Source organism: Thamnophis elegans, chromosome 10 (genome assembly GCF_009769535.1).
Source record: "Thamnophis elegans isolate rThaEle1 chromosome 10, rThaEle1.pri, whole genome shotgun sequence".
NCBI classification, from domain to species: domain Eukaryota; kingdom Metazoa; phylum Chordata; class Lepidosauria; order Squamata; family Colubridae; genus Thamnophis; species Thamnophis elegans.
This window is the reverse complement of record NC_045550.1, coordinates 8276021-8420199: the sequence shown is the minus strand read 5'-3', so window position 1 is coordinate 8420199 and position 144179 is coordinate 8276021. Positions and strand designations below refer to the sequence as shown.

Genomic DNA, 144179 nt, shown 5'->3' with positions numbered 1-144179 from the left:
ATATATATATATATATATATATATATATATATATATATATATATATATATAATTTTCAAGCAAATTATGAGCTATGGAGCATAAATATGTGCAACCATGGCGGTAAGAGTCTCATCAGAGTTTAGAACACAACAACAGCAGCAACAATGTTATTTTAAAAAAGCAAAAGACTTACAGACAGGAGTTGTTGGTATTGGTATTGTTCTTGCTAGTCTTGTCGTTGCTGTTATTATTTCAGAATTACCTGTAGAAATAATATAATTAGAGTGCTAATGAGTTTAAATGACATTGCAAAATATTTTTCCCCAGCTAATTTAAAATGAATATATCATGTAAACTGGAAGGGTTATTGAATGCTTACGAACTACTGCCAACTAAACCCTAAGAATATAACCCACCCTACTGCAAGCCTCACTTATCCGTTTTATGAATTTTTCAAATAAGCAATCATAATAAATAAAATAATGCAAAGCAAGTACACAATTCAAGTTGCATGTGTGTATAATAGCAGTGAAGTGCAAGAAAGATATAAAAAGTCTCTTTCTTTCTGCCTTTCACACAAGCCAAAGATAACACAACCCCAGATTCTCTTTAGTTGGCTTGGCTAATATAAGGAAAATTTTCTCTTCCCATTGCTACTCTTCCTGAAAAAGGAAATAAGGATTCAAGCAGACAAAATACTATGTCCAGACACCCAAACCTATGGGTGGATTAAACTAAAATTCAGGAATTGCCGTGGGCATTTTTCCTCTTTACATAAAGGCTAAAATTGCAAGCGTATTTTCCTGATTTTGTACATTTGTGGTCGCAGGAGAGTGTGTCTAAATTAGAAAAGGGACAATAGTCCTGTATTATGTGACACACCAGCCAACTCAAGTAACATCTTACGCTGGTAACTTATCATACATGCACATTAAATTGGAACTTGCATTTTCTGAGCTGGGTCTATTTTTGCCACCCATTTTTAACTAAAAAATTTTTCTTGCAAAGTTTCATAGGTGGGTGGAAAAAATAAGTTATAGCTTATGCCTTTATTTCTTTAACATTTTGAAATACCTAATGAGTGAACACTCTGAGTAGTTTGCAAAATGTGTATACAATAAAATCAAAGTGCAAAATAAAAAAAACCCTGTAAACTAGACATCAGAAAAAGCAGCCATTCAGTATATAAAGCAATATAAATTAAAATGCAATTACAATTAAACAAATGCAAAAGCCTGGAAAAAAGTCTTCACCTGGCACCAAAATGATGCTAGGTTGGCACCATTTAACACTTGCTTAGAAAGTCATTCTGGATTTAGGGCATCGCCACAGAAAAAAACCCTCTACTTTGTAAATTCCCACCTCTCTCTCTTTTTAGTGGTAGGGGCTGAAGGAGAGCCTTGTGAGACAAATGCTCTTAAAATCTGGGCATGTACATAAAGAAGTAAACTGGAGAAGTAAAGACATTTAGATCTTTAAAGGTTAAAAAAAGACACTTGCTCTTCTTTATATGTTTAAAAGTTAAAGGTAAAGGTTCCCTCACACATATGCGCTAGTCATTCCCAACTCTAGGGGTTGGTACTCATCTCCCTTACAAAGCCGAAAAGCCAGCACTATCCAAAGATGTCTCCATGGTTATGTGGCCGGCATGACTAAATGCCAAAGGTGCACGGAACGTTGTTAGCTTCCCACCAAAGGTGGTTCCTATTTTTCTACTTGCATTTTTTACATGCTTTCGAACTGCTAGGCTGGCAGAAGCTGGGACAAGTCACGGGAGCTCACTTCGTTATGTGCCGCTAGGGATTCGAACCGCTGAACTGCCGACCTTTCTGATTGACAAGCTCAAGAGTCTTAGTCACTGAGCCACCGCACCTTTCTTTTATATGTTTACTGGGTCTGTAAATTTATCTTTTCCCCCTTTATTTTCTGCATGTGGTGAACTGTTCATTTTTATTTTATGTCTGTCTGTCTGTTTGAAAAAGGATGAATAACAACAATGTCAAATAAAGGCACAATAAATACAAGGTTGCTAAAATTCATTCAGCATGAATTTCAGTGGGTGTCAATGGGATAGTGGTTTTTTTTTTAACTGGGATTAGATTTTGTGTGTTTATTAGGCTGCTTTATTTTTCAGTTTTTTCCCTTAAGCCATTTAAAAAAGGTGGGTTGTGATGGTATATGAAGTAAATAAACATAATAAACAATTTATAGAACCAGTGCGGTATAGTGGTTAAGGTATCAGGCTAAAATAGTCCTAGACCCACATTAGGCACAAAGTCACCTGGGTGACCTTGAGCTAGTCATTTTATTTCAGTCCACAGAAGGAGGAAATGGTAAATCATTGAAAAACCTTGCCAAGAAAACTTCCGGGACTGACCTAAGCAGTGTCTACAAATTGGACATGATTTAATGGAAGAAAAAACCCCAATATATGTGAGAACTAATCATGCACAAATAATATCTGCAAGCAGACTTTGTGATAAAGCAGGCGTAAAGTGAGATTTGGACATTAAGTGTGAAACCTACTGGGTCAGGCTGGACAGCCTCTTAGAGGTTAGGTTAGGTTTATTTAGCTTGTATGCCGCCCTACTTCTGGGAGACTCAGGGCGGCTAACAATAAGAAGGGAAGGGGGTACAAAAATAAAAACAACAATTAAAAATTCAGCAACAGTCATAACATCGAATGGGCTGGATAATTCAACAGCCCTAGGCCTACCGGAACAGCCAGGTCTTAGTTGCTTTGCGGAAGGCCGGAAGGGTAGTAAGGGTCTCAACGGGGAGATCATTCCATAGGGCCGGAGCAGCCACAGAGAAGGCCCTCCCCCGGGGAGTCGTCAGCCGACATTGGCTGGCAGATGGAATCCGGAGGAGGCCTAGTCTGTGGGATCTAATAGGTCTTTGGGAGGTGATTGAGACCCTTTACTTCTATATTAAAAGCCACATAGACAGAGATGGAGCTTGCAAAAGAAACAGTAAGCCAGTGCCTAACCACAAGATGTCCCTATGTCAAAAGCCTATGTCAAAAGTCCAAGGTTCAATTAAAGTTTGTTAATGACACGTACTCCATAAACAAAAGGAGAAGTAAGACCCCATCTCCTTATAAGGCTTTCTCCTCAAGGTAACCCCTAAGAAATGTGTTAAGTATTTCCGTGTTGCGATGCTTTTGAGAATGTATAAGAATGCGTGCTTCGATAATGAAGGTTGTTCAGAACTTGCAATGCTAAGCCATGGGCTAGCTTTCTGAACCTGGCTGCCAAATAAACTTTTCCTGTATCCTGAGAAGTCTAAAGCCTGTCATTTTCTGCAACAGTATAGCTAGTAAGCTCAAGAACCTGAAGAGTAAAGTGGCCTTCTCATCCATTTTTCTAATCTCAGGCCTAGGAAGGAGAAAATGGCGTATCACTTCTGAAATCTTCCCAAGGAAAAAAAATGCAGAGATTTGTCTAGGGCAGTCCCCAGGACTCGGCAATGATTTGAAGGCATACAGACGCAGAAAAAAAGGTATAAAAGTCATCTCATGGTCTGATTTCCATAACTGAAATATAATAATTATAACATTTGTTTACGGGACAGAAGTAACATATTACTACATATTAAAAATATCCACAGCTGCTCAGAAATACCAATGAATACACTTAGGGACATTGCATGAAGCATCCTAATGTTAAAAGATATAGAAATGAATACAAGAAGCCAGCCAGCATAGCTACATGAAACAAAGCTATAAAAAAGAGATGAATAGATAAACTATGAAAAGAAATGTACATACAGACTGCCTGAAAGTGTAATGAATAAGTGCTCTGAGATTGACTAAGAACGTTAAGAATAACAAGATATGTTCAGAATAAAATAGAAAAGAATCAATATATCAACTAAGAGAATAAAATACTAATATTGTTATGAAGAAAAGCTGAGCTAACCAATAGCTAATGCATTGTTACTTTCTCCAATTAGAGAGCAAGAGGCACAATTGTGATGAAAAGGATAAAGGTCGAAATTGAAACTTAAGATGGAAAGAAATGTAATCATGGAGGATTTATTTATTAAAGTAGTTTAAATTTCACCCTCAAGAAGAGCACCCTTGAAGTGCTCCTTGGGCACTTATAAAAATAATTGTTTGTCTGAAGTTTTTAAAGAAATTCTGAAGAACAGATTATTAAGAAAACCCTGGAAATACTAAGTGACTAAATAGGACAAAATATTCCTTATGTTGAAACAGAGGAGAAACTAGGATCTAGTGAACAACAGATCAGCCGGTCCTACACCGATATCCAAGATTTCAGAAAAGGACCTAAAGTGATCAAGAACAACTTTTGACTAATTATACCATTTTTGACAGATAACTGGGAATGCTTAATTATAAAATCCTTAACTGCAACAAGGCAGCTGGTAAAATTGCAAACAATATTCTGATTACCATCCTAGTCAATCATGGGTTGGTTAGATGGCATGACAATTAAGCAGATACATAGCTGGCATGAAAATAAAATTCAAAGAATGTTCATCAGTTGTTTCTCGTGAGACTTGAGTGAGATATTGAATGTATTGATACAAGATTAAATCCTAATATCCTCTCCCAGGGGTGGGCTTCAAAAATTTTAGCAAGGGGTTCTTTGCTTGGTTGCTGGGTGGGTGTGGTCATGGTGGTGGTTGCCTAGTCGGCCTCCTGCACAATGGGGGGGGGTTGCCCTCCCCGGGCTCTGGAGGCTTTCCTGAATTTCCGGTTGACCCATTTTTCAATCTCCACGAGGCTCCCCACATACCCTGCTCTCACCTGCAATCAAAACAGGCTGCATGGGAATTCCTGGGAGGGGCGGGGTGGTTTGGGCATGGCCAGCCAGGAGTGGGATTTGGGAGTTCTCCAAACTGCACAGAATCTTAGCTAGTTCTCCTGAACCCCTTCGAACCCCCAGCAGCCCACCCCCGCCCCGTCCCTTCGCACAAGTCACTGGGTTATTTTATCAAACCAAACATCTCACAGCCTCACTTTGTTCACCCAACACTGCAGGAGTGATGTTAGGGATATATCAAGCATATATCAATAATGTTAGTGGTATATCAAACTCATGGGCCATATTCATGAGATTTAAGTATTAAGTATTTAATAAATTTATAGGCCACCCAATCCCGAAGGACTCCGGGCGGCTTACAGAAATACTTACAGTTTCGTTTTTCAACCTTCCCTGGTACCTCCTCTCAGGTTTTCTCCCAACCCATTGAGTAGCCTGATTTGCAATGTTGATTTGAATCAAGATAAGAGCTTGATTGAACTAAAGTAATATCTTGACTACTTCTAATAGCTCTGGAAATTCTGAAAGACTGTGAAATTGTGGTAAAATGTTCTCTTTACAAGAGGATTAATACTAATAACTGAAAATCTGACAGAATATTTATTTCCCTCACGTGTTCATGTGATCTATGTGTGAGTGTGAATCTCTGTGTGTGAGCACGTGCATACATTTATAAATTTTGTTGAATGTTGTTGTACATCAGTTTAGGCAAATAACATAGTTCTAACTGAATAATATAATTTTCACCAAACGAAACAAGGGGACTGATAGCATTAAAAGTTGGACAGGAGTCCAAAAAAACTATTTGTTTTAGCTTGGTGGCATCCTTTCAACTCTCAACACCATTTTCACACCATCCTGCTGGGGAGATATTGACATTGATTTTTTTCTTTTTTGATCATTCTTTTTGACCTTTTGACTACTTACACCTTTTTTTTCTTTTTCCCACTTGTAGCCTGAAGCACCCCTCCTTTTCTTTTTGGAGGAGGGGGTTTCTTTTCTTATTTTATATCTTCTTTTTGTATTTTTTTTCTTTTGGAGAAATTGGGACATCAATAGATGGCTCACTTTAAATTTTGAGCAAAATAGTTGGAAGAGTTCCTTCTTTTTTCTTTTCTCTTTTTCCCTTCTCTCTTTCCCTTTCTCTCTCCCTCTCTTTCCTCATCTCTCCTTCTTCTCCCTCGTGTCCCCTACGTACTTCACCCATTGTACTTATAACCTTCCACCCTCTAATACTAATTGGCTATGAGTAGAAAAGCAGTTGCTTTTGGCTCTACATCAACCTCTGCCTCCTCACCTGCGGGAGGCCAGAGGACAACACAGACAATGCTCCAGCATGAAAAAGAGAAGGAAGCAAATTTTGAAACACTTATGCAAGTGATGCAGAAAATGCAAGCAGGACTTGACAGTAAAGATGATAAGTTAGACACCCTTGTAAAGAAGTTTGAGAGTATGGGAAAAAATGGAGGTAATGGAACAACAAAACCAAAGCATAGTGCAAAAAGTTGATAAAATGGAAGGGAAAATTGAAAGTATGCACAACTGGATGGTGAAATATGAAGACAGGATTCAAAAAATTGAAAATAAAATCCAAGAAGGAGAGAAGAAAACTGAGAAGCTAGAGACCAGACTAAGCGATGTAGTGGAATATTAAGATGGGAGATGGATAGGTCTGAATTCTTCTTAAGATTTCAAAACAGAAGAAGAAAAAGGAGAGAACTTAGTTCAGATAATTTCAAATATTCTGATAGATGTTTTGGAGATGTCTTAGGACAAAATAATAGAAATTATAGACGAAAGTTTTCGATTATACACAAGATATGCAATGAAAAATGCTCTCCCAAGGGAAGTGCATGTAAGATTTACTAAGAAAACAATTAAATCACAAATCTCACAGAAATTTAGAGATAGAAAATTAGAATACAAAGGTAAGGAGATGGTAGTTCTCAAACAAATTCCGAGAGAGGTGAGAGAGAGAAGAGAATACCAATTCCTAACCAAAGTATTGATAAAAAAAGGTGTTAATTACAGATGGCTCATACCGGAAGGTTTACTATGTACATGGCAAGGACAAAGACACAGGATAGATACAATTGAGAAGGCAGAAGCTTTCTATGAAGAATACTTTAGAGAAATGGCTGAGAAAGCTGGGAAAGATGATTCAGCGGTACAACTACTGGAACTACCTGCAACCGCGACCGAAAAAATAGAAGGAACAGTAGATGGAATTGAGAAAGAAGGGGCGGCGGAGGATGGAAGCCGTAAAGAAAAACGAGAACCCAGATCTACTAGAACGATAAATCCTGTATATAAAGTATAAATATGGAAGAAAGAAAAATGATTACAATTTACATTAATGGACTTAATTCGGTAATTAAAAGAAAGAAAATATTTTATAAATTAGAGAAATTACAACTTGACATAATTTGCCTACAAGAAGTACATATCCAAAAGAAATATGAACACTTATTAACTCAACCAAAGCTTGGCAAAATGTTTTCATCATTGGCGAACTGCAAGAAAAGAGGAGTGGTCTTCTATATTAAAGGCAACATTCCAGCAAAACTAGTCTATGCAGAGGAAGAGGGAAGAATTCTGATGGTGGAAATTATGGATACCAAAAAAACACTCCTAATCGGAATCTACGCCCCCAATGAAAAACAAGATGAATTCTACAAAAAACTACACAAAATTGTTTTTGAACTAGACTATGTTGATATATGTATGATGGGAGACTTTAATGGCATTGTGAATCAAAATATGGACTATAAAACACACAAAACAAAAAAATTAAATAGAAAGCTTCTGCCGAAATCCTTCTTTAGGATGACAGATGAAGTAAATCTAAAAGATATATGGAGAGAAAGAAATGCTAAAAAAGAACAATACACCCTCTACTCAAATAGACACTCATCATTTTCTAGAATAGATATGATATGGGCCTCAGCAGTGTTGAGCTCCAATATAAAAGAAATTGAGATTGGAGCAAGTACCTGGGCGGACCGCAATCCAATTTTAATTAAATGGAAAGGCCAAAGGGCAAGACCTAGATGGACACCAGATAATACTATATTGAAAGAAAAAGAGTTTGTACAAAAAATGGAAAAAGAGCTAGTCCTTTTCTTTAAAGAAAATAGGAAAGAAGATACATCGTTGCAGAATCTCTGCGACACAATGAAGGCTGTTATCAGAGGTTTGACAATAGACTACACAAGGAAGAGAAACTTAAAGAAAAGACAAATGCATTAAGCTTTAGATAACGACTATAAAATACTTGAAAGAGAACTACAGAGAGCACCACAAAAAAAAAGATGTTAAAATAAAAATGGACATAATTAAACATAAAATGGACTATTAGAAAAGGAAGAATTGGCACAAAAAATTAGAGGTGCTAAACAGAATTATTTTGAAAATGTGAATAAACCAGGCAGGTGGTTGGCATATAAGCTGAAAAAAGAGAGAGAAACTAAGAAAATATTTCAACTAAGAGATAAACAAGGAGAAATTCAGTATGGAAATATTGAGAAAAAAAATATTATACAAGACTACTATGCTAAACTCTATGAACAAGAGAAGGTGGAGGAGGGACGAGTTAAAAACTAGTTACAAGATGCCAATCTCCCCCAGGTATCAGACGAAATTAGAACAATGTTAGAAAGTAAAATAATAATGATGGAGCTAACAGAGGCACTTAAAAAACAAAACAACGGGAAAGCTCCAGGACCAGATGGACTACCTGTGGAATTTTACAGAACATTTGAAGAAACACTGACCTTCCCACTCCTACAAGTCATGAATGAAGTGATGTCTGAGAGCAAAATACCGAAGTCATGGTCAGAAGCGTATATCACACTACTACCTAAGGAAGAGACCGATCTAACACAAATCAAGAATTATAGACCAATCTCTTTATTAAATTCAGATTACAAGCTATTTGCATCTATACTAGCTGAGAGACTTAAAAAATATCTAAATGGCTTCATCCACTCAGATCAAAATGGCTTCTTACCTAAAAGACAAATTAAAGACAATATGAGAATGATTTTGAATACTTTGGAATACTATGAGGCCCATCCTGAAAAACAAATGGCACTGATGTTCCTCGATGCGCAGAAGGCTTTTGACAATGTGAATTGGCAATTTATGTTTTTGCAACTGGAGCAGATGAATTTTGGCAAGAAATTCACTCAAACTACACGGATGATATATCAGAAACAAGCAGCAAAGATAATGGTAAATGGAGAACTAACAGATCTGATCGAAATAAAGAGAGGTATGAGACAAGGCTGCCCACTATCACCACTACTTTTTGTCCTAACACTAGAGGTCTTAAATAGAAAGATCAGAGAAGAAGAAGAAATAAGAGGAATGAAAATTAAAAGAGAAGAGTATAAATTGCAGGCGTTCACAGACGACAGTCTTTATTCTTGAAGATCCATTAGAAACAGCATCCAAATTGCTGGAAAGAATAGAGGAATATGGAGAAGTAGCAGGCTTGAAAATAAACAAAGATAAAACAAAGATCATGACAAAGAATATCCCAGCAACACAAAAGGAAGAGTTGTCAGAAATGTTGCAGATTCAAAACACAAGTAAAGTTAAATATTTGGGGATATATCTATCACCTAGATGTAGCACTCTTAAAGAGGATAACTATACCAGATTAAAACGACAAATAGCAATTGACTTGGAGAAATGGGAAAATTTGCATTTATCAATGATGGGCAGAATCTCTACAATTAAAATGAACATTCTACCTAGAATTCTATATCTGTTTCAGACAATCCCAATCAGATTGGGTAAGGATTTTTTTCAAGATTTAAATAAAATAGTTTTGAAATTTATTTGGCAAGGGAAAAAAGCTAGAATAAAACTTAAATTACTACAAGATGTTAGATCGAGAGGAGGATTTGGGTTACCTGATTGGGAACTATACTATCAGGCAACAAACTTGATGTGGATTAAGGAATGGATATTATTAAAAAACTCTAGATTATTGAATGTAGAAGGTCACGACTTGCTGTTGGGATGGCATGCTTTCTTATGGTATAAGGGAACTAAATCACATGGTTACTTTAGAAGACATTATATAAGGGAGGCGTTGCTGTTAAATTGGGAAAAGGTTAAAAGACTACATTATTTAAAAATTCTAGTCTGGATATCAACAATTGAAGCATTTTCATATCCGATAATATATAAAAAGGAACAAACAGTTAGATATACAGAATTATTGAATGCAGAGGGTGAGCTCAAATCTATTCAAGAGTTGAAACAAGAAGGGATGGAAATGAACTGGTATTCATATGTACAGATACAATCTAGATATAATGAAGATAGAAAAACTAAAGGTCTTTATAATAAAATAACTGAGTTAGACAAAATTCTAACAGGTACTGATGAAAAAGTAATTAAAAAATTATATGGATATCTATTGGAGTTTAAATTGCATGAAGAACAAGTTAAAGAAACTATGATAGCTTGGGGAAAAAACTTTAGGTATGGGATTGATTTAGAGAATTGGCAGAAATTGTGGTCTCAAAATTACAAAATGACAATGTCTACTGCATATAGAGAAAACTTGTATAAGATGTTTTACAGGTGGCACCTACCCCCGACCAGAATCGCAAGAATGTTCAAGAATAAATCAGAAAAATGTTGGAAATGGCACCAGATACCTGGCTCATATTACCACATGTGGTGGACTTGCACTGAAGCTAAAAGATACTGGACTAAAATCCACATGTGGTTGGAGAAAATGACACACAAACAAATAGACTTTAAACCAGAGGTCTTTTTATTGGGGATCATACCAGAAACCTATAACAAAGACTTAAAATATCTGATTGTAAATGTGTTAACAGCAGCCAGAATTGTATTTGCAAAAAACTGGAAAAACGAAACAATACCAAAACAGGAAGAAGTTATCCGAAAAATAATGGACTGTGCTGAAATGAGTAAATTGACATTTGAAATTAGAGAGCAAGAGGATGAGCAATTTTATAAGATATGGGATTTGTTTTATCGGTGGCTAGGGGGAAAAAAACTTTGGAAATGAAAAATGATATACTTATGCCTTAATTGAAGAAAGTGAATGATGATATAATTATGCTGTGAAATAATCTAACAATGATACAATGAAGTATTAATATAAGGTCTGGGGATATAAGGTTAAGAACTTATTATAATGATATGTCGCTGCTGATAAAGCAATTCTAATAGGGGAACAAAGGAAAACTGGTATATATAGGCAGCGATGCTTTGTTGAACAATGAAGGAATAAAATCTCTGTTTGAAGGTATGAAATGCAAGGTTAACAATAAATAGAAGTATACTCTCTGGGGGAAAATAATGCTAATGTTAACTAAAGAGCCAAGGTGGCGCAGTGGTTAAATGCAGCACTGCAGGCTACTGCTAGATCAGCAGTTCAGCGGTTCAAATCTCACCGGCTCAGGGTTGACTCAGCCTTCCATCCTTCCGAGGTGGGTAAAATGAGGACCCAGATTGTTGGGGGCAATATGCTGACTCTCTGTAAACCGCTTAGAGAGGCCTGAAAGGCCTATGAAGCGGTATATAAGTCTACTGCTATTGCTATATTGCTAAATATATATTGTAGAATGAAAATAAGGCCTTTAGTTATATTAGATGAAATATTTGAGACGGTAAATATTATTTGAAGATGCAGAGGTTAAAACAACTGTAACCAAACGACATGCTGCATGTGATGATGGGTTTTTTTGTCTTTTTTGTCTTCCCCCCCTTTTTTTAAACCCTAGGTTATTGTGGTGTTTATTAAATATACAACAGAGAGATACGGGATGTATAAACGTAGTAGGGATGCACCTGTGATCCAATGATATATTGTATGTGATGATGGGGTTCCCCCCCCTTTTTTTCTCTCCTTTTCCTATTGTTTTTTCTTTTATTGTTATGTGATGTTGTCTATGTAATAAAAAATAAAATAATAAAAAAAACACAAGTTGTTTTGTTTATTAGGAATGAGATCATTGTCTGAAAGTTGAAAATAAAATAAAAAAGAAAATATAAACTTTGCAAATACAGAAATGGGACACTAGAGGGGGCCAAACTTCCAGGCAGGAAAATATAACATGAAATTTACAAAATGACTTCCTCCCCATTTTTCAAAATTGTAACTGATACTGTTGTTAGGATTATTTATTTTATTATTATTTGTTTGTTTATTTTTCAGGAGTTTATTGGCTTTTTGTATTTGTAAATTGCTCAAACAGTGCAGACCCTACTAAGCATGAGAATGATCTCTGAATCCATTCTTAATCTCTATTTTGCTCTTCAAATTTATGGTGACCCCTACCCTAACCCCTAACCCTAACCCTAAGCATACCCAGGCAATTTGACTGCATTGATAATGTGTAATTTGGTCTTCAAATTCATGGTGACCAAACCCTAACCATAACTAGAATTTCCTGCAATGGGATTTTCCCATTCATTTTAACAGGAAACATAGATAATGCAGGCTCAAACAGTGAGCACCCACCTAAAAATAACCAAGTCTCTGATTCTGGGGGTAATATATATATTGCTCTCTGAATTTCTGATGACATAACCTTAATGTCAGGCCTGTAGTTATGTTTCTTTTAGGATCTTTGGCCTGCCACACTTTCTATTATTTCACTGTGCTGTTTCATTAGTGTATTAGTTGGGAGGGGGGAATAGAAAGGAGTAGAATTGTGGAATGTGTTGTTGTCATTCTTTTCTAGAAGCACAAGGTCATCTTTTGTCTCCGCACCTCTACACCTGACCAGAACCAGCTGGATGGAGATGCCAGTGTGGCCGAAGAAGATTGGACCATGTGATGGATTTATGGGTGTGGGAATAAGATCATGAACTTTCAACTGGGTGGAATCCCAGGAAGTTTTCAGATGTGGGATTTCCACAGTTCGTTGCCAACATGTCTGACTTATTAAATTGGAACTTTAAGGATAGTTTTGCCTTGGACTCTGATTTAATTCTGCATGATATTTGGAATGCTGACACTTAACCTAACCCTAATCCTAACCCATACACTTACCCGTACCCTAACTTTAATCCCTAATCCTGACCCTAACCCTAAGTGGATTTTCCCCCAGTTGGATTTTCCCATGTATTTTAGCAGGAAACCTAGATAAGGAAGGCTGAATCAGTGAGCACCCTGCTGAGCATAACCAAGGTCTCTGAATATGTGGGTAATGTCTATTTTGGTCTCCAAATTTATATTGAGTTAACCTTAACATTAAGTGGAATTTCCAGCAATGAGATTAATGATGACCTAACCCTAACCTAACCTAACCCTAACCTAACCCTAACCTAACCCTAACCTAACCCTAACCTAACCCTAACCTAACCCTAACCTAACCCTAACCTAACCCTAACCTAACCCTAACCTAACCCAAACCTAACCCTAACCTAACCCTAACCTAACCCTAACCTCACCCCGAGGTGGCGCAGTGGTTAAATGCAGCACTGCAGGCTACTTCAGCTGACTGCAGTTCTGCAGTTCGGCTGTTCAAATTTCACCGGCTCAGGGTTGACTCAGCCTTCCATCCTTCCGAGGTGGGTAAAATGAGGACCCGGATTGTTGTTGGGGGCAATATGCTGACTCTGTAAACCGCTTAGAGAGGGTTGAAAGCCCTATGAAGCGGTATATAAGTCTAACTGCTATTGCTATTGCTAAACCTCCCCCTAAACCTCACCCTAACCCTAACTCTAACTCTTCCCTATCTTTAACACTAATCCTAACCATAAAGAAACCCAGTTGGACTTTCCCATGTATTTTACCATGAAACCTAAATAAGGCAGGCTCAAAGAGTCAGCCCCCATCCTAAGCATGACCAAGCTCTCCGAATGCATTGGTAATGTCCATTTTGCTCTCTGAATTTATGGTGACTTAAGCCTAACCCTAACCCTAAATGGAATTTCCCTCAGTTGGATTTTTCCAGGTACTTTACTGGAAAACCTAGTTAAGGCACCCTTAAACAGTGAACCCCCTCCTAAACATAACCATACTCTCCAAATGCATAAGTAATGTGCATTTTGCTCTTCGAATTCATAGTCAGCTAATACTAACCATAAGTGGATTTTCTGCCAATGGGATTTTTCCAATTATTTTACCAGGAAATGCAGATAAACCAGATTCGAAAAGTCAGTGCCCTCCTAAGCACACCTATGCACTCCAGATTTGTTCATGATGTCCATTTTTCTGTACTAATTAATGGAAGCCTAACCCTAACCCTAATTGGATTTTTCCCCCAAAGGGATTTTTCTCTGTATTCAACCACCCAAACATACCCATGCATTCTGAATGGAGATGGCCATTTTTCTGTGTGAATTCATAGAGGCCTAATGCTAAGTGGATTTTCCCGCCAATGGGATTTTTCCACATATTTTATCAGGAAATTCAGATAATAGCAATAGCAATAGCAGTTAGACTTATATACCGCTTCATAGGGCTTTCAGCCCTCTCTAAGCGGTTTACAGAGTCAGAATATCGCCCCCACAATCTGGGTCCTCATTTTACCCACCTCGGAAGGATGGAAGGCTGAGTCAACCTTGAGCCGGTGAGATTTGAACCGCTGAACGGCAGATAGCAGTCAGGTGAAATGGCCTGCAGTACTGCACTCTACCCACTGCGCCACCTCGGCTCTTAATCGATAAGCCAGTCTTGAAAATTAAGTACCCCCTAAACATACTCATGTGCTCCAAATTCATTGGCGATGCCTATTTTTCTGTCCAAATTAATGGAGGCCTAAGCCTAAGTGGATTTTCCCCTCAATGGGATTTTTCCCTGTATTTTACCGGGAAATGCAGATAAGCCAGACTCGAACAGAAAGAACCATAAGCAATCATAACCAAATCCATGCACTCCAAATTCATTGGCAATGTTCATTTTTCTGTCTGAATTCATTGCAGCCCGAACCTAACCTTAATTGGATTCTCCCCCAAAGGGATTTTTCTTTGTATTTTACCACAAAATGCAAATAAGCCAGACATGAAAGTAAGTAGAGCCGAGGTGGCGCAGTGGTTAGAGTGCAGTACTGCAGGCCACTTCAGCTGACTGCTATCTGCAGTTCAGCGGTTCTAATCTCACCAGCTCAAGGTTGACTCAGCCTTCCATCCTTCCGAGGTGGGTCAAATGAGGACCCGGATTGTTGTTGGGGGCAATATGCTGACTCTGTAAACTGCTTAGAGAGGGCTGAAAGCCCTATGAAGCGGTATATGTCTAACTGCTATTGCTATTGCTAAGTACCCTCCTAAATATAACGATGCGCTCTGAATCCAATGGCGATATCCATTTTGTTCTCTGAAATCATGGAGAGCTAACCCTAATGCTAAGTGTAATTTCCGCAAATGGGAATTTCCCATGAATTTTGCCAGCAAAGGTACATAAGTCGGGCTCAAAAGGCGTGTCCCCTCCTAACCATACCGACGGGCTCTGAATCCAATGGCAATTTATATTTTGCTCTTCGGGTTCATGGAGACCTAACCCTAAACCTAAGTGAAATTTTCGTGAATGGGATTTTCCCATGTATTTTAACAGGAAATGTGCATAATTCCAGCTCAAAAGGTTTGCACCCTCCTAACCATACCAATTGGCTCCGAATCAGATGGTGATTTCCATTTTGCTCTATGAGTTCATCGAGAGCTAACCCTAACCCTAAGTGGAATTTTCACGATTGGGAAATTCCCATGTATCTTGCCAGGAAATGTACATAATCCAGGCTCAAAAGGCACCCCCCTCTTAACCATACCAGTTGGCTCTGAAGCAAATGGTGATGTCTATTTTCTTGTACGAGTTCATGGAGAGCTAAACCTAACCCTAAGTGGAATTTTGATGAATGGGATTTTCCCAAGTATTTTGCCAAGAAATGTACATAATTCCGGCTCAAAAGGCGCGTCTCCTCCTAACCATATCAATGGGCCCGAAATCCAATGGCGATGTCCATTTTGCTCCATGAGTTCATCGAGAGCTAACCCTAATCCTATGTGGAAATTTCGTGAATAGGATTTTCCCATGTATTTTTCCAGGAAATGTACATAATTCCGGCTCAAAAGGTGTGCACCCTCCTAAATCATATCAATGGGCTCCAATTCCAATGGGGATGTGTATTTTGCTCTATGAGTTCATGGAGAACTAACCCTAAGTGGAATTTTTTCGAATGGAAATTTTCCATGAATTTTGCCAGCAACTGGACATAAGTCCAGATAAAAAGGCATGTCCCCTCGTAACCATATCAACGGGGTCTGAATCCAATGGCAATTTATATTTTGCTCTTTGAGTTCATGGAAACCTAACCCTAACCCTAAGTGGAATTTTTGTGGATGGGATTTTCCCATATATTTTAACATGAAATGTACATAAATCCATCTCAAAAGGTGTGCACCCTCCTAACCTTATCAATGGGCCTGAAATCCAATGACGATGTCCATTTTGCTCTATGAGTTCATGGAGAGCTAACCCATAAGTAGAATCTTCGCGAATGGGATTTTCCAATTTATTTTGCCAGGAAATGTACTTAACGCCCGCTAAAAAGGCATGCCCCATCAAACCATACCGGCGGGCTCTGAATTCAAAGACCGTTCTGATCTACGAATTCATGGAGAGTTAACACTAGCCCTAATTTGTATTTTCGCAAATAGGATTTTCCCATGAATTTTGCCCCGAAATGTACTTAAGTATGGCTCAAACAATGTGAACCCTCCAAACCATACCGACAGGCTCCGAATCCAATGGTGGTGTCCGTTTTGATCTACAAATTCATGGCTGGCTAAGCCGAAACCTAAGTTGAATTTTCGCGAATGGGATTTTCCAATTTATTTTGCCAGGAAATGCACTTAACACCAGCTCAAAAGGCATGCCCTTTCCTAACCATACCAGCGAGCTCTGAATGGAAAGGCAATGTCCATTTTGATCTACGAATTCATAGAGATCTAACCCTAACCTTAATTTAAATTTTCGCGAATGGGATTTTCCCATGAATTTTGCCCGGAAATGTACATAAATATGGCTCAAAAGGTGTGCACCCTCCAAACCATACCGACGGGCTCTCAATCCAATGGCGATATACATTTTGCTCTACGAGCTCATGGAGAGCTAACCCTAACCCTAAGTGGAATTTTCGTGGAAGGGATTTTCCCATCTATTTTTCCAGGAAATGTACATAGTTCCGGCTCAAAAGGTGTGTAACCTCCTAACCATATTAATGGGCTCCAAATCTAATGGTGATGTCCATTTTGATCTATGAGTTCGTGGAGAGATAACCCTAACCCTAAGTTGAATTTTCTCGAGTGGGATTTTCCCATGTATTTTGCGAGATAATGTACATAATCCCAGCTGAAAAGGCATGCCCTCTCAAAACCATACCGGCGGGCTCTGAATTCAAAGGCAATGTCTATTTTGATCTACAAATTCATAGAGAGTTAACCCTAACCCTAATTTGAATTTTCGCAAATAGGATTTTCCCATGAATTTTGCCCGGAAATGTACATAAGTATGGCTCAAAAAGTGCGCACTCTCCTAACCATACCGATGGGCTCCGAATCCCATGGCAATGTCTTTTTTGATCTACAAATTCATGGATAGTTAACCCTAACCTTAAGTTGAATTTCCACGAATGGGATTTTCCCATGAATTTTGCCCGGAAATGTACATAAGTATGGTTTAAAACATGTGCACCCCTCCAATCCATACCGACGGGCACTAAATCCAATGACGATGTCTGTTTTGATCTACGAATTCATGGAGAACTAACCCTAAGTGGAATTTTCACGAATGGGATTTTCCCATGAATTTTGCCAGAAAATGTACATAAGTCCACAGCGTAACCATACCAATGGGCTCTTAATCCAACGGCAATTTACATTTTGCTCTTTGAGTTCATGGAAACCTAACCCTAACCCTAAGTGCAATTTTCATGAATGGGATTTTCCCATATATTTTAACATGAAATGTACATAAATGCAGCTCAAAAGGTGTGCACCCTCCTAACGATATTAATGGACTCCAAATGCAATGGTGATGTCCATTTTGCTCTATGAGTTCACCGAGAACTAACCCTAACCCTAAGTTGAATTTTCGCGAATGATATTTTCCCATTTATTTTGCCCGGAAATGTACATAAGTATGTCTCAAAAAGTGTGCACCCTGCAAACCATACTGACGGGTTCCGAATTCAATGGCAATGGCCGTTTTGATCTACAAATTCATGGAGAGCTAAACCTAACCCTAAGTGGAATTTTCATGAATGAGATTTTCCTATGTATTTTGCCGAGAAATGTACATAATTCCGGCTCAAAAGGCGTGTCCCCTCCTAATCATATCAATGGGCTCCAAATCCAATGGTGATGTCCATTTTGTTCTCTGAAATCATGGAGAGCTAACCCTAACGCTAAGTGGAATTTTTGCTAATGGGAATTTCCCATGAATTTTGCCAGCAAGTGTACATAAGTCCGGATCAAAAGGCGTGTTCCCTTGTAACCATACCGACGGGCTCTGAATCCAATGGCAGTTTACATTTTGCTCTTTGAGTTCATGGAGACCTGTTGTGGCCCGGCAGGAGCCGTTGGCCACCAGGTGGCGGCAGAGCATTGGATCAGAGGGAGTGTTCAGGAAAACACTTGGGAGTTGTTGCAGGATGCACCCTGTCGAAGGGTTACTCAATGGAAGGAACAACTGAGTACTTACAGGAGATGATTGCGAGCAGCTGTTGCTCATTGGGATCCTCTCCTGAGTATAAAGAGACTGCTGGTGCAATGCCCTTTCAGAAGTCAACGTTCCGTTCCTGTTCTAGTGATGGTTTTTGTTCGCATTTACTAACTAAGAGAAGCCAACTTGGATAAGTGGTTTTGAGATAAGAAAAGCCAGGTTTGCATTTTGGTGAGACTTTCTGCCAGAGCCATTAGGACTTTTTGCCAGAACTAATTTATCTGTGTTTATTTTGGGCTCGCAGCCAGCAAGAGCCGGGACTGATAAAAAACATTCCTTTGAACATTCTGTTTGGCTTTCGTTTCTGAACGGACAAGGTGGGGGTCAGAACAGAGACCTAACCCTAATTCTAAGTGGAATTTTTCTGAATGGGATTTTCCCATGTATTTTAACAGGAAATGTACATAATTCCCTCTCAAAAGGTGTGCACCCTCCTGTTCTGTCCCCCCTTCTCGGCTCATTAACAAACGGCAGGCAGACAAACTTAAAAGGAACTCTCTTTATCAGTTCTCGGCTCAGACTGGCTGCGAGCCCAAAAATAACATAAATAAAGTCTCTGACTAGATAACAAAATACCAAAGAAAAACTCTTACAAGCAATGCACTTCTCCAAGTGTAGCCTTGAATCAGGGTTACAGGAAACAAAGCACTTCTCCAAGTGTATCTTACATAAACCACGACCGATGATCAATCAATGTTGAACGAACCAAGGAACGTTGACTCCTGCAACCAGGGCATGGCACCATCCGTCCTTTTATCCCCAGAACACGCCACTCATGAGCCCCAGCTGCAGTGTTAATCTTGCATCCTGAAAAGACTCACAGAAGACGTCTGCTGAGTCACAACACCCTCCTAACCATATTAATGGGCTCTGAATCCAATGGCAATTTCTAATTTGGTCTTTGGGTTCATGTAGAGCTAACCTTAACCCTGAGTAGAATTTTTGCGAATGGGATTTTCCCATGTATTTTGTCAGGAAATGTACATAAGTCTGGCTCAAAAGCCGTGCCCCCTCCTAACCATACCGACAGGCTTCATATCCAATGGCGATGTCCGTTTTGCTCTGCAAATTTATGGAGAGCTAACCCTAACCCTAAGTGTTCAAATTCTTTATATATATTTGGTAGCTGTGAAGTTACTATTATTTCAAAATAGATTTCTAAATTTTTATTGCCAGTTCACATGGGCTATTGTAAAATTTTTAATGTATAATCTTATGATCATTCTTTTAAAGTGATGCATCACAGAAGTATAACATATGCAGAGAGGCTTTAAGAATACACCAGGAACTGAACAAGGAACAAGGAACACAAGGAATAAAAAAATATGATCTCCTATCTTAGACTTTATCCCATATTGCAAAATGTAAGTGAAAGGTCTTTTATCTTAGAATTTCCTTCCATTGCTTATTTATAAAAGACTTCTTGGTGTGACTAGCTTGTTCAAAGGTGAAGTTTTTAATTGATTTTCTTATCAATGAAGGTAAGGTATGAGTGTAATAAGACACAACAGTCTCATTAAACTTACCCACAGAACACTAAGGTTCTAGATATAAGAACCAAGGGCAACCAAGATGATTAGGGGCCTGGAGATTAAAACATACAATGAGCAGTTGCAGGAACTGGGCAGGGCTAGTCTAATGAAGAGAAGGACCAGGGGAGACACAATAGCAGTGTTCCAATATTTGAGGAGCTGACCCAGAGAGGAGGGGGTCAAATTATTTTCCAAAGCACCTGAAGTCCAGACAAGGAATATGGATGGAAACTGAACAGGGAGAGAATCAACCTAGGAAATAAAGAGAAATTTCTGACAGTGAGAGCAATCAATCAATGGAACAGAAGTTGCCTTCAGAAGTTGTGGGAGCTTCATCACTGGAAGCTTTCAAGAAGATACTGGACTGCCATCTGTCAGAAATGGTGTAGGGTCTCCTGCTTAGGCAGGGGAGTTGGACAAGATAACCTAAAAGGTCCCTACCAACTCTGTTAATCTGAAAAAAGATTTGCATGTGTAATTGCCTCCAGAGAACATTGGAACAATGCTCTTAAGATTATTGTAGAAATTATTGCAGAAATTGTTTAAAAAATAGACCAATAATTATTAGAATATTAGTGACCTCTAAATCTATACAGGATTGTATATAGCAGTGAGGGTAAACCTTTTCTGACTTGCATGCCAAAAGTGGGGGGAGTGCAGGGGAGGTCGTGCGCAGGTGTGCCATACCCATAATGCAATGTGTGACCCCCCAGCGCACATGTGTGCAGGATCAGTGCTCCCCCCCATTTTTTGCATACTTTTTTTGCCTTCCCCAGGCTCCAGAGGCTTTATAGGCGCCTGGGAAGGGCGAAAACAGCCTCCCTCCCCCCGGAGGCCCTCCCCCCCGGAGGCTTCAGGAGCTTCCCTGAAGCCTCCAGAACACAAAAAACGGCCCTATGGGCAAACTGGAAGTTCAGAAACAGACTTCCAGTTTGTTCGTAAGGCCAGTTTTAACTTTCCGGAGCCTTCAGGGACCTTCAGGAGGCTTCCAAAGGATGAAAAACGACCCTTACAGACAAAGCGGAAGTGACTTCCGGTTTGCCCGTTGGACCGGTTTTTTGCACTCTGGAGGCTTTAGGGAAGCTCCTGAAGCCTCCGGAGGGCCTCTGGGGGGAGCAAGGGAGGCTGTTTTAGCCCTCCCCAGGTTCCTATAAAGCCTCTGGAGTCTGGGGAGGGGGAAAAATGGCCTCAAAAAAAAAGCTGAAGTTAGCTGGCATGCTGGCCAGCTGACAGGGCAATTCCTTGCGTTCACCTTTGGCATGCATGGCATAGGTTCACCATCCCGGGTATATAGAAACACAAAATCCTGTGGATCCCTTCAGCTAAATATTGTAGGTCTGGACACTAGTCTTTAACATTCATTAATCTTCCAGTGAGGAGGCGAGCCATGATATCACCAATCTCCAATTCTAAATCTGAGAACTGATCCACAATCAAAAGTATTCGAAGATCCAGGAGAAATTGGAACTTCCGATACTTACGTTTTTATTTAACTGCTAAATGAAAAGGTCTAGTCTTGAGCCTGTAACTTTAAGCATATAAACAACCTTTCCCTTTGTGATTATTATGGCAAGAGCCAAGAAAAATCACCTATATTTAGCTAATTTATTTGCAAGCCTGTTTACGGTGCATTTTATTATGTCTGCGCAAACTGAACCCAATTGACTTGAACTGGAAATTTGAAAACGTTATGATTTGATTTAAATTATTAGGCAGAAAGACCTCCAATACCTGTCAGCCAAACTTAGCTTCCAGACACCACTGATCTATTCTCTTTAGTAGTAGAGCTGACATATTAGAATGTATGCTAAAAATTGTCAGAATAAAACACTGAAATAAACACGTTTCCTGTATTCCTCCAAAGAAAGGAAGCAGATTGCTTGCTTACTCTTATCGACTGCCAACATTTCTATTCCTTTTTGGCTTTTCTTCTGTAAGAAGCTGTTTTTCTCATCCATCAGTCAGGTGACAAATTTGGAGTCCTAAAAACACCACATTCCAATTGGTTGGAACATCTTTTGATAACTGTTTCATCTGCTATTGTTCTCCTTAAATAGATTCCCCCCATTGCCTGTGGCAGTTCTTGTTATTTGATTTTGCACTTCAGTTTTCACGTTGTCTACAGTTATCAAATAGCTAGGATTTTTCAGATAAGGCTTTGCTCTTGTTAACCTATTCCTTCTTTTACCGGGCCTTTTCTCATTCGCATCTTACCATTGTGGAAATGTTTCCTGATGACATCTTTATTCTTCTTTTTTAAATTTTTTTTTTATTTTAAACACATAAGCACATCAAAAAAAACAAACACATAACTTAAAAACAACATAGGAACAATAAGTCCCATCGTACATCATACCGCAGTTCCGAATCGGTTTCTTTGCAGTTAGTGTTTTCCCTACTATACATTTCTATCTTTCATTCATAATCTCCTTATTCGTTATCCATTTTTATGTACATTTCTTTATTTATTTAAACTTAGCTACTTATGACCAAATATTATTTACCTATATTATGCTTTATGTTTTTACTGTCATTTATTCGCTTACATACAGTTATAGATATACATTCACATAATTATTCTTTTTCTTTGCCATTCTTATATTATTATTATTCCATTTGGAAGGTTATAAGGTATAGTTTAAAATGCTTTGTTTACCATCCTTCGCACCTGCTAAGACACCACCTCGTTTTCTCTTTCTTTTCTTTTCTCCCTCCCTTCCTTCTCTACTTCCTTCCTTCCTCGTCCCGTCCCCTTCTTCCTTCCCTTACCTCTTCCCTACTCCTACCCTTTTTCTTCTCCTTCCTACCTTCTCTCCTTCTCTTTCTTTCTCTCCCTCCCTCCTCTTCTTCTTTTTCTCCACCTTCCCTTACCTCTTTCTTCTTCCCTTACCTCTCCTCCACACTTCTTCTTCCTCTCCTACTTTCTCTCCTTCTCTTCCTCTCTATTCTACCCTCCACTCTCCATTCTCTACTTCCTTCCTCCCCTCCCCTCCTTTCCTTCCTTCTTCCCTTCCTTTCTTTTTCTATTGTTATAGGTGTCTCTTTCAGATCCCAGTTCATGTTTTCTTGGGGATGGTATTTCCACACACCCAACTTTGTTTCATATCATTTCCTTTTTTCTTCTTTATCTTTATTCTTTTAAGTCCCCATTTGGTTGCTCTCAATGTCTGTTCAGCCCATGCATTAGATGGATTAGATGCTAAACAGTCCCTATCCCCTGCCACAGATCAACTTTTAAAAAAACCTGGAGAGACACCAAGTTTGCACAGCTAAAGCCATAGCTCTACTTTGCTGCATCCAGTCCAGATAAATTGAGTATATATACGTCTTCAGTAACCCAAAAGGGGCTGTTTTAGAAAGAGCATTCAGCACACAGAATATCTTTAGTGTTCCTCCATTTAATTAATATGTAAATATAACAACTGATTATCTACCTAGATCGGGAGGCACTTCAAATGGTCACTCACGCCCTTGTCACCTCAAGAATTGACTACTGTAATGCGCTCTACATGGGGCTGCCCCTGAAAAGTGTTCGGAGACTACAATTGGTCCAGAATGCAGCCGCGCAAGCGATATTGGGTGTACCAAGATACACCCATGTTACACCTATCCTCCGCGAGCTGCACTGGCTCCTTATTGGTCTCCAAACGCGTTTCAAGATGCTGGTTATTACCTTTAAAGCCCTACATGACCTAGGACCCGGATATCTGCGAGACCGTCTTCTGCTGCATACCTCCCAACGGCCGATAAGATCACACTGGGTGGGCCTTCTCCAGGTGCCGTTGACCAGACAATGTTGTCTGGTGACCCCTCAGGGGAGGGCCTGCTCTGTAGCCGCTCCGACCCTATGGAACGATCAACCCCCAGAGATCCGGACCCTTCCCACTCTCACGGCCTTCCGAAAGGCTACCAAAACCTGGCTATTCCGGCAGGCCTGGGGCTGTTGACCTCATGGATGAGGTCCAGCCTCGCCTAGATTGAGTGTATAAAGTGATCTTTTAATCTGTTTTTTTCTCTCTCTCTATTTTTAATTCTTTATTTTTGGAAATGTATTTCTGTAAGCCGCCCGGAGTCCTTCGGGATTGAGCGGCCTATAAATTTATTAAATATTTAATACTTAAATCTCATGAATATGGCCCATGAGTTTGATATACCACTAACATTATTGATATATGCTTGATATATCCCTAACATCACTCCTACAATGTTGGGTGAACAAAGTGAGGCTGTGAGATGTTTGGTTTGATAAAATAACCCAGTGACTTGTGCGAGGGGACGCGGCAGGGGTGGGCTGCTGGGGGTTCAAAGGGGTTCAGGAGAACTAGCTAAGATTCTGTGCAGTTTGGAGAACTCCCAAATCCCACTCCTGGCTGGCCATGCCCGAACCACCCCGCCCCTACAGGAATTCCCATGCAGCCTGTTTTGATTGCAGGTGAGTGCAGGGTATGTGGGGAGCCTCGTGGAGATTGAAAAATGGGTCAACTGGAAATTCAGGAAAGCCTCCAGAGCCCGGGGAGGGCAACCCCCCCCCCCATTGTGCAGGAGGCCGACTAGGCCACCACCACCATGACCACACCCACCCAGCAACCAAGCAAAGAACCCCTTGCTAAAAATTTTGAAGCCCACCCCTGGGCTCTTGGATTCAAAAAGTGTTTGAAACACTTTTTGAATCCACTTGCAAAACTTCCAGAGGTATGGGGAATGATTAAGTCTTGGAGAATGCTGTCTCCTCCTCCCAATTAAAAATACTTGGGATCCTTATGCTGTATTCAAGATTAAACCAGGATTCCGATATCAAATTGATCAGCATGCCATAATCTCAGAAATCAGACTGTTGAAGGTCCAAATGTTGCAAATGCTGAAAGAAAGAAAGAAAGAAAGAAAGAAAGAAAGAAAGAAAGAAAGAAAGAAAGAAAGAAAGAAAGAAAGAAGCTATTCTTCCTAAGTAAAATATTTACATCTTAAAGCAGTCATTGCAAAACAAAAGGAATCATATGACTTGTACCCTCCCTTTGTTAAATACAAATATACACATACAACACACCCACCTTCTTTTTATAAGTTAAAGCTTCTGAAACGTAAACAGGAGAGAATGACAATAATTTCAAAAACTCCCTCGTAAGCTAACATACCATGGAATGCAACAAGAGTGCACAAGAATATGAACCAAAGGGAGCAAGAGGAAAGATAAGCTCCAGATATAAACACTTGAAGGATGGTTTTTCTGACTAGAAACAAAAGAAAACTCTTCTGCACCTGAAACAATCCTTGTGAAGTTGAAGCGGGGCCTACTCAAGTGTTTCACACAGTCCGAATCCATGGCAATCACTATTACGTTTAACCTGGAATTTCTTCCCCAGAATTCTGACAACTGCCCTCCCGTGCCTAGACACCTGCATTTTTAAAAATAAAGTTGGCTCCCCCTTGGCTCAGAGCCTTACTTATTTGAGTTGAAGTGAGGCTGTTGAGTGGCATGTTCATAGTAAATAGAAAGTAAATATTATTTAAGTGTTTTTTTTCTTTATCAAGGTAACCTGGTCTACCCAAATATGGGAAGGATAATACTGCTTCCCTTTCGACTTTCAGCCCTAATCCAGGAACCTTTGTAGGCAGTTGATTTCATGACAAACTATTTTGTGTTAAATTTATATTTACTGACAAAGAAATAAAGTGAGACTTAGCATAGATCCATCTCAAGCTATTTATTTTTTTTTCATTTCATTTTATTGACATTTATAGGCCGCCCTTTTCCCTAAAGGGACTCAGGGCGGCTTACATTTCATAGGAGGGGAGTGTAAGACAGGACACAAAAGAAATGTGAATAAAGGAAAATAACCAATAAAACACAACATTCATTCGACATTCGGGCGGGGCGAGATTAGGATCTTATCCCCAGGCCTGACGGGATAGCCAGATCTTGAGGGCTGTGCGGAAGGTCTGGACGGTGGTGAGGGTGCGAATCTCCATGGGGAGATCGTTCCAAAGCGTCGGAGCTGCAACCGAGAAGGCTCTCCTCCGCGTAGTCGCCAGTCGGCACTGACTGGCGGATGGAATTCGAAGGAGGCCTACTCTATGCGATCTGATGGGACGAAGGGAGGTAATTGGCAGAAGGCGGTCTCTACATTTAGCTCTACATCAGCTAGCCATACCCTTCTGGGATTCGAACCTGGTTGCTTGCATATTGGGTAGATCTATTAACCTCTAAGCCACAACTTTTCTCTGTTTTGTCAGCTTTGCTTTGTACCAGGGGAAAGATTAAGTGGCTTAGACATTAATACATGTACCTAATATACAAGCAGCCCAGGTGTGATCCCAAGACTAGCTGATGAGCTAAATAGCTTGAAATAGATCTATACTAGTCTCCCTTTATTTCCTTATCAGCCCCATCTCTAAGCAATTTACAGAGTCAACATATTGCCACCAACAATCTGGGTCTTCATTCTACCCTTCTCAGAAGGATGGAACCCTGAGACAACCTTGCGCCAGTCAGGATCAAACTCCTGGCAGTGGGCAGAGTTAGTCTGTTATGCCACCACGACTCACACATTTGGAATACACCTTTTGATAAAAAAAGTGGTACAAGATTAATTAAAATATATCCTATGAACCACTTTAAATAAATATAAGCAACAATGTCCAATTTTTCAAGAAAAATATAAATACAGGTAGTCCTCGACTAATAACCACCATCGAGCCCAAAATGTCCATTGTTAAGTGAGATGTTTGTTAAGTCAGTTTTGCCCCATTTTACCATCTTTCTTGCCACAGTTGTTAAGTGAATCACTGCAGTTGACAAGTTAGTAACCTAGCTGTTAAGTGAACCTGGATCCCCCATTGACTTTGCTTTGCACTGCAGGCTACTTCAGCTGAGTGCAGTTCTGCAGTTTGGCTGTTCAAATCTCACTGGCTCAAGGTTAACTCAGCCTTCCATCCTTCTGAGGTGGGTGAAATGAGGACCCGGATTGTTGGGGGCGATATGCTGACTCTGTAAACCGCTTAGAGAGGGCTGAAAGCCCTATGAAGCGGTATATAAGTCTAACTGCTATTGCTATTGCTATTGCTATTGTCAGAAGGTTGCAAAAGGGGATCACATGACCCTGGGAAACTGCAACAGTCATAAATATGGACCAGTCGCCAAGCATCCAAACTTTGATCGTGACCATGGGGGTGCTGCAAAGGTTGCAACTGTGGAAAATGGTCATAAGTCACTATTTTTAGTTGTAATTTTGAATGGTCAACAAATGAACTGTTGTAAGTCAAGGACTATCTGTATTTTAGTAATTATTGGGATAATGGAAGAGGCTTGGGACGATGGAAGGGGAAAATGAGCTGTCTTGAGATTCTTCTTTTCATGCGGTTTTTTAACATTATTTCATTTTCCGTTTATTTATTTATTTGTTTGTTTGTTTATTTATTTGTCTTGTATGCCGCCCACTCCCGGAGGACTCCGGGCGGCTCACAAAAGACAAGGGAAAGGGGGAAAACGAGACAAAGACAACATATTAAAAACAAAACCAACATTCACAATTTCCGTGGAGGTAAATGCTTCTCAGCCCCCCCCCCCCCCAGCCTGCTGGAACAGCCAGGACTTGGTGGCTTTGCGGAAGGCCGGGAGGGTAGTAAGGGTCCGGATCTCAACAGGGAGCTCGTTCCAGAGGGCCGGAGCTGCAACAGAGAAGGCTCTCCCCCGGGGAGTCGCCAGCCGACATTGGCCGGCAGATGGAATCCGGAGGAGACCTAACCTGTGAGATCTAATTGGTCTGAGAGAGGTAATCGGCAGGAGGCGGTCTCTCAGGTCTCTCCCTTTCCTTTATTATCAGTGTCAAGACTCTAAAATAATGATGCATTTCATATTTTTAAAAGAGTCAAACACACAATAGACCATCATTTCCCACTCCCACAGCCTTAAATATTTTTGGCAACATTGCTAATGGCCTTCGAATGCTAGTAGGTCTACTAGCTACCTTTCAAACTGTTTAGATATGGTTTGTTCTTTGGCATCTCCAATCCTAGGCACACCTGAACAGCTTTATTATCACAGGGAAATAGTTTATGATCAAAAGGAAGTAATCAGCATTTTTATTCATTATGTGGCAATGCTTTTGTATAAGTCACGGAAACTTGTTATCACTGCAACACTATCCTTGTTGGCAGATAAATAGAGCACACAGGTGAAGTGCATGTATTGATCCTTGAAAGACATTATATTAATGTTTATGGCAAGGAAGGCAAAGTGGAATAGTGGACCACACCTCTGCATTTTCACAAACCTTTAAATTCAGGTGCTGGTGTGTCTGACAGAAGGATTGAGAAGTCGGGCACCACAATGATGCTATCTTGGGTGATACTGTTAGTTCTCGCAGGTAAACTCTATGCTTAATTTTCTCTAGGGTGTTGCTATAGAGTGTAGTACATGGATCATCCAAGTTCTCCAAAACAGGACTGTTTTGAAAAATTACAGGGCATGGCTAAAACTGAATCTTTGCATTCTGTGTATCTTCAATTAATTCAGAATGTCCATCCTTAGGAACAAATGTGTTCAGATTCCATATAATATTTTACATTCTGAACTGAATTCTAAAATTCAGCTTTATAGGAAAGTATATCAAGTATCATAGTATATTTAAATTATTTATACATCAAAATGAGCTCTGCTCATCCATTAACCTTTCAAATTGTGGAAACTGTTTTTCTCTTATTGCAAAGTTTCACTTTAAATATATGTTTAGCCAGCAAACTACCCTCTATAATTTTGGGGATGTCTTTTAAACTGTTAAGAATCTATCAGTGATCAGAACTCGTCATGCTAAATCTTTATTAACTGTCTATTATCCAAGTTTTTTTTTAAACAGCAGATATTAGGATTTAATATTGTATCAATACATTCAATATTTCACTCAAGTCTCACGAGAAACAACTGGTGAACATTCTTTGAATTTTATTTTCAGGCCAGCTATGTATCTGCTTAATTGTCATGCCATGATTGACTAGGATGGTAATCAGAATATTGTGTGCAATTTTACCATCTGCCTTGTTGCAGTTAAGGATTTTATAATTAAGCATTCCCAGTTATCTGTCAAAAATGGTATAATTAGTCAAAAGTTGTTCTTGATCACTTTAGGTCCTTCTCTGAAATCTTGGATATCGGTGTAGGACCGGCTGATCTGTTGTTCACTAGATCCTAGTTTCTCCCCTGTTTCAACATAAGGAATATTTTGTCCTATTTAGTCACTTAGTATTTCCAGGGTTTTCTTAATAATCTGTTCTTCGGAATTTCTTTAAAAACTTCAGACAAACAATTATTTTTTTAAGTGCCCAAGGAGCACTTCAAGGGTGCTCTTCTTGAGGGTGAAATTTAAACTACTTTAATAAATAAATCCTCCATGATTACATTTCTTTCCATCTTAAGTTTCAATTTCAACCTTTATCCTTTTCATCACAATTGTGCCTCTTGCTCTCTAATTGGAGAAAGTAACAATGCATTAGCTATTGGTTAGCTCAGCTTTTCTTCATAACAATATTAGTATTTTATTCTCTTAGTTGATATATTGATTCTTTTCTATTTTATTCTGAACATATCTTGTTATTCTTAACGTTCTTAGTCAATCTCTGAGCATTTATTCATTACACTTTCAGGCAGTCTGTATGTACATTTCTTTTCATAGTTTATCTATTCATCCCTTTTTTATAGCTTTGTTTCATGTAGCTATGCTGTCTGGCTTCTTGTATTCATTTCTATATCTTTTAACATTAGGATGCTTCATGCAATATCCCTAAGTGTATTCATTGGTATTTCTGAGCAGCTGTGGATATTTTTAATATGTAGTAATATGTTACTTCTGTCCCGTAAACAAATGTTATAATTATTATATTTCAGTTATGGAAATCAGACCATGAGATGACTTTTATACCTTTTTTTTCTGCGTCTGTATGCCTTCAAATCATTGCCGAGTCCTGGGGACTGCGCTAGACAAATCCCTGCATTTTTTTTCCTTGGGAAGATTTCAGAAGTGATAGGCCTTTTCTCCTTCCTACGCCTGAGGTTAGAAAAATGGATGAGAAGGCCACTTTACTCTTCAGGTTTTTGAGCTTACTAGCTATACTGTTGCAGAAAATGACAGGCTTTAGACTTCTCAGGATACAGGAAAAGTTTATTTGGCAGCCAGGTTCAGAAAGCTAGCCCATGGCTTAGCATTGCAAGTTCTGAACAACCTTCATTATCGAAGCACGCATTCTTATACGGTTCCACCACAAAACCGCGGTAGACTAAAGCACGTGTGACTAAAGTGGGTGACAAAACCGCACCGTCAAAACCGCGCGACAACAACACGCCGACAACAGCGCGCCGACAGAAGCGCGCTGTAACATAACCCTAAAAATAACCCTAAACCTAACGCTAAACCTACCCTAAACCTACCCTAAACCTAACCCTAAACCTAACCCTAAACCTAACCCTAAACCTTACCTTAAGTTAAATCTGTCGGCGCGCTGTTGTCGGCACACTGTTGTGGGCGCGCTTTTGACATCGCAGTTTTAGCGCCGCGGTATTGTTGGCGCGCTTTTGACGTTCGCGGTTATGTCGTGCCACTTTCTTATACATTCTCAAAAGCATTGCAACACGGAAATACTTAACACATTTCTTAGGGGTTACCTTGAGGAGAAAGCCTTATAAGGAGATGGGGTCTTACTTCTCCTTTTGTTTATGGAGTACGTGTCATTAACGAACTTTAATTGAACCTTGGACTTTTGACATAGATTTTGACATAGGCTTTTGACATAGGGACATCTTGTGGTTAGGCACTGGCTTCCTGTTTCTTTTGCAAGCTCCAACTCTGTCTATGTGGCTTTTAATATAGAAGTAAAGGGGCTCTAAGAAGCTGTCCAGCCTGACCCAGTAGGTTTCACACTTATGTGCCGAGGTGGCGCAGTGGTTAAATGCAGCACTGCAGGCTACTTCAGTTGACTGCAGTTCTGCAGTTCGGCTGTTCAAATCTCACCGGCTCAGGGTTGACTCAGCCTTCCATCCTTCCGAGGTGGGTGAAATGAGGACCCGGATTGTTGGGGCGATATGCTGACTCTGTAAACCGCTTAGAGAGGGCTGAAAGCCCTATGAAGCGGTATATAAGTCTAACTACTATTGCTATTGCTATGTCCAAATCTCACTTTACGTCTGCTTTATCACAAAGTCTGCTTGCAGATATTATTTGTGCATGATTAGTTCTCACATATATTGGGTGTTTTTTATTCCATTAAATCATGTCCAATTTGTAGACACTGCTTAGGTCAGTCCCGGAAGTTTTCTTGGCAAGGTTTTTCAATGATTTACCATTTCCTCCTTCTGTGGACTGAAATAAAATGACTAGCTCAAGGTCACCCAGGTGACTTTGTGCCTAATGTGGGTCTAGGACTATTTTAGCCTGATACCTTAACCACTATACCGCACTGGTTCTATAAATTGTTTATTATGTTTATTTACTTCATATACCATCACAACCCACCTTTTTTAAATGGCTTAAGGAAAAAAACTGAAAAATAAAGCAGCCTAATAAACACACAAAATCTAATCCCAGTTAAAAAAAAAAACAGTATCCCATTGACACCCACTGAAATTCATGCTGAATGAATTTTAGCAACCTTGTATTTATTGTGCCTTTATTTGACATTGTTGTTATTAATCCTTTTTCAAACAGACAGACAGACATATAATGAAAATGAACAGTTCACCACATGCAGAAAATAAAAGGGAAAAAGATAAATTTACAGACCCAGTAAACATATAAAAGAAAGGCGCGGTGGCTCAGTGACTAAGACTCTTGAGCTTGTCAATCAGAAAGGTCGGCAGTTCAGCGGTTCGGATCCCTAGCGGCACATAACGAAGTGAGCTCCCGTGACTTGTCCCAGCTTCTGCCAGCCTAGCAGTTCGAAAGCATGTAAAAAATGCAAGTAGAAAAATAGGAACCACCTTTGGTGGGAAGCTAACAACGTTCCGTGCACCTTTGGCATTTAGTCATGCCGGCCACATAACCATGGAGACGTCTTCGGACTGTGCTGGCTTTTCGGCTTTGTAAGGGAGATGAGTACCACCCCCTAGAGTTGGGAATGACTAGCGCATATGTGCGAGGGAACCTTTACCTTTAACATTTAAACATATAAAGAAGAGAAGTGTCTTTTTTTAACCTTTAAAGATCTAAATGTCTTTACTTCTCCAGTTTACTTCTTTATGTACATGCCCAGATTTTAAGAGCATTTGTCTCACAAGGCTCTCCTTCAGCCCCTACCACCAAAAAAAGAGAGGTGGGAATTTACAAAGTAGAGGGTTTTTTCTGTGGCGATGCCCTAAATCCAGAATGACTTTCTAAGCAAGTGTTAAATGGTGCCAACCTAGCATCATTTTGGTGCCAGGTGAAGACTTTTTTCCAGGCTTTTGCATTTGTTTAATTGTAATTGGATTTTAACTTATATTGCTTTATATACTGAATGTCCGCTTTTTCTGATGTCTAGTTTACAGGGGTTTTTTTATTTTGCACTTTGATTTTATTATATACACATTTTGCAAACTACTCAGAGTGTTCACTCATTAGGTATTTCAAAATGTTAAAGAAATAAAGACATAAGCTATAACTTATTTTTTCCACCCACCTATGAAACTTTGCAAGAAATTTTTTTTAGTTAAAAATGGGTGGCAAAAATAGACCCAGCTCAGAAAATGCAAGTTCCAATTTAATGTGCATGTATGATAAGTTACCAGCGTAAGATGTTACTTGAGTTGGCTGGTGTGTCACATAATACAGGACTATTGTCCCTTTTCTAATTTAGACACACTCTCCTGCGACCACAAATGTACAAAATCAGGAAAATACTCTTGCAATTTTAGCCTTTATGTAAAGAGGAAAAATGCCCACGGCAATTCCTGAATTTTAGTTTAATCAACCCATAGGTTTGGGTGTCTGGACATAGTATTTTGTCTGCTTGAATCCTTATTTCCTTTTTCAGGAATAGTAGCAATGGGAAGAGAAAATTTTCCTTATATTAGCCAAGCCAACTAAAGAGAATCTGGGTTTGTGTTCGAAGACTTCAGTTAGTCCAGAACGCAGCCGTGCGAGCGATTGTGGGTGCACCCAGGTACACCCACGTCACACCTATCCTCCGTGAGCTGCACTGGCTACCCATTAGTCTCCGGACCCACTTCAAGGTGCTGGTCGTTACCTATAAAGCCCTACATGGCATCGGACCTGGGTACCTGAGAGACCGCCTCCTGCCGGTTACCTCCCATAGACCGATTAGATCTCACAGGTTAGGTCTCCTCCGGATTCCATCTGCCAGCCAATGTCAGCTGGCGACTCCCCGGGGAGACCCTTCTCTGTTGCAGCTCCAGCCCTCTGGAACGACCTCCCCGTGGAGATCCGGACCCTTACTACCCTCCCGGCCTTCCTCAAAGCCACCAAGTCCTGGCTGCTCCAGCAGACCGGGGGGCTTGTGAAACATCCAGTCCCACGGAAACTGTGAATGTTGTGTTTTTTAAAGTGTTGTCTTTGTCTATTTATCCCCCTTCCCTTATCTATTATGAGCCGCCCGGAGTCCTTCGAGAGTGGGCGGCATACAAGACAAATAAACTAAACTAAACTAAACTTTGGCTTGTGTGAAAGGCAGAAAGAAAGAGACTTTTTATATCTTTCTTGCACTTCACTGCTATTATACACACATGTAACTTGAATTGTGTACTTGCTTTGCATTATTTTATTTATTATGATTGCTTATTTGAAAAATTCATAAAACAGATAAGTGAGGCTTGCAGTAGGGTGGGTTATATTCTTAGGGTTTAGTTGGCAGTAGTTCGTAAGCATTCAATAACCCTTCTAGTTTACATGATATATTCATTTTAAATTAGCTGGAAAAAATATTTTACAATGTCATTTAAACTCATTAGCACTCTAATTATATTATTTCTACAGGTAATTCTGAAATAACAACAAGCCTAGAAACAACACCATCAATACCAACAACCCGTGTCTGTAAGTCTTTTGCTTTTTTAAAATAACATCGTTGCTGCTGTTGTTCTGTTCTAAACTCGGATGAGACTCTTACCGCCATGGTTGCACATATTTATGCTCCATAGCTCATAATTTGCTTGAAAATTATGTATATATTATATAAGGTATTGTGCTATATCAGCAGTGGGATTCACTTACCTTCCCTATCGGTTCACAAATGTGAGCGCATGTGCTGCGTCTGCTCATGCCAGAGGTGGGTTCCTACCAGTTTGCACCTGCGCCGAGGTAGGGCAGTGGTTAGGGTGCAGTACTGCAGGCCACTTCAGCTGACTGTTATCTGCAGTTCAGCAGTTCAAATCTCACCGGCTCAAGGTTGACTCAGCCTTCCATCCTTCCGAGGTGGGTGAAATGAGGACCCAGACTGTAGGGGCGATATGCTGACTCTGTAAACCGCTTAGAGAGGGCTGAAAGCCCTATGAAGCGGTATATAAGTCTAACTGCTATTGCTATTGCTATTGCTATTCGGTAGAACCGGTTCGTCAAATCTACCGAACCGGTTAGAAGAGGTTCCACCAGTGGACCCGGAAAGCAGGCCACACCTACAGAAGAGGTTCCAAAAATTTTTGAAACCCACCACTGGTCCTTGGATATGATTATTCTACACTATCATGCTCATATTTATAAAACTCAGTGCCTCTGTGAAAGGTGAGGATGACTACTGCGTTTGTGGTGCAATCAGAACATTGCGTGTGTTGAAGTTGTTTTAACGCAAACCAAAGATGCCTTTTAAAAAACAAGTTTACATCATATTCTTATGCATGCCAGTGCTGTGTGTGCGGTAATTTAAGGTGGTTCTGACAAGTGTCGTCGGCATCTTCATATCCGGTCACATGGGCGGCAAGCCACTCCCATCCGGTCACATCGGTAGCAAGCCACTCCCACAAAGGAGGCCACACCCACATAGTAGGTTTGAACAATTTTTGAAACCCACCACTGGCTCATGCCCACTGCCTTGAGCACACAATACTCACACATTACGTCAGGGTGGGTAGATGGACCTCTGGCAGCTGCCGCTACCAGTTTGCCCAAACCAGAGAGAACCGACTGAATACCACCCCTGTACTTTAAATTTTCTTCTAGATTTGCCTCAAATATAATTTCAAATATGTAATTTTGAGAGCACAAACAATGTCTCTCCTGACTCTTTTCACATTGTCTAATTATAGAGGTGTCAAACTTGTGGCCCACAGGCCGGATGCATCATGGGCTGGCCACCCCCACCTCCTTTTTAGCAAGGGGTGGAAGTTGTGATATGTCATGTGATGACAGTGTGTTATCACGAGTTTGACCATCCCTGTCTTATTGAGTGAATAGCAATAGCAATAGCAGTTAGACTTATATACGGCTTCATAGGGCTTTCAGCCCTCTCTAAGCGGTTTACAGAGTCAGCATATTGCCCCCAACAACAATCCGGGTCCTGAACCAGTTCATACACCAATGCAAACTGATTGAGCAATTGGCTTTGGATGAAGTCCCATGGGACCATATCAATCCCTTTCCCGTATCAGACGCACTCAGCTGATACGAGACAGAGACTTATTTCTGTGTCATTAGGAAGAAATAGCTTGAAAACTCATAAGAATGCATGCAAAACACTCCTCCTCCAAACCATTAAATATCTTTTTGCAGACACAGGTGGCTGTTTCAGATATATTTCTTGTGCACGTGCGCATAACTGCTGCATTTTATTATCCAGCAAAACAGGAAATGCCTCTACAGGGGTATTTGGTGTGACTACAAGCATAGGGACCTGTTCTGTCCCCCCTTCTCCACTCGTTAACAGACGACAGGGAGACAAACGTAAAAGGAACTCACTTTATCAGTTCTCGGCTCAGACTGGCTGCGAGCCCCAAAATAAACATAAATAAAGTCTCTGACGAGATAACAGAATACCAAACAAAAACTCTTACAAAGCAATGCACTTCTCCAAGTGTCTCCTTGAATCAGGGTTACAGAAAGCAAATCACTTCTCCAAGTGCTCTCAAATAAACCATGACCGATGATCAATCAATGTTAACCGAACTAAGGAACGTTGACTCCTGCAACCAGGGCGTGGCACCATCCATCCTTTTATCCCCAAAAAGATGCCCCTAACGAGCCCCAGCTGCATAGTTAATCTTGCATCCCGAAAAGACTCACAGAAGACTGCTGCTGAGTCACAACAGGGACCTAAACCCTGATAATGTGGGGATCACTACAATGTAAGGGAAATGAGTGGTCCTTAGTGCTTTCTGAGCTTGGTTATTTTCTTGCATACGTTTCATTATCCAAACTAGGTAACATCATCAGTGCTACCAATACTTCTCATTTCAACCATGAGCTACAAATATAACTTGGTTTTCACAGGTATGTCTAATACAAGACAATCAGAAGAATTGTATGCTCACCATTTTTTCCAAAGTTGAATTGTACGCAGAAATGAATTCCTATATTGGGAAACAGGGCAGAAGGTGTGAACTATAAAAGTTAACATGTCTTTGACCCTTCAGAGTCTACCACTATGAATTTAATCTTTTTAGTTTGTAGACGTTGTTGACATTTAAAAGTTTACTTAATTAATGAACTGCTTATGAAAATAAGGTTTTTTTCCCCTAGAGAAATATTAGTAATTTTCATGTATTCTTAAGAAATATTATTTCTAACAAGAACAAAATCACAGTCTGATCTGTTGCATTAAGAGATATTCCTGCAAATCACTGATGTATTTTTTTTAATTTTCCAGATTCAACTGCCATTTATGATGGTGAGTTTTCAAACATTATTGTTGATTTGAATTAGAGTTGTTAGATGAGCCTTTGTCAACCACTTGCAACAAATGCACAACTGGAATTCTGGGAGCTATAATCATGGCATGCTTGGAAAACTGCCATTTGGGAAGGTTGCATTAGACCAGGGATGTCCAAATCTGGCAACTTTAAGACTTGTGGACTTCAATTCCAAGAATCCCCCAATCAATTCGCAATTCGCAATTTAATGAGTTTATATGCCGCCCAATCCCGGAGGACTCCGGGCGGCTTACAAATACAAAATAAAATAAAATAACACATAGGGGAAAGAATAGAAATAGTTTAAAAAACACAACATACATTTGGTTTAACTGGGGGTTGGACCTGATTTAAAATCAGCAACCCCAGGCCTGTCGGAACAGCCAGGTTTTGGTGGCTTTTTGGAAGGCCACGAGGGTGGTAAGGGTCCGGATGTCTGCTGGTAGCTCGTTCCACAGAGCCGGAGCAGCTACGGAAAAGGCTCTCCCCCGAGTGGTCGCCAGCCGGCATTGTCTGGTCGACGGCACCCGGAGGAGGCCTAGCCTGTGGGTTCTTATCGGACGTTGGGAGGTGTGTAGCAGGAGACGGTCTCTCAGATATCCAGGTCCAATGCTGTGTAGGGCTTTAAAGGTAATCACCAGCATGCTGCCTGGGGAACTCTGGAAGTTGAAGTCCACAAGTCTTAAAGTTGCCAAGTTTGGACATCCCTGCATTAGACAAATAAAGATTGAAGTAGAGGGTTTTAAAAATGAAACAGGTGACAAATAAATTTGCCTTTCCCCTGCAAAGAATCATCACAAGGAAAAGCACCATGCTCTAGCCCTCTGTCTGTGTGTTTTTCTTTAACTGCTCTTTGGCCTCTTGAGTCCTGGCTGGTTTGGGGAGGAAGACTTTTATAGGAAAAGATTGGCTTCTTCATTCAAATGGAGGTGGGAAGAGAGAAGCTTTAAAGATAAGCCTTTATGGAAGGTGTATGTGCGTGTAGTTAGCCAACAGCACAGCAGTGTCAAGATATTTGATAGGCACATAACACCTACTTAGAATAATTAATTTTCCTAAAGAAACAAGCAGGCATTTTGGGAGCGGATGGATTTGGGACGGGAGATGGGTTGAAAATGTTCTTTAAAACTGTAAAAGAATGGAATTGATCAGTAGGAAGGTGAAGAGAAGGATATTCCACTTATTGTTATTCCCTGCTTTGCTCCAGCAATATGGTTTCCCAGCCTAAACCAGTATCAGTGGAAACGTAATCAGCCCTTGCTATTCTACTGCCCCAGTTAAAATTACTTTTAAAAAAAAACATCCAGTAGCAAGATCCAAGTCAACATTTCTATCAAGTCATCTGAAACAGCACCACTTGGAAGGTTGTGTTTTGTTCTGAGTACAGGACAAAAACATGGAGGTTCTGAGCAGGGCTGGATTTAGATGAAAAGAGGCCCTAGGCTATTCCACTTATGAGGCCCTTTCACCTCCCATTTTTAAGTTTGTAAATTACATGAGAGACAATAAAATACATCATTACTGTGATATATAGCTGGCCTCCCAACGGAGGGTGGCTCTGCTCTGCGGCAAAGGCAGCGAGGCCAAAAGGCTAAGATTTACAGTATATTATGTTTAGGTCCCCTAAGGTGCTAAATTTAAAAATTCACATTTAAAAGTAGCAAGACTGAAACAAGGCAATAATTCCACATTTATTTGGAAGATACATTTTAAAACCATCGTTTTGTGTGCATTAAACGTACAAATATGTAGAAACCCAATGATTAATTAATTAATTAATTAATTAATAGCCATGGGGGCATAGAGGTTAGAATGCAGTACTGCAGGCTAATTCTGCTGCCTGCTGCCTGCTTGCAATCTGGCAGTTTTTCCTTCTGAGGTGAGTAAAATGAGGAGATTGTTGTTGGCAACATGCTGGCTGCGTAAACCGTTTAGAAAGGGTAAAGCATTGTGAAGCGGTATATAAGTCTAAGTGCTATTGCTAAGTGCTATTGCTAATAACACTCCTTTTAATGTCTATTTAAAGACATTTACGTGAGGCTGTCGGGATACTGTTCCGGTCTTCTTGAAGTTTATTACTTTGGTGACTGGGCTGGTGTATGCTATGATCGATTCAGCCTGAGGGAAGCTGCGGTCGTCTGCAGGGAGCTGAACTGTGGTCGAGCACTTGCAGTTAGCAAAAACTACACCAACATTTACCCTTACTTGAGTAGCGTGTCCTGTACTGGCTATGAAGACTACTTGTGGCAATGCTCTTTTCAACAAGGAGGCTGTGGAACCAGCGCAAAAGTTGCAGTCACATGTGCAGGTATAAGTCATTCTCTATTTTTTATCACATTGATAGCAGGAGAAGCAGGTTATGAAGTAAAAACAAAGATTCAAAATACAATTCAATATCCAAATACAATTCAATATCCATCTACAATTTAGTGTCCTTCAGAAGTATGGGCTATATTAGCCATGGTTCACCGACAAATGCGTGCTCGACAAAAGCACACCAACAAAACCGTGGGGAGAAAACCGTGAATTCAAAATCGCGCCAATGAATGAGCGCAGAAGCGCACTGACAACAGCGTGCCTACAGAAGCGTGCTCTAAACCTAACCCTAACCCTAACCCTAACCCTAACCCTAACCCTAACCCTAACCCTTACCCTTACCCTAACCCTTACCTTAACTGTACTCACGCTTCTGTTGGCGCTCTTTTGTCAGCGCGCCTTTGTGGGCGCGCTGTCAACATCATGGTTTTATCGCCACGGTTTTGTCGGGCGCGCTGTTGTCAGGCACGCATTTGTTGGATCACGATTAGCCATAAGTCTATGAATTGTATTAGCTGGAAACGTTTCATGCTCCATCATCAGAAGGAGGACTTCATACTAGGTAGCTGATAGGATTTTGTTACTATTTGTTTGACCAATATGTTTATGATCAATCATTTATTAGTCCCAAATAGTTAAGGTGTTCTTCATTTATAGGGATGTATCACCAAAATTGAGCCCAAAATTTCTGGTTTTAGGTGAGACATTAGTCAAGTGAATCTTGCTCCCTTTTGCCACAATTGTTAAGTGAATCATCACCATTGATAAGTTAGCAACACGGTTGTTATGTGAATCTGACTTCGCTTGTTCAGAAGGTTGCAAAAAGTGATCACATGACCTTGGGACGCAGTGATGGTCATGAGTCAATTGGCAAGCATCTGGATTGTGATCACATGATCATGGGGATGCTGCAAAAGTCATAAGTGTGAAAGTCGTAAGTCACTTTTTTTCAGTGCCATTGTAAACTTGAAGAGTCAGGGAATATACTTATAGGATTGAGTCCAATTTGTTGTCTTTTCCCCAGCTCTGTACCTGCAAATCTGATGTGCATGATTTTTTCCAGTACATAAAATCCTCTGGTTGTGCAATTCATCATTATAAACATTATCTATTTACATATTTTCCTAGAACAGCAGAAAATAATTAACAAAACAAAAGTATCTTTATCGTGATCAATAATGTGTACAATAATACATACATTTAATGCCTCGTGTTTCTTCTTTTGTTGTTGACAGACTCAGAATGGCTTCAATCAACAGGTAATTTTCAATTATTACAACTGTTGAACATCTGGGAAATCAGGAGATTCAGGCAGTACAAATGAGTATAAAGATTTATTGCAAGCCTAAATTCTCTGCAAGAATTTGGCCAAGTGACTGTTAAGGAGTTAAGAATAGGAAGAAATTCAAATAGGCTGGACTTATATCTCTTGTGGGTGCTTCGCAGTGGTGGGTTTCAAAAATTGTTCAAATCTACTCTGTGGGTGTGGCCTCCTTTGTGGGAGTGGCTTGCCGCCCATGTGACTGGATGGGAGTGGCTTGCCGCCCATGTGACCAGATATGAAGATGCCGACGACACTTGTCAGAACCACCTTAAATTACCTCATACACAGCGCTGCCATGCATAGGAATAGGATGTAAACTTGTTTTTTAAAAGGCATCTTTGGTTTGCGTCAAAACAACTTCAACACACGCAATGTTCTGATTGCAGCACAAACGCAGTAGTCATCCTTACCTTTCACAGAGGCACTGAGTTTTATAAATATGAGCATGATAGTGTAGAATAATCATATCCAAGGACCAGTGGTGGGTTTCAAAAAATTTCGGAACCTCTTCTGTAGGTGTGTCCGGCTTTCCGGGTCCACTGGTGAAACCTCTTCTAACCGGTTTGGTAGATTTGACGAACCGGTTCTACCGAATCGGTGCGAACTGGTAGGAACCCACCTATGGTGCTTCGAGACTTGTGACTTATGATTTGTTTGACCTCTCCGTCAGGCTCAGCCTGGTCATCTCTACAAACAACATCTTCAAAATAATTTATTCGTATCCAGCTGTGAAATATAAATTAGTTTTGCTGTTGTAAAACATTGTTTCGCTATTGATAAAAAAATAATAAACGCACACGCACATATATATGCATGTATTTTCCTGATGAGTTGCTCAGCCTTGAGCAAAGATCCAGTAACTTGTTTCTTTGATACTGTGTAATTACAATATTCCTTAGTTTCTGGAAAAGTTTAGAAACCCAAACAAATCTTGATCTCAAATGGAAATAAATGACATCCTTATTGTACAGCAGTTTAGAGCTAAGGACCAAGAACTGATCTGATTAGATGGGAAAGAACTATAAGTATTCGGATGTTTAATTTTTCCCCTATCATAACATATAACTATCAGACAGGTAGTAACTGTGTAATTTAAAAATCCAATTATTAAACCATGGGAACTGCCACAAAAAAGTGCTTTAAAATGTTTTTTTAAAAACTACACAGTTACTACCTGTCTTGTAGTTAGATATTATGCTGGGGGAAAAAGTTCTGGTTAGGTAAATCTGTTATTCCAGATATAATTTCTTTGCTCTGTTACTTTATCTGAAGAATTTTCAGTTTCAGAGGAGAAGTACATTAAACAATACTCCATTGATCCGTTTCAAACCAAAATTCACTTCCCTGTTTATTTTCAGTTTTCATACAAAAATGTGTTGTTATGGTTATTTTTATAGTATATAAGGATTACAGGTAGAGATACCATTATGTGAATGGTATGAATCTTGTAACATTGTACAGATGCAATCACTAAAATTAATTTGGAGCGCCACCTTGAGGTGATCAGTTCCTACAACAAGATATGTGAAAAATCACTATGCCTTGTATAACTGCTTTGCAGTTCCCACTAAAGATTTTTCAAAGCATCAAACTGAATTTGGTTACTTATCTTTGTCTTTAATTATTCTTATTTGTTGGTGAGATCACAGATGGAGTGGTTAATAAAATTAAGGCTTTTAGAAAGGCAGATAGAAATAAATAAGGGACTTGTTAGAAATATGAAGTCAAATGAAAGTTGATTATGATATTTTCTAATATACTAACTATTAATATATGAATGGTTATAGTCTATATGGAATGCTATTCCTTTTTTATATTCTTTTCTTTCAAGTTGTTTTCATTAAGAAAATTTTGTATGGGTGTGTATATAGATAGATATCAAATATATTTGACATACCCTCAAATATTTCATGGGTAAAATGTTATTAATGTGATATTATCTGTCATGTAGTTTAATATGTCTCTTCCTTTTTTTTAGCTCCTTTTCCACCAACCAGAACACTTGGTTATACAAAAGGTAATACACTGTGTTTTCCTATAATTTGCTAATATGAAAAAAAGGTTATGTTTGGTGTTCTGTCCCTCCTTCTCTGCTCGTTAACAGACGACAGGCAGACAGACTTAAAAGGAAATAACTTTATCAGTCCTCGGCTCAGACTGGCTGCGAGCCCAGAATAAACATAAATAAAGTCTCTGGCAAGAAGATAACAGAATGCAGAAACAAAACTCTTACAGCACCAAGTTTTCAAGAAGCAAAGTCACTTATCCAAGTGTCTCACAAACTCAAACAGGATCGGAACTGAATTCTCCTTAAGGAATGACGAACGTTGACTTCTGCCACCAGGGCGTGGCACCATCAGTACTTTTATCTCCAGAAGACCACACTAATGAGCCCCAGCTGCATTGTTATTCCTACATCCCGACTCAACTCACAGCAAACTTCTGCTGAGTCACAAGAGTTTGGTATCCAGAAATCATATTTCATTTGGATATTAACTTTTGGCATTTCTTTCTGTTTCTGATTATAGTTATGTCTATAGCAGAGGTCCCCAAACTTGGCAACTTTAAGACTTGTATAGCTGGCTGGAGAATTCTGGGAGTTGAAGTCCACAAGTCTTAAAGTTGACAAATTTGGGGACCTCTGGTCCACAGTAACACTATCTTTTAAGCTGTAGTTTCAAGGACTATTGATTTAAGATAAGTTTTCATATCTGGCCTGGAAAATTCACGATCATAACCGGATGACCCCACAGTAATATAAAACACTGATTTTGTTGCCATCTGGTAGTGTGGATTTCTACAGCCCAATTTTGCTAGAATGGTTTTTCCTAATTTTACTGATCTTTTAAGGAAGTACACATAATAAGAAGGATGCTCTAGTAACAATTGAAAATAAAATTTGGGACTGGTAAAAACAAATCAAGCCCTAACCAAGGACCTAAGAGCTGTTAAGATAGCACCTCAGTATATAGGCAGTTCTGAATAAGGTGGTTGTTTTTTTTTTTTCAAAATCAGGATATTCAGGTCAGATAAGTTCAAAATTTCCATGTATCTAAGCAACCCTCTAGGTTTTGCTCCAAGGGCTTCTATTTCTATTGGTCCAACCATTGATACTATTCATTTCTTCCTCTACGATCTACACTACACTATGGCCACTTCAGCTGACTGTTATCTGCAGTTCAGCGGTTCTAATCTCACCGGCTCAAGGTTGACTCAGCCTTCCATCCTTCCGAGGTGGGTAAAATGAGGACCCGGATTGTTGTTGGGGGCAATATGCTGACTCTGTAGACCGCTTAGAGAGGGCTGAAAGCCCTATGAAGTGGTATATAAGTCTAACTGCTATTGCTATTGCTACAATCACTCAACTTTAGTATTTCATTATTTTTACTAGTTGGTTTTCTTCAATTCGTGTATCACCTGGTATTGCAATATCAATGAACCATATTATTACTGTTGTTGTTGTTATTATTATACATGAAACTCAGTCAATTGGACATTTAAAAATATATCTCATATAATATTGATGGGCGCTGGTTTATATGGTTGGTATGGATTGCTGCAAATATCTTCTTAAAATGTACAATATTCTGAGTAGTCTAGTTTTCTGCAATTCCTCTGGAGTTATTGCACATTTCGTGATGTATTTTGTAAAATTTATGGACATGGTACCAAGTGCCCCGATGACAATGGGTATCACTGTTACATGTTTCATCCATAGTTGCGTAGTTTCGACGGCCAGGTCACAATATTTGTTCTGTTGTTGTTGTTGTTGTTGTTGTTGTTGTTATTATTGTTGTTGTTGTTGTTATTATTATTATTATTATTATTATTATTATTATTATTATTATTATTATTATTCCTCCTGTAACCTTTTTGCCCCTACTGGTTGGGGATGCTAGAAACTAAAGGTCAAAATCTCAATATGCCTATTTTCTTCCAATGTCTTCAAGAAAAGAAAAATAGCATTGTTGAACAGTTATATTCAAAATGTTAATTTTCTAGCAACAATATAGAAGAGATTGTCATCATCTTCTCCTTAAATTTTCTTAAAATTCCCAAACAACCATACATTTGGCATTTCTTAATGACCTCCAAGAAAACATGATCCCAATAGATCCAACCCTGATTATTTGTCTTGAGATCAGCCAAGGTTGGGAAGGTTCTGGGTATCACATCTGCATTTTTAATTTATGAATCGTCTAGAAGAGCAATCATACTAATTGATTCATTAATTCAATTTTAAGAGCTCCGATTGGTAAATGGAAGGGATCGCTGTCAAGGCCGCGTTGAAGTTCGGCGTGACTATGGCCAATGGGGGACAGTTTGTGATGACTCATGGGATCTAAATGATGCAGCGGTAATATGCAGACAACTTGGATGTGGACGAGCTATTGAAGCTAAAGGTGGAGCCTATTTTGGGCAAGGATATGGTCCTATCTACCTGGATGATGTTTCCTGCCGTGGGTATGAATCCTATCTTTGGGAATGTGGAAACCAAGGCTGGGGAACTCATAATTGCAACCACAATGAAGATGCTGGTGTCATTTGTTCAGGTATGTTCTTATCCTGCGATGAGATCAATATACATATTTTACGGGAGGTTTTTTTCCCATCGGTAGTTAATGTTGAGAATTTGTACATCTTAGCATACTTAGTGTTAGAACTTAATATTCTAACTCATCTAATGAAAACCCTCATCCGGTAGGATACTAACAAACAAACCCAGAAGAAAATGATGGCTAAAAAATTATAAAGTGATAGGATTCACCAAGAAAAAAAAAGTTCGACTGGAAAAATCAGACTTGAAGAAATGTATCTATCAGGAACTTTTACCTGAAGAAAAATGTTGTGCCAGTCTGGCATACAACTGATGCTAACTTGTTGCACTATGGTAGTGGAGACCCATGGGTGGCAGTGCGGGGGGAAAGAGCCAGGTTTAAAGTATTCATTTAAATACATTGGGGGCCAGTGGTGGGTGGAACCTCTTCTGTAGGTGTGGCCTGCTTTCTGGGTCCACTGGTGGAACCTCTTCTAACCAGTTCGGTAGATTTGATGAACCGGTTCTACCGAATAGGTGCAAACTGGTAGGAATCCACCTCTGTTTGGGGGCCATATGAATCTTGGCAGGGATCTCATATCAGAGGACAGGTGCTGTAACAGGTTTCAAGGTTTATTAGCATTTGTATGCCGCCCACTCCCTCGAGACTCTGGGCGGCTTACAGATAAAAACGGGGGGGGGGGGGGGAACATATATAAAAATTAAAAAGAAACAAACATTAAAATTACACAACATGCATACAGCTTGGAGTGGGGCTGGATAAAATCAACAGCCCCAGGCCTGCCGGAACAGCCAGGCCTTAATCGCTTTGCGGAAGGCCGGAAGAGTAGTAAGGGTCCGGATCTCCATGGGGAGATCGTTCCATAGGGCCGGAGCAGCTACAGAGAAGGCCCTCCCCCGGGGAGTCGCCAACTGACATTGACCGGCAGAGGGAATCCTAGTCTGTGTGATCTTATTGGTCTCTGGAAGATAAATGGCAGGAGGCGGTCTCTCAGGTAACCAGGTCCTAAACCATGTAGGCCTTTAAAAGTAACGATTAGCACCTTGAAGCGTGTCTGGAGACCAATGGGGAGCCAGTGCAGCTCGCGGAGGATAAGTGTAACGTGGGTGTACCTAGGCACCCCCACTATTGCTCGCCCGGCTACATTCTGGACCAACTGCAGTCTTCGAACACTCTTCAAGGGCAGCCCCATGTAGAGCACATTACAGTAATCCAGTCTTGAGGTGACAGACCTCTGCTTTCTTGGTCCCATGAAGTGATACAATCTAGCTGATGGAATCCAAAGCGTGCTGGCTCTGATTGCATAGAACGGACCCCCAGGACCCCCAGTAGATAGACATTTCCTTAGATCAACAGCCTCAAGGCCATTAAAGGCTTCATAAGTGATAACCAGAATTTCGAATTCCACCCCAAAGCCTCCTGGTAACCAGTGCAGTTAGATATAGCCCAGGAAGATATAGCTGAGTAATGGTTAAAGACAGGAAGCCACAAAGAAATCGTGCTCTCTGCAGGGAATTTTAGGACAAGATGGATGAATATAAGGAAGGATTCTATTTAGAGAGAGCAGTAAAAGAGCATGTAGTTTAGAGACTCTACTGAGCCATCATCTCAAGGATATGTGATAGTATCGGGGAGTATTTTGATAATGCCTGGCAGAACAGCAGATGTATATCACTCTCTCAAATTGGGCAATAACTCTACCATAATTGAAATGGTCACATAACATCGCCAGAAAATCTTGTATTCAAGCAGAATTAGCTACGTAATGATTGCAGCACAAGCAAAGAGAGCCTTTTAATTACACTGAATAGCTATGGAAAAATGTAGCCCTTTCGCCTTTTTTTGGACTCTTGAAGTGGCTTCTTGAAACCAAATCGTTGGCAGGGAGTACAGGTGAGTAACTTTTTAGCAAAACAAAGCAAACACTATTCTTCTGATCATTGTATCCACTTTACAAGCAGTGTGGTAAGAAATGGATATGCATATCAATACAGTCATTGTGTGGCTAAAGTGCTACAGCAAAATTTTAATCAAATCATTTTTTTTTCTTTTTCAGCAAGTATTATTCCTTCAACACCAGGTAATGCTGAGACACTAGAAGTGTATTTCAATGTATATTTCGATTCTTTTAAGGCTTACAGTTGAGTGAAAAATTTGGAGATGGGGAGAGGGGGGATTGTTTCAGGGATTATCCAACTAACATGATGCTGTCCATCAGAGAGCCGAGGTGGCGCAGTGGTTAAATGAAGCACTGCAGGCTACTTCAGCTGACTGCAGTTCTGCAGTTCGGCTGTTCAAATCTCACCGGCTCAGGGTTGACTCAGCCTTCCATCCTTCCGAGGTGGGTGAAATGAGAACCCGGATTGTTGTTGGGGGCAATATGCTGACTCTGTAAACCGCTCAGAGAGGGCTGAAAGCCCTATGAAGCGGTATATAAGTCTAACTGCCATTGCTATTGCAATTGCTAAATAAGTCAGTATTCCCCAGCTCTGCATCTGGACTCCTGTTCATTTTTGAAACATGTGATTTTCTCCTTGAAAATGAGCGTATATGGGAGCATATTGGATTATTCCTCTGCACCCAGATAGCCCTTATACCCAGGGACAAATATTTCACAGTAAAATCTGGACCATCCACTGTTATGATAATTTGGATATTTTCATGAACAGCAAAATAAGCAAAGCAAAGTACTTTCTGTTTGCTGATGAAACAAATGCAAAATGTTTCATCTTTACTCTTTGTTTATTGACATATTTTGGATTGCTAACAATAGGTAATTTTGAGATAATATCTGCAAAACAGGGCATGAGGATCCAACTAGAAAATCTAAACTAATTTGCAACTAGTCTTTGCTTTGTATTTGTTTCAGTGTTTGCTATCTAGTTGTACGATACACATTTCCGTTAACCTCCCATCACAAATTTATCTTATTGGTGTAAATGACCTATTCAGGTTTAATTGTGGTAATAAAAAACTATTATAACTTTAGTTATATATACTACAGAAGAAAACATTGCAATCTGAAGACATTTATCCAAAATAGTGTGGATAATATATTATCACATTCCAGTTCCAGGCTTTCAGAGCGCATGGCAGATGTTTTAAAAAAAAAGATGGTGAGATTTGAACTGCCATGTCTCCCTGCCCAAGCTATCTTTTTCCTTTTCAAGCATTGCACACCTCTCTCTTGCATTATTTGAACTACTGAGCCACAGTGGCACAGTGGTTAGCCTGCCGTACAGCAGGCTATTGATGCTGACTGCCTGCTGTCAGCAACTGGGCAGTTCAAATCCCACCAGGCTTAAGGCTGACTCAGCCTTCCATCCTTCCCATGTCGGCAAAATGAGGACCCAGATTGTTGGGGACAATATGCTGATTCTGTAAACCGCTTAGAGAGGGCTGTAAAAGCACTGTAAAGCAGTATATAAGTCTAAGTGCTATTGCTACTGGGCTGTGAAAACAATCAAAGAAACAGAAACTCCTCCTTGGTGATTGCAAAGTATTTCATGACTTAGTAAATTTGTTGCTGGGATTGAATGTCCAGTAATGTCAACTTTCATTATCAAAATCTCAAAATCAATCTCCTTTTAACCTTGTGTATTATGCTATATGATTTCTGAATGTAACTTCATGCTTTATCTATCACTGTAGCCTATCTAATACTTTTATCTTTGGTCACTGGCAGGATGGATACCACAACCAACATTACCGCCAAGACTTGGTAAGAAAACTTTGGGGATTTGTTTCATCTGTTAAATGTAATCCATTTGAAGTATAAGAGTAGGGTGGATTTTAAATTAACTTGATTTAAATCAACTCGACTTAAATAATATTTTTTAAAGAGCAACTGACTTCTCTGTTCCGCAGAGGATCCTTTTCTGACCTATTGACTCAACAACGAACCCAATATTACAGAATATACAGACTCATGCTACATAACTAAATTCCATTTCATGCTCAATAAACTAAATTATTAATGTATCTTAAATAGAAAACTATCTTTGGATAGATTTTTTACTCCAAAAGTATTTTATTAAAATACATTTGATAAAATTAAAAAAAATGCAATTTAAATTAAAAAATCTGATTTAAAATTTAAAAATCTGATTTTTCTGATTTTTTTTAAATCATCAATTTTTATCCACCCTGTATAAGAGTCTTTTCCCATGTGCCACTTTTTATGGTTATGATCCCATATGAGAGAACACAGTATTATTTAGCATTGAATTCTACAGTTCTCAATAACCTTTAAAGGATCCCCAGTTGCTTGGCTTCAAGATGCAAGTTCTCTCTAAATTTCCGTTTGTATTGTTAAATATGTAATGAGAATGAGTATTGTGCATTTAATGTTATATATCTGGGTGGTTATATGAGAAAGAAATAGACTTCACCCAGAGCTTTACAAGTTTGTTGTTCACTTGTTCAGTCATTTTTGATGCCACATGACCAAAGGAACACCATTACATTAGGACTATGTTGTCAACAATTGCTTATTTGAATCCTTATTTTGTTGTTAGCAATCGAATCTAAGCATCTTGCCTTCTTTTTGCCTCTTTTCATTTGCTTCTTTTTTCCCTCCCAGCATCCAGACCTTCTCTGATGACCGATCTTTGAAACAGATTAGGTTCTGGCTATTGAAAATTTAGCTTCAATATTAGTACTTCCAGTAAACAATTGGAATTTATTTCAGTTAATGTCTGATGGCCTGTTCTTGTTGTCTAAGATATTCTCAACCTACTCTCCAGCACCTGAATTCAAAGGAGTGACTTTTTAGTATTTAAAGTTATTTTAATGGCAGCAACGTTTGGTTTTTAGTCCATATATGATTTCATCGCAGACCGTGATGGTCCCAAAGAACATAGGCTGGCAAATTTTTGAAGCCATGGTCCATACTTATTTTTATTTTTTAAATTTAAGTATAAGATGAAATTTGTGACTATTTTGTCAAAAGTATCTCCAGAGTTGGGTTGCTCCCTGTTCGGCCCAGATCAGATGAAGTGGTAGTAGGGGCCGAGGTGGTGCATTGGTTAGGGTGCAGTACTGCAGGCACTTCAGCTGACTGTTATCTGCAGTTCAGCAGTTCAAATCTCACCGGCTCAAGGTTGACTCAGCCTTCCATGCTTCCGAGGTGGGTAAAATGAGGACCCGGATTGTTGGGGGAGATATGCTGACTCTGTAAACCGCTTAGAGAGGGCTGAAAGTCCTATGAAGCTGTATATAAGTCTAACTGCTATTGCTATAGCTATTGCTATTGCTACTGGTATGTGCATAAATGTCACGCACGTGCACGAGCAAACCAGTAGTAAAAAATTAGAAACACACCACTGAGTATCTCCATTCAGTTGAGAATGTTTAGTTGCAGTATTTGTATTTATTTAGAATATTTGAGAAACGTCTTATGATGTAACAACAGATTTCCTTCGTCCAAGGATCTCAGACAAAGAGAAGCTTTAAAGATAAACCTTTATGGAAGGTGTATGTGAGCGTAGTTAGCCCACAGCACAGCAGTGTCAAGATACTGATAAGCACATAACACCTACTTAGAATAATTAATTTTCCTAAAGAAACAAGCAGGCATTTTGGGAGGGGATGGAGGAGGGGGGAGATGGGGTGAAAATGTTCTTTAAAACTGTAAAAGAATGGAATGGATCCGTAGGAAGGTGAAGAGAAGGATATTCCACTTATTGTTATTCCCTGCTTTGCTCCAGCAATATGGTTTCCCAGCCTAAACCAGTATCAGTGGAAACATAATCAGTCCTTGCTATTCCACTGCCCCAGTTAAAATTACTTTTTAAAAAAATCCAGTAGCAAGATCCAAGTCAACATTTCTATCAAGTCATCTGAAACAGCACCACTTGAAAGGTTGTGTTTTGTTCTGAGCACATGACAAAAACATGGAGGTTCTGAGTTGTCAACTTTAAATCCAAAACATTTGCACATCCAAGGCAGATTGAGTTTAGACCCTACTGTTTCAAAACTCAACTAGGACCTTCAATGATCAATCAATAATCATACAGAAGAATTATCCTTGTGTAAACGTCTTCAAGAAAAGAAAAACAGCATTGTTGAACAGTTTATATTCAAAATGTTAATTTTCTAGCAACAATATAGATGAGATTGTCATCATCTTCTCCTTAAATTTTCTTAAAATTCCCAAACAACCATACATTTGGCATTTCTTAATGACCTCCAAGAAAACTTAATCCCAATAGATGTAACCCTGATTATTTGTCTTGAGATCAGCCAAGGTTGGGTGCATTTTTAATTTGTGAATCGTCTAGAAGAGCAATCATACTAATTGATTCATTAATTCAATTTTAAGAGCTCCGATTGGTAAATGGAACGGATCGCTGTCAAGGCAACATTGAAGTTCGGGGCAACTATGGCCAATGGGGGACAGTTTGTGATGACTCATGGGATCTAAATGATGCAGCGGTGGTATGCAGACAACTTGGATGTGGACAAGCTATTGAAGCTAAAGGTGGAGCCTATTTTGGGCGAGGATATGGTCCTATCCACCTGGATGATGTTTCCTGCCGTGGGTATGAATCCTATCTTTGGGAATGTGGAAACCGAGGCTGGGGAAGTCATGATTGCAGCCACAATGAAGATGCTGGTGTCATTTGTTCAGGTACGTTCTTCTCCTGTGATGAGATCAATATACATATTTTACGGGAGTTTTTTTTCCCATCGGTAGTTAATGTTGAGAATTTGTACATCTTAGCGTACTTAGTGTTAGAACTTAATATTCTAACAAACAAACCCAGAAGAAAATGATGGCTAAAAAATTATAAAGTGATAGGATTCACCAAGAAAAAAAAAGTTCGACTGGAAAAATCAGACTTGCAGAAATGTATCTATCAGGAACTTTTACCTGAAGAAAAATGTTGTTACAGTCTGGCATACAACTGATGTTAACGTGTTGCACTATGGTAGTGGAGACCCATGGGTGGCTGTACGGGGGGAAAGAGGCAGGTTTAAAGTATTCATTTCAATACATTGGGGGTCAGTGGTGGGTTTCAAAAAATTTTGGAACCTCTTCTGTAGGTGTGGCATGCTTTCTGGGTCCACTGGTGGAACCTCTTCTAACCGGTTCGGTAGATTTGACAAACCGGTTCTACCGAATAGGTGCGAACTGGTAGGAACCCACCTCTGTTGGGGGGCCATATGAATCTTGGGAGGGATCTCATATCAGAGGACAGGTGCTGTAACAGACCTCTGCTTTCTTGGTCCCATGAAGTGATACCATCTAGCTGATGGAATCCAAAGCGTGCTGACTCTGATTGCATAGAACAGAGCCCCAGGACCCCCAGTAGATAGACATTTCCTCAGATGAACAGCCTCAAGGCCATTAAAGGCTTCATAATTTTGAATTCATCCCAAAGCCTCCTGGTAACCAGTGCAGTTAGATATAGCCCAGGAAGATATAGCTGAGTAATGGTTAAAGACAGGAAGCCACAAAGAAATCGTGCTCTCTGCAGGGAATTTTAGGACAAGATGGATAAATATAAGGAAGGATTCTATTTAGAGAGAGCAGTAAAAGAGCATGTAGCTTAGAGACTTTACTGAGCCATCATCTCAAGGATATGTGATAGTACAGGGGAGTATTTTGACAATGCCTGGCAGAGCAGCAGATTTATATAACTCTCTCAAATTGGGCAATAACTCTACCATCCCTGAAATGGTCACATAACATCGCCAGAAAATCTTGTATTCAAGCAGAATTAGCTACGTAATGATTGCAGCACAAGCAAAGAGAGCCTTTTAATTACATTGAATAGCTATGGAAAAATGTAGCCCTTTCCCTTTTTTTTTTGGACTCTTGAAGTGGCTTCTTGAAACCAAATCGTTGGCAGGGAGTACAGGTGAGTAACTTTTTAGCAAAACAAAGCAAACACTATTCTTCTGATCATTGTATCCACTTTACAAGCAGTGTGGTAAGAAATGGATATGCATATCAATACAGTCATTGTGTGGCGAAACTGCTACAGTAAATCTTTAATCAAATCATTTTTTTTCTTTTTCAGCAAGTATTATTCCTTCAACACCAGGTAATGCTGAGACACTACAAGTGTATTTCAATGTACATTTTGATTTTTAGAAGGCTTACAGTTGAGTGAAAAATTTGGAGATGGGGAGAGGGAGGATTGTTTCAGGGATTATCCAACTAACATGATGCTGTCCATCAGAGAGCCGAGGTGGCGCAGTGGTTAAATGAAGCACTGCAGGCTACTTCAGCTGACTGCAGTTCTGCAGTTCGGCTGTTCAAATCTCACCGGCTCAGGGTTGACTCAGCCTTCCATTCTTTCGAGGTGGGTGAAATGAGAACCCGGATTGTTGTTGGGGGCAATATGCTGACTCTGTAAACCACTCAGAGAGGGCTGAAAGCCCTTGTGAAGCGGTATATAAGTCTAACTCCTATTGCTATTGCAATTGCTAAATAAGTCAGTATTCCCCAGCTCTGCATCTGGACTCCTGTTCATTTTTGAAACATGTGATTTTCTCCTTGAAAATGAGCATATATGGGAGCATTTAGATTATTCCTCTGCACCCAGATTGCCCTTATACCCTGGGACAAATATCTCACAGTGAAATCTGGACCATCTACTGTTATGGTAATTTGGATATTTTCATGAACAGCAAAATAAGCAAAGCAAAGTACTTTCTGTTTGCTGATGAAAACAAATGCAAAATGTTTCATCTTTACTCTTTGCTTATTGACATATTTTGGATTGCTAACAATAGGTAATTTTGAGATAATATCTGCAAAACAGGGCATGAGGCTCCAACTAGAAAATCTAAACTAATTTGCAACTAGTCTTTGCTTTGTATTTGTTTCAGTGTTTGCTATCTAGTTGTACGATACACATTTCTGTTAACCTCCCATCACAAATTTATCTTATTGGAGTAAATGACCTATTCAGGTTTAATTGTGGTAATAAAAAAACTATTATAACTTTAGTTATATCTACTACAGAAGAAAACATTGCAATCTGAATACATTTATCCAAAATAGCGTGGATAATATATTATCACATTCCAGTTCCAGGCTTTCAGAGCGCAGGGCAGATGTTTAAAAAAAAAAGATGGTGAGATTTGAACTGCCATGTCTCCCTGCCCAAGCTATCTTTTTTCTTTGCAAGCATTGTACATCTATAACTTGCATTATTTGATTTACTGAGCCACAGTGGCGTAGTGGTTAGCGTGCCGTACAGCAGGCTATTGATGCTGACTACCAGATGTCAGCAACTTGGCAGTTCAAATCCCACCAGGCTCAAGGCTGACTCAGCCTTCCATCCTTCCGATGTCAGCAAAATGAGGACCCAGATTGTTGGGGATAATATGCTGATTCTGTAAACCACTTAGAGAGGGCTGTAAAGCACTGTAAAGCAGTATATAAGTCTAAACGCTATTGCTACTGTGCTGTGAAAACAAGCAAAGAAACAGAAACTCCTCTTTGGTGATTGCAGAGTATTTCATGACTTAGTAAACTTGTTGCTGTGATTGAATGTCCAGTAATGTCAACTTTCATTATCAAAATCTCAAAATCAATCTCCTTTTAACCTTGTGTAGTACGCTATATGATTTCTTAATGTAACGTCATGCTTTATCTATCACTGTAGCCTATCTAATACTTTTATCTTTGGTCACTGGCAGGATGGATACCACAACCAACATTACCGACAGGACTTGGTAAGAAAACTTTGGGGACTTGTTTCATCGGTTAAATGTAATCCATTTGAAGTATAAGAGTAGGGTGGATTTTAAATTAACTTGATTTAAATCAACTCAACTTAAATAATATTTTTTATGGACCTCAGACAAAAAAATATTTCAATAAGCGGATGAGGGACAGCACATCACATGCTACAAACTGGTCTTCCTATTGTTTGGAGGATTTTCATGGCTCTATATTTGAGTAGTTTGTATGCAATGAAAATACCCCATGTTCCATTTTTTTCTGATCATGGTCTTCTTACTCTCTTATTTTGTTTGTTTTGATGTGTTAGGTTAGTAATGGCAGATAGACATCCAAAAGTTGTCTCCTTATAAAGATATACATTTTCTCACACTTTCAAATCTTGATTACTGTTGTTAATCCTGTTTCTTACAATTGTAAAAAATATTTTCCTCACATATCTGGGACTGTTTATGATTGAACAATATGATTTCTTTTTTCCTCAAGAGCTCCGATTAGTAAATGGAAGCAGGTGTCAAGGCCGTGTTGAAATTAGGTCCTATTACCAAAACTGGGGTACTGTTTGTGATGATTTATGGGACCTGAATGATGCCAATGTGGTATGCCAACAGCTTGGATGTGGATATGCCATCCGAGCAACATCAGGAGCATTCTTTGGCCAAGGATATGGCCCTATTTACCTGGATGATGTTCAGTGCAACGGGAATGAACGCTACCTTTGGAAATGCAGAAATGGAGGCTGGGGAAATCATAACTGCAACCACCGAGAGGATGCTGGTGTTATTTGTTCAGGTACTCGCTTACTTTGTCATTGAAATATAAATATTTTTATAACACATTTTATATTTACATATTTTAAATAGTTTGGCCAGAGAATTAACTCATGCATCTAGTTTAAGGACACATAATTAAAGTGTAATATTCTAATTCAGCTATCTACAAATAAGGAAGATAGAATTTGATACGCAGCTGAAGAGTCCTAAAGGAAACAACTCATGAAAGAACCCAAAAGTTTTCATCTATCTTTGGGAATGATAATTGCCAAAAGGCGCAATCTGAAAGCAAGGCTAGCAGAGAATGTATTGATCTCGTAAAGGGAAGACCCTGATTCTAGTCCCTAGTTGATCATAGAGTTCAGTGACTGGTTTTGGTCCAATCAGTGCCTCTCGGCATTCTACTTCACACAGCTGTTATGACTATAGTTTTGTAGGAAAACCCATGTAAAGTGCGTTAAACTGCCAGAGAGCTTATTATTTTGCTAGAGTCATATGTGGCATGCAGAGATGGGTTCTGGCAGTCATTACTCTCGGTTTGCTCATGGGCATGCTGTGCGCGCATGCACAGTGCAACAAAAATTGTTCTGTGAATGTGCAGAAGTAAAAAACAAGATGGTGGTGCCCACAGCGCCATCCAGAGAATAGTTTTGGGAGTGTGGCAGGCGTGGTTCACTGCCGGTTCCAGCAACCCAGGCCGCCAAACAACTAGAGCCGAGGTGGCGCAGTGGTTAAAATGCAGCACTGTAGGCTACTTCAGCTGACTGCAGTTTCTGCAGTTCGGCTGTTCAAATCTCACCGGCTCAAAGGTTGACTCAGCCTTTCATCCTTCCGAGGTGGGTAAAATGAGGACCCAGACTGTGGGGGCAATATGCTGACTCTGTAAACCGCTTAGATAGGGCTGAAAGCCCCATGAAGCGGTATATAAATCTAACTGCTATTGCTTCCCATAAGTCTAAATCCAATCTAGTCCAGAATTTTCACTCCCTAATTCTGTTGGACCTGTACAGGTAGCCCACAATCTACAACAATTCATTTGGTGACAGGTCAAAATTACAACAGCACAGAAAAAAGGAACTTATGACCATTTTTCACCCTTCTGACCCTTGCAGATTCCCCAGATCAGAATCAAAATTTATAATGATGGTTGCAATTTCCGAGGGCCGCTTGATCACTTTCTGCAACCTTCTGTCAAGCAAAATCAATGAAGAAGCCAGATTCACTTAATAACCATGTGACTACTTTAAGAACTGCAGTGATTTACTTAACAATGGTGGCAAGAAGAGTCATAAAATGGGGCAAAATTTACTGAACAAATGTCTAGCTAAGCAACAGACATTTTAGATTCAATCTGTCATCATCAGTCAAGGACTACCGTATATACTCGAGTATAGGCCGACCTGAATATAAGCCGAGGCACCTAATTTTACCACAAAAACCTGGAAAAGTTATTGACTCGAGTATAAGCCTAGGGTGGGAAATGCAGCAGCTACCGGTAAATTTCAAAAATAAAAATAGATACCAATAATGTTTTTGAATATTTATTTCAAAGAAAAACAGTAAACTAGCGGTGTATTCAATGAAATACTTCACTCACCTCATGATGCTGATGTCCCGCTGTGATGATGATGTCCCGTGCAGCCGCGGGAGCGATGTCCCGCCTCCTATGACACACGGCACAGTGATTCCTATCATTGGATCACTGTACCAGAGGAGGTGGGACATCGCTATGTGGCTGCTTGCCATAACAAGGAGAAGGTGGGACATCGTTGCAGAGCGGCAGGAGGGGGAGGAAGGGGAATCGTAAGACAGCCCTGCATTACATTAGAACGTGAGGAGGGGGGATGGTGCGATGTGCGCTGCGCGGCAAACTGACACAGAGGGAGGGGAAACTCACAGGGGCACTGGGCCATTCACAAGTGTCACCCAGCGGCATGGCCCCGCCCCTTTTTCTCCTCCATTTCGGGCAAATTTTTCACTGACTCGAGTATAAGCCGAGGCGGCTTTTTTCAGCCCAAAAAGTGGGCTGAAAAACTAGGCTTATACTCGAGTATATACAGTATCTGTATATGGGCATCCTTGGCCAAACAGTTCATTCAACTCAGCAGATTTAATCCTCCATGAGCCAAGGTGGCGCAGTGGTTAAATGCAGCACTGCAGGCTACTGCTAGATCAGCAGGTCAGCGGTTCAAATCTCACCGGCTCAGGGTTGACTCAGCCTTCCATCCTTCCGAGGTGGGTAAAATGAGGACCCAGATTGTTGGGGGCAATATGCTGACTCTCTGTAAACCGCTTAGAGAGGCCTGAAAGGCCTATGAAGCGGTATATAAGTCTACTGCTATTGCTATTGCTATTGCTATATTGCTATTGCTAGACGCAGAGCCATCATTCCATTTTCTTTTGAGATAAACAGTATTATACAGAGTACAAAAAAGAATAAAAAATTATAAGCTAAAGAAATAGAATGCCTGAAATACGTTGCTTAAGCTTTTTTTTTTTTTTACACCATTCACTGTACATTTTCACTAATTTCTTTTTCTTTTTTGCTTCTCCAAATCCCTACAACATTTCATAATTTCTCTAAAGAGTGTGGAATTTCCAATCTCTTTGTTTTCGGAATCTTTTCAAAAGTTGTGCACCCATTCATACTTAATCTTATTTCTGCTTGTTTCATCACATGCACACTTCTTAAGGGCACTATTGACATCAATTTACTTTTATATTTCTTCTGACATACCCAATTTTCATATCCATAGAATGAAGTGGACAAAAGCATCATACTATTAATATACCACATACAGATGAGTCCTAGAAATAGATACATTGTTTCAACAGCAATTTATTCTTTGGCACATATTAAAATAATCATGAACTTTTCTCTTTCAGGAGGACTCTACTACACTACACCACCAGGTAATAAAGACCCACTTAAAATGTATTTTTATGTCTAGCATAAATTGGCAACATAGCAATAAGTTTGTTTGTGAGTGGGTGGGGAAATCCACTTCTACTTTCCTATGGCATGTTGATTAACATAATCTGCTATTCACTAGCTTACTTTAGTTTATTATTTAGCGTTTAATGAGGTATCAAGCAAAATAAGATAAAATAATATAACAAGACTTACAACACTTGTAGGCATCCCATGGCCATTCAACCACTGACATTTCCTACTTTCTTTCTTTATTAATACATTTTTGGTACTTCTAGCACTTTTTAAATAACGATGCTGTGGTCATTTTTTAAATTATACTGGTATTTTTTAAGCTCGACTGTCAAAAAAGAGCCGAGGTGGCGCAGTGGTTAAATGCAGCACTGCAGGCTACTTCAGCTGACTGCAGTTCTGCAGTTCGGCTGTTCAAATCTCACCGGCTCAGGGTTGACTCAGCCTTCCATCCTTCCGAGGTGGGTGAAATGAGAACCCGGATTGTTGTTGGGGGCAATATGCTGACTCTGTAAACCGCTCAGAGAGGGCTGAAAGCCCTATGAAGCGGTATATAAGTCTAACTGCTATTGCTATTGCAATTGCTAAATAAGTCAGTATTCCCCAGCTCTGCATCTGGACTCCTGTTCATTTTTGAAACATGTGATTTTCTCCTTGAAAATGAGTGTATATGGGAGCATATTGGATTATTCCTCTGCACCCAGATAGCCCTTATACCCTGGGACAAATATCTCACAGTAAAATCTGGACCATCCACTGTTATGATAATTTGGATATTTTCATAAACAGCAAAATAAGCAAAGCAAAGTACTTTTTGTTTGCTGATGAAACAAATGCAAAATGTTTCATCTTTACTCTTTGTTTATTGACATATTTTGGATTGCTAACAATAGGTAATTTTGAGATAATATCTGCAAAACAGGGCATGAGGCTCCAACTAGAAAATCTAAACTAATTTGCAACTAGTCTTTGCTTTGTATTTGTTTCAGTGTTTGCTATCTAGTTGTACGATACACATTTCCGTTAACCTCCCATCACAAATTTATCTTATTGGTGTAAATGACCTATTCAGGTATAATTGTGGTAATAAAAAACTATTATAACTTTAGTTATATCTACTACAGAAGAAAACATTGCAATCTGAATACATTTATCCAAAATAGCGTGGATAATATATTATCACATTCCAGTTCCAGGCTTTCAGAGCGCAGGGCAGATGTTTTTTAAAAAAAGATGGTGAGATTTGAACTGCCATGTCTCCCTGCCCAAGCTATCTTTTTTCTTTGCAAGCATTGTACATCTATATCTTGCATTATTTGATTTACTTAGCCAAAGTGGTGCAGTGGTTAGCGTGCTGTACAGCAGGCTATTGATGCTGACTACCAGATGTCAGCAACTTGGCAGTTCAAATCCCACCAGGCTCAAGGCTGACTCAGCCTTCCATCCTTCCGATGTCAGCAAAATGAGGACCCAGATTGTTGGGGATAATATGCTGATTCTGTAAACCACTTAGAGAGGGCTGTAAAGCACTGTAAAGCAGTATATAAGTCTAAACGCTATTGCTACTGTGCTGTGAAAACAAGCAAAGAAACAGAAACTCCTCCTTGGTGATTGCAGAGTATTTCATGACTTAGTAAACTTGTTGCGGTGATTGAATGTCCAGTAATGTCAACTTTCATTATCAAAATCTCAAAATCAATCTCCTTTTAACCTTGTGTAGTACGCTATATGATTTCTGAATGTAACGTCATGCTTTATCTATCACTGTAGCCTATCTAATACTTTTATCTTTGGTCACTGGCAGGATGGATACCACCACCAACATTACCACCAGGACTTGGTAAGAAAACTTTGGGGATTTGTTTCATCTGTTAAATGTAATCCATTTGAAGTATAAGAGTAGGGTGGATTTTAAAATAACTTGATTTAAATCAACTCAACTTAAATAATATTTTTTATGGACCTCAGACAAAAAAACATTTCAATAAGAGGATGAGGGACAGCACATCACATGCTACAAACTGGTCTTCCTATTGTTTGGAGGATTTTCAAGGCTCTATATTTGAGTAGTTTGTATGCAATGAAAATACCCCATGTTCCATTTTTTTTCTGATCATGGTCTTCTTACTCTCTTATTTTGTTTGTTTTGATGTGTTAGGTTAGTAATGGCAGATAGACATCCAAAAGTTGTCTCCTTATAAAGATATACATTTTCTCACACTTTCAAATCTTGATTGCTGTTGTTAATCCTGTTTCCTACAATTGTAAAAAATATTTTCTTCACATATCTGGGACTGTTTATGATTGAACAATATGATTTCTTTTTTCCTCAAGAGCTCCGATTAGTAAATGGAAGCAGGTGTCAAGGCCGTGTTGAAATTAGGTCTTATTACCAAAACTGGGGGACTGTTTGTGATGATTTATGGGACCTGAATGATGCCGATGTGGTATGCCGACAGCTTGGATGTGGATATGCCATCCGAGCAACATCAGTAGCATACTTTGGTCAAGGATATGGCCCTATTTACCTGGATGATGTTCAGTGCAACGGGAATGAACGCTACCTTTGGCAATGCAGAAATGGAGGCTGGGGAAATCATAACTGCAACCACCAAGAGGATGCTGGTGTTATTTGTTCAGGTACTCGCTTACTTTGTCATTGAAATATAAATCTTTTTATAACACATTTTATATTTACATATTTTAAATAGTTTGGCCAGAGAATTAACTCATGCATCTAGTTTAAGAACACACAATTGTGTTCTTAAATAGTTTGGCCTGAGAATTAAAGAGTTTGGCCTGAGAATTAACTCATGCATCTAGTTTAAGGACACATAATTAAAGTGTAATATTCTAATTCAGCTAGCTACAAATAAGGAAGATAGGATTTGATACGCAGCTGACGAGTTGTGAAGGAAACAACTCATGAAAGAAGCCAAATGTTTTCATCTATCTTTGGGAATGATAATTGCCAAAAGACGCAATCTGAAAGCAAGGCTAGCAGAGAATATATTGATCTCGTACAGGGAAGACCCTGATTCTAGTCCCTAGTTGATCATAGAGTTCAGTGACTGGTTTTGGTCCAATCAGTGCCTCTCGGCATTCTACTTCACACAGCTGTTATGACTATAGTTTTGTAGGAAAACCCATGTAAAGTGCGTTAAGCTGCCAGAGAGCTTATTCTTTTGCTAGAGTCATATGTGGCATGCAGAGGTGGGTTCTGGCAGTCATTACTCTTGGTTTGCTCATGGCCATGCTGTGCGCGCATGCACAGTGCAACAAAAATTGTTCTGTGCATGTGCAGAAGTAAAAAACAAGATGGTGGTGCCCACAGCGCCATCCAGAGAATAGTTTTGGGAGTGTGGCAGGCATGGTTCACTGCCAGTTCCAGCAACCCAGGCCACCAAACAACTAGAGCCGAGATGGCGCAGTGGTTAAAAGGCAGCACTGCAGGCTACTTCAGCTGACTGCAGTTTCTGCAGTTCGGCTGTTCAAGTCTTACCGGCTCAAGGTTGACTCAGCCTTCCATCCTTCCGAGGTGGGTAAAATGAGGACCCGGATTGTTGAGGGCAATATGCTGACTCTGTAAACCGCTTAGAGAGGGCTGAAAGCCCTATGAAGTGGTATATAAGTCTAACTGCTATTGCTATTGCTACTGGTTTGGCTGAAACGAATCAGTAGGAACCCACCACTGGTGTCATGACTGAAACCAAGGTTACACAATTTTGTGGTATAAACCCATTTAAACAAAACATGTAAGAAAACAGTCCTCTCTATTTCACAGTATACATGTTAGTTTTATACCCAATTGAAGAGTTGGGGCAATGCTTACATAACTTTCTGGAAAAGGAGAATTCCTGAAGATCTTTTGTTAGGTAAGGAAATAATTTAGATTATTAGATATAATTTTTCTGCTTTTTCTTTACAAATAATGACTAACAGCAGGCATCTTGGTTTTGCTTTTTTAAACTGGCTTAATAAAGTATAGCCATGATTGCACAATTAATGTGCTGCAGGCAAATGTCCAAGATAAACCAGGAAGTCAAAATTGATCCAGGAAATCTAAGAAACAACCTAGTGAATCGTAATTGCTCATGTCATAGAACAAGCAGGAATCAAAGTCAAAGGCAGATGACATGTGATAGAAGTGACCAAAAGAATAGCTGGAGGCAAGGAACACTCCAAAGCTGGAACTCAAAGGGAGCCGAACAGAGAAAGCCAAGGTACACATTTTTCAATCAGGAAGTCTTTTGGATCCAGCAAGCCAAATAAATAGGAGACTTTTTATCATTCTCCTGATTAAGGCAAACTCAATGATCAGCCTGAATGGGTGAGGTCCTTCAGGGTCAATCTCATAATTAAGCTTAAGATCCTTTAGAGTCGTTCCCATGACTCAAATATAAGTAGTCAACATGACAAGTTGAGAGCCGAGGTGGCGCAGTGGTTAAATGCAGCACTGCAGGCTACTTCAGCTGACTGCAGTTCTGCAGTTCGGCTGTTCAAATCTTACCGGCTCAGGGTTGACTCAGCCTTCCATCCTTCCGAGGTGGGTAAAATGAGGACCCGGATTGTTTTGGGGGGCAATATGCTGACTCTGTAAACCGCTTAGAGAGGGCTGAAAGCCCTATGAAGCGGTATATAAGTCTAACTCCTATTGCTATTGCTAAGTAGCTTCCATAAGTCTAAATCCATTCTAGTTCCAGAGTTTTCACTCCCCAATTCTGTTGGAACTGTACAGGTAGCCCACAATTTACAACAATTCATTTGGTGACAGTTCAAAATTGCAACAGCACAGAAAAAAGGAACTTATGACCATTTTTCACCCTTCTGACCCTTGCAGATTCCCCAAATCAGAATCAAAATTCATAATGATGGTTGCAATTTCCGAGGGCCGCTTGATCACCTTCTGCAACCTTCTGTCAAGCAAAATCAATGAAGAAGCCAGATTCACTTAAGAACCATGTGACTACTTTAAGAACTGCAGTGATTTGCTTAACAATGGTGGCAAGAAGAGTCATAAAATGGGGCAAAATTTACTGAACAAATGTCTAGCTTAGCAACAGACATTTTAGATTCAATCTGCCATCATCAGTCAAGGACTATCTGTATATGGGCATCCTTGGCCAAACAGTTCATTCAACTCAGCAGACTTAATCCTCCATAGATGCAGAGCCATCATTCCATTTTCTTTTGAGATAAACAGTATTATACAGAGTACAAAAAAGAATAAAAAATTATAAGCTAAAGAAATAGAATGCCTGAAATACATTGCTTAAGCTTTTTTTTTTACACCATTCACTGTACATTTTCACTAATTTCTTTTTCTTTTTTGCTTCTCCAAATCCCTACAACATTTCATAATTTCTCTAAAGAGTGTGGAATTTCCAATCTCTTTGTTTTGGGAATCTTTTCAAAAGTTATGCACCCATTCATACTTAATCTTATTTCTGCTTGTTTCATCACATGCACACTTCTTAAGGGCACTATTGACATCAATTTCCTTTTATATTTCTTCTGACATACCCAATTTTCATTTCCATATAATGAAGTGGACAAAAACATCATACTATTAATACACCACATACAGATGAGTCCTAGAAAGAGATATATTGTTTCAACAGCAATTTATTCTTTGGCACATATTAAAATAATCATGAACTTTTCTCTTTCAGGAGGACTCTACTACACTACACCACCAGGTAATAAAGACCCACTTAAAATGTATTTTTATGTCTAGCATAAATTGGCAACATAGAAATAAGTTTGTTTGTGAGTGGGTGGGGAAATCCACTTCTACTTTCCTATGGCATGTTGATTAACATAATCTGCTATTCACTAGCTTACTTTAGTTTATTATTTAGCGTTTAATGAGGTATCAAGCAAAATAAGATAAAATAATATAACAAGACCTACAACACTTGTAGGCATCCCATGGCCATTCAACCACTGACATTTCCTACTTTCTTTCTTTATTAATACATTTTTGGTACTTCTAGCGCTTTTTAAATAACGATGCTGTGGTCATTTTTTAAATTATACTGGTATTTTTTAAACTCGACTGTCCAAAAAGAGCCAAGTAGCGCAGTGGTTAGGGTGCAGTACTGCAGGCCACTTTAGCTGACTGTGATCTGCAGTTCAGCGGTTCAAATCTCACCGGCTCAAGGACGACTCAGCCTTCCATCCTTCCAAGGTGGGTGAAATGAGGACCCGGACTGTGGGGGCAAGTTGCTGACTCAATTTGCTAAAAAATTTGTAAACCGCTTAGAGAGGGCTGAAAGCTACGGATAGTCCTTGACTTACAATTGTCCATTTCAAAGTCCATTCAAAGTCACAGCAGCACTGAAAAAAAGTGATTTATTACCTTTTCCACACTTAACAACACTTGCACCATCTCTATGGTCATGTGACCAAAATTCTGATGTTGGCAACTGACTCCTATTGATGATGTTTGCAATGGCTTAGGGTCACGTGATCCCCTTTTGCAATCTTCTGACAAACCAAGTCAATGGGGTGGCCAGTTTCACATAACAACAATGTTACTAACTTAATAACTGCAGTGATTTACTCAACAAGTGCGGCAAGGAAGATCTTAAATTGAGGCAAAACTCACTTAACAAAAGTCTCACTTAGCAACAAGAATTTAGGGCTTGACTGTGGTTGTAAATGGAGAACTGCAATGCCTGGATAATCTTTAATCTCCGGTGCAAATTGATCTGGCAATGGAATGACATCTATAGATTATAAGCAGGAAAATGTCTAGGATACAATATTTTGGAAAGGACCTCAACACCCCAGAGCCAGCCCTGCATCTTAATGCTAATCGCTCTCTATGATTCCATAGTATTAAGTATTCTTTGTCGCTCATACATGCCCAATATTTCCAACTACTTCAAATTTTTAAGAAGATTGTTGGGCTAGAACTCTGAGTATCATAAATTATTGTCTTTTTGTCTGACTGCCAATCTTCTTGCAAAGCTAATTAGAGAAAAAACAAAGAAATGAACACTAAAAAAAAATCAGTGATGCTATTGCAAAGATTGTTATGCTTTCTATAATAATATCCATTTATGGTTATTTTCCTCCAAAAATATTCACTATTATAGAATGTCATGAACATGGTTGAACGTGTACATGAGGTTTATGTACAAGACGTTCGTGGTTGAGGAAGAAAGAATTATAATCCATCTTTTTTAGATGTTTAACTTGACATTTTTAATAACACACTTGAATTACAAAATCTACTCTCTTGACAATTAATTCCTTTGTCCACTTATTCATTGGATTTCCTCATAGGTAATTTATTTTTGCTTTCTTTACCTCACACTCATAAGCCCCAACCTTATTGATAACATTTGACCACTTTTTTTTTTTAAGGAAGAGAGAGGCATTTTGATAAAACAGGTCTTCCTGTACTAATGGACTCTAATCCTTTTGACTGAAGTGTATGTGACAGAATTGACAATTTTCACTAATGCAAAAGAAATAAATTGAAGATAAATATACTGTACTTCCCATTTGTCAAATGTAGTTCCCATTTTTCAAAATTTGTCCCATTTGACTGTTTACCTTTTTAGCACTCTCCAATCAAATGCAGAAAATGTAGCAATTAGGTCTGCTTCTGTATGTCCTTCTTTAGCCTGTATTGTTTTTTTTTCTTTTCTATTTTTTTATTGAAAACTTTTAAGAAAAAAAAAACTTTTGCAAATATTTACGGCCCCTGCCCTCCCTCCCCCCTACCCCCACCCCCAACTTCCCAGAATAAATACAGGGTATAAATCTTTAACAAAGATGTTCTAAAATAAACTTAAAGAAAGTTAGTATCATCTTTCATTTGAGCTTAAACTCCTCTTTGCTAGGCTAACTCTAAACAGATTATATCATTCCTTGTTTCTTCAGTCATAAACTATCTGGAATTTCTTAGTCCCGTATTTATTTTGAATATAGTCAATCCATCTTCTCCACTCCAGTTTATATTTCTCATTTGAGTGGTCCTTGAGATACGCTGATATTTTAGCCATCTCTGCTAGGTTTGTGACTTTTAATGTCCATTCTTGAATAGTAGGCAAATCTTCCTTCTTCCAGTATTGTGACACCAACAGTCTTGCTGCCGTTATTAAATACAAAATCAAGTTAGTCTCTATAACAATACAATCAGTAGTTTAGCCTGTATTGTTGTAAAAAAAATAGTTCACTGCTACCTGAATTAAAACTTGTAGCATGACAAACACCCTGATGGTATTTTAGGTCCTAAAAGAGATTATTTATTATGAAAGAATACTTCACTCTTGATTTCTGGCTATAAGAGTACTAAAATCTGTCTTCCAGTCTCCTGAAAGATTTCCTTCCCTTCAAAGAAGGATCTATTTCAGGCTTGGGCATTTTCTGGTAACTGGGGGCTTCAATTAACTTGGTTGTGAATGGAAAGAAAGCTGAGGTTCCAAAAAGGACAGGATTACATCGCACATGTGAGTAGGAATGGAACTTGCAGGGATTTATAAAGGCTCACTCTCATTTTGAAATGTGACAATCCTATTTTAGCTTTTCCTCTTCAGTTTTCATCTGTTCTCCACCTCGAAGTGGTAGGCCACAGTACCCGTGGTTGAGCAATTATGTTCAAAGGGAGACATTTTGAGGTTGTTTTTGCCATGTGATAGAGAGTGCTGTTGTTGCTTTCACAAATTGCATTGTTCTCAATATGTACAAGACAGTAAGCAGGGACGAGTGTGTTACAAAGATAGAAGTATGGTTAGGAGGTAAACAAAAACAGATGTGAAATGGCATAATCTTGTCTCTTTACAGCCAGAAAACAGAGGCATGGTCAACATGCTTTCCCATTTAGTGTCTGCTTTGCTTAGCAGTGAGATTGCGAGTGTACATTGAGTTGTTAAGTGAGAATTATCTATGTAGCTTTCTTCAAACATATTCAGATGTGCTGAATATTTTAGTCTAGTTCCTTAGTTATTATGGCTGTGCAAAATCATTTACAAAGCTTTCTTTGAAAAGTAATTAAGTTCCCTCTGAATATACTCCTTAAGATATAGGCCCTACCTTTTGCAGAAGTCTCAGAAGAACCTCTCTGAAGGCCTTCAAGAGATATATGAAAATAACTGTGAATGTACGGGTGATACTTCTACAAGAATTGCTGCTAAAATGGGGTTGCTCCCAGCACTGCAGCTTTTCTTAAGTAGCAATCTTATCAAAGGTGGACACCCATGTAGTTAGTTAATATGGGGAGGCCCATGAGGTGATTGCATTGAGCATTTCATAATATGTGATTCAGTGCTTTTGGCAGAGGGACCTGAGGGAAGCTTTGATTCATGAAGTGCTCCTCAAACAGTTCAAAGAGCTTTCAACATTCTTTCTCCTGAATTTCTGTTTTATTTTTATGGCTCTTAAGGGTGTTACAGATTATATGTAGCTTTTGGGGATTATGGAATAGACAACAGTTGATATTTAAGAATCCGGTATAGGGACCTTTTAGTACAAATCACCATGACAGAGAATGCCTCAAACATATACTTTTGATCCCCCTTTGGGTTAGAATGTCAGGCACCCAATCTTCCTTGTGGCCAAGAATAACGAATAATGTCTAACTTCTTGAATTATTTTAATCACAATCTCAGTTACTTTACTTAATACTTATAATCAGTAATGAATAAGAGCCGAGGTGGCGCAATGGTTAGAGTGCAGTACTGCAGCCACTTCAGCTGACTGTTATCTGCAGTTTGGCGGTTCAAATCTCACCGGCTCAAGGTTGACTCAGCCTTCCATCCTTCCGAGGTGGGTAAAATGAGGACCCAGACTGTGGGGGCGATATGCTGACTCTGTAAACCGCTTAGAGAGGGCTGAAAGCCCTATGAAGCGGTATATAAGTCTAACTGCTATTGCTATTGCTAATAAATACTTAATATATATAAACATTATTATCAATATGTGTAATTATCATTGTTATCAATATGTGTAAACATTATCGGTCTGACCTAAGCGTAGTACATAATGGTATTCATGGTATTGGACCTGGGTACTTGAGAGACTGCCTGCTGCCAATTACCTCCACTAGACCGATTAGATCCCACAGATTAGGCCTCCTCCGAATTCCATCCACTGACCAGTGTTGACTGGCGACTACCCGGAGGAGGGCCTTCTCTGTGGCTGCTCCAACCCTCTGGAACAAACTCCCCATAGAGATTCGAACCCTCACCACCCTCCAGGCCTTCCGCATAGCCCTTAAAACCTGGCTGTTCCGACAGGCCTGGGGCTAAAGAACTGTTGCCCCCGTCTCGAATGGTATGACTGTTGTGTGTTTTAAATTATGTATTGTTTTGTGTCGTTTTTAATTTTTGTTTGTATCCCCCTTCCCTGGTTTGAGTTGTGAGCCATCCTGAGTCCCCTTCGGGGGAAAATATATATAAATAAAATAAACATTCAAACATTCAAACATAAAATTATCTACTACAATGTTCTACCTGTCAATGGCTACCTCAGTTGCAACCATAACAATACATGAGCACACAATAGGTAAGGTAAACTGTACCAAACTTGATTGCAGAAAATACGGCTTTGGCAACAGAGTGGTCAATGCCTGGAATGTGTTACCTGACTCAGGAGTTTCTTCCCCAAACCCCCACAACTTTAGCCTTAGACCGTCTACTGTTGACCTCACCCCATTCCTAAGAGGTCTATAAGGGCCATAAGCGCACCAATGTGCCTACCGTCCCTGTCCTAACAACCACATTTATTTGTATCAATAAGTATGATTGTGAAACACGAATGTTAATGATGATTCAACCGATATTGGTTTTTAAGCTTCTTATGGAGAGAAGGACAAGGAAGAACATGTTTAGGCTTATTTCCATAAGATATGAACCTGTAGGTTCTGAAGATATCAAATACTAGGTGTATTTTAAGAGCCGAGGTGGCGCAGTGGTTAAATGCAGCACTGCAGGCTACTTCAGCTGACTGCAGTTCAGCAGTTCGGTTGTTCAAATCTCACCGGCTCAGGGTTGACTCAGCCTTCCATCCTTCCCAGGTGGGTAAAATGAGGACCCGGATTGTTGTTGGGGGCAAAATGCTGACTCTGTAAACCGCTTAGAGAGGGCTGAAAGCCCTATGAAGCGGTATATAACTCTAACTATTGCTATTGCTATTTCCATTCTAGACCAGGGATGTGAAACTCACGTCATGGCGGTGTCATGTGACGTATCGGGACTTTTTCCCCCTTCATTAAACTGGGTGTAGGGTGGTCAGCCCATGACACATCCAGCCCGCAGCCAAGGAGTTTGATAGCCCTGTTATAGGCCATGTTTTGTTCTCCCACTTTTGCTTACTAATTGGCGCATAATTTAGAGGGCCTTCTGGATTCATAGCTCCTGATGAGAAAGCAAATAGCAGCTCAGTCATCTCACCTGGTGCAAAAGATATGACCTTTCCTGCATCAGAAGGCACTTCTCAGAATCATTGATACCTTATTCACCGGTCATATGAACTATTGCAATGTGTTTTACACTTGACTCTTGTGAACTACTTGGAAGCTATAGCTGGTCCAAAATCCAGAGGTTCAGATTCATGTAATTATGGACACATCTAACTTTGGCCATATAATGCTATTTTGAGAGCTTGGTTACCAGGCAACTTTCAGTTGGAATTTACTGTCCCGGTTGTCATATTTAAAGATATTTATGGCTCCAAACCTGGATACCTCTGGGATGACTTTCTATCAATGGATTGTCTTTCTCAAAGCTATTGAGACTTAATAAAATGATAAAAACGTGAATATTTTTATAAGCCTTTTTAGATAGAAACATATAGATTTTGATTCCTCTTCTTTTATAAGTATTATTTATTACTATTAGCATTTATTTTATGCTGTTAGTACTAGATTGACACTTTAATATTGTTTATGTATAGTAGTATTGTAAACTGCTCAGAGCAGCATATCAACTTTTTGAAATAAATACATGTGGAATGCTGTCTTTGAGGAAGTGTACTTGGTATAAACAAATGTATTTGACTGTTTCCTGGTATTATTAAGTACTCCTTTGATCAAAGTACTCAAAGTAAGTGTACTTGGGATATTGTCTTACAGTCTTCCCTATCATACAGAATTATTGTAGATATAAAATTGAAGAAAGCTCCCAAGCCATGAATAAATTTTATATTTTGTCTCTAAATCCTTTGTATTTTCTAATGAAACTATGGTTTCTGACTTTAGTTACAGATAATTTATTTTGCTGCTATTAGGTACGCAGGCAGTCCTTAACTTATGACCACAACTGAAACTAAAATTTATGTTGCTAAGTGAGACAGTTTAGTGAGTTTTGCTCCATTGTACGATCATTCTTGCCACAGTTGTTAAGTGAATTACTGCAATTATTAAATTAGTATCATGGTTGTTAAATGAATCTGACTTCCCCCTTGTCATAAGGTCACATGACCCCAGGCCACTGCAACCATCATAAATATGAATCAGGCATCTAAAGTTTGATCATATGATCATAGGAATGTTGCAATAGTCATAAGTGTGAATAATGGTCATAAGCCCCTTTTTTCCATGCTGTTGTAACTTTGAATAGTCACTAAATGAAACGTTGTATGTCGAGGACTACCTGGGTTCATTTTTTATCTTTTATAAACTAATTTATAAAATGAATTATAAACAATTCAATACCATATATAAACCGCACTGTTCCGTGGTGCTTATTTTCAGAAGCACAGTCCAAGTGATCTTATAGATTCTGACTGATCTGTTTTATATAAGTTTTGTGTTGTTAATTCCTACCCTCTTTTTTATTCCCAGTCGATTTATTACAAAAGTGACACAATAGAAAAAATAAATCACATCTAATTACATTATAATTGTTTCTATTACCGTATTTCAACTTCATTTAGAGAATCAACCTTCTGTTTGTCATTAGATATTTAGAAAGCTTTTTATTTTATTTTATTTAGCAATGCCACATAGACATACCAATGAGTTGGAGGAATAGATGTCCCAATATATTGTTGCAGTTCATTTCCTTGACACATATTAAAAACTTTTTTATCGTAAAAAAAAGCTTCACAGTTTAGGAAGAGAAATAGCACTGGTAAAACAGATATTGACTTCCAATGCAGTAGTGATTAAAACAGAGTAATTTAGTTTCTTTTATAGCTTTTTTTAAGCTTTAATACATATGTTAAGAAAAATAAATAAATGGAGGACAGTCAGACTTCCATTTCTCTTTCTATAAGTGGAAACTGATTTTGGATCATAAATATTTTCCCCTTTTTTCTTAGCAGATGAATAGGAATAGCAAAACCCATGTAATTGTTAGTTTCTAATAAGAACTGTTTAGAAAGCATTATTGATAAAATTATCCTTAATCCGAAGAATTTATAGAGTAGGATTCCAGTTCTGTCTCACCTCAGATTAACTCACTGTTATTAGCTGTCTAGTTTATACATCTCCCCATTTCACAAAACAAGAGACTATGGGCTTTGGGCATTGTGGTTCCTTCAGAACATAAAGGTGGAAAGCACCAAGACTTTAAGTTTAAGAAAAATTCAAAGATTTATATCTTTCTTATAATATGGTTCTTCTAATCCTAGCCCTGTATGATACTAATATGTTTTTCTACGATTCCTTTTTAGTAACAGTGTCAAGACAATCTTGCGGTGGTTTTCTTGGAGATCCATCGGGATCATTTAAAAGTCCAAATTATCCTTCTGACTATCCGAACAATGTGGACTGTGTATGGGAAATACAAGTTAAAAACAACTACCGAATAAGACTTACCTTTCAGAATTTGCTGTAAGTTAAAGCTGTTTTTAATGCATGCATCACAATACTGAGATTGGTTTATTAAATAGATCAAGATGAGTTCACATCACAGAGTGCATTTTTCAAAATGCCATTGGATTGTAAACTTGAGGCAATGGGTTTGGCCAGAGGTAATTAGTTAAGCCATGGTAGAACTTTTGGAGGGTGACTCAGTGGCTAAGATGCTGAGCTTGTCGATCAGAAGGGTTGGCAGTTCAACGGTTCGAATCCCTAGCACCGCGTAACGGTGTGAGCTCCCATTACTTGTCCCAGCTTCTGCCAACCTAGCATTTCGAAAGAATGTAAAAATGCAAGTAGAAAAATAGGGGCCACCTTGGTGGGAAGGTAACAACATTCCGTCCGATTACAGAGACGTCTTCAGACAGCGCTGGCTTTTTGGCTTTGGAACAGAGATGAGCACCGCCCCCTAGAGTTGGGAACGACTAGCACATATGTGCAAGGAAACCTTTGCCTTTAATGACAGAAAAATAGGTCCAGGCTCCACACATAGAGAGGAACTAATCTAAAGTTTGATCCAACGTTTGAAATGTTTAAATGGACCAATTTTTGTTTGAGCCGAGGTGGCACAGTGGTTAGAGTGCAGCACTGCAGGCTACTTCAGCTGACTGCATTCTGCAGTTCGGCTGTTCAAATCTCACCGGCTCAGGGTTGACTCAGCCTTCCATCCTTCTGAGCTGGGTAAAATGAGGACCCGGATTGTTGGGGCAATATGCTGACTCTGTAAACCGCTTAGAGAGGGCTAAAAGCCCTATGAAGTGGTATATAAGTCTAACTGCTATTGCTATTGCTATTGTTTCAGTCTCTAAAAATTAATATATGAAAATAATTTCAATAATTTCTATCTACTGCTTATACAAAGTTAGCTGACAAAAAATATTGAGAAAGGATGCGGTAAGAGGAGGAATGCTTAAATCAACGTGCAGACTTTGAGTTCTCAAGTTGTGAAAGATCCTGTTAAATCCTATGTCAGGTTCCAATTAATACACGCATTACAAATTGAACTATGAGCCATTGCATTTCCTCAAAGAACAAATTTATTTAGATACATCATCTTGGCACACTACCGAAAGTTCCTGCGCTTTCCACCCCAATATATGTAATATTTTTTTCATTTTCCAAAACAAACTGTCACATTGTCCAACCAAGATGAGAGCCAGTTGCCTGGCATCATCTCTCCTCTTCTTCCAGTCAACCAGCCTTTGGAATGTACTTGATTCATGGACTACCTATGCTGTTTTTGCTGAAGGGTCTATTCTCAGCTCTCCCCCCCTTCAGCTCCAATCTGTGTCAAACTGAATTCATGTCAGAATCCCCAAGGAAACAAACAATCCCATGCCCCAATCAAATTCAGGCTTCAGTACCCTTTTTCTTCTTTCAAAGTAGCTGGGAGAACTTCATGAAATAGTTAATAAGACTTTCTGGAAGAAGTAAGAATTTCTAGAATTTTACCCATTCCAAAATATTTTCTCGGAAAAAGTATATCCAGTTCCATGTTATTGGACTAATACGTCAGTGTTCTATATTCAAATTTTGTGCCAAGTTCATTAACATTTTTATCCAAATTATTGTTTGTAATAAATTATCATTGTTACCACTTCCAGCAGCATCGCCACAATTAATTGATTAATTGGTGAGTGGCCATTTCACCAGTTGAAGAGAATTGAAAATGGCTACCTTGTATGAATTGGGAAGTTCCAAGTTCGAATATCATTTTTGTTATTTTTCCTTTTACTAGGACTAATCTCAGAGAGAACTTTACTATCTAACACACACAAAATTAAGCTTCTGTCTTGAGGTATCAGAGTAAATGTATGAATTACAGGATTCCTGTTTCGCTTTCCAGGCTAGAATCATGTGATACATTCAGATGCCCTTGTGATTATATTGAAATCTATGATGGAACTCTCCATACTGCTTCAGTGCTTGGGAGAATTTGTTATGGCTCCTATCAGACTTTTACATCAAGTTCCAATATGATGACGATAAAATTCCATAGTGATAGTGGCATCACAAGAAGAGGCTTCCTTGCAAATTATTACAGCATCTCTGCAGATCAAAACATAAGTAAGTATAACATTGTCATTCATTTTTCATTTACTGACCTTTTGAATATTTAGAATTTTATGAGAATTCTTAGCATCTTATTCAATCCTGGCATAATGAGACAAAATTAAATTAGTTTTTAACTCTTTCTTTTGGTGTACCCTAATGAAGGGTTTGTAAGGTTTGAACCACATACTTATACGCATAGACAATGGTACCTACATACAAGACAGTTGAACAAAACGTGAATATCCTTGGAATAATGGAGTTATAAATAAAAGAAGTCAAGCAGAACTATGCCCAAAGAGTTCAGTATCCTGATGTAGACATGCGTGGTGTATGGTGGGTGTTCTGACCCCTCCCCTCCTCCATCCAGGAACGAAAGCCGAAACAAACGTAAATAAGAATACTTTTAATCAGTCCAGACTCTCATTGGCTGCAAGCCCAAAATAAACAAAGAGATAAGCACTCTGGCAGCAAGTCCTACAAACCTAGGCAGCAAATGCAAACAAACTCTCACAGCAAACCACTTCTCCAAGTTGGCTTCTCCTAATCGTGAACATTGACTTCTGCAAAAGGGCATGGCACAAGCAGTCTCTTTTATAATCAGGAGAGGATCTTAATAAGCATCAGCTGAGCGTATTCATCTCATATAATTACGCAGTTGTTCTTGCCGCCGAGTAGCCCTTCTACGGCGTGCATCCCGAAACAACTCACAAGTGTTTTCCTGATCACTCCCTCTGATCCAAGGCCCCGGGGCCACCTGGTGGCCAACCAGTCTCTCCTCTCCCTGCTTGGAGTCGGCCCCCAGTCCAGAGTCCTCCACCTCCTCCAGGGCCGACTCATAAGACCCCTCGCTGTCGGAGTCTGGCGGCAGCTCCAACGGCTCCTGCCGGGCCACAATAGGTGGGCAAGACCCAGAGACTGTTTTTTTATGGTTGCCTGGAAAGCATCTTTCTGACATGCTTTCAGTTTAAAGCAAGTTATTAAAATGCGGACTCTGTAAAATTATTTGGCAGGCAAAATGTTATTTTGTGCTGAGGTGGTGTTAGATTCATAAAGTAAGCATAATAATAAATTATTGCCATACATACTATATGTATTTCCGTGCAGCAATAAGATTTCTTTTTTCTCCTTGATAGCTCTTGTTTGTGAGCCGACTTATATGGAAGCTGTAATTAGTAGAAGTTATCTGAACTCTCAAAACTATAATCCATGGAGTGCCAGCTTGATGGATCCAAACTGCAGACCGAGGATCACACCATATTATGTTATATTCAACATACCATATAATGGTTGTCGGACCAGAAGAGAGGTATGGAGACTTCTTAGAACATTTTTGCTACATGACTCACTCATTCATTAATTCTTTCATTTTTTCCCCTTAAAGCAGAAGTAGGGGGCATTCAATCATTCATGGATTTATTTAGGACAATGCTCCAAATTGAAATGTGTTTGTGACCAATAGCAGGAGCTTAAAGTACAATGATTGATAGGACCCATTTGCTCCTCTGTAGCCCATCATTTCTCTATTTTCTTAGCTATTCTCTCAGTGTAGATTAGTTTTTCATGGACATTTTGAATATGGGAAGGCCTTCTGGCCAACATCTATTGGCACAGTCAATATTGTTAGCAATAGCAGTTAGACTTATATACTGTTTCATAGGGCTTTCAGCCCTCTCTAAGCGGTTTACAGAGTCAGCATATTGCCCCCAACAACAATCTGGGTCCTCATTTTACCCACCTCGGAAGGATGGAAGGCTGAGTCAACCTTGAGCTTGTGAGATTTGAACAGCTGAACTGCGGAACTGCAGTCAGCTGAAGTAGCCTGCAGTGCTGCATTTAACCACTGCGCCACCTCGGCTCTATGTCTGTTATAGCATCTCTAACATGATTGACCCAGATTAAAAAGGTCTTATATCAATTGCTTCATGTTTCAAACAGGGTGATGCCGACACGATTACATATTTAAATGAAATCTCAGTAACTGCCCCTTCACAACACTTCCTAAGAAGGATACCAGATCTTCTTGTGCATGTCAACTGCAAGATGCTTCAAAACACTTGGATAGAGACAGTGTATATCGCTCAGCAAACCAAAGAGATCAATGAAACGCAATATGGCCAATATAGTGTGAACCTTACATTTTATGACTCATCCTTCTGGAAACCAGTGAACAATATGCCTTATTATGTCGTATTAAATCAAAGGTTATATTTGCAAGCTTATCTCTACAGTTCTGATTCCAACCTTCAGCTGTTTTTGGATACTTGTACAGCATCACCCTATTACAATGGTTCTACAACCCTAACTTATGATATTATCAAGAATGGGTAAGGACTTCATCTTCTTTCAGACTATTTCGTTTTTTTGGGAAAATGTGGGAATACATTAATTTTGTTTGCTTTTAGTTTTCCAAACATCTCTGCGGTATAGTTATTTGATAATCAAAATATGGCCAATCCTGCTAGGTAGATCAGACCAGAAACAATATTCACAACCCCATTGCAATTGTTTCTTCACGTCAATAGAATTCTCTCCCTCTCTTTTGGAGTTTGCATGTAACATAATTGTAGAAATTTTGAAGTTTGCATGTAACGTAATTCTACATAACATTACGGCGGGCCAAAATTTCTAGAAATATTGCACAGTTATATTAGACCATATCTAACAGAAAATTATTTGTAATACGTTTGAAATCTCAGGATCATTCTGACCTTTAAAAAATTCCCTCATATAGGAGGCTAGGGATTTGTCCCTAATTTGTGCTAAATTTTTCTGCAGAGGATTCACTTTTGCTAGGGGCTTGAATGTGGTAAGCCACAAAAGTGTTAGTAATATCATTCCCATCCGTGGTGGGTTTCAAAAATTGTTCGAACCTACTCTGTGGGTGTGGCCTCCTTTGTGGGAGTGGCTTTCCGCCCATGTGACTGAATGGGAGTGGCTTGCTGCCCTTGGGACCAGATATGCAGATGCCAATGACACTTGTCAGAACCACCTTAAATTACCTCACACACAGCACTGGCATGCATAAGAATATGATGTAAACTTGTTTTTTAAAAGGCATCTTTGGTTTGCGTTAAAACAACTTCAACACACACAATGTTCTGATTGCACCACAAACGCAGTAGTCATCCTTACCTTTCACAGAGGCACTGAGTTTTATAAATATGAGCATGATAGTGTAGAATAATCATATCCAAGGACCAGTGGTGGGTTTCAAAAAATTTTGGAACCTCTTCTGTAGGTGTGGCCTGCTTTCCGGGTCCACTGGTGGAACCTCTTCTAACCGGTTCGGTAGATTTGACGAACTGGTTCTACCAAATAGGTGCGAACTGGCAGGAACCCACCTCTGATTCCCATCTACCACCTTACTTCCATCATGATGTAGCTCACCTAATGTTCTATTTTCTATCTCTATTCTGCTAACTGTTATATATACAAAAGGCAAAGGCTTAAAGCTGAAATAACCAAAGGCCCTTCCATTGGGAATATTTGTGCTAATTATCCAGAAATCCTGAGTTTCAGTATTCTAGAAAGTTCTGGGCCTTTTGAGAAAGAGATCCAGATAGCATAGATTTTCATTTGTTCACCTCTCTCTCTCATTCTCTTTCCTTTTGCTTTCCTTTTGCCTTATTTAACCAGTTAACTGTCTTTAAAGTAGCTACATTTAAACCAGGAATATGCAACCCAAGATCCTCAAAATAATAGATGACTCTTGAATTTTTATATTATTTCCTGTAGACCATCACAGATTGTTATAAGACTGTCATTTTTAATGCCACAGAAGGAAAATTCTTATTTACATCAAACACGTGTGTCCATTAAATTAAGTCAAACGTAATTCTGGCTTTCGTCAGCCAGAGTACATCTTGGAGTACAGTCTGTAGCATTCTGCCAAGGGCCATCTGTGGATTTTGACCTTAAAGAATTAAATTACAGCAGTATTTCCTTGAGATTAAAATCAGAAGACATTCCAGTGACATGGGTTGCATATGAAACTTTTATTCATTTCTGAAACCCAATCACTGCAGTGTTCCTTGTTCCTGGTAAATAATTCTGAATCAGAATATATGTCTATTGACAAATCATTTGGCAAGTAGTTTGGATAGTCTTTTTCATCAAAAGTTAAAGTTTACTTGTTCTGGCATTATGTCTATTTTGAATTGACACGATAAAGATCAAGTTGAAATGCATCTTTTACTCTTCTTGAGAATACTTAAAAGAACAGTAAAAGATTTCCATTTATTGAATTTATAGGCCACCCAATCCCGGAGGACACAGAAATAAGAAATATTAAAAAGGATTAAAACAAATAAGACACAACAAATTAAAAAACACAACATGCACCCAGTCTAAGCGGGGCTGGACCTCAATCAAGAGGTCAAGAGCCCCAGGCCTATCGGAAAAGCCAGGTTTTGATAGCTTTACGGAAGGCCATGAGAGTGGGTAGGGTCCGGATCTCTGGGGGTAGATCATTCCATAGGGCCGGAGCGGCAACAGAGAAGGCCCTACTCTGAGGCATCGCCAGCCGGCATTGTCCAGCTGATGGCACCTGGAGAAGGCCCATCCTGTGCGATCTTATCGGTCTTAGGGAGGTATGCGGCAGAAGACGGTCTCATAGATATCTGGGTCCTAGGCCATGTAGGGCTTTAAAGGTGATAACCAGCACCTTGAATCGTGCTCAGAGACCATTGGGAAGCCAGTACAGCTCGCAGAGGATAGGTGTGGTGTGGGTGTACCTTGGTACACCCAATATCGCTCACGCGACTGCATTCTGGACTAATTGTAGTTTCCGAACACTTTTCAGGGGCAGCCCCAAGTAGAGCGCATTACAGTAATCCAGTCTTGAGGTGACAAGGGCGTGAGTGACTGTTTGAAGTGCCCCCAGGTCCAAATAGGGCTGCAACTGGTGCACCAGGCGAACCTGGGCAAAGGTTCCCCTGGTCACAGCCGACAGGTGATGTTCCAAAGTCAGCTGTGGATCCAGGAGGACCCCCAAGTTGCAGACCCTCTCTATGCTGAATATTACCCAGAAGGAGTGGCACTTAATCAGAGCCTTCATTTATGCCTTCAGGTTGGCAAACCAGAGCATGATTTTTACATGCAACCTAATCATGGTTATGATATTCTTGTGGTCCAATAAGACTAAAGACTCTAAATCATATAGGGTAAATTTGAACTATGCCATGAGTGGTGCTTGATTCTTCATGAACCTATTGACCTATCCATATAGTTTTCTCTGAATAATTCCAGTAGGCCAAATCTTGCTTAACTTTCTGAGTTCAATCAAGCTTGGCTAGTTTTTCCACTTAGCTTAGCAAATGGGATAAAAAGCAGCCTAAGAATATTAATAAAATACGTGAAACAAGATTATTACATAATAAACAGGTCTGTGATTTAAATTTTGTGCATAGCAGTAATTAATAAGTGAAAAATATAAGTCCCTCTGTACATTTATTGGATAAATTGAATTTCTCAGGAAGAGTCATTTGATATAAAATATGTTACATCTTAGTATAAACAAAAACTCCACACTTAGGAATTTATTTATTTTTACCTGGCACATTACTTCTTTCTTCAACAATGTATAAATAGATACTTTGAAGAAGATCAAGAGAAAGATTCCAATGTCTCAGTTATTCGAAGCTGGATTTCTTCTTCTGAATTGTCTTGATTTCCCATGAAATTCTATACTATTTGTGAGTGTCATTGAGGATAGCAGCCACTAGAACATATTGTAAATAATGATCTTCATAAGTTGATTTGTGTATGCATGTATCTGGTCTGAAATGAATACAAATTCACTGAATTAGATGACATTTGCAGTTATAGTGATTGTTTTCTTGTGTTGCCAAAGCATGTTCAGCACTTCTAAATATTAACAATTCAAATGTGAGAAATTAATGACATACTGTGTCTGAAATATTGGATGTATTTATTGGGATGATGGCATTCAGGAAAGGGGAAGGGGATATCAAAAGAGGCAAGAAGGTGATCGAGACCCTTTTGTAATGCATCAAAGTCACAATAACACTCTTGTCTGTTTTGACTTCCCTTCTCATAGAGGCCAGTGCTGGAACTCAAATAAAGTGATATTTTTCATATTCAGATGTTTTTAAGACTTTCTCAGAGAAAGTTCACTATTTGGGCACTGACATAAATGGATTTGATTGGACGTATCAATATTATACAAGATGCTATTTTTATTTTTACTTCCATGCACAGCACATTCATTGCATTTGGGTTGTTTTAATGTGAAAATTATGGAAAATAAATTGTATAAATTAGAATATAATAAATGCAATAACTGGCTTGCTAATTAATGCCAATAAATCTTCCTTTATTATTTTTTTCATGCAGGTGTGTCAAAGAATCTACTTACCAGACTCACTACTCCCCCTATAAGAACATTCTTCGCTTCTCCTTCCAAGCCTTTTCCTTCATTGGCAGACACCGATCAGTTTACCTGCAGTGTAAAGTGGTGGTTTGTAAAGCCTATGACTATTCCTCAAGATGTAATCGAGGCTGTCTGCTCCGATCCAAGAGAGATACAGGCTCCTATCAGGAAAACCTAGATGTCATTATTGGCCCCATTGAAGTTGTGAAGGATGGTGTTCAGAACAGAAACTTTGGTAAACTGAATCAAAACTTCTTTGATGGTTCTGAGAGACCGCCTCCTGCCATTTACCTCCCAGAGACCTATAAGATCACACAGACTAGGCCTCCTCCGGATTCCATCTGCCGGTCAATGTCGGCTGGTGACCCCCCGGGGGAGGGCCTTCTCTGTAGCGGCTCCGGCCCTATGGAACGATCTCCCCGTGGAGATCCGGACCCTTACTACCCTCCCGGCCTTCTGCAAAGCGATTAAGACCTGGCTGTTCCGGCAGGCCTGGGGCTGTTGATTTATCCAGCCCCATTCTGAGCTATGAATGTTGTGAAATTTTAATGTCTGTTTTTTTAATTTTTATATGTTCCCCCTTCCTGCCTTTATCTGTAAGCCGCCCTGAGTCTCTCAAGAGTGGGCGGCATACAAATCCTAATAAACACTAAACACTAAACACATAATCAGTGCCACTCAGTTCTTTCAAAATGATAGAACAAGCAGCATGAAAAAAATTGGGAGAATTGCTAGAAAGTAAGAAATAATTTGAAATTACTGACTATAACCACAGTCCTGATTACCGCTGCCTGTCCTGTAGCATTCCTTATTCCTGATGAATAATTTTCAGTTTGGTTATATGCATATTGAGTTATGATTGATTGACCACTAATTTCTGGGATGTTTTTCTATTACAGTTCAAATAGATGATGTACCATCGTTTTCTATTGATTTTTTTTTTGCAGAAGTAAAGTCAGAAGTCCAGGAAAATTTGGCGACTCCTGATTCCCATGTACCTTACATTGTTGCTGCTGCCGTTCTTGCCGTCGTTGCCATGAGTCTTGCAGGAATTATTCTGAAAATCAAGTGGAAAAAACCAATTCCGTATGAGATAATGTGAAGACTTAAAAGCTTCTGTTATAAGCCAGTGCTGAGTTAATTGTGATGGACTTAATGATTGGATGGAGTGTATCCACAACAGCAACACCAATATTTCTCTGATATATCAACATTCTTGTGATTTAGATTGATTTTCCTTTTACATTAAAGTTCAGAATTAGAAAATAAGGACTTGAAAAGTTCATTACATTTATAGTAGCAACCTGAAGAATACATTTCTATGGTAATCCGTTATATTCGTGAACACACTGTCCAGAGTGAAGGGATGAGGGCTGGAATTTCATCCCATATAATATGATTTAAATGTCTCTTCAGTTCTTCCCAGTCCAGGACAAAGATATGCAACAAACACACCTCTTCTCTTTATTCTTGCTATTTAACCAAATAAAATACAATTTCACTCTAGTAGGAAGCTTGTTTCTGAAAGTTCTACCATTTTTATCAAGTTATATCCAGTCTGGCTAGCTTAACTCTGCTATCAATTGAGAAAAAAGGTGTTGAAAGAGAGTGGCCCAACCCAGAATATAATAGTACAGCTGGGAAATTATTAATCAGGTACAGCAGCAACAAGAAAATGTTGAAGCATTTTTATGAAGTATGCCAAGTATTTCTAGTGATTCAAAAAAAAAAATATCAGGCAAAGTGGTCTAATGATTATTTCTCAAAGACCAGCATGGCCAGCTATTCAAATCTTTTGCCAAGGATCAAAGTTTGATCAGATAATCCCTCAAGGCAACCCACAGGGCTGTACTCTTCACAGAACAACACTAGGAAAGGGTTTTTAAAAAGTTAAATTGTCAACTCCTAAGAATATGAGAAAAGTGTGGTTTTCCAAAGTATGTCCTATAATATTATGGTTATTTATTCAGCTGACTAAAAAGATGCACACTTAGATGCTCCTGGATCCTGGTAAGAAATGGGTATGGAGAGTATAATGATTATATTATTGGAAACACATACTTGAATATAATCCATAGCACTCCTGGAAGAACTAGACAGAGTGAAAAAAACAAGAACGTTATACTAATAAAGGAGAATATATGTAGTTCAGGGTTGAAATGAGGTGTCCTCGGTGCTCTCTGAGCTTGGTTGTTTTCTTGAAGATGTTTCATTAATCCAAACTAGGTAACATTATCAGCACAACTAGATGATGTCTAATTTGAATAATGAAATGTCTGTAAGAAAACATCCTAGCTCAGAGAGCCCCGAGCACCCGTGAAGGTGCGCCGAGGTGGCACAGTGGGTAGAGTGCAGTACTGCAGGCCACTTCAGCTGACTGTTATCTGCAGTTCAGCTGTTCAAATCTCACCGGCTCAGGGTTGACTCAGCCTTCCATCCTTCCGAGGTGGGTGAAATGAGGACCCGGATTGTTGTTGGGGGCAATATGCTGACTCTGTAAACCGCTTAGAGAGGGCTGAAAGCCCTATGAAGCGGTATATAAGTCTAACTGCTATTGCTATTACTATTGCTATTAAAAGAAGGTGCAAAGTTGAAAAGGAAGAAGTTGCTTAATTCCTGCTGAATTTAGATACGTATATTTTTAAATAGGCCTCCGTCCAATAAATGGAGAATTTTCATAAATAAAAATGCTCCTACACCCCAAATCTTATTTCTCAAATAAAGGAGAATAAAGGCTCATGCATCATTCTTCCCTGTTCTTTAACAACAGCTTTAAGAGTGAAGTCATAGGAATTGCCTGTATATGAAGTCCTTTTTCAAGAAGCAGGGTGTTTTGTTTCCATTTCAATGCATTTAAAAATATTTTCCATTGTTAGCTTGTTACTTAAGTGGTCTCCTGCATTTCACTCAACAACTGTTTAAAACATGTTACACATATTGACAGCAAAAGATCAATACACTTACAGAATTAAGTAGATATCTATAAGATATCTATATCTATAAGATATCTGGAAGTTGATTCCAGTGTCAATAAGACTGAAGAAGCTACTTGGATATGCAGCAAAATGTTTTAGCAATAGCAATAGCAGTTAGACTTATATACCACTTCATGGGGCTTTCAGCCCTCTATAAGCGGTTTACAGAGTCAGCATATCGCCCCCACAGTCTGGGTCCTCATTTCACCCACCTCGGAAGGATGGAAGGCTGAGTCAACCTTGAGCCGGTGAGATTAGAACCGCTGAACTGCAGATAACAGTCAGCTGAAGTGGCCTGCAGTACTGCACCCTAACCACTGCGCCACCTCGGCTCATAACCTCATAACCTTTACACAATGTGCCACCTCGGCTCTTTTGAATCAACAAGAAAAGAAGTCCAGTTGTCATGAATCAACTTCCAGACCTCTCTGGATGACTGAGAATTTTCATCAAAATATCTAGAAGATTTTTTAAAGTTGTGTTTAAAAAGATCAGAGATCGGCGTTCCTTGGTTCTGTGTGTAGCTCAACATGTTTCATCATAACTGACCACATTCATGTGGATGAAGAAAAACTAATGAATTTCCTTGTGAACATTTTTTTTTGCAGACACTATTTCTGATAAAGATTAGTTTGTTTTAGATTAACAAATTTGCTTGAGTGATTTCTTATTTCTTCTTTGGCACTTGAAGTGCCAAGACCTTGACTTCTCCTTCAACTGCCTGCAAACCTTTTCCTTATTTATTCATTAAGTAATCGTACAATTTTCCATTCTTAGCTTTCTGTACCACTTTATCTTTTCCATGCCAACATAAGCATATCTTCCATCTTTGCCTTATTTAGTACTTGGCTTCAAAAAATTGTATTATTGCTACCTCTTCCTTGATTTAGATTATAGTTTTCTCTGCTTTTGCATTATATCTATTGTATCGATTTGATGAACGGATGACTACTTAGGCACAAATATCCATAATGACCATCCAACAATAAATAAATATTCAGCAATAAGCATGGCCGGGATTAATAGGATCTGCAAATCTTTCAGAAGAAACTTTAGTTCAATGAAATTGGGATTGAATTACCTCACAGAATCGGAGTTCAGCCACAGCAGAGATCATTCTGAATATCACACCATATAACTGTTTTTAAATCACTATTTGAATTGCTAAAAGGACTCAACAGCTTTAATTCTTCTTCTGAGGTTTTTGTAGGCAATATAAACATTGCAACTTCTTTCCCATGGATGGGGAATATTCTTGGATATGAGCAGCTGTTCTGTCCCCCCTTCACGGCTTGTAACAAATGGCAAGACGAATAAACTTAAAAGGAACTTTATCAGTTCTCAGCTCAGACTGGCTTCGAGCCCAAAAATAACAGAAATACAGTCTCTTTCAAGCAGATAACAGAATACAAAACAACTCTTACATGCAATGCACTTCTTCCAAAGTCTCCACGAATCAGGGTTACTTGAAACACCAAAGCACTTATCCAAGTGTATCAAGCAATGTTGTACGAACCCAGGAACACACGAAGGAACGTTGACTCCTGCGACTAGGGCATGGCAGAATCCGTCCTTTTATCTCCAAACCTACCTCTAACAAGCCCCAGCTGCATAATGAATCTTGTATCCCGAAAAGACTCACAGCAGACATCTGCTGAGTCACAACAAGCAGCTACTAGTTGGTTATTTTATTTCTTCCAAATTATTTAAGACATTAATTTTTTTAAAGATTATTTGTACTATGTGTAATATTCATTCTCGAACTGGAGCGTTTCAGGGAAAAACAGAACATTTTATGTTTATTCTGGAATATGCTGATCTAATTACTCTGAGGTTACTCTGGAAGGTTTTTAGAAGTTAAACTTCTAGAACAGGAGTGATTTGCAGTGCTCTGGAAATGCTCCGTCCATGAAACGGGACATTTCAAAATGTTACATCTGGAAGAACTACTTCTGGAAAACAAGTAACAATTCCTGGAATAGTTGGACCAATGAATTCTAAGGGAGAAGGAGGATATTGGACTATTTAGTGTTTCTCTAGAAAATTCTGTTTTTAAAATGATGAGTTCTCCACATTGTCTAGGGTTGGATGGCCAATAAATTTAAAAATCAATGTTTTTTCAGCTCTTAAGTTATTTAATGTGGGCTGCTATTATCTTTGCTTTTGTTAGACCTAATGGAAAATTGCCATTCTTGTCAAAACAACTGAGAATTCATCTTAACTCTGACTGTTTGGAGTAAATTTAATTTTTCCTAAGAATAAGTGCTTTGTTAACTCTTATGGTCAGTGATCCAAAGTGCTTTTAAGAATTGAGGAGGGATTCAGAAGGCATCTGAATGCCACTTTTTCTATGTCAACTTCTTTCTTTCTCTGTGGCTTCCTATCTTTGTAGTGTTGTATCTCAACATATAAGATGGATCTACTAACTAACACAAAAGAATTTCCAGGAAATCACAGCTGTGTATTAAACTATTCCTGCAAGCAAAGAATAGATTTATACCATTTTTATTTATACTCATCTATCTGTCTATCTATCTATTTACAGTATCTTATCTATCTATCTATCTATCTATCTATCTATCTATCTATCTATCTATCATCTATATATCATCTGTCTGTCAACATATATCTATCATATCTTTCTCTCTCTATCATCTATCTATCTGTCTGTCTACATAGAGCTATCATCTCTTTCTATCATGTTCTGTAAAATCTTATCTATCTATCTATCTATCTATCTATCTATCTATCTATCTATCTATCTATCTATCTATCTATCTATCTACCTACCTACCTACCTACCTACCTACCTACCTACCTATCTATCTATCATATATCATCAATATATCTGTATATACGTCAGTGAAATAGTCCAATATACTCTGATGCTTGGCACCTTGAGTTTTTTATAACCTGTAAATAAAATTTATAAATTTATTTTAAAAAATAAAAATGGATAGATACAGATAACAGATAACAGAGTTAGAAGGGACCTTATAGGTCATCTAGTCCAACCCCCCCACTCAAGCAGGAGACCCTACACCATTTTTGATAAACGGCAGCCCAACCTCTTCTTGAAAGTCTCAAGTGATGAAGGTCCCAAAACCTCCGAGGGTAAACTGTTCCATTGGTTAATTGTTCTCACTGTCAGAAAGTTCCTCCTTATTTCTAGGTTGAATTTCTCTTTGGTCAGTTTCCATCCATTATTCCTTGTCTGGCCTTCAGGTGCTTTGGAAAATAGCTTGACCCCCTCCTCTCTGTGGCAGCCCCTCAAATATAGAAACGCTGCTATTTCTACTATTCATTTTCTATTGTGGGAAAATAGGAGGGGGATTATATGGAGTTGGGTGATATGTAGTCATAACAACATTATTTTAGAAACTCAAGGTCATCCTTTGTCTCTGCACCTGGCCAGAACTGGATGGGTGGACTCTGTCTTGGCGACAGAGGAAGATTGGACCATGTGATGGATTTGTGGGTATTGGGGCAGGATCTTGAACTTTCAACTGGGTGGGAAAACCTGGAAGCTTTCAGATTCGGGTTTTCCCAGATGTGCCAACATGGCTCTCTTAATAAATTGGAACTTTGAGGAAACCTTTGCCTCGGACTCTGATTTACTTTTGGATGCTATTTGGAACTCTGACATTCTCCCTTGGTCCTTCTTTTCACTAGACTAGCCATGTCCACTTCCTGTAACCGTTCTTCATATGTGTCAGGTGCGACTTCATTTAATAACCAGGAAAGAAACCACTCAACTCCATTTGTTTGAAATTAAGTGTACTTTTACTAATTACAAATGAACAGTTGCGAAGCTAAGCTGAATCTGGTTAATTAGGCACGAAAGCAAAGAGTATCATGTATAATTCAATCTCCTCCCCTTGGAACCCCCGTTCATAGTCCAATTATAATGCACCCAACTGTCAGGTGGGAGATATCTTCAAAAAACATCACCAGGATGGAATGCTGGACAGTTAACCTTAGCGGGAAACTCCCTTCCTCCACATGTGCAGTAAGATGGTCAGATCAGTGTCTAGAATCTTCCTCCAGCACATAATGATTCCCTTCCCAAATACCATGCCCCCCCCTCCCCGTTTCAATGGCAGCCGAAGCAGCAGTAAAGCAGAGGCTGACAATATGTTTTAATCTCCAGTCCCCTAATCATCCTGGTTACTCTCCTCTGCACTGTTTCTAGAGTCTCAACATCTTTTTTATAGTGTGGTGACCAAAACTGGATGCAGTATTCTCGGTGTGTTCTACCTATACAAGGATACAAGGAACAAGGACTGAAATAAATATTTGATTTATTCTATTGGTACTGATTACTATTTCTCCATAGTTTGCTCTCTTAGATAAGATCAAATATGGGGAAGAATGAAATGATACACTTTTAAAATACAAGTAATACAAGTTTTATCTATGGGATTGTATACATATCATCAGCCTGAATAGGATATTGAACTTGGGCAACTGTCAACCAGCTTAGTATGGATTGCATACATGTCCACATTTGCTGTGGTGAATTCTGCTCTTGGAGGAGCTTAGAAATTCTGGTGACTCTGATACATCCCCAGAAGAATCTCATTGAAAGAAGACCTCAGGTATCATGTATAAAGTCAGTTCTGGGAACTCTGCAAAGGATGGTTCAGGGTCAGATTACAGTGAAACACAAGGTCTCAGTGAAAAGTTGTTAAACTCAGACAGCATAGGCATTTGAGTGTTTAAACCAGAAATATAGTAATATAAGTATATGCTCCTGAATGAACTCCCATATTTGGTGGCAGCTAGAGTTAAATCATATCCCAGGAACTCTGGTTTTATAAATGCTCAATTGCCAACAGCCAATGTTGGATCAAATAGTATTTGATCATGTTTTGTAAACTTTATTTGTTTACTGTATTTATTTACTCACTCACTCACTGAAGCCTTTTCTCTAAACTCTCAGACTAACCGTGTAAGAATACTTTTAGCCAGGAAGGCACACACTCAAAAATCTCACTTAAACCCAAAGGAGAACTTTCTGTTTTTCACCATGCATTGCTTCTAGAACCACAGCAGAGTTACTTCCCGTGTGTGCGGAAACCTGTGTGCAAACAATCTTGGGTTCAATCTCTGCCTTCAAATTCTTGTGGGTGTATTATAACCTTGATTTTGCTAGCAGCCAAAATACCTAATTCTATTGCTACCTCTGAGATAGGACAGGGATGTGGGGAGAACGTGCATTACTCTGCTCCTTGGTGTGTATAATTCCAGAAATCCTGTTAGGTTCTAATGCCTAAGCAGGAGTTATACAGAATGCAGCCTCAATGAGGTATGAAAATGATCTACTTGAGGTGAATCTGGGAGAATCTTTGCAAATTCTCATGCGTTTTCACCAAATAAATATGAAAGACCCTAAAATATCAGAAATGGTTTGTAATACTGATTGGAGTATTTTGTAAATTTAAAGAGAGAAAACCAATTTCCCTTTGAACATACTGAAGTAATGTCAGGAGTCACATTCTATGATGCAGCTGAAGGAAAATGTCCTCTTAAGATGTGGTCTCTTCCAAACATGCCACCATTTTATAATCACCTTTGATATGGAGAATGTTTTCATATATACATAGTAGTTAGGAGGATTTATGGTATTCTGTTGCAATCAGTGCCGGATTTTCCTATAGGCTAACTAGGCTTCAGCTAACTAGGGCCTCAAGATCAAGCGGGGCCTACATTCAAATTGTTAGCAAAATTAAAATTACACTATTCTAAAAACAGTGAACACTAAAACACTGAACCGAAAATAAGGAGAAATTCTACGCATATGACTAATAAACAAACATAAAATGTATTGGTTAAGATCGTTCCAGCGCCGTGGCAGTTGGGGAGCCCGCCCACGTTCCCAGCACTGGCGGTCAGGCGAGAGGCATGGCCGCTCCCAGTAGCCACCCCGTCGACATGGAGCCCACCAGCGGCCAGGCAGGTGAGGTCGAGGGGGCCGAGCCGGGCAGCTGAGCGCAGCAGGGGAGGCGGCTGGCCTCGCTGCCTTTGCCGCAGAGCAGAGCCGCCCTCCGTTGGGAGGCCAGCTATATATCTCATGCAATTTACAAACTTAAAAATGGGAGGTGAAAGGGCCTCATAAGTGGAATAGCCTAGGGCCTCTTTTCATCTAAATGCGGCCCTGGTTGCAATTCATTTGATATCACCTCAAATCCATAGATTTCTGCCTGCTTTCTTCCTGGAAAATATCTCTTACAAAAAGAAAGAGGAAACAGGATGACAAATCTGGGCTTCATTTTCAAGACTGTTTACACACTAAACAATATAGAGTATTAAACAAGTATAGATATTAAAAGATAAGGAAAATACAATTTGTATGCACCTATAAAGTTGGCACAGTTTAACACATATTGTTTGTCATCTTGAAGTTATTTCCAGATCACTTCCTTTTCATCTGAACTGTTGAGAAAAAAATGCAGATCAAGTTTCAGATTCTGAACTGTATATATTCACAGGTGATCCCTGCCACAGGATTACTGTTCTAAATTCTTGGAATCTTCCCCCGAGATGGATCACACACTGATTTTTCTTTGGGTGCTGCTACCTTCAGCCACAGGTAATATGCAGGGTTTGATGTGGGCAAAGAGATACTTGGTACCAACAAAGGAGAATATTTGTAGCTGAGGGTTGAAATGAAGGGTCCTTGGGGCTCTCTGAGCTTGGTTGCTTTCTTGCAGATGATTTATTAGCCAAACTAGGTAACAACATCAGTGCTCAGAGTGTTTATCAGTGCTCAGAGTGTACCAAGGACCCTTGAAAGGCATACTTATTTCATTATCTCCTTATACAAGGTTGGAAATGAGCTAAATAATAATGAAGAACTGAAAAACAGACTATTTAAATATTTTAAAGCAATGACTACAATGTAGTCTACTGTAGTTTTCTTGGGACCATTATGGATATTTCTTTCTGAGATCTCCTTCCCTTCCTAATCTAGCTAAAAGCCATAGGATTAACAGGTAACCCCTATCCAAGTACTGGACAGGTTCTGACTATGAGTTTCCAAAATCAGCTAAAGTCTCCTAACTGTCTGGGACACTTATGATTTATTGAAACCTATTTCATCAGTCGGACTATAAAATTTGGTCTACAGGTTAGGAGTGGACTCGATAATTAGCTAATGTTAGTCATAATTGAACCAGAACTTTACTTACTTAGAAATAGCTAAGTAGCAGAAATTGAATTGAGACACTTGAATGGCATTAAGTTGTGAATTTCACTGAAAGCAGAAGGACAAGATAGGCCCGACTAACTTGTTTGCTTTAATTATTGTCTCAGTTTTGTGATTCTATCAGCAGGAGCCACAGACTACTCAATCCATCATATTTTCCCTAAAAGAACATTTCTGAGAAATATATCTTCAGCATAAGATATAATCAGGGTAGCTTTTCCACTTTCATATAATAAAAAAGCCATTATAAGGCTAGAGGTTTTCCTAGCTTAATAGCAGATTTAAGCACAGCTTGTTGCACGTATATTATATTTTGATTCTGCACTACCACATTCTGATTTCTTCTTACAATGTGAAGAATGAACTTCCATGAAGCTACTTGGGGTTGGATGAATACCATGCTGTTGGTGCCCCATTCAATAGATCTGATGAAATATGGTTAAGGCTGATGCCTTAAGAATTGCTGTGTAAAGATAATGAATCCAGGAATGAAAACCTCTTAGAATGATTTGGCCCCATTTTAGAATTTGAAATTAAAGTTAATTATGTGACATTCTATATTCTTTTTATTTTATTCAAGATATATTGTAAGAATGGTTAAAAGACAAATGAAGTCAAGTTAATAGAACAAAAGTGGTACACATTTCAGAAATGTGTATTGCTTTTTCATGGATATTTACCAATTCTGATTTTATTGTAAATTGAAATGCCATAAGCTTCTTCAACTCAGTATCCATCTAAATATCTTTGAATAAACATTCCAATCATTTCAATCAGAAATATTATGCTAGATAGGAGAAGAGTATTTTACCTAAATTCTGTGTCTTTCTTAATAGCAAGGACTCATTCATTTATTACTATTTACAGGATAGGTTTATAATTCCTATAATATATGCTGATATAGGGATGTCAAACACGCATCATTATAGCGTCATCACATGACATACTGCAACTTTTCCTCCCTTCGCTAAATCAGGTGTGGCCGTGGCCAGCGTGTGACACATCCGTTCCATGGGCTGCGAGTTTGACACACCTGGTACAATAGATATCATATGCAAAACATCATATGTATATTTAAACACTAGGATATAAAGCCAAAAAACAATTTATTAGTTAATAGTCATTAGCAAGATTCAAAGTGGATTGATACATGCCTTATTTGGTATAAAACAAATCTCACACTATAATCAACCAAATGTTTAATTTGGAAATGTTCAGCTATCATTCTCAATATGTGAGTTTGTATTTACACAATGAAGAAAGCAATATTGTAAAGTTTGGTATATATATATGTCTTGTGTGAATATAATCATTTCTATCTTTTCAAAATGCTTTAGATTATGGTGTAGTATGCCAGGGACATCAGAAAGTATACATATGTTGATTCCTGTAGCTCAAAGGTAGTAGATAATTGTTCTATATCTAGAAGTAAAGTAGATTAGTCTAAATTCCTCACAATAATACAGTCAGTATTGGTCCAGAATGCAGCCGCGCGAGCGATATTGGGTGTACCTAGATACACCCATGTTACACCTATCCTCCGTGAGCTGCACAGGCTCCCTATTGGTCTCCGAACACGCTTCAAGGTGCTAGTTATTACGTTTAAAGCCCTACATGGCCTAGGACCTGGATATCTCCGTGACCACCTCCTGCAACATACCTCCCAGCGCCCAATAAGATCTCACAGGGTGGGCCTTCTCTGGGTGCCATCGACTGCACAATGTCGTCTGGTGGCTCCTCGGGGGAGGGCCTTCTCTGTAGCTGCCCCGGTCCTCTGAAATGATCTACCCCCTGAGATACGGACCTTCCCCACTCTCTCGGCCTTCCAAAAGTCTGTTAAGACCTGGCTGTTCCGGCAGGCCTGGGGCTGCTGATCTTGATTGACCTTCAGCCCTATTAAGAATGAGTGCATGTTGTGTCCTTTTTTAATTCGTTCTGTCTTATATTTTAGATTTTTTAATATTTTCTTTTTTTTTAAACTGTTTTTGTGTAAGCCGCCCGGAGTCCTCCGGGATTGGGCGGCATACAAAACCATTAAAATTGAAATTGAAAATTGAAGTATTAGCTCCTACCAAATACCATTTTGTTTTCCAGCCTGGATTGAGTTTACTTATTACTCAAGCTATTGCAGAATATTGATCTGAGAAGAATATCTATGCAATCAAGAGATTGACTTCCAGTACACAAGTGATTAAAGGGTAGCCAATATATATGTCCCAATATTTATAAGCATTGCTTAGAATTCCATTAATTTTTTTCAGATTATACAAGCCTCACTTTGGATTCTGGCTGGATGCTAATAAGAAGAATAAATAGCTAAATAAAGGGCAGGAAATAAATAAAGGGGAAATGTTAAGGTTGGATGACAGAAATGATAGTGTTACAGTACTTAGTATAGTCTTTATTGTCATTGTACAAAATCAATACAATGAAATAGGTTGAACTGGGACATGATCTCCAAAAATGTAGCAGTGTGTTTGCTTATATTAAATATTTTCCCCTAGAATTTACAGTGTCTGGTAAGTGTTGTTCTTCTACTAATGGAATTGATTCGATGTCACAAATTTTCTTTAAACCTTGTGAAGTAGGTACAGAAGAAAGGGACCAGGGCATAACAATGTGTTTGCTCATATTAAATAAGTTTTTTCTCTTTTCTTTCTGCAGCATCTACAGTATCTGGTAAGTGCTGTTCTTCTAATGGAATTGATTCAATGCCATAATTTTTCTTTAAAGATATGAACCTTGTGAAGTAGGTACAGAAGGAAGGACATTGCAAAATATAAACACTCTTCATTGTTTCCCCTTAGCCTTGAGAAATCTGACCAGGTTAAAGGGTTGGGAATGAATCACTGTCATTCAGGTGCTGCCAGGATAAATGGGAAAATAATTGTTTGAGATTAAACAGATTACGAAATTCAAATATTCAGTTCTTTCCTCCTGCCTTCTACTTTCTAAATACATCACATTCATGAGCTTTTAATCCAGGTGATAAAGGTTCCAAGGTCAAGTGTATTTGTGTAAGTCTTCTTCAAAGCTTTTAGTGCTCTGCTTATGATAGACCAGCAAGAGGAGTTTTAGTGAAGAGAAATTTATGCTGCCCTTCTAATGGTTCACTCCCTAAAAGTCATGTACACACACACACAAACGCCATAATATGATCAAACTAATCCAAGACACACTTTCCACAACATTTGAGGTAATAGCAAAATAATTCATCTTTATCTTTTTTCCTCTTTTCCCCTTCTTTTTAAAGGAGTAACTCCCATGCCATCTGATGTTTCTGCAACAGGTAAGTAGAACATCTACGTAGCATAATTCGGAAAATTAGTTTTGGCTATGCCAATCTTGTGGAACACTTTTTAGAACAATAATTCCCCAGCAAGGAATTGACATGCAAATATCCACAAGGTGTATGTGAGCTTTATTTGCAAATTTTTAATTTGTTAAAAAGTACCAATGGCAGAATGCCTTGAGTTTCCTTGCTTCCAGGCATTTTTCATTCCACCAGTCTTTTGCTGTGTTGCCAATAGCGTGAATTTTGTATTTCAAAACAGGACAATCAAATATAGCTAATATAGGCAATATTATAAGATATTGCAAAATCTTTGATCAATACAATTACGCCTAATGCTTGGTCTTCACAGAAAACAAAACTTACATGGGAAAAGGCACACTTTTACTTCTTATAGCTGTGTCCTAATGATTTCATTGTATTATATTTCGGTCTATGTAAACTTTCTGCTTGTGCTGATTATCATGAGACCGAAGTGACCAAGATTGTAAGGCATAAGAAACAATAAGTGAGCCGAGGTGGCGTAGTGATTAGGGTGCAGTACTGCAGGCCACTTTAGCTGACTGTGATCTGCAGTTCAGCCGTTCAAATCTCACCGGCTCAAGGTCGACTCAGCCTTCCATCCTTCCGAGGTGGATGAAATGAGGACCCGGACTGTGGGGGTAAGTTGCTGACTCAATTTGCTAAAAAAATAAATTGTAAACCGCTTAGAGAGGGCTGAAAGCCCTATGAAGCGGTATATAAGTCTAATAAATAAATAAATAAATAAATAAATAAATAAATAAATAAATAAATAAATAAATAAATAAATAAATAAGATTTTTTTTAAATGAAACATGAGATTACAAAACCCTCTGTGCTGATAGGAACAGCTTTAGAGGATAGTGCAGCTGGTACTTGTTGTTTTGCTAAGTGGTATTAGATATGATACATTTCACTAAATATATACAGAAGCCAAAATACTAATCAATTAACATTAAATTAAATTCGCCATTCTTAAATTAAGCTAATGTATACATTTTCACCATAAAATTTATAGTTGTACAATAAATATTGTATAATTTAATATATGGTGAAATATGACATTCTACTGTTTTTGTTTTGTTTTTGATAGCTGAACCTGGATGTGGTGGCTCGTTTTCGGATGCTTCAGGTTCATTTTTTGGCCCATATTATGCTGCAGGCAATAGAATGCAAACTTGTGTCTGGAGAATTAACTCCCCTGAGTACTATCCAATAAGAATAAAGCTTGATTATATAAAGTAAGCATTTTTCTTTCAAATCTCATTCAGCCATTTCAATCCCTGCTGTTTTATTGGCTTTTTTGCATGAGTGTTTCCCTTTAATGACACTCTGTTGCCCGGTCTATGATTATTTTTGTGTATTTTTTCCTCTTCAGCTTAGACTGTGCTACTGAATATATTGCTGTCTATGAGGGAGAGCCACAGACATCAACCCTTCTTGGGAAAATATGCAAAGGAGAAAAGACGTTTTACTCTTATTCAGGCCTGATGACCTTGCTACTATACAGACATTCTAATACAGAAGGTCAAGGCTTCATTGCATTTTATGATGTAGGAGGTAAGCATGCTACTGATCAGTGGTGAAATCTAAAAACTTTCCCTAGGGGTTCTGTGGGCGTGGCTTGGTAGGCATGGCTTGGTGGTCATGTGACTGGCTGGGCGTGGCTTGGTGGTCATGGTCATGTGACTCAAAAACCAACTTTCACACTTCACAAATAACACAAAAGCCACACAACTGACTCACACACAATGCAAAAGCACACAAAATGGTCCCTGCAACAACAAGCAGGAACCTCACAGAGCCACAAAGAGACCAAAAACCAACTTTCACACTTCACAAATAACACAAAAGCCACACAACTGACTCACACACAATGCAAAAGGACACAAAATGGTCCCTGCAACAACAAGCAGGAACCTCACAGAGCCACAAAGAGATCAAAAACCAACTTTCACTCTTTACACAAAAATAACACAAAAGCTACCCAACTGACTTACACACAATGCAAAAGCAGCTGGACTTCACACGAAATGGCACCTTGCAACAAGCAGGAACCTCACAGAGTCATGGTTAGGCTTAATAGGTAATAAAAATGCTTCTAAAAAGCAAAAAAAAAGAGGGGAAGGGTTCCAACATTCCCCCCACCCTGCACAGCTGATTGTCAAACAGCTGATAGTCGGAATCTTTTTTAAAAAGAATTAAAGCATTTTTTCCTACCAGTTGGGTGAAGAGATAGTAAAAATGCTTTTAAAAAGGTTTTTTTTTTTAAAAAAAAAGTCCATCAGCTGTGACAATCAGCTGCGCTACGCGATCATGGGAACCTTTTGCTTACTTTTTAAAAGCATTTTTTTATTACCGGTTCGGGGAACCAGAAACATTTGTTACTACCGGTTCCAGCAAACAGGGCAGAACCGGTAGCATTTCACCTCTGCTACTGACCCTGTTTAATGAAAAGAAGAACTAGGGATAACATGATAGCAGTGTTCCAATATCTAAGGGGTAACCACAAGAACAGGAAGTCAAGCTATTCTCCAAAGCACCAGAAGGCAGGACAAGAAGCAGGACAAAATGGAAACTAATCAAGGACAGAAGCAACCTAGAATTAAGGAGAAATTTCTTGACAGTGAGAACTGTCTAGTGCAGCGATGGCGAACCCTTTTTGCCTCGCGTGGGGGAGTGCAGGGGGGGTCGTGTGCAGGCATGCTGCACCCATAATGCAATGCGCGACCAGAGGCTTTATAGGAACCTGAAGAGGGCGAAAACAGCCTTCCCCCCGCCCCCCCGGATACCCTCTGGAGGCTTCAGGGACCTTCAGGAGGCTTCCCTGAAGCCTCCGGAGCGATCAAAATGACCCTCCGAGCAAACCGGAAGTCACTTCCGGTTTAGCAATAGCAGTTAGACTTATATACCGCTTCATAGGACTTTCAGCCCTCTCTAAGCGGTTTACAGAGTCAGCATATCGCCCCCACAGTCTGGGTCCTCAGAGGGGAGGGTCGTTTTAAGCGCTCAGGGATCTTCAGGAGGCTTCCCTGAAGCCTTCAGAGCAGTCAAAACAACCCCTCCAAGCCAATTGGAAGTCCAGTTTGCTCGGAGGGTTGTTTTGAGTGCTGCGTGCATTTGGTTCAAAAATATATTAGCGCTGGGATTTTTTTATATACTTCGCATGGCCCTATACCACAAAAAACGAAGCATCCAAAATCTGAAATCCAATATGACTGTTATTTCTGAGGAGAATTCTTGGGCTAATTAGTCCTTAAAACAAGCAAAGCATAATTGCAGTTGAATGCTTTATTCACCACCCCAGAAAATGCAACCTGATGCTATAGGGTAGTGGACCATAGTAATGTCAAGGAGTATCCTTCCCCCCGTTTGCTTTCTGGCTAAACTCTCCATGACAACAGTTTTATAAATCACTGGGTAGCCAATAGTCTTTTTGTGAGATTGCTTTTGAAACAATCTCAATCTGCAGATATGCTGCAGTCAGTCATAGAAAGATAGAAAACTGATGGCAGAAAAAGACCTAGTGCTTTATAGTGTATGCCATTTGAGGGGGGATGTTTCTTTTCTTTTTATTTATGTATTTATTGCTTCTTAATTGTCACCTTCATCAACATCACCTTCACCTCTTCATTATGTAGAATCACACGTGTCTCATCAAAGGAATCTTATAAACCCCTAAACTGAAAGTGTCTTCCTTTGTTTCTTTATAGTCTTATAAAACTCTCATTCCCAATGGACAGGAATGTTTTCACAATTTATCTATGCTAATTGTAGTCCTTTTGAAATTATTTTATTCAGTATAATGGTTCTGCCCTTCCGAGCTGTGTTTTTCAACTTTTAAGATGTCTGGACATCAAGTCCCAGAATTCCCAGGCCAGCGTGCTGAACTCCATATATCTTAAAGTTAGTAAGCTTAAGCACTTAGAAAACAACAAATTAGAAGGACCTTCTATGGCTATTGGTAGAAAAGCAATTGAAAAACAGATAAAACAACTGAGATTTGTTTATTTATTTGTATCACCACCTTCATTATTTTTCCAAATAACTCATAACTACTATCTAAGGGTATTGGACAAAGACTGATATATATATATTTTTCTTATCAGCGGCTTACACAACTCCATTGCCAATAGCTGACCTCACAAGTAAGTTTATACTCTCAATCTATAATTTTTTCCAAGAAGTTTAAAAATTATTGTTTGCAAATAATAAAGTAAACGAAACTAAATAATCAACTAAATAATAATAGAAGGACTATGGCAAAAGAAAGCAAACGTAGAAAGCAACAGGGGTGGATTCCTACCAGTTTGGACCAGTTTGACTGAATTGGTAGTGGTTTGACAGCCTGGGTCAACCGGCAGTGACCCAGGCCTGCCACGCCCCCGAACTGGTTCTCCGGGTGCCGCTGTATGCGTGGCCATCTTGTTTTTTGCTTCTGCGCATGCACAGAGCAATTTTTATTGCACTGTGCATACGCGCACAGTGTGCATCAAGTACGTGTGTGCGTGCCACCCGGTCATGAGAAAACCAGCAGTAGTGACTACCGGAACCCACCCCTTGTAACCAGTAGTAGTAAATCGCTTGGATGCAATCCCAAACCAACTGGAGCAAATTCATCATCAGTCAACTACAAAAGACACCTTAACTTGGAACAGCGTATATCCTGCAACAATATCTGGAACACAATCGAACATCCACATCTGCCTATGCCAAGTCCTTGGAAAGGATTCAAAAGGTAGACAAAAATGCCAAATTCAGGCTGACTGTGTGATGAAACCTAAATTGTCGGGTTTACTTTTTGCTCAGTAATGAAAAACAATGTATACAATTCAAGAAGGTTAAAATAGAACAGGGTCTCAATAGCAATAGCAATAGCACTTATATACCGCTTCATAGGGCTTTCAGCCCTCTCTAAGCGGTTTACAGAGTCAGCATATCGCCCCCACAGTCTGGGTCCTCATTTCACCCACCTCGGAAGGATGGAAGGCTGAGTCAACCTTGAGCCAGTGAGATTAGAACTGCCGAACTGCAGATAACAGTCAGCTGAAGTGGCCTGCAGTACTGCACCCTAACCACTGCGCCACCTCGGCTCTCAAGCATGACCCTTAGTCCAGAGATTTTAACAATATTACAGAACTCTGAATTTATCTTGCTTCTGGGAACTTCAGCCCTATTCCATTTGGAGAAATCCATGTTAGGAAAGTCTGCCATTTTACTCTGAGGAGTAAATGAGTTTTAACTGCCAATCATTCAGATGCACATTACTGTGTAGTTACTGTATGTGTACTGAGATGTCTATTTCAGGACCACTCCTCCTTCATTATTCCAATCCCAAAACAAAATCACATATGGAAAATACAGGGCATTGGATTCCTATTTTGTGGGAATGTTCTAAATTGGGAAATGTGACCATATTTCTGCCTTTGTTATTTTATTTTTCTCTCTTTCCTTCCTTCCATTCTGCCTTTACATTGACCCTCGTGATGTTTTTGACAAAATTCAGCTCACTGTCACATTTTAATTGTAATCACACCAGATTTCAATGACTGGTTATAAATAGCATTGACAATTAATACAAGTGATATTATTTACATATAATTTTATTTAATTTTATTTCCTGAACAGCTCGTCTTGAAGAAACAAGTGGTAAGTTTCATAACCCCTTTTTCATGTCTTAAAACCAATTCTTTCTGGTTAGTTACTGTGTGTAAATGATACCTTTTGTCCTTTAAATAGCTGATTAAAAACACCCTCATAGAAGAAATATTTTTTTGCCAGAAAAAATCCTAGAGTATCTCTCTCCTCATAATCAGAAATACTTAGTTGGGTATTAAACCACAGACTGTTAATGAAATATTCAGTAATGAAAAAGTATTTCTTTCTTTAGCAATAGCACTTAGACTTATAGTATATATTGCCCCATAGTGCTTTACAGCATTCTCTGGGTGGTTTACAAAGTCAGCATTATTTACATATTGGCCGAAAAAATCTGGATCCTCATTTTACTGATCTCAGAAAGATGGAAGGCTGAGTCAATCTTCATTTTACTTTTCTTAATTGTTTGTTGGATATGAATTGCATTTGGTCCTCTTGTTATGTCAATGCATGGCTGGATTTGGTGGGGCATCAAACCTTGCTTCTATGTGAAGATACCTTTTGTTGGTTTGGAATTTTCCTGGAAACAACCAAGTGGCAAATGTGTGGCACATTCATTTCTCATTTTTTACTTCTCTTTATAACAAAGCAGTTCATCCGATAGCTAAGAAAATATACGCTACAGACCAGGGGTGGGTTGCTAATCCCGTTCCAACCGGTTCGGTTGGAAAGGGGCCGGCGGCGTTCTCGTGCACACGCACAGTTCACGCATGCGTCTTAGCACCTGCGCGATGCTCCAGCTGCTCGCGGAGACTCGCGCAGGCACTGTATGTGCCATCCAGCTGCTCACGGAGAATCGCGCAGGCGCTGTATGTGCAATGCGCCTGCGTGGAAGCGCAGAAGCCTTCAAAGACTGGTAAGGAGCGCGGGCGGGCGGGTGGGCCCTTCGCCGTTCCCGGAAGTTACTTACTTCCGGGTTCGCCGACCAGCCGGTTCGCGGGGACCGTCGTGAACCGGTTGAAACCCACCCCTGCTACAGACAGCCTAATTCTCTGTTATATCTAGAATCTGTAGCAGTTTGTCTCAGGGTATACATAAGGCTTTGCTGTTTTAAATCCTGGTTCTAATCAAGCATCAATAATGGGTCTATAACCCCATGACCCTTCTGGATAATCTTCAATCTTCCTGAAGAAATGGCATTATCTGGTCTTAGATGCTGTCCCTCCTTACTGCAATATTTGATCTAATTTGATTATTAAAAATGAAGTAGTGTATCTTTAATATTGATCTTCTAAAAGATCTTAGCACACCCTCTTCCTCCACCCCACCCCCTTTTTAATGATATTGACTCTTCAGAAAATTATTCACACCACCTTCCCATCAACTAACGCAATCTCTGAGTAGCACATGGGCAACTTTGTTTCACCATGCGTGTTACGGAAGACATCAATAACTGCAATATGAAGATGCCTCTTCCTTACGGAAGAAATAGCCACATGTCTTATTATGCTGCCCGTTCTAAATGACTTGATGATTGGCCATTTGATATTTGCCTAGTTAATGATTGTCAAATTCCATCAATAGGTCAGAATAGGAGAAAGCTCTCCTGGGGGCACACGTGTTGCCAGAAATTTATAGAAATATACAGTAGAATACACATTGCTTTTCAGGAATTAATAGTAAAGGTTTCCCTTTTAAAACAGACTTTAAAAGTGTGTGTGTGCATCTCAGTGGTGGGTTCCGGATCCCGTTGCAACGGGGCCCGGTGTCCTCCACATGAACGCACCTGGCATGCGTGCGCATTCACACAGTGCGTGCATGCATCTTACTTTCCAGCGACGCCTTTGCAAGCCTCCATGATGCTCCAGAGCCGAGGTGGCACAGTGGTTAAATGCAGCACTGCAGGCTACTTCAGCTGACTGCAGTTCTGCAGTTCGGGTGTTCAAATCTCACCGGCTCAAGGTTGACTCAGCCTTCCATCCTTCCGAGGTGGGTAAAATGAGGACCCGGATTGTTGTTGGGGGGCGATATGCTGACTCTGTAAACCGCTTAGAGAGGGCTGAAAGCCCTATGAAGCGGTATATAAGTCTAACTGCTATTGCTATAGTTGCTCGGTGGAGTGTCACGCAGGCGATGTACACCATGCACATGCACAGAAGCGCAGAAGGCTTTAAAGGACAGGTAATGAGCAGGCGGGCCCTCTGGAGCACCGTACCGGAACGGTACCCGGTGTTCCGAGCAGGTTCCGGTATGCCCGTACCGGGGTGTACCGCCTGCAAACCACCACTGGTGCTTCTATAGGAACAATTAATTCAATCAGAAAAAATGGATTTGTTCATTACCTTTTTGGTGTTCTCTGGAGTTATATGTATTATTGACAGATATCTATTGTCTGACTGTAAATAGATGATGAGGATGATTCTAAATGTGATAAAGAGATAGTTACTCTAATTTTTATAAATTACTCACTGAAATATATGACTGGATAAATGGAAGAATGGTAAAAGCAATAGGAGTGACCTTTAAATTTCCTTTCTTTAGGAATAGGTGTTATTGGAGAGACTAGCGCTCGTGAGTAGCAAATTTCTTTTTTTCCATTCCAAACATAACTTTTTAATAAACTGTTAAGTATAAATGATAGGTGTCATAACTTCCAATTGGATTTTTTTTCTTTAAAAATAATAATTAGCTTGTTCACCATTGATCTTTCTACATCTAGAAGTTCAGTGAAACTATTGGCTCCATGGATGTGGCTATCATCTCAAAGACTAATCTAACTATCATTGATTGAGGATATATTTTTGAGGAAAAAAAGACTTTATTAAGTTATGACAGTGGCTGTTTCGTATTATAAATAATGTAAATCTCTAGTATGCAAAAATCCTTGATTGGAAACTAAGTGATCATATATAAGCAGTTTACTACTAAAGATATCCCTGCAGTGTTAAGCTGAAGAGTCGGACAGATTACGGTATTTATTACTTTGCCTGGCTTCAGTGCTATTATTTCACAGATATGCTCTGACTGTTTTTGTCCATTTTTAGTTCCAACTTCTCCAAGTCCAACTGCTATCATATTAACTCACTCATCAGAAAAGGCCACAAGTAAGAAAATCCACCCTTTTATTTTCTATAATCATGCACTGATGAGTGATGAAAAATTTAGTCTAGTAATTGTTATATTAACATCACTTATTGCACTTCACGTATCAAGAAACAATGGAAGGAACATCAGGGGGTTTAAAGAAGTGTTGGAGCCAGTCAGAGAAGTAATTCTCAACTGAGAGAGTCTATTCACTAGAAAATCAATATCAGAAATCTGTGAAACAAATAAAAAACAAATTCATACAAGAGACCTGTCTTTCTATTACATATATCAGATCAGTAAAAATCCATTTTAATTCCAATTACCCATTAAGTCACTCCCACTATCTCGTCCTTATAGAATAAAATATTTTTCTTCTGTGCAATAACTATCAAGCAATTATAAACTTCTTTTTCTCAAAGTATTGCCCACCTTGTTAGTATCTATGAAGAAAAAAATCCCACGCTTGTTTTCTTGAGAATTGTAGATTTACTTGCAACTTTTCTTTCAACTATACTGGAAGGCTTGTAATTAAACCATGATCATAATAGAGAGTAGTACCAGATTTATATTCCAAGAATTGCAGTTAAATTATTTGCATTGTCTGGTACTTGAGAAATTTCCTCAGTGATTTGATAACTATCTACACTTAATGGCACCTTTGAATTAGTCATCATTATTCCAATTACTTGAATAGTTCATTCCTCTTGCTTTTCTAACATTTTTAGACCATAATTGAACTATAAAGTGGATTGTTTTATTTAAATACTTCTCAAGCATACTCTGGCAATCTGATAAAAGCAACAATTTTTCCCCATGTTCTTAACACCCTCTTGTGGTCAAGGAATAATTTTTTTAATACATTGGTTAATGCTTCCTGGCCAATCAGAATTTATACAAATTGAAAACTTTCAGCCACCCACAACTAAATCCAAAGCTGCAGAGCACAAAAAATAAAGTAAATAAAACCACAGGATTGTTATAGTCTTATGTTTTCCATCAAAGTTTTAAAAAAAACAACACCTTCATTCTTCCTTATTTTAACTTGTCTCCAACAACCCTCTTCCCTGTCATTTACCAATAAGGAAGTCTCAGAAATGAGACAGATCTTCAAAAAGGTGTAAAAGCTTCTTTTAGCTTAATAAAGATAATAATCCCACAAACTGATTAAGAGTAATATGCACTACATATTATCTGTTTAAAAAATAAAATCCAAATGGCTGCTATTTAAACAGCAAAGTGATTGCAGCCCTGTCTCCCAGCTGCTCCTGAGGCTTCTTGCAAAGCATTGTAGCATGGAGGATCTTGTGGGGTGATACTAAGACTTTGCCTAACCTGGGAGAGTCACACAAATGAAAGGAACATGGTTCCCTTATTGGTAGTTAAAGAAATCTTGGTCCAGAGGAAATCCCACCAGGCTGATCATTCGTCCATTTTCAGGATTGTTTCACACACTGGGGGGAAAAGACTTTATTAAGTTACAACAGCAGCTATTTTGTATTATAAACACTGTAAATGTCTAGCATGCAAAATCCTTCCTTAGTAAGTGATTATATATAAGCCCTTTATATCTTTAGTAAGCGAACATATACAAGGCCTTTACTATTAAAGATATCATCCACAGTCTCATACTGGGGAGTTAGGCAATTTCACGTACTGTATACAATTTACTTCGTGCCTGTATTCATTGTTATTATCTCACAAATATGTTCTGATTTTTTTGTGCATTTTTAGCTCCAGCTACTCCACCTCCACCTCCTATCAAAACAACTAGCAAAACAGTCATCACGCCAGAAGTGGCCCCTAGTAAGAAAATTCACACTTTTATTTTCTATAAGAATGCACTGATGAGTGATGAAAAACGTAATCTAGTAATTGTTATATTCACGTCGCTTATTGCACTTCAAGTGACAAGGATCAATGGAAGGAACATGTAGTTTGGGGGAGGGAGTTATAAGGCCCTTGGGGAAGTAATTCTCAATCAAATGAGAGAAGATTAACAATATTCTATGAATCAATGTCAGAATTCTATGAAACAAATAACTAAGGTTATATCTGACAACACACATTTTGTATCTTCCCATACTTTTTCAGCACTAATTTATTGTCAAATTATAAAATAAACATAAACTATCTTATTTTTTTTAAATAAGGATGTTATATAGCCCTACAAAAGGATATATTAAAATAGATGCATCAAAGCTGTCCATTCTTCATGACAGAGAACTATATACTTGCCATATGAACCTTCTTTAATTAATTTTGAATACACACAGAGAGAGACAGAGATATATACATACATACATGTATACAAATACATGTATTTACATACAAACAGAGAGAGAGACAGAGGGAAATTTTCCTTGTATATAAACTTAGTACAAGATCATATTTCAGTCACAAATATGAAGATATATCAGTAAAGAAAATGGACTTTATGAGTAATTTTAAAAGGTTATGTGCTAATATTAGTTCTGCAAATACTAGTATAGAAATACCGTTAGAAATGTCCACAGGTTAAATGTTTTTTCTCTGGATATTTTGCCCCTGTAGCGTTATACTGTGAGGGAAAGAAAATTTCACTAATTACCATATATCATTTTTAGTGATCAACTGTAGTACTGTTACCCCAAAACTGGGAGTAATTATGCTCCACTATAATTAACCTAATTATAGATTTTATGCTTTGTTTCTTTTCTTTAATGTAACTATTTCAGATGATGCTATTACACACTCAGAAAAGTTGCCTAGTAAATCTGCATAAAACTTCTAAAGTTGAATACTAAGAACTATGACTACTATGAAATAACATATTCTATGTTTTTCATAAAATAAGTTTATACTAATCCTAATTAATTGGCAACATTTTGAAAAATCGTTTGCTCATCTTTGGAGTATCAAATGCCTCATTATTTCCAGTTTCACATTCATAAACATGGATTCTGATTCATCATTCTCAGATAAATCTATAAGACTGGTCAATGGAGGTCATACGTGCGAGGGACGTATTGAAATCTTACGCAATGGATTGTGGGGGACCGTCTGTGATGACTCCTGGGATCTAAATGATGCAGAGGTCGTGTGCAGGCAGCTCGGTTGTGGAAGAGCACTCAGAGCACGGGGAAGCGCTTATTTTGGTCAAGGCTCAGGAAACATAACTATGGATGATGTGACTTGTAAAGGGACTGAAAACAGATTGGAGGAATGTTCTCATAGAGGATGGTTCACTCATAATTGCAACCATGGAGAAGATGCTGGTGTCGATTGCTCAGGTATCTTCTGAAATATAAGGACACAAAGGAAAGAAAATGCAATGTGTTTACATATTTTTCTTCCAATGGAATAGGTTTAATGTTTTGAATATATATGTATGTATGTATGTATGTATGTATGTATGTATATATATGTATGTATGTATGTATGTATATATGTATATATTTGTATATATTTGTATATATGTATATATATGTGTGTGTGTGTATGTATGTGTGTGTGTATGTGTAACATATATAACATATATATATATGTTGTATTTGTGCTGATAAATAAATAAAGGGAGACTAGTATAGATCTATTTCAAGCTATTTAGCTCTCATCAGCTAGCCATACCCTTACTGGGAATCGAACCTGTGCTGTATTGCACCTTAGGCAGATGTGTTAACTACTAAGCTACAGAGTTCGACTCCTTATCAGCCAAGCCAGGGTGAAAGGTATCTATTTAAAGTTGCAACCCCTGGTATGCCCAAATTTGGGAGGAAGATCGTATATATGATATGATACATATGATACATTCCAGCTCCCTCCCCCTGCCCATCTGCACCATGTTTGCCCTGCCCGGCTCAGCTTGAAAGCCTGACGAGAATGTGTCTCCTCTCCCTTATTATACTGAATTAGGGAGGAATCAGCGCAGGGGTGGGTTCCTGCCAGTTCTAACCTCTTCTATAGAAGAGGTTCCACAAATCTACCATGCTGTTTAGAACCTGTTCCAGCTCCCTCCCCCTGCCCGTCCGCACCATGCTGGCCCCACCCACCGCTCATTGATTGGCTGGCTCACCAATCGCCCTGCCCGCCTCTAAGAGTCCTATCTAAACCTTAAAGTCTTAAAGCTGTCAAGTTTGAACATCCCTGGGGTTTTTTTTCTAAAGGGTTAGGGGTGCAAGGATCTTGTAACTTGACAGCTTTAAGACTTGCACACTTCAATGCCAGAGTTCCTGAGCCAACATGACTGGAGGAGGAATTCTGGGAGTTGAAGTCCACAAGTCTTAAAGCTGTCAAGTTTGAACACCCCCGGGGTTTTTCTTTCTAAAGGGTTAGGGGTGCAAGGATCTTGTAACTTGACAGCTTTAAGACTTGCGTGCTTCAAATGCCAGAGTTTCTGGGCCAACATTTTGGTTCCTAAGCAAGAGCATTGTTAAGTGAGTTTCACCACATTTTACAAGTTGGCCACGCCCACCCAGTCACATGACTGCCAAGCCACTCCCACTTGGTCACATGGCTGGCAAGCCACTCCCACCCAGTCACACGGCCGGCAAGCCAGTCCCACAAAGCCGGCTATACCTACAGAAGAGATTCTAAAAAAATTTGAAACCCACCACTGAATCAGTGTTTTTTTCCTTGTCCTTCCTTTTGAAGTTTCAAAAACTGAAAGGATGCTTTTGTTTATGTAACTGTCATTTTTACAGGTAGTCCTCAACTTACAACCACAACTGAGCCCCAATTTTCTGTTGTTAAGTGAGGCATTTGTTAAATCGGTTTTGCCCAATTGTGGATAGTTTTCCCCAAATCAGACTATATTGGGCTTCCCTCCACCAACAGCTATTTTGTGTTTGTGTGTGTTTGTGTGTGTAGCAATAGTACTTAGACATATACTGCTTTACAGTGATTGACAGTCCTCTCTAAGTGGTTTTCAGAGTCAGCATATAAATATTTATACATCTATAGTAGTGATTATGTGTTTTTTTTCTTTTTTTAAAAAAGAAAAAGTCACAACAGCAGCTATTTTGTATTATAAATATTGTAAATGTCTAGCATGCAAAATCCTTCCTTAGTAAGTGATTATATATAAGCCCTTTATATCCTTAGTAAGTGAACATATACAAGGCCTTTACTACTAAAGATATCATCCACAGTCTCATACTGGGGAGTTAGGCAATTTCGCGTACTATATAGAATGTACTTCGTGTCTGTATTCATTGTTATTATCTCACAAATATGTTCTGATTTTTTTGTGCATTTTTAGCTCCAGCTACTCCATCTCCACCTCCTATCAAAACAACTAGCAAAACAGTCATCACGCCAGAAGTGGCCCCTCGTAAGAAAATTCACACTTTTATTTTCTATAAGAATGCACTGATGAGTGATGAAAAACGTAATCTAGTAATTGTTATATTCTCGTCACTTATTGCACTTCAAGTGACAAGGATCAATGGAAGGAACATGTAGGGAGACTTGGGGGAGGGAGTTATAAGCCCCTTGGAGAGGTAATTCTCAATCAAATGAGAGAAGATTAACAATATTCTATGAATCAATATCAGAATTTTATGAAACAAATAACTAAAGTTATATCTGACAACTCACATTTTGTATCTTCCCATACTTTTTCAGCACTAATTTATTGTCAAATTATAAAATAAACATAAACTATCTTATTTTTTTAAATAAGAATGTTATATAGCCCTACAAAAGGATATATTAAAATAGATGCATCAAAGCTGTCCATTCTTCATGACAGAGAACTATATACTTGCCATATGAACCTTCTTTAATTAATTTTGAATACACACAGAGAGAGACAGAGATATATACATACATACATGTATACAAATACATGTATTTACATACACACAGAGAGAGAGAGACAGAGGGAAATTTTCCTTGTATATAAACTTAGTACAAGATCATATTTCAGTCACAAATATGACGATATATCAGTAAAGAAAATGGACTTTATGAGTAATTTTAAAAGGTTATGTGCTAATATTACTTCTGCAAATACTAGTATAGAAATGTCCACAGGTTAAATGTTTTTTCTATGGATATTTTGCCCCTGTAGCGTTATACTGTGATGGAAAGAAAATTTCACTAATTACCAGTATATATCATTTTTAGTGATCAACTGTAGTACTGTTACCCCAAAACTGGGAGTAATTATGCTCTACTATAATTAACCTAATTATAGATTTTATGCTTTATTTCTTTTCTTTAATGTAACTATTTCACATGATGCTATTTCACACTCAGTTGCCTGGTAAGTCTGCATAAGAATTCTAAAGTTGAATACTAAGAACTATGAATACTATGAAATAACATATTCTATGTTTTTCATAAAATAAGTTTATACTAATCCTAATTAATTGGCAACATTTTGAAAAATCGTTTGCTCATCTTTGGAGTATCAAATGCCTCATTATTTCCAGTTTCACATTCATAAACATGGATTCTGATTCATCTTTCTCAGATAAATCTATAAGACTGGTCAATGGAAAACATACGTGCGAGGGACGTATTGAAATCTTACGCAATGGATTATGGGGGACCATCTGTGATGACTCCTGGGATGCAAATGATGCAAAGGTCGTGTGCAGGCAGCTCGGTTGTGGAAGTGCAATCAAGGCATGGGGAAGGGCTCACTTTGGTCAAGGCTCAGGAAACATAACGATGGATGATGTGAATTGTAAAGGGACTGAAAACAGATTGGAGGAATGTTCTCATAGAGGATGGTTCACTCATAATTGCAACCATGGAGAAGATGCTGGTGTCGATTGCTCAGGTATCTTCTGAAATATAAGGACACAAAGGAAAGAAAATGCAATGTGTTTACATATTTTTCTTCCAATGGAACAGGTTTAATGGTTTGAATATGTGTGTGTGTGTGTGTGTGTGTGTGTGTTGTATTTGTGCTGATAAATAAATAAAGGGAGACTAGTATAGATCTATTTCAAGCTATTTAGCTCTCATCAGTTAGCCATACCCTTACTGGAATCGAACCTGTGCTGTATTGCATCTTAGGCAGATGTGTTAACCACTAAGCTACAGAGTTTGACTCCTTATCAGCCAAGCCTGGGTGAAAGGAATCTATTTAAAGTTACAACCCCCGGTATGCCCAAATTTGGGAGGAAGATCATATGTATGTATGTATGTGTGTGTGTGTGTGTGTGTCTATATATATGTGTATACACACACAAACACACACACACACACACACACACACACACACACATATATATATATGTTGTATTTGTGCTGATAAATAAATAAAGGGAGACTAGTATAGATCTATTTCAAGCTATTTAGCTCTCAAAAGCTAGCCATACCCTTACAAAGAATTGAACCTGTGCTGTATTGCATCTTAGGCAGATGTGTTAACCACTAAGCCACAGAGTTCGACTCCATATATATATCTATCTACATATCTTCAAATAGATAGAGATAGGAAGCAGTATGCCTCCTCCCATATTTAGGCATACCAGGGGTTGTGACAGTAAATACATATCTATATATCTATATCTATATCTATCTATAAGTTTTGAGATGAGAATGCAATAAACGCAGTGTGTATGTCTGTGTGTGTGTGTGTGTGTGTGTGTGTGTGTGTATGTATGTATGTATGTGTATATGTATGTATATTTATATATATATACATACACACATACACACACACATACATACATACACACACACGCACACACACACACAAACATATATTAGTTTTGAGATGAGAATGCGGTAGACGTACATGCCCAAATGCTGCTATTAAATAGGTTGGCAGTTGGCCAGATGAATCACTGTATTCAAAGAAAGCTCATGGGTGACTCAGGCTTGGAGGGAAGGTCTATTTACCTTCATTGGAAAGGACTTGAGCACCATAGGGCTCACTTCCCTTTATTCGCCAACATTTTAAGTAATAACCTGGTTGCAGGAGTTGGGAGAACGCTGATAAATTTTGGCAGACGAATAAGACTTATTTCATTTAGCAGGCATAATGTTCTCTGTTTGTCTCCCATATTAATCCCTCTGTATTTATATGTTTCATTGCTTGATTAAGTTTGTTTTCTTAACAGGTTCTCCTACACCTGCTCCTCCAGGTAAGTCTGCATCTGAGATCCTCATTTGTTAATTCCGAGAAATGGCTATTGACATTCTCTGCATCATTCATGTTGCACATATCTTTTGTAATAACAGACAGTCCATTTCATTAAATTCTTATTAATAATTTTGATGAACCACCATTTGATACTGGAGAAACAAAGCAGAGGCAGTGAATGTTACCTAAAGAAAACTGCCCTCTCCCTTATTATACTGAATTAGAGAGGAATCAGCGCAGGGGTGGGTTCCTGCCAGTTCCAACCTCTTCTATAGAAGAGGTTCCACAAATCTACCATGCTGTTTAGAACCTGTTCCATCTCCCTCCCCCTGGCCGTCCCCACCATGCTGGTCCCGCCCTCCGGTCACTGATTGGCTGGCTCACCAATCGCCCTGCCCGCCTCTAAGAGTCCTATCTAAACCTTAAAGTCTTAACGTTGTCAAGTTTGAACATCCCTGGTTTTTTTTTTCCTAAAGGGTTAGGGTGCAGGGGTCCTGTAACTTGACAGCTTTAAGACTTGCACACTTCAATGCCAGAGTTCCTGAGCCAACATGACTGGAGGAGGAATTCTGGGAGTTGAAGTCCACAAGTCTTAAAGCTGTCAAGTTTGAACACCCCTGGGTTTTTTTTTTCTAAAGGGTTAGGGGTGCAAGGATCTTGTAACTTGAATGCTTTAAGACTTGCGTGCTTCAAATGCCAGAGTTTCTGGGCCAACATTTTGGTTGCTAAGTAAGAGCATTGTTAAGTGAGTTTCACCACATTTTACACATTGGCCACGCCCACCCAGTCACATGACTGCCAAGCCACTCCCACTTGGTCACATGGCTGCCAAGCCACTCCCACCCAGTCACACGGCCGGCAAGCCAGTCCCACAAAGCCGGCTACACCTACAGAAGAGATTCTAAAAAAATTTGAAACCCACCACTGAATCAGTGTTTTTTTCCTTGTCCTTCCTTTTGAAGTTTCAAAAACTGAAAGGATGCTTTTGTTTATGTAACTGTCATTTTTACAGGTAGTCCTCAACTTACAACCACAACTGAGTCCATTTTTTGTTGTTAAGTGAGACATTTGTTAAATGGGTTTTGCCCAATTGTGGATAGTTTTCCCCAAGTCAGACTATATTGGGCTTTCCCCCCCACAGCTATTTTGCTTCACATGTTTATATATACATACTGTGTGTGTGTGTGTGTGTGTGTGTGTGTGTGTAGCAATAGAACTTAGACTTATATATTGCTTTACAGTGATTGACAGTCCTCTCTAAGTGGTTTTCAGAGTCAGCATATAGATATTTATACATCTATAATAGTGATTATGTATTTTTTTCTTTTAAAAAAAATCATAAATCATTGCACTGCACTTGCCTTAATTCTCCTAATTAATTCGGTTTAAAAGTAAAATAATTTATTGATGCTATTGCTATGTTGTATTCTTCTAAATTCTCAGAGATTTTAATTTTTTTCTGAAACCCCAGCAGGAAAGTAATTCTTGATCTTATTGCCTATAACAAAACGAAATTAACTGTAGCATGGGGAATAATTCTTAAAATCTACAGTTTCACGTGCCTTACAACACAATAATTGTCTTTGTGTTGTCTAGCAAACCAATGTGGAGGGCAGCTGACAAATGCTTATGGATCCTTCTCTGGACCTTATTATCCTGGAAATCACACCAATATGACCTGTATCTGGAAAATTCAAGTGAGGCCCCTTGAACGCATAAATTTAAAGTTCTCTTCTATTAAGTAAGTTGAAAGATTTGTTTAACTTTTTATTCTAGATACTTAATAAATGTGCTTTTTGTAAACGATTAATACATTATCGGGATACATCAGCAAATAATTATTATTCCAGAGTGAACCAGACTGAGTTAGCAGGACATAATATACATTTGGGATAAATAAAACTAAGCAATCAACTCAACATTTAACTGAATTCAACACAGTTCGCCTGAGATAATGTCTTTACAATTTTAAATATCTCCCTTAAAAAAAAACTCCAAGTACAGCACTCCTTTTGGCTTAATGTGATTATTTCTTCCTTAAATGATTTAACACAATTTGTTAAGTGAGGCATACCACCCAACTTTATAATCTTATAATCTATTTTGGCTACAGTTGTTAAGCGAATCATTGCAGTTAAGTGAATCATTTGGTCATTAAGTGAATCCAGCTTCAACCGTTGACTTTGCTTGTTGGAAGCTGTCTGGGAAGGTTACAAATGGCAATCACGTGACCCTGGGATAGCGCAACTGTCATAAATACATGCCGGTTGCCAAGTGCCCAGATTTTGATCGTGTGATGCTGGATTCGGCAATGTTTTCAAGTCCAAGAACCAGTCATAAGTCCCTTTTTTTCAGTGCCATTGTAACTTTGAATGGTGGCTAAATGAATAGTTGTAAATTGAGGACTACTTGTAGTGGTTAGGGCATCAAGCTAAAAACTGGGAGACTGTGAGTTCTAGTCCTGCCTTAAGCATAAAACCACCTTGGGTCAATCATTTTAGCAATAGCAGTTAGACTTATATACCGCTTCATAGGGCTTTCAGCCCTCTCTAAGCAGTTTACAGAGTCAGCATATCGCCCCCACAGTCTGGGTCCTCATTTCACCCACCTCGGAAGGATGGAAGGCTGAGTCAACCTTGAGCCGGTGAGATTTGAACTGCTGAACTGCAGATAACAGTCAGCTGAAGTGAAAAAAAATCAATTCTGAAAACAGTTTGCCAAGAAAACCACAGGGACCTGTTCAAGCAGCCACAGAAAATCAGTGATTGAATGGAAGGGGGGAAAATGGTGGCATAGTAAGAGATAAGGAGTAAAATATTTATCTATTTCTGTACAGCTTGGACTGTGACAAAGAATACATTGAGGTTTTTGATGGACTCCGATATAGTTCATATCCACTTGGAAGAACTTGTTCTAGCGCCTATCTCAATTATACCTATTCATCAACTTCCAACATAATGACAATAGTGCTGCATAGAGATTCAGGTGATTCAGGAAACGGGTTCTCTGCTCGTTACCAATCTATTCCACCAGGTAAGGTTATTTATGTAATTCATTTAACTTGTATCCTGTTAATGATGTAATTTAGGGATTCAATATTATTTTAAACTAACTCCTATTTAGTTTTATACTGTGTAGGGCCATTGGTTCATATGAATATTTCAACAGCCTATCTTCATGAAGAAAATAATCTTTATCACCTTTCTGAAATTGAATAATATTTAAATAAATGAAACAAAATAAGAACACAACAATATAACTATTATGTAATCAATTAGAAGAGGCATCAGATGCAACAGAGTAGAACACAACTAATTTAATGTAATATTTAAACTAGGAGAATCAACAATGTTTTAAAATGGTGCTAGACTTCTGGAAGTGTACCAGTTGTATCGAAAGGTTCCACAGTTGAGATGGTATAATAGAACATATTTTCTCTAGTTGTGTCTTATAACGTATTTAAAGTGCACGGAGAAATGCCTTTTTTAAAAGTTCAAAAATAGACAAATGGAGTGCAGATCTTATTTTTCAAGTCATTTAGAACTTCAAAAGTAAACCTGAAAATCTTAAAAGAAGTATTCAGTACAACCCTTTCAATACTTGTATAATCCAGTTTGGTTATACAAAGTTTGTTCAACAGCTATACTTATTATATTTCAGTAAAAGCCTCACTATATGTAATCCAATCACATACGTTCGTAGCATAGATCATCCCTTGTTCTCCCCAAGTTACCCATTGCTGTTATGAAATTTCAGATTTGGTTGCAAAGCAGCCAATCACTGCTTGACATCAGATGACTGATGCAGGGGCCAGAGAGAGGTTGGAAAGAGGGTGGGGATACAGCCCACTATCTTCCCCTGCGCCATGCAACCCATGGGTTTCTGGGAAGTATAGTTGGAAGGTGCAGTGGTTCTGAAGTGACCACAATTTCCCCAAATTCCATTCCCACAATTGTCACAGCACCTAGCATTCTGTAAATTAAGCCATTTGAGTTTCTTCAGTTCAATAACTGAATAACAGTTCAATAGCCCTACACACTTTCCAATTTCACCCAATTTTAGGTTACAAACAAACAGACCAAAGAGTTTTAGTAATATGCAGATTGGATGAATGTAATAATCATCTCATGTTTAATGAAATTGTTTTATTGTGTTCACAGAAATGAGACCTACTACACCAGCGTCTACTTCTAAATATACAAGTAAGATATTCTTTTTTTCTCTCATATTGTTTAATTGATGAGCTGTAAAGAGTTAAACCTTCACTGGAGGTCATAGGTAAAGTTATCTAGGAATAAACCCGCAAATGTTGTACAAGTATCGTGGCATGGAGGTAGGAGGATTTGAATCCATTACATGAGATGAATCAGGCATGTTTATTTGCTTTGTAAAAAAATATGAGAAGCTGGATTTACCTATCTCTCTCAGTTTGGATCAAAGTAGCAGCAGGCATATTAGAATAACGTTTTCTCGAGTTTTCTTGTTCACTTGTTCAAGACCCATTCGTGAATTACTACTGTCATATTTAGTGGTTCTCGGAGTGTCAGAGTCTAAAATTTCATAATCATTCGACTAGGTTAACAGGTGTCAAACTGGTGACCCATGTGCTGGATGAGTCACACATAGACCATGTCCACCCCAGCTCTGAAAATGGAGAAAATATCATGAAACATTTCGTGATGTGGCGAGTTTGACATCTGTGACCTAGGAAGCACTTTCCTTCTCTGCAAGGATTGTATACCTAAGATTTAAAAATATTGTGTTTTCATCATTTACATGTCTAAATCAAGCAACAGATTAAAGTCTAATAGTACTATTAGATAGCACAGCAATCATGAATATCATTTTGAATCAATTTCAGCATTAGCCTAATGAAATGGTTCTATTCACAGACCAATGCTGCTATAATTGCTTCATAATTTAATGAATATTTAATTCCAAATCAGCTTTCCTTTTACTTGGTTTTAAGTAAATCTCCCCCCCCCCCTTCTTTAAACTGAATTTAGATTACAGGCTTACTCCTTTTTTCTACTTTAGAGTCTACTTTTGAAATTTAGAATGAGAAATTTAAAAGTGCAGAAGTTTGAACAGCCGTCTTAGCAGCCCCTGAAATCTTCATTTTTCCTTCAGAAAATCTTGCATTTATTTCCTTTTCATGGTCTCTAGAGATATAATACCATAATATATGTCTCATATAATGAATTTGACATGTGAGAAATACATTTCACATATAGTACTTTAATATGGTATTGTGCCATGTGTTTGAGTGGCAAGGATTCAAGCTGACCACAGTGTGTGCTAATTCTTGATCCAGATTTTTGAATTTCTTAATTGCATGTAAACTTGTGAAGTGAAGTTATCCAGCACTAAAATTCTAAACTAATAAAAAAGAAAAATATTCTCATTATCATCGTGTTGGTAGAAGAAGGTTGGTTGGTTGCTGTAAATTGAACTGTTAAACCATTAGTTGGGTGAAGATATTCACCTTTGTTGTATTTTCAGATTTCCAATTTACATTACAGATGCAAGAACTGTAACTTTTCTTTTTTAGAATCTCGGTTGTAAAATATATTTGTAAGAATCTGAAGCGTTCTGGATTCATTTGTACATAACTGATAGTCTTCTCCAAGCTAGAATGCCGGGACAACAGATTGAGGAAGGCTTAAGCATGACATTTATCCTTTGACACAATTATGAAAAGATAGTAGAGATGAAGTTGTGACATGATAAAGCAGTTGATTTCTTAGTTTTGACTGAAGCTTAATATATGGTGACAATATAATACTGAGCTTAGTATTGTATTATGTACACATCAATACACAAAGAAGTGATTTCAGATGGGACTCATCTAACATTATTTTGACTATATAGGACATGAGCATTTATAAAATGAATTGTTTAGCTTCCAGAGAGAAGTGGAATTTGAAGTTCTAGGTAAAGTAATAAAAGTTTCACTGAAATCAATTAGTTGTGTTAAGGCTTGTGATTTTCCATTTTTTTTAGTTCAAATTAAGACATTAAGCACTCTGAAAATTGGTTGATGATTCAGGGGTTTGCATTACTGGCCTGTGGGTCTCTCTCTCTCCCTCCCTCCCTCTCCCTCTCTCCCTCCCTCTCTCTCTATCCCTACCTCCCTCTCCCTCTCTCGCTCCCTCCCTCTCCCTCCCTCTTTCCCTCCCTCCTTCTCCCTCTCTCCTTCCCTCTGTCTCTCACTGTCTCTCTCTCTCCCCCTTCTCTCTCCCCATATTTCTGAAAAGATGAAAACTTCTTAACTATTTCTGATAAACCCACTTTTCTATGCATTATTTGTTTTGGATGCTTCTATTCTCAGGAAAAAAATGAAAGTTTCCTTTGCTGGCTAAGTAGGAGAGATATTTCTTAATTAGTTTATTTGGTCCACAAGCAGATTCAATAATTAAAATAAAAGTAATACTTGGATGTATTTGCATTTTGCTTAACGTTTCTCTGTGTTATTATTTAGGACTTTCATGTGCTGATGGATTCATGCAAGCACGGATTAGCATACGCTATCTCAATTCACTCGGCTATAATTCATCACAGGTTTACCTGAATACCCGAGATAGATCGTGTAGATCTCATATTACAAGAGGTTTTGTTCAATTTATTATACCATTCTATGGCTGTAACACAGAGAAAAGGGTGAGAATCATTTGTTGTTCTTAAAGCTAATAACTGTTTTCCCTCTCTCTTCTTGTCTTAACTATTACTATAAGAAAATGTACTCTGGATTGGGTTTTAAATTGAACTAATGTTACAAACAATTATGTTTAACCGCAATGTGAAATGTAAGTTTAAATTTAATTTCGGATATTGGGTTTAAGAAATTCTGCTTAACTTTGAACACATTAACTGGATCTAATATTACAATTACAATTTTAAAAGGGGGAATTTTGGAAGGGAGGAAAAAAAACAATGTCTTTGAGACTGACTCCCTACTTTATAATCCGAGGAAAAGCCAGGGTTGCGGATGCTGAAATGTTTTGTAATGGGTAACATGTTTTTTGTTAACATCACTTTTGTTACTATAATTCTAAAATAATAGTAGTCCTTAAAATGGTGGTGTTTAATTAGTGTTTTTATGTCGCTACTGTTGATTACTTTTTCTTTCTTTCTGTGCTTTTTTAGGTGAAGAATGAGACAACAACTTATTACAATGTAATCAAGACACTCAACTCCGATTATATTATTACAAGAAAGAAAAACTTTCAATTTCATGTTATGTGTGAAATGAAGCAGAACACTATAGTACAAGCAGTGTTTGTTGCCCAAAATGCTATTGACCTTACTGAAAAGCGTATTGGCCATTACAATGTGTCTCTGGCATTCTACTCATCATTATCCTTCGCCCATAAAGTTGTGGGATCACCATACTACGTTTCACTCAACCAGAATTTATATCTCCAAGCTACTCTGCACACTGCTGATCCAAATATGTTACTCTTCTTAGACACATGTGTCGCTTCTCCAAATAGTAATGATTTTACAACCTTGACCTATGACTTAATCCGAAGTGGGTAAGTGTGTATTAAATATGTAAGAACCATAATCCAAGTTGCTACAAAGAAATTGCCATTGTGTCAGACACAAAGATTCTGAATTAGATTTTCTGCTTATGTCGTATTTCTTAACACAGTATAGAAAGAACTGCAGGGTTCATCTGCAAACTATAAGGACTTATTTTCAAACAAAACAATACAAGATGATATTAATATTTCACTTAAATTATCAAATGTTAAGTGTTAATATCACATTATAAAATTAAGAGTTAATATCAAATAATTCAATCACATATACAAAAACTAAGGCGAATAAAAGGATATTATGGGCTGAGTGGATGGGTCACAAAATGTATACTAATGACCAAACTTTGTTTAGATTATGGTCAATTCCACATACTTTGTACAAAAATAGTTATTACTACAGAGCCATTGCCTTGCTCTTACTATACAGTCCCCTGTACTAACAACATATTACTTTCCCTCCCAAGTACATATCTTAAAGCAGTTTTACAAGCCCCAAATTTGGGTTTTATTTATTCATTTTGATATTCCAATATTATATGCTTTCCCCGTGGCTCTCTAGTGCATCTCATAATCATCAGCTTTAATCTAACGCAGAAATTTAGGAATTATATACTTCATTAGACTGTAATAAAATATTTGAAATAAGCATCTAGGCATACCTGACAAAACAATATTTTCTTTTATTTTTCAGATGCCCACGAGACTCTACTTATAGAAGCCTGTCCTCACCAAGAAACAATGTAGTTCGTTTCCAATTCAACTCCTTTAAGTTCCTTAACATGCACAATTCAGTTTACCTACAATGTAAATTAGTAGTGTGTAGGGCAGATGATCGTTCATCTAGATGCTACCAGGGATGCTTATTGAGAAAAAAGAGAAGCGTGGATGAGTCTCAGGAGAAGGTTAATGTTGTTGTGGGACCACTTAAACTTCTGAAGGATGAAAATGAAGTTCAAAACTAAGGATCCGCCTCCTCAATTTGACTATGTTTTCTGGATAAAATGATGAAAGCTAGATAGATACCTAAAAAAAATAATCATACCCATGTTACTCCATGGAGAAAATATTTCAAATCCATAGCTGAATACTACCTTTTATACAAGTAATTAAAAGCGAATGAAATATTAAAACATCTTTTTAAGATTTTCAGAGCTCTTCATCAGGCTATTATTAGGGGATGAGGGAAAGGAAAATTAGTCTAAACAGCATTTTACATAGACAAGGTCTTTTCCTAAATGGCTGTGCAATTTGCTGATGCAGTAGATCCTAATATAAACAGGCCCGTTTAATTTTGTTAAGCACTTTATACAAAAATGCCAACGTCCAGTTGAGGTAACAATCATGATGATTGTTAGCCTTGAAAATATTTGAAAGTCCATCAATAACAAACTCTTAGTAAAACCATTAGAAAACAGCTAACTTTTAAAACATTCTTCATATGTTTTGTCATTCTTATTTTATTAAAGTCTGACATAGAATATATACCAATTCTAATCATCAACTTACACAGGGGAAAAAAACATGTACCTGCATTTCACACAGGAAGGATACATACTAGTTGTATTTAATATCTAAATTGTATAAATCTATCATGTTATTGTAGCATCCCTTTATGTTCTGAAAAGCAAAATTACTTCAACTATTTCTGAAAATAATTGTGGATTATTCTTCTTCCTCTCACACCAATGGCACTTTATGAGGCCGCTTCTGCTGTCTGAGAAGTTACATGATATATTAAGACTTGGTCAGACTTTTAATAAATTGAATAATTTGTTGAAGACTAAAGAGGTCAATATAGGCCAACATGTGGTTTGCTAAACTAATGAGAGAAAGGATAATTTTTAAAGGACCCCTAAGATGAATGAGCTACAAAAATAAAAAAGTTTAGTATTCCATGCTGTATATATGAATTCAAAAGCTTTGTCACTAAATTAATTTCTAATTATCGGAAATTGTATTTTGCTTCCAATGCATTGCAATAAAATTGCTATCATTGCAAACTAAGAGTGAGCTTATTATTTTGGTACAAGGAGAACTACTTTTATAGAAAAAATCAAACTTATGAATTACTATATGTATTTACTTTTGAAGATTTCTTTCCTGATTTTATTTCATGAAACAGTCCCAGAGAAAGATACAACATATGTTAAATTTTACAAGAAATTAAAACAATTTAAAATAAAAATATTTTCATCATAGAAACTGTAAAAAACAGAAGAACCCTTATTTTGGGAAACCTAAGAATAGCTACATCTTTAAAATAATAAAATGCTATTATGCGTACCAAAAAGATACAGTTCAAAAGAGCTTCAGATTAAAAAGAAAAAATAAAGATTCAAAAGCCCAATTTGACCACAAACATTACAGGAAAGGATATATTTTAAAATAGCGACAAGCATCTATTGTGCTAAATGCCAACTGTAGCACAATGGGCCAGGAATTTCACAGACTTGTTATCAAGAATGGCTTTTTTCAGGTGGCAGCATGAAATTTCTAGCAAAGTAATCTTCTCAAAAATATCTACTGTCTCAGATATACCGTGTTTCTCTTATTTTCTTTTGACTCCCCGAAATAAACGCTTGGCCTTATTTTCAGGGAGGTCTTATTATTTTCGAGATGCAGGATGTGGGGAGCATGGTCACCTCATGGCTGCTGCTGTGTTGCAATATTTGGGAGGGCTTATTTTGGGGGGAGGGCTTATTTTAGCACATGCGCTAAAGCCTGATTAGGCTTATTATCCAGGGAGGTTTTATTTTGGGGAAAACATGGTATAAGAGAGAGGGAATGATCTTCAGGTTCTAACTTAGATACAGATTTGTAAATTGTTATAGTCACACCAAACACAGCTCAGTGCCAAATTGGAAATTGGTACAGCTCCTTCAGAACCAATATTGCTGGGTTATGCATTTTTCTGGCCAACCTTAAGAGTGGCTCCAAGCACTGCAAATTGCTATAATCCAACGTAGATTCAAACTGCCTTTAAAAATAAAGTAGAAAACAAGCATTGTTTTTCATGGAATATGATTTGCTGAAAGTAATGGCTCAACACTCTTCATGATTTTGTAAATGCTTTTTGGCACAGTTTCCAAACCTTTCACCTGGAAACCCCTCAGACTATTCTGGAATTCACCAATCCTTACAAGCGTAATGGATCCTTTCCTACTATAAGAAAAACTGATGGCTATCAATCCAACCTTTACCAGAAAATAATTTGACTATGAGAACAGGGAGCTAACAAAGCCTTCCCCTGCATAACCTTTACACAATGCTTATTATTTATTTATTTATTTATTTATTTATTTATTTATTTATTTATTAGACTTATATACCGCTTCATAGGGCTTTCAGCCCTCTCTAAGCAGTTTACAGATTTTTAGCAAATTGCCCCCACAGTCTGGGTCCTCATTTCACCCACCTCGGAAGGATGGAAGGCTGAGTCAACCTTGAGCCAGTGAGATTTGAACTGCTGAACTGCAGATAACAGTCAGCTGAAGTGGCCTGCAGTACTGCACCCTAACCACTGTGCCACCTCGGCTCTGCTTTATGTGCTACTGACATAGACTGAGACTGATGATATAGTAAAATTGCCCATAATGGAAATCATGAGGTCTTTAGATGGAAGTATGAAAAAGACCATATGTGAATGCTTGTGAGTTTTAAAGAGCCTCAGATTCTCCACATCAGGGATATCAAACTCACATCACCACGGCGTCATCACATGAAATATCATGACCTTTTCCCCCTTTGCTAAACCTGGCATGGGTGTGGCCAATGTATGACGCCCTGCTCTACATCATAGGTAGGTCACATAGAGTGGCTTTTAGGCAATGGGATGGACACTGTATCAACAAGTCTTCATGCTGCTGCTTTAACTTAACTTACGATGTAAATACTCAGATCCTTCAATGAAGCAGAAGAGTCTCCAGCTAAGACTACTAAACTACAACCATTCTTCTCAATTCCTTCAGTCTGGGCTGATACAGCATCATATATTCTACCCAACTATATACAAGTTCACCCATTCAAATCAAAACTAATTAAATATGCCAAGTTGGCCCTCTCACCTACTAATTAAACTTAAATGATAAATTAAGCTTACCCTACATTCAGTAACAGAATCATTAGAAAACCTGGTAGGCTGATTCGATAACATAGATTATGAACCGAGGGATAGCTCTGTTTTCTTTTATTTCCGCACTCCTGATAGCACTTTTAATGCTATCAGTCCCCTTGTTTCGTTTGGTGAGAATTATATTATTCAGTTAGAAGTATGTTATTTTCCTAAACTGATGTACAACAACACTCAACAAAATTTATAAATGTATGCGCGTGCTCACACACAGAGATTCACACTCACACATAGATCATATGAAAAGGTGGGGAAAATAAATATTCTGTCAGATTTTCAGTTATTAGTATTAGTCCCCTTGTAAAGAGAACATTTTACCACAATTTCACAGTTTCAGAATTTCCAGAGCTATTAGAAGTAGTCAAGATGTTACTTTAGTTCAATCAAGCTCTTATCTTGATTCAAATCAACATTGCAAATCAGGTTGGGAGAAAACCTGAGAGGGGATACCAGGGAAGGTTGAAAAAATGAAACTGATCCAAAGTTTTAGTAGGTATCATATCCTAATTATGGCTATCTTCATAAATGTACATACTACATCATAGGCTTTACTATCAAAATGTGTAAATTTTTGCATTATTCATAATAACTATATTAGAGAAAGTGGTAAAAAGGAAAAGGGATAGAAAGTTCATATTATACCAGTATTTACAAAGCATGCAGAATGAATTAACATAACATAACATAAATTCTATATTGTTAGATATTCCCCCCCGCTGACAGACTGCAAGAGATTTCTAGCCCTACATGGCATCAGACCTGGGTACCTGAGAGACTGCCTCCTGCCGATTACCTCCCTCAGACCGATTAAATCTCACAGGTTAGGTCTCTTCCGGATTCCGTCTGCCAGCCTATGTCGGCTGGCGACCCCCCGGGGGAGAGCTTTCTCTGTTGCACCTCCAGCCCTCTGGAATGATCTCCCTGTCGAGATCCAGACCCTTACTACCCTCCCGGCCTTCCGCAAAGCCACCAAGTCCTGGCTGCTCCAGCTGGCCGGGGGGGCTGTGAAATATCCAGCCCCATGGAAATTGTGAATGTTGCGGTTTTGTTTCTAAAGTGCTGTCTTTGTCTAGTTTTCCCCTTTCCCTTGTCTATTGTGAGCCGCCCGGAGTGGGCGGCATACAAGACAAATAAAATCAAAATCAAATCAAATCAAATTACCAAGGTTCTCTGTTCCGGCGGGAAGAGAGATTGAATCTCATTGGCTGAGAGGTCTGACAGATCCCTTTAAAAGGGGATGCTGTCCGACCATTCCTCAGCCGGATGTTTACTCGACTTGCAATAAAGAGCTATTGTTTACTGAAGCCTTTTGTGCCTCCTTTATCCAATCTAACATATATGACATTTGATAAAACATGTTAACGTTCCTATATTAAAATAGTATTAAAATAAGAGGAAAGATCAGAAATAGAAGGAAGAATGAAAACATATTTTAAGCAAAACAACTCAAGAACTTACCAGATAGTTCCAGGGCTACTTTCTTTGCTCTCCTCTCAAAGATGGCTAATTCGTATTTATGTATTTATTTTTGGCACTCCTTTATTATTTTTACAAATAACCCAAGGCAGCAAATATATCCAACGCATGTTGCTTCTCTTATTTTTGCCACAATAACAATCCTGTGAAGTAAATTGGGCTGAGAGAAAGTGATCGGCCCAAAGACACCCTGCTAGCTTTTCTGGCTAAGATAGGACTTGAACTCATGGTCTCCCACTTTCTAGGCTGGTGCCTTAATTGCATGTGAATAGCACACGTATACAATTCATGGCTATAAATTAGATATGTTTCTACAGTAATGTCATAATAGTCTAATGTTCAATTAACCAGTGGAACAACTTGCCTTCAGAAGTATTGGATGCTGGAACAGGGTTGTCCTGTCCTCAAAGCTTTGATAATATGCAGTATATTTTTCTTGCTGAAAAAGTGTTTTTAATTTGATTTTTGATTTGATTTTGATTTTATTTGTCTTGTATGCCGCCCACTCCCGGAGGACTCCGGGCGGCTCTCAATAGACAAGGGAAAGGGGGAAAACAAGACAAAGACAACACTTTAAAAACAAAACCGCAACATTCACAATTTCCGTGGAGCTGGATGCTTCACAGGTCCCCAGGCCAGCTGGAGCAGTCAGGACTTGGTGGCTTTGCGGAAGGCTGGGAGGGTAGTAAGGGTCCGGATCTCGACAAGGAGATCATTCCAGAGGGCTGGAGCTGCAACAGAGAAGGCTCTCCCCCGGGGGGTCGCCAGCCGACATTGGCTGGCAGATGGAATCCGGAGGAGACCTAACCTGTGAGATCTAATCGGTCTGAGGGAGGTAATCGGCAGGAGGCGGTCTCTCAGATACCCAGGTCCGATGCCATGTAGGGCTTTATAGGTAGCGACCAGCACCTTGAAGCAGATTCGGAGACTAATGGGTAGCCAGTGCAGCTCGCAGAGGATAGGTGTGACGTGGGTGTATCTAGGTGCACCCACAATTGCTCGCGCGGCTGCGTTCTGGACTAACTGGAGTCTTCGAACACTCTTCAAGGGCAGCCCCATGTAGAGCACATTAGTAATTAATTAGTAACTAATAGCTATTTAGAGCCACTTACCTTGTGTAATGTACTTCTCTAGGCAATTCAAGTAATTTCAGGTTAAAAAAAAGGATTTTTTTACTTGTATTATGATAATATCTGAGGGACTGATCTGGTTTGATATTAGGGATGTAAATGTCCTAGAATTAGACATCATTGTAGACATTAATTTTAAAACTTGTTAAAATACAAATTATGCCCCCCCTCCCCAAAAAAATAATTTTCTAAATTCCAACATTTCCATCTACTGGAACTTAAAACTCATGACAAATACATCTAGGTAACATTTTCTGTTATGCTCTTGTAGCAACAAAAAAAACTGAATAAAACCGGGCAGTTAAATTGTGTTCTTCTTTTTTCTACATTTTAATTTGTATTTTAAAAGAATGTTTGACATCAAGTTTATTTATTTGTTTATGAAATTTACAGACCAATCATCTGTCTCAAAAGAACTTTTTTAAAGCAATTTTATTGCAGTCTTTGAAAAGTGTGAATCCTGGCATGACACATATTTAGGTTTGTATTTTGTATTTGTATTTATTAGTTTGTCAAACATGTACAAAATAGCAGGTATAAAGATAAACATGGATATAAATGAAAGAAATGAATACAAATAGATGGGGACAGTCAGACAGGGATGCTAGGCACACTGGAGCGCTTATTCGCACACCCTTCACAGACCTCTTAGGAACGGGGTGAGGTCCATGGTAGATAGTTTAAGGGTGAAGCTGTGAAGGTTTGAGGATGTAACAACGGAGTCAGGTAGAGCATTCCAGGCGTTGACCACTCTGTTGCTGAAGTGGTATGGGACCTGGGTACTAGAGAGACCGCCTGCTGCCAATTACCTCCCAAAGATCCATTAGATCACACAGAGCAGGCCTCCTCCGGGTTTCGTCTACCAGCCAATGTCATCTGGCTACTACCCGGGTGAGGGCCTTCTCTGTGGCGGCTCCGGCCTTTTGGAACGAACTCCCCGCAGAGATTCGGACCTTCACCTCTCTCCAGGTGTTCCGAAAAGCCGTTAAAACCTGGCTGTGTCGGTAGGCCTGGGGTCGATGAGTTCCCTTCCCCTCTCCAATCGTGTGGCTGTTGGTTGTTTTTAAATGCCCTGTACTTTTGTAGTTTTTGTGTTTTTCCGTTTCCCTCCTTGGGTTTGTGCGCCGCCCTGAGTCCTGCTGGGAATAGGGCGGCATATAAATAAAATGAAACTCAAACTCAAACTCAAGTCATATTTTCTGCAATCGAGCTAGGAGCGGTTTACTTTGAATTTGCCCGTGTATTATTGAGGTTTTCCTATATACTAGGAATTTTCCTATACTGGGAATATATAGTTTTTTTTATAATACTAGGAATGTGAAGAATTCCTAGCTCCATGAAGGTTTACTGAATACTGGAGAGACCATGCTTCCTTACAAGAAAGGGACATGGCAAGACAAATGTCCACGACCAGTACATTAAAAATCATTCTACCATGCAAAGTAGGTAACAAAAAGATCTGTCAATGGCTAAGAATGGAATGTTAAAGAAAAACAGAAAGAAGGGCTAATTTTGAATGCACAAGCCCAAGGCTTAAGAGCAAATTCATACAACTTCAGAACTGAGAAAACAGCAATAGGCAGGAAATGCTGCCTATACCATGCCATGTAAGGACTATGACAGCAACTATGTACTACGGAGAGACAGAAGATTAGCAGAATGCAGCCACATCAACTAGCAGTCAGAATACATGATGAAAATTCCTTAAACTCACAACACATGGACAGACTCAACCATAGTTTCACCTGGGAAACAGTGAGCATCCTAGGCCAAACTAAATTCAAAAAATTCTAGGGAATCCCTGGAGACTTGCCATTTAAACAAACCAGCTATCAATAGATGTAGGGTTTTTACAGTGAATCATCTGAATGGTCCTTGGAACTGAGGTTACACGTGTAAGTAAAAACTGCAGCAATCTGCAGAAAATATTTGCCTGTCAGCTATTCTTTGCTTGCAGTGTTCCCAGGCATCAAGGGCACGGGATGATACAAAGTATAACCTGTAACATTCACTCATTTGATAACACTTGATTCATTCAGTGTGTGAGAACATGCATTCTCACGAACACTAATGATGTAAGGACTAACCAATTATTGTGCCTTGGAGACTTGTTAGCCAATAATGATATAATACGTAAAGTAGGTAGAACTCAAAGAAGCTGAAAACGCTATAAGAATGATGTTTCATGATTAATAATTTTGCTGTTGATTCTCATGTCAATTCTGGTTGCTCAATAAATTCTTATTCTTTCATCTCCAGCCTCAGGACCCTAAATGCTACAAATAGACACATAGATAATAGCCACATTTAAACACCAGTCAAAAGAGACAATAAAAAAGTGAAGAAAGAAAAAAAAACACCTCTTCAACAACCAACATATAGGTATGCAGAGTTTAATACTAGACAAACTTTTCTTTTTTTGATCCTGTAAACTGTTATATATGTGTTGTGAGGGATAGAAGCAGGAGCCACGGAATCAGAGAGTAAAATGTTTATTAGTAGGTGACAAGCGATTCAGAATGTGTTACAACTGTCACAGTATTTATACTCTCAGGTACCAACTGTCATTTAACTGTCATTACAACCACCAATCACAGGCTGAATGCAGCACAGGCTGTAACAGCACAGGCTGTTGCCGGGCTATAACACTCCTTCCCCCCAGTTATTTGCATACGTGTATTTTATTTGCATTTTCCGTATTGTTAATTTGTGTGTTATTTGTTTGCATTTTTGTGTTATCTGTTTATTTATTTGCATTTTTGTGTTCATGTTCAACATTTACAAGTATTTGCATTTTTTTGTTTTTGTTTTATGTTCAACATTTACAAACTCTTTTACAAACTCTCCTTCCCCCCAGTTATTTGGCACATTTTCATATTCACATTTGCATATTCACATTGCATATTTACATTTGCATATTCATATTTTCATATTTAAATTTGCATATTCAAGCTCTGCGCATGCTCACAAATCATGGAGGCTGGAGAGCTTACATGGAGGGAAACTCAAAGAAGTCCTGTTGGTAACTTTTCTGTTGGGCTTTGTTCGATCGGCATGCAGGCAGGGTTCCGCTGTTGCTGGAAGGTTTAGCTGACAGGATTTCTGCTGACTTTTGCTGCAGAGAATGGTAGGCTTCTGAAACAGCTGTGGAGGCTTCTGTTAGAGAGCGGAGACCGGCCCTGGAGGCGGCTGAGTTGTTCCTGGCTCGTTAGGAAGGCAGCAGGCAGGCTTTTGAGCGGCCAGAGTTGTTCCTTGGGAGGCAGGCAGCTTTGTAATGCATGTAGCAGGCTTCTGACAGGCTGGTAGTAGGCTGCTGGCTTTGGAGGAAGAGCAGGCTTGTCAGAAGCTGCTTCTTTGGAAAGCTGTATGAAGAGTCAGAGGCTTCTTAGGCAACAGTATCCGTGTATTGCAACACTAATGTTTGTAACAGTAGCAAACAGCAGACCGGATAGACTCTAGAGTTGTGTCTGGTAGATCTTCTCGGCAGACAGGCAGGCAGACAGGCAGCTTCAGCCACGGTTGAGCCAACGCGATTCGTAGCTCTTCCCTGAGCAAAGGCGACGGCTCCAGCCAAGGTTAAGCATAGGTTGCCTGTCCCTTTGACTGAAGGAGTCCGTGCCTGTGGATCTACTCAGGTTGGCTTGATCGGAGGCGAAACCTGAGGCAGTGGCAACTGCTGCTGCAGCTCTGACAGGTCTTCAAAGTATTTTCCGTTCGCGTTCGCTTGGTTGCGTTGCGAGTGGCTTAGTGTTCGTTGTTGTTTTCCAGGCTCTGCGGAATCGCATTCAATCCCACCCTCGTCGCCAGTGTTATATATGTGTTGTGAGGGATAGAAGCAGGAGCCATGGAATCAGAGAGTAAGATGTTTATTAGTAGGTGACAAGCGATTCAAAATGTGTTACAACTGTCACAGTATTTATACTCTCAGGTACCAACTGTCATTTAACTGTCATTACAACCACCAATCACAGGCTGTGCTTCGCCCGACCAATTAGAACGCAGCACAGGCTGTTGCTGGGCTATAACATAAACCAGGGGTAGTCAACCTTTTTATACCTACCGCCCACTTTTGTATCTCTGTTAGTAGTAAAATTTTCTAACCGCCCACCGGTTCCACAGTAATGCTGATTTATAAAGTAGAGAATGGAATGGAATGGAATGGAATTTTATTATTTGTATGCCGCCCTTCTCCGGGAGGACTCGGCGAACAATTCAAGGGGGGAAAAGGGAAACATAAAAAGACAAAATACAAATAATAAAAGTAAACAACAGTCGCACAACCATACATGTCGAGAGGGGAGGGAACTCATCACCCCCAGGCATGCTGGCAAAGCCAGGTTTTGACGGCTTTTTGGAAGGCCTGGAGAGTGGTGAGGGTCCGAATCCCTGCTTAGATTGCCACATGCAACTTTAAATGGACAACTTCAGTTCAATTTACATGAAACAGTCACTTTAGCAAGCCACTCTGAACAAGCTTAAGCACTACTGGCATTTCAGTATATAGAGTTATGTTCAGTTTTTCCTTTCAATCAAAGCTGGATGACTTTCTCTGCAATTCCTTGCACTCAACTACTCTTCTGGCATTTTAGAAATTATAATAATAATGGTACGAGACATAAGGGAGGCTCTTGTCATTTTTTTAGAAATATTCTGCAATAAGACCTTAGACAGCCCAAACTATAAACAGATATTAGTCTGTACTTTCTATATCTATCTAACTTTACTTACATAACCTGAAATGGATACTGAGCTTTTTTCCATAAATAATTTACTTTTAAAATGGAAAGGTCATCTTTCAGGAATGAGGATTACAATAATGGAAGCAATGAGTATTGCTCATTGCAATAACTAGAATAACTGCTGCCATCTCCTCCTCCAACAGCACCACCACATTTGCTGCCCAGCGCTGTGGCTGAGGTGAAGCTGCCAAGGCTCCCGCTGGAGCCCCCGCCCGTGGCAGCAGTGGCGGCTCCCCCTCTGCTCAGAGCACCTGAGCTGGGCACCGCGTTACCCCTGCCCCCTCCTCTGCCGCCGTGCTTTTGAAGAGCCATTGGGCCTTTTTTCCTGCTCCCGCCCCTCCGCCGCCTTCCTACTGGCTCCCGTGGCCTCAAGTCTCCTCAAAAGCATGGTGGGGGCACCGGCGGGAGCTTTGGTGGCTTCACCTCAGCTGCAGCGCCGGGCAGCAAATCCGGCAGTGCTGTTAGAGGAGGAGGAAGCAGCAGAGGTTAGTCCGGTGGTGGCAGGGGCTTGGGGGATTCACAACTACCGTCAGTCCAGTCACCCTGTGCTCATCAAAACAAATCACTGTGCGGGAGTTGAAAAGTGCTGTGCGGTGTTTTCTTGCCTTAGAGGGAACAGTGGTCCCACGCGGGAGTCTCCGGCCATTGCACTCGCCTTGCCCACCGGCCCCCGAAGTGCGCGAGAGATGCTTTGGGGAAAGGTGCCGCTTCCAGACCCCGCCGAGGGCCAGACACACAGGTGGCTCTTTTCAGAGAGGCGGAGGCTTTCCCATGGCTTGTCCGGGTGGAAGTGGGGCTGGAAAGACGAGCCGTTCCCCCACCCATCCGCCTGCTCACTCGCTACACTACCCCACCCATGCGAGCAGCAGCGGATGGGTGGGGGAGCGAGCGATCAAAGAAGGCGCCAAAATTAAAAAGCGGGATCTTTTGAGAACAGCCTGGGACACGGGAAAAATTATGAAAAAGTGTGCCTGTCCCGCCAAATGTGGGACGTCTGGTCACCTTACTCAAGGGTCACTCTAGAATCAGCACATAGATACTTCCACACCCTGGACAAACTATATAAGTCTGTACCCCATTTCTCTGCAGCTGCCTCTAAAAGCAAACTGTTTTCTTTAAGGAATAAATGTTTCTCCTTTCCTCACAGCTGTCTGGATCTCATTTTTATTCTTGCACAACCCCAGTTTGAGTTGGAACCCCAAATTATTCTTCTGACATTAACTAATTAGTTAGAACTAATTGAGTATTAACTGAGATTTTTTAAAAAATATATTCTTAATTGTAAGCTACAATGATTTAAATATTGCATAGCTTATGTTGCTAGTTAAGTAGGGTTACATAGGGTGATCATTCAGCTTGTCATATATATTTAATTTTTTCAGCTTCTGACAATGATCCAAACAGAAAGAGAAAAGGAAGTACCTCTTCAGAGCATTGAATGTATTTCATTGACATGCGGAAAAAATCAGCACTTAAGAAAAGAACAATTAGTTCCCAGAAGTCTCATTCTACCTGTCATAGATATAGACATGGCCTTCAACTTTTGTACATGCTCTTTGTTTTACTTGGAAGTTAGATGGAGGTTTTTAAACCAGATGTTGTTATAATAAACAACTTTATAAGCATGCCAAATCCACAAAGGTCACCCTCGGAGCTCATTTCTTTATTTTTGCATTTTAAAACCATATAATTTTTCAAATTAGTGAATAAGCATTCCTTTATTCTTTTACAAAATTTACTGCCTGTGCAAGAAGGCAAAATTTGCTATTCATTATGGTTGCAATTTTCTTTAAAATCAGTTGGCACTGAAATTATTCGAAGGTAGCACATCGTCTGCATATTTGTATGCTAAAGAGTTATTTATTATTTATTTTATTTATTTATTTGTCTTGTATGCCGCCCACTCCCGTAGGACTCCAGGCGGCTCACAAAAGACAAGGGAAAGGGGGGAAATGAGACAAAGACAACATATTAAAAACAAGACCAACATTCACAATTTCCGTGGAGGTAGATGTTTCTCAGCTCCCCCCAGCCTGCTGGAACAGCCAGGACTTGGTGGCTTTGTGGAAGGCCGGGAGGGTCGTAAGGGTCCGGATCTCAACAGGGAGCTTGTTCCAGAGGGCCGGAGCTGCAACAGAGAAGGCTCTCCCCCGGGGAGTCGTCAGCCGACATTGGCTGGCAGATGGAATCCGGAGGAGACCTAACCTGTGCGATCTAATTGGTCTGAGAGAGGTAATCGGCAGGAGGCGGTCTCTCAGGTACCCAGGTCCGATGCCATGTAGGGCTTTATAGGTAGCGACCAGCACCTTGAAGCAGATTCGGAGACTAATAGGTAGCCAGTGCAGCTCGCGGAGGATAGGTGTAACGTGGGTGTACCTTGGTGCACCCACAATAGCTCGCGCGGCTGCATTACAGCGAAAGAAAGAAATGATTTAGATCTCAGTTCTCAAATCCAAAACGTCAGGGAATGTATATCGGACCAGTGTTTTGTTCATTTTGATCTAAGGAAAACATGAGGACATGTTGCAACTGAAATTCAGAATGGTATTGTGGCAATGTAGTTTTCAAAATAGGTGTATCTGTTCCTAGTGAACAGCACTTTTGTATGTGTATTGGGACTGAATGAACCAGTTCTAAGACCAAACATGGCCCTTTAGATGTCACTAAATGACATTTCCCAGAAGGTCCTGGGAAGATCATTGAAAGGGCTGCTGGGAGTTGTAGTTCATCAACCCATGGAAAACCACGCTTGCTATTGGTGACCTTCATTTTAGGTTGTGCAGTAAAAAATCAAAACTGTTTCCAATCAAACGTAATATAGAAGAGAAAGGTAAATTTCATCAAGACCTCAGTTCGCATGGAAGGTGGACTTGAGTTTGATCCTCCAATTGAAGAAATCCTTCCTGGCATAAAAAATTAGTCTAGAGAAAAAGTTTTAAAATAAATAGCTGCAGTAGAGTTTCTAAGAACAGTAGGACTGAAAGCACTTCCCACTTTCCAGGGGTAATTCAATTTTCTCAAAGTTTTCCACTAACTTTTCAGAAAGGGAACTGCTCATCGGATGAATGAAACCTTGTTTAATTTCGCCGTGTGATTTTAGAAATGCAAGATAAATTCTACCTGTGGAATTTTATATCTTTCTTTTCTCTGATCTTTTTATCACAAAGTCATTCCATACATAACAGTAGTACATATGGAAGCTTAATAAATGGAACTCCACAATCCCAATAAATTGTTATTTGTGTGTATTCTATGCAGGCGATCAGTCTTACAGTGAGGTTTATTTTGATTTGATTATGAACCATCCATTTATTTATTTATTTATTTATTTATTTATTTATTTATTTATTTATTTATTAGACTTATATACCACTTCATAGGGCTTTCAGCCCTCTCTAAGCAGTTTACAATTTTTTTTAGCAAATTGAGTCAGCAACTTGCCCCCACAGTCCGGGTCCTCATTTCACCCACCTCGGAAGGATGGAAGGCTGAGTCGACCTTGAGCTGGTGAGATTTGAACCGCTGAACTGCAGATCACAGTCAGCTAAAGTGGCCTGCAGTACTGCACCCTAACCACTGCACCACCTCGGCTCAAGTTAGTGTTAACTTTTAGCAAATGCATAACTACAGGTAAGAGTTTGAATTAGCACCAAAATTGAGCCCAAATTTTCTGTTGCTAAGTTAAACTTTTGTTAAGTAAATTTGCCTCATTTTACTATCTTTCTTGCCCCGTATTACGACTTTTCTTCTTGTTGTTAAGTGAATTACTACACTTATTAAGTTAGTTACACAGTTGTTAAGTGAATCTAATTTCCCCATTGCTTTTGCTTGTCAGAAGATAGCCAAAAGTGATTACATGACCCCAGGACACTACAACTGTCATAAATATGAGTCACGGGCTAAGTGTCTCAGTTTTGATCATGTGACCATGGGGATGCTGCATTGGGCTTCAATATGAAAAATGGTCATATGTCATTTTTGTCACTGCTGTTCTAACTTTGAACAGTCACTGTTGTAAGTCGAGGGCTACCTGAAGGCATTCTTCAAGCTGCCTATGGCTTAAAAACATGTGAATCCTGTTCTGTCCCCCCTTCCTTGCTCGTTAACAGATGACAGGCAGACAAACTTAAAAGGAAAGAACTTTATCAGTCCTCGGCTCAGACTGGCTGCGAGCCCAAAAATAAACATAAATAAAGTCTCTGACAAGAAGATAACAGAATGCAAAACAAAACTCTTACAAAGCAATTCACTTCTCCAAGTGTCTCCTTGAATCAGGGTTACAGAAAGCAAATCACTTCTCCAAGTGTCTCTCACAAACAAACCACGACCGATGAATGATGAACGTTGACTCCTGCAACCAGGGCGTGGCACCATCCGTCCTTTTATCACCAGAAGACGCCACTAACGAGCCCCAGCTGCATTGTTAATCTTGCATCCCGACTCAACTCACAGCAAACTTCTGCTGAGTCACAACAGAATCCTATCAAACATTTTTTGCATAAATATCACCTAAAATGTTCCGCACAAGCCAGGGGTGGGTTTCAACCGGTTCGCGGCAGTCCCTGCAAACCAGTTGGTCGGTGAACCCGGAAGTAAGTAACTTCCGGGAACGGCGAAGGGCACGCCCACCCACCCGCGCTCCTTACCCGGTTTTGATGAGTTCTGTGCTTCTATGCATGCGCAGGACACATACAGCGCCTGCGCGATCCTCCAGGAGCAGCTGGAGCATCGCACAGACGCTAGTATGCATGCATGCACCACACACATGCAAGAGGATGCCGCCGGCCCCGTTCCAACCGAACCGGTTGGAACGGGGCGAGAAACCCACCCCTGGCACAAGCCCTTAGTTATACAAAGACAAACCCAATTAAACCATTGAGTCAAAAACATATTACTTCTTCATTTATTTACTGAGCAAAATGACCCATAGCTACATATTGATAATTAATCACGTTAAGATTTAGAACGGGAATGAATAATACACACTGCAATAATATACACCCTTTGGGAGCTCAGTGACCTGCTCCAAAATGTGTTTTGTCCCTATTACTTTGAGCTTAGAAACATATGAAAACTATAGTATGTACAATCCTAAAAGAAGTTGACAGTTGCGTCTGGCTTTATCCTTAGAGAAAACCAACCACTAACCACAAAAAGCAAAACCACAAATTACACAATTCTTGTTGCTTTTCTGAAGAAAATATTTAAACAATCTCAATTCATTGCAACTCCTCTTGGAGAGGAGACTTACTGTAGGCACCCAGGCCAGCAGCAGAGGAGAGATAGTAGGCTTTTTCAAATGCCTTATAGATAAGTCTTCATTTAATGATGGTAATTGGGACTGGAATCTCCATTACTAAGCGACAGGATCATAAAGCACAACATCACATGCCTGCACTGCTTAGCAGTGGCGCTTCTGGTTGCCGTCATTTAATGTTCACTGCAGGTTGTTCAGTGAGGACTTGACCGGGTTCCTATTTGCGGCCTCTGGCCAGCTTCTCCAGAAAATGGAGCAAACGATGACCAGTGATTGCAGAGACATTGTGATTGACATAAATACAAGGATAGGTCATAAAAAACCACTCATTAAGTCAGTGCCTTCATATGTTTGAAAAGTCACTGAATGAATAGTTGTTAAACGAGAACCACTTGAAGTTAAATATGTTTCTGGGCTACATCATCACAAACTTCAGTTGGGAATTTATACCTCATATGGATAGATCTCAGAACACAGAAAGCCCAGTACCTGATGAATGGTTCTAACCTAGAACCAGGCTGGGCCTCCTCCGGGTGCCGTCAACCGGACAATGCCGGTTGGCGGCTCCCCGGGGGAGGGCCTTCTCTGTTGCTGCGCCGGCCCTGTGGAACGATCTACCCGCAGAGATCCGGACCCTTTCCATTCTCTCGGCCTTCCGTAAAGCCGTTAAGACCTGGTTGTTCCGGCAGGCCTGGGGCTGTTGATGGATATCCAGCCCCCGCTTAGATGTAATGGATGATGTGAATTTTTAATATTGTACTTTTCTATTTTTAAATTTTAAACTGTTTCTGTCTTGCTGGGAGCTGCCCAGACTCCCGGTGGGAGTGGGCGGCATACAAATTTTAATAAACCTTAAACCTTAGACCTATTTCTCAGAGATTGTATGTAATTGGATAGTTTGGCTATGCATAAACTTTGCTATTAACTTTAAAAACGAACATTTCCTGGAGCAATTGCGTTTGATGTCATTGTATGTGATTACCAAGCTTTTCCATGAATACTGGAAACTTAGCCTCTTCCTCACTTATCCTAAGTAGTAACTCTCTGTTCTCTGGACTAAATATTGTGAAATGAAAATATTATTAACTTCCTTGATACAGACTTAGGGGATGAAGATAGAAGATCAAATTGCATACCAAAAATTTTCCTGTCTGGATTGGAACATTTATAAATTCTCAGGTTTCCTGTTTCTTTAGATTAGCAGAACACAACTTGAAGTATGGTCCCCCCGAAACTCTTCCCTTGGATGCTGCTAATACATGCTGCACTTCTACAAGAATCAGGTATTGAGGATATATTATTATATTATATCTCATCTCATATTATATTATAATGTTCTATGTTTTATGTTATATATTTTCTTGGCTCTTAGAAGGTGATAGGTGGTTGTTAAATCTCAGTAAACTGAGAAATTGTTGCTGCTTTGCGCACAGTGTTCAGAAAACACCCAGCAATATTGTAAAGCATGAATCAGCTATGCTTAGCTCAATGTTACCTCTTGATTCTATGAATTTGGATGCACAGAAGCAAAAGAATCAGTGTACAAATCTTGCACAAAAAGTGCAAACCCAGTGTGTACATATTTTAATGCTTTTGTGCCAATCCAAAAATGGTTTTCATGAGAATTGTGAAATAGCTGCACAATTTGTCTTTGGATGGTACTAGCAATCGTTCATCAAGAAATGCCCACAAAACTGCTCTTAGAGAATCCTTTTCGGTGATTTCTATGAATAAAATGAATCCGCTCAGGAATTATGGTAAGACATAATAAAGCTACTATGAATTCATCCGTGACCCGTCAAATGCGCGCCCGACAAAAGCGCACCGACAAAACCACGGCGAGAAAACCACGACGTCAAAAGCACTCCCACAAAAGAATGCCGACAAAACCGTGCCCACAAAAGCTTGGTTAGGGTTAGGGTTATTACGTTGTTCTCGCATTGTTTGTTGATGGCGCGCTTCTATGGGCACGATTTTGACCTCGCGGTTTTCTCGACGCGGTTTTGTCGGCCCGCTTTTGTCGAGCACGCATTTGTCGGTGAACCGAATCCATCATGTACCAGGTTGATCTAAAGTTATTATTTTGCAGATTATATTGTAGCATTATTCAGAACAGTATTGAGAAAATTCAGAACAGTATTGAACTGATCTAATTTTATTTTACCACAACCACTTACAATAATATCATTTGTGTTTTTGAAAGGGACACAGGAACTACGCTTAGTCAATCGATGGAACAGATGTGCCGGAAGATTAGAGGTTTATTTTGAAGGAATTTGGGGGACTGTTTGTGATGACTACTTTAATATGACCAATGCACATATAGTGTGTAAACAACTTGCATGTGGCAATGCAACTAAGGTGGTAGGATGGGCATACTATGGCCAAGGATCAGGGTCCATCAGCCTGGATGATGTAAGATGCACAGGAAGTGAGGCTGCCATCTGGGATTGTGTTCACCCTGGGTGGTTCAATCATGACTGTGGACACAATGAGGATGTTGGTGTCGTTTGCTCAGGTATACATCTGTCTGTATATTTATATATGATGTAGATCTTTAAAAATGAAGCCAAGTCAGATATCTCAACTAAAAAGTTACTAAAGGATGACTAAAAGTAGAACATTTAGTCAGTGTACAAACTAACATCATTTGGTCAAGTAATCTGAATCAGATAGTACCAAGTCAAAAGTTGAAGAAACAGAAACATATATAGAGTTTATCTGAAATGCAGAACTAATGAAATTAGTGAACTATTATTATTATTAGCTAAGAAAACTGTGTTCTATAAGAAAAGGTAACTGCTTCTTCAGATTAAACTCAGCTTCTTGAATAACTAAATTAACATATTGGCCTAATGAAGGACTTTAGTGTTGCCTTCTTTGGTCTAACCTAAAATTCTGTAGCTTTGCATGCAAATATTAAATAAGTCAAACCTTGTTTAGTTTTATTGAGATCAACCATGTGAGTTAATTGCTTGTCTCTGTTTGATCAATGCCTATTAAGTAACAGATATGCAATTGTTTCCTAAACTGACAAGTCAAGAAACATTAGCCATCTACTGTAATTAAGATGAAACAATCCATGATATCTCAAAGTGGACTATTATAGTCTTTCTAATTGACTATTAATGACAAGTTATTTGTTATTTACAAATGGCTTATGCAAAAGATCAAAGAACTTATTAAAATGCTATCACTCTGTATTATTAATTTTACAATCCTTTTATAGTCCTTTTATAGAATGTAAATTATGAAGCTAATTGCAGTTTTTGTTAATCCGATTCGATCATAAGCATTATAAGCATCCATGATAGATGAAAATGCAAATGATTCCTTGTAACTAAATATCTAGATTTTCATAAAAATAATATATGATAATATTGTAATTTATGCAGTAATAAAATTAAATAACATTATCAACATTTTCTTCCTTTTTGTTAAAAGATGCTGAATTACTACCAACAGGTAAGTTTCTTTATTTACACTTGGTTAAAAATGAGAGCGGGTTGATTTTTCTTAAATCCATAACCATTCTGGGGAATCCAGTCATGATTTTGTTCATTTTTACAATACTTTACAAATTGAAATGTGGTTTCTCTGAAATGTGTTTCCCCCCCCCCCCCGATGACAGGCAGTACAGAAATACCAACTCCAACTCCATTTGCTACATTTAAAGGTAAGCACCTTAAAACATTATTCATTTATTAGATTTTCATCCCCCATTTATTATTTTACAAGTAAATGGTGGCAAATATGCCTAATACTCCTTACTCTTCCCATCTTTCCCACAAAAACCCACCCTGGGACGTCATCTGAGTTGAGAATGGGTGACCGGCTCAAAATCACCCAGTCGGCTTTCACGCCTAAAGTGAAACTAGAACTCGGTCTCCTGATTTCTAGGCCAGCACCTTATCCACTATTGCAAAAGGAGTACAAAGATATAAAATATGGGTGAGGGCAGATGAACTAAGGAAGGGTTAGGTTTCTCAGCAATTTTGCTCCATTGATATCAGGGGTGCTTTCGGCATAAATAATGTTTGTTCTTAACTTTTAGGAAGAATGCTTCAAAGTTTCAAAGTTTAATAACATTTGTATGCCGCCCAATCCCGTAGGACTCCGGGCGGCTAACAATACAAATAAATCAAAAAGAAGGGAAGGAAAGAAAAGATAGATTTAAAACACACCATGCACTCCATTCCAAGTGGGGCTGGACCATATTTTGGGGTCAACAGCCCCAGGCCTGCGGGAACAGCCTGGTTTTAGTGGCTTTACGGAAGGCGGAGAGAGTGGGAAGGATCTGGATCTCTGCGGGGAGATCATTCCACAGGGCCGGAGCAGCTACAGAGAAAGACCTCCCCCGAGTGGTCGCCAACCGGCATTGCCCGGTCGCCGGTACCCGAAGGAGGCCCAATCTGTGAAATCTTATAGGTCGTTGGGAGGTATGTGGCAGGAGGCAGTCCCGTAGGTATCCAGGTCCTAAGCCAAGAATAACAGTTTTGTTCCCAATACACCACTGTTAAATTTGTTAACTGCTATTAAGGAAGCAGTACTATATAACAAGATAGTGAGAGTCCATTTGGAAATGGTATGGGTTGTGTGGGCGTCTGCACCCAACTTTCAATTTTGCCAGAGATAGTCTGTTCCTTCAGATTATAATGTGGGTTTTTGGTGAGAAAAACAATAGTTGGCTCCAGGGTCACATGCAGTTTCCCCAAAACCTGGCTGTGAGCTTGGGCCTCTCTGCCATTCATAATGTAACATAAGGAGAACATTATTCAATATTCGTAAAATGCTTGCGTTAATTGGATTTAAATTAATTCAATTTAAATCAATAAATAATGTGAAATCATATTAAATTTTCATCTTGAGCTTTCATCTGAGGCATTTCTGGGTCCCAATTTATTTCCTGCCCTGTAGCTCTAACACCAAAGTCAAAAATTCTTGATCTGAAAGAGGTGTTGTACCCTACTCTAAATGTATCTATTTATTAATTACTATCCGATAAATGGGGGACAAGGTTGCAGAAGTGATGCTGGCCTTTGCTATAATGGGTACAAGTTTTTATTTGTTGGGAAAAGATAGGAGCAGGTGTAGTGTGCCAAAAGATTAATTGTGATGTTACCTTTCCTGTGCATGAGCCGAGGTGGCGCACTGGTTAGAGTGCATCACTGCAGGCTACTTCAGCTGACTGTAGTTCTGCAGTTCAGCTGTTCAAATCTCACCAGCTCAAAGTTGATTCAGCCTTCCATCCTTCCGAGGTGGGTAAAATGAGGACCCGGATTGTTGTTGGGGGCGATATGCTGACTCTGTAAACCGCTTAGAAAGGGCTGAAAGCCATATGAAGCGGTATATAAGTCTAACTGCTGTTGCTATTGCTATTGCATGGAAAGGTTTATTTTTGTGATGCCTCAGAAATACAGGTAGTCCTCAACTTTCAGCCACAATTGAGACCAAAATTTCAGTTACTAAATAAGACATCTGTTAAGTGAGTTTTCACCACTTTACAACCTTTCTTGCCACTGACAATTAACCCTGACAATTAAATGAATCACTTCAGTTGTTAAGACATGGTTCTTAAATGAATTTGGTTTCCCTACAGATTTGCTTGTCAGAAGGTTGCAAAAGGTGATTGCATGAACCTGGGACACTGCAATTGTCATAAATAAGAGTCAGTTGTCAAGTGTCTGAATCATGTGATCATGGGGATGCTGCAACAGTCATAACTGTCAAAAAAGGTTGTAAGTCACTTTTTTTAATGCCATTGTAACTTAGAACAGTCGTAATTCGTAATTTAATTAGCTTATATGCTGCCCAATCCCAGAGGACTCCGTGCGGCTTACAAATACGAGATAAAATAAAAATAACGAAAAGGGGAGAGAAACAAAAACAGTTTAAAAAATACAACATACATTCGGCTTAGCTGGGGGTTGGACACAATTTATAGATCAACAACCCAGGCCTGCCGGAACAGCCAGGTTTTGGTGGCTTTTTGGAAGGCCGCGAGCGTGGGGAGGGTCCGGATCTCAGCGGGCAGGTCGTTCCACAGAGCCGGAGCAGCTACAGAAAAGGCAGCTACAGTTACTAAATGGACTGTTGTAAGTTGAGGATTACCTGTAATCCTTCTTGAATATGTTGAACGTAAAGAGCAGCCTGGGGCCAATGTTATTGCCCAGAATGGTTTGAATGTACGGAACTGATTATAGTAGAGACTGAAGTGTAATTTTGTGCAGGTAATTTCCAATTTTGTGTAATGAACTGCCTTGATTATGTAACCAGAGGTAGGTTGCTCCCGGTTCAGCCCGGATCGGGAGGATCTGCCCACCTGCCTGGATGCTTCTGCACATGCGCAGAAGCGTCGCATGCACAAAGTGAGTGCACAAACAAACCAGTATTAAAAAAATGGAAGCCCACCACTGTGTGTAACATATTATACAGTATCAGGGTACTTCCACACATGGTGTTTTTACATTTCTCAACCCTCAGAATCAGTCTGAGAACAATTGCTCTTCAACTTTGGTGTTACCACTTCAGAAATGCTAAGAAGCAAACTCAGTGCTCCACCCAATAGCTTTATATCTTCAAAAGGGAGAGGTGGGAGATGAAAAACATCCAGTTAGCTGACACTTTGTTCTTTGACAAAAGATGTTTGCTTTTATTTTTTCCCAAGAGGCAACTGGACTTTCTGGAGTTGCCTCTTGGGAAAACAAAGCACCTTTGGGATCTACATGGGGCTGCCCCTGAAGAGTGTTCAGAGACTGCAGTTGGTCCAGAATGCAGCCGTGCGAGCGATATCGGGTGTACCTAGGTACACCCATGCTACACCCATCCTCCGCGAGCTGCACTGGCTCCCTATTGGTCTCCGAACGCTCTTCAAGGTGCTAGTCATTACTTTTAAAGCCCTACATGGCTTAGGACTTGGATATCTGAGAGACCGCCTCCTGCCACATACCTCCCAACGACCCATAAGATCTCACAGGTTGGGCCTGCTCCAGGTGCCGTCGACCGGACAATGCCGACTGGTGGCCCCTCAGGGGAGGGCCTTCTCTGTAGCTGCTCTGGCCCTGTGGAACGATCTACCCGTAGAGATCCGGACTCTTCCCACTCTCTCGGCCTTCCGTAAATCCACTAAAACCTGGCTATTCCGGCAGGCTTGGGACTGTTGACTTCACGATCAAGGTCCAGCCTCACCTAGATGGAATGTATGGTGTGTTGTTTTTAAAATTGTTTCTCTTTTTATTTTTAACTTTTTAAACTTTTTATCTTGTTTCTGTAAGCCGCCCGGAGTCCTACGGGATTGGGCGGCATATAAATTTATTAAATTACTAAATTACTAATTACTATTGTGGAATTACTGAGAATTTCCATATACATTTGACAAAAGGTCTTTCACTTGTTCCCATTTTGTCTGGATGAATGAAGGGGAGCTACAAAGCCTAGAATTCTCATTACAGATCCATGAACTCTATCTCTGATGGAGATACAGAAATACAGTTCCTCAAAATAAGTATACAGACAAACAAAGCAGGTACACAGAATGTATTACTGCCAGCTGTTTGCCTAACAAGTTAACTCTACAATTTATTGTTTTTGTCAGATCTTTCTACAACCTCCGTAGATCTGACTACACAGGGAATAAGAGGTATTTCTTATATGCTGAAATAGATTTACCTTTTTGTGTGTGTGTTCTGTTCTATAAATGATTATGATTAATGTTAAGACATTTGTAAAGCCTGTTTTCTACACTTGGCCATACTTTTTTTTTAAGTGGACCATATTGTTCTGTGTGATAAAATATTGCATCTAAATAAAATATACACAGTCTGCTATACGCAGCAAAATTCAACTATCTTCTGTATTCAATATAGCATAATAAAACTGATCTATGTCATTGCATAAGCACCCAGAGACAAGAGTTTTTTAAAAAACCTCTTATGTAACTATTTGCTGAATAGCATTAGTGTTGTTGTGGCTTTTACATTAAATCGAGTTCCTTTGAATCTAAAGAAGGTGTTTTAAAAGGATTTAAAAAATAAAAAACACAGTTAAAAACCTGAATGTGTCAACAGATACAATTCTATTAAAACTTGTTATTATCACTAGCAAAAAGCATCATCTTTAAAAATGGCTTTTTTTCCTTTTGCTTGATTTCCTGCTATACTTAAATTGCACACATGGCAAGTTGGTTACACAAGCTGAAATTCATTTAGTGAAATAAAACAAATCCTTATTGAGATCACAGGTGGATATGTAACAATGGGATTTTTTGTTTCTGAAAAAAGACACCCAGCAATAGTTTGATTTTTTATAAAAGAAAAGAACCATAAATATACGGTAGTATTCAGTGGTGGGTTTCAAAAAATTTTTGAACCTACTCTGTGGGTGTGGCCTCCTTTGTGGGAGTGGCTTGCCGGCCATGTGACCTGGTGGGAGTGGCTTGCCGGCCATGTGCTTTCTTTCTCCCCCTCTCCCTCTCTCTCTCTCTTTCTCTTTCCTTCCTTTTGTCTCTCTGTCCCTCCTTTTTCCTTTTTTTCTTTCATCTCTCTCTCACTTTTTCTTTCTTTTTTCTTTTTTATTTCTTTCTTCCTTCCTTTCTCTTTCTCTTTCTGTGTGAGTCTGTCTGTCTGTCTGTGTGTCTGTCTGTCTGTCTGTCTGTCAGTGGTGGGTTTCAAAAAATTTTGGAACCTCTTCTGTAGGTGTGGCCTGCTTTCCGGGTCCACTGGTGGAACCTCTTCTAACCGGTTTGGTAGATTTGACGAACCGGTTCTACCGAACTGGTGCGAACTGGTAGGAACCCACCTCTGTGTAGTATTCTTTTGGATATTTAGATTGCCTCACACATATAATATTGCATTTTCAACAATGCCGTGAAGCTAAACTTGTGTTATTTTCCAGGATTTCAGAAATGGTTCTAACGGCTATTATTTTGCTT

The 144179-nt window shown here is 39.1% G+C and overlaps 1 protein-coding gene across 1 annotated transcript; it reads left to right on the top strand.

Moving 5' to 3' along the window:
• Positions 1-36387: 36387 nt before the first annotated feature.
• LOC116514128 (deleted in malignant brain tumors 1 protein-like) lies at positions 36388-120029 on the top strand. The gene is made up of 40 exons (XM_032225587.1): positions 36388-36418; positions 36795-36815; positions 38864-39145; positions 42456-42494; positions 44722-45045; positions 45914-45939; positions 51361-51671; positions 52571-52580; positions 55225-55528; positions 55838-55849; positions 60288-60293; positions 60788-61093; positions 64126-64152; positions 72089-72242; positions 74116-74336; positions 75458-75630; positions 76260-76648; positions 80679-80950; positions 81663-81801; positions 88225-88288; positions 90198-90282; positions 93562-93576; positions 94151-94186; positions 95304-95451; positions 95589-95770; positions 98320-98358; positions 99839-99859; positions 102350-102379; positions 102853-102912; positions 104627-104698; positions 105853-106164; positions 108132-108203; positions 109350-109661; positions 110953-110976; positions 112572-112716; positions 113812-114008; positions 115136-115177; positions 117457-117635; positions 118122-118510; positions 119211-120029. Exons 1-40 carry the CDS (start codon positions 36388-36390, stop codon positions 119479-119481), a joined length of 5742 nt encoding a protein of 1913 aa, XP_032081478.1. The 3' UTR covers positions 119482-120029.
• Positions 120030-144179: the final 24150 nt, after the last annotated feature.

What these genes read in the sequence shown, in the direction of transcription:
- LOC116514128 (XM_032225587.1), top strand. Translation starts at nt 36,388, where the DNA reads ATGAGCTACAAATATAACTTGGTTTTCACAG. An exon ending in TGCTGGTGTTATTTGTTCAG is followed by an intron (nt 61,094 to 64,125) that starts GTACTCGCTTAC and finishes TTTCTCTTTCAG; the next exon opens with GAGGACTCTACTACACTACA. An exon ending in CACGCCAGAAGTGGCCCCTA is followed by an intron (nt 104,699 to 105,852) that starts GTAAGAAAATTC and finishes CATCATTCTCAG; the next exon opens with ATAAATCTATAAGACTGGTC.